A 113,966-nucleotide genomic window follows, 5' to 3' on the forward strand; every position below is an offset into this window, starting at 1 on the left:
AAAAGTAACTAAAGGCTTGCCCCAAGAAGCAGCCCGCTCCTGTGGGTGCTGTACGAGCACGGAGCAGGGGTGGCTGTGGGGAGGCTGGTGGTGGCTCTGCTGAGCTGTGGGACCTTCAGCCCCCCTGCTGCATGGGGGGCACCCAGCCCGGACAGGACCATTTCAATCCCAAGCAGGGTCAGAGCCCAGGAGAGCTGCAGCATGGGGTGGATGGATGCTCACCCCAGTTGGCGGCACCGCCAGGAGCCTGCAGACCTCCAGCTCCCACCACGTCTCCCCGGAGAGGGAGCTGGATGTGGTGGAAAAGCTCCTCTCTCCTCGATGCAAGAAGCCCCTCAGTGGCTGAGCACTGTATAAACAGCAGCAGCAGGCTCCCTCCCCCTTTCCATTTCTGTTTGTTAAACACACGCTCCCTGCCTTTCTCTCATTCAGGAGCTCACAGAGCATCCAGCTCGGGGAGACGGGGGCTGTCACTCACCCCGCAGGAGGCTGCTCGGAGCAGGGTGCCAACAATTTCCCCGGCGATGGAGCACCCTCCAGCAGCCCGGATCCTCTCCTGACTTCCTTGCCTTTCCGAGGACAGTCGCAGAAAAGTGCTTTTCGCCCCCCTTGCCACAGGTTGACTCCCAGAGAGGACGAAGAGGGGCGTCCCAGCAATGAGACCCTAAGGCGAGGGAGGAACGAGGAGGACGCTCCGGCCTTTGCAGGTGGGTCGGGGAGGGCTGAGATGGGGCCAGCTCTTGGCCACGCGGCGTGGTTCGAGCGACAGCATCCCTGGGAGACTGGATCCAGGGACTGACAACCCTGAGGGCTGGGATAGAGAGAAAGTGAACCAGAAACGCCCACACAGTTTTGGAGCAGAAGCAGGGAGCGTGGGAAGGGGGATGCTGAGCAGCAGGCTGCTCCGGGGGGGTGCCAAAACCAGGCAGGTAGAGCTACAGAGCACTGCAGGTGTGGGGCTGAGGTGCTTGGCTCTTAAACCCTCCTCCCCCCTGCACTCTGCCTCCTCGTGGCTCCCTGCAAACCTCTGGCAGCTCCTGGGTGCTGCTGCTGGGGCCCCACATGCTGCCAGCCCTCGGCTCGCTGCCAGGGGTCCCAGCCCCCAGAGGCAGGGGGCTGCAGGGGGGAATCAGTGCTGGCTTGCTTTCGGCACTCCTTGCATGCTGAGTGTTGATCAGAGCTCCTCACCGTTCTGCTGGAGCCTGCGTTTCACCAGCACAGTGAGTTTCTGGCCCGTCCCAAAGCAGGATACGGGGTCTGCTCCCTGGTTGCTCTATTAGTGGGGTTGTTGTCTCCCTCCCATCCCTTGTCTCATCGATCCCATGCTCCCCAGACTTCCAGAGGCACCAGACTCCCCAAATTAACCAGGTTCCCCCTGCCAGGCTGTCTCTGTCCTTCTGCAGCCCTGACAAGCCGCGGGGCTCCCTTGCAGTGTCACCCAGCACCGCTCTGCTCCCATGGCACATCCCACAGCACAGAGACCCCCGTGCTGTCCCCCCCTGCTTTCCGTGGGGGGCACTTCCAGGAGAAAATGTGCATCCCTGCCAAACGCCTCTCCTCTCGTCACCTCTTTTTCTGTCCATCCTGAGCCGAGTGTCTAAAGCATCCTCCTTGCCTCGTCCCCTTCAGAGTCTTTTGTGACTCTTTTGTGGGGCACACAGACATTTGGCAAGGAATTACGCAGAAGCCCCCGTGCATCTCCTCGTCCCCAGGGCCAGTCCTACCCCAGGGTCTGCTGGCAGCAGGGGTGGCAGTGCCTGTCTGATGCCATAAGGTTTCTGCACCAGCGGGCCCACTCTGGAGAGACAACTGATGACACTGCAGCAGATGAGGGCCAGGTGAGAGGGTCTTCTTTCTGCCAGAACCTCACAGTGGGGCAACTTCCCCTTCTCTGGAGATGGAAGGGCCCGGGATGATTTCTATCCCCTCTTTGGCTTCGGGATATCCTTCCAGAGCCGCCACTTGCCCTGAAACCAGCACACCACACAGAGGAGGTGAAACCCCCTCCCCTCCATCACTTTTCACACAGCTCCTGCTATCGTTGTTCAGCCACACCAGTTATCCCCAGGGACTCCGAGCCCTCTCTGGCGGTGAGCACAGGACGGAGTTACCAAACCTGGGCTCCGTGCCCAGCCCTGCTGCGGGCTCGCTGTGAGGCCTCGGGCAGGCTGGTTGGCCTCTCCACATCTCCATTTATTGTGGTTTCCTCCCTCGTGTGTGTGCTGTGGGCACAGGGCTGGACACGGCTGCAGGGGGGTGACGAGGTTGTGGTAAGGAGGGATGGTCTCAGGCCTCCTCACCATGGGCACTGACTGCTGCTGGGTGCTGGATGAGACAAGCCCATGCTCCAGAGCGGGCTGCTGGAGATTTGGGGGCTTCGTGGAGCTGAAATGCTTTGGAGAAAGGGCACAGCATGGAGCAGAGCCAGGCCGTGGAAACATCCATCAGCCCCAGGCCTTGTGTTCTAGCAGTTGGAGAAGGAGATTGCGGCTGTCACCAGCCAGGTTTGGAGCAGGGAGCAGAGGCTGCCTGACTCCTTCTGCTCCCTCCTTTCCGATCAGTGATAACCATGGCAGGATCACGATTCCTGGCCATGCTCTGAGTCACCTCTGTCCTTACCTCCACGCCGTGCCCCCACACCACGTGCCTGCTGCCTTCATGACCCCAGTCCCACAGCTTGGACAAGAAAGAGGAATTTAAACCAGCGAGCTCTGGGTTCGGTGGTATTTCTGCCTCCTCCTGGTCTTGCTCTGCTGCTCTGCTCTCCCACAAGCAGTTGGCTCTCAGCTCCAAAGATTTTCCACCCAGGCTGGCAGGCCCGCCGAGCATGGCAGCGTGTGCCTGGCAGCAGCCTGCACGTCCATTACCAGCTGGAACAGACCTCGGTCCGCTCCGGCAGCATCCCTGTGACCGCCAGGCAGCCCCCGGAGGAGGAACACTTATTATTACCATTTTGCTTCTTAATTAAAATGCCTTAATTGATTTTTAATAGTTCCCCTTTGGAAAAATAAAAAAAAAAGGGGGGGAAAAAAGAAACAACAAAGCAAACCAAATCAAATAATAACTCCATTAAGGCCATTTTGTTAGGAAGCGAAACGGCTCCATTAATCATGGTGTTCCTGGCTCCTCACAGATGGTGGGTAGCTGCCAGTCTCCAGAGGAAGGAAATAGCCCGAGATGTGGATGTGGGAACTGGCAGACTGGTGGGGATGGAGGGAAGGGAGCACCCAACACACGGGTACCAGAGATAAACGGGACGGGCAAGACACAGAAAAGAGGATAAGAAGTGACCGATGAAGTGAGGCTGGGCAATCTGGGAGGTGTAGAAATCCAGCCTGAGAGCAAAAAGGGGAAGTGCAGCCACTGAAAGCGTACCCTGCACTTGTTCTGCTTCCTTCACCAGCCCTTTGGCCCTCATGCTCCTTCTGCAGCTCAAAGCCTCCTTCCTACCCTGCTGGCAGCTTTCTGGGTTCTGTTTCCACGGTGTCTGAACCGACAGCCTCACTCCCAGGAGCTGCTGGCATGAAGTAGCCAGCTGGTGCTGGAGTTTGGCAAGTCTGGCAAGCTGGGGGGCACGGCGAGGGCAGGAGAAGGGCGGCATGGGCAGGGCCAGGCTACTGCAGGCAGCTTCCAGGAGCAGCTCCCAGGGGATCGCAGCCCCGTGCGGAGGAACGAGGAGAGAACACGCAGCCATTTATTGTTCTTTGCAATGTAATTGCCGCCTCCTTTGCCATCTTGCCACCATTATTTTGTGCTATTTGCTTAAAGAACTAGCTTAAATGTGATGTGCTCAGCACAGAGTGTGGTAAAGCATCCTCCCTTCCCACGGACAGGCTGTCCTCAAACATTCGGCTTGCGGGGCACAGACCTGTGGGAAGCCCACCAGCACCCAGTCAGATGAACTCCTGTCACCCCTGGGAAAAACCCAGAGCAGTTAACTCCTCAGGGAGGCTGAGAAGGTGACCAGGCCCCCAGTTTCCAGCTTTGTTTAAGCCCTGTGTCTCCTTCCCTTCCTCAGGGGCAGCAGGGAATTGCCCCTTTCCATCACAGAAAGCATGATGCTTTGTGGGCAGCCCCGTTTGGGCACGGTGCAGCTTCTGACTTCCACTTGGTGCACATGAGGGGAAGGTGCAGGGGGCCATGCCCACCCCTCCCCATGCACCCCAGCAGCAGTTCTGAGACGTGGAGGCTGGAAGGAGCTGGTGGCAGAGCTGGCTTCTCTCCTGCTGTGTTTGGACGGAGCGAAAGCCCTGCCACAATGCTGTGCCACTGCGGCGGCACCAAACACCAGCCACGGGCTCCAGGATGAGCCACTCCTGGCTCCCAAAGCTGCGTTGGTGCAGGCATTTGTGCACGGCGTGGTGAGAGGCTGGCTGGCTTTGGCTCTGGGGCATGTTTGTGCCTGGACACTCAGCAGCAGCTCTGCAGGAGGCTCGTTCACAGCTCCAGCTGCTTGCCCCTGTGCGGCTCTGTGGCTCCTGCACGTCCCTGTAAAATCTCAGCACCCACTGCCTGCATTGGCTTGGGTGGCTGGAGCAGTGTGGGATGCTCGTGTGGGGATGGGGCAACAGGTATTGTCAGCTGGAGAGGTGAGAAACAAGAAACCGAAGCAAACTGGGTGCACAATCTGCAGAGAGAGCATTTTGGAGAGGAGGAGGAGAGCACCCTGAATTTGAGAGTGTCTGGTTTTCTTTCTTGCTTCTTAAGGAATTAGGACTCAGGGCGTTTTTATAGGGAAGTAAATATCATCAAAGATGACTGACACCATCATTGATTTCTTCTGTCAGCCCCAGGAGGTCCCAAATTTTTGATGTGTTTGAATCAGCTCTCTGTTTTGCAGAGCCCAGCCTGAGGGAGCAGGAGACATGTGGAGGGGCTCCACGAGCAGGAGATCTTTCCAGGGCCCACCAGCCTGGCCCTGTCTTGCTTGGGCTTTTTTTCCCCTGTTCAATCCAAATACACAGAATCCCAGAAACTCGTGACAAGTAACATGAGCCCTGAATTTTCCTTAAGGAATTGGCGTCCATCTGATGGTAGGCTCTAACAGAAGTTGTCAGAGAGGTGAAAGGCCATTCGGTGTGAGGAAGAATATGGGGTAAGCATCAGGCAGAAGGATGTCACTGGTGCTGTGACATGGCAAAATGCTGTGTGGGAGATGCCCTTTGAGTCTCAGCTCTTATTGTGATGCTCTGCTGCCTCTCCTGCTCTCACTTCTGCTGTGCTTATGTTCCAGCCCCCCTTCTCCCGACTGAAGGGCCCAGGCCAGGCATGGGACTGCTGGAGGGAGCCAACAGCACCCTCGCCATGGAGAAGACAGCATTAGAGGAGAAGCTGCCGCAGGGCTGGCACACCAAGGACTTTGTCACCCCTAGCCAGGATCTCTCCGGGTCCCGCAGCGTTATGATGGACAGCACCAAGATCCTGGGGGTCCAGGTGGTTCTGATTGCTGCCTACTCCCTCATCATCCTGCTGGGCTTCATCGGCAACTCCTTGGTCATCTACATCATCGTGAAGTACAAGACCATGAGGACTGTCACCAACTTCTTCATAGCGAACCTGGCCCTGGCAGACCTGATGGTGGACACCCTCTGCCTGCCGTTCACCCTGGTGTACACGCTGCTGGACGAGTGGAAGTTCGGAGCTGTTCTTTGCCACCTGGTCCCTTACGCTCAAGCCCTGAGCGTCCACGTGTCCACTCTCACTCTCACCGTGATAGCCCTGGACAGGTATCGGTGTATCGTTTTCCACCTGGACAGCAGGATCTCCAAGAGGCTCAGCTTCACCATCATAGCCATCATGTGGCTGGCAGCAGCGGTCCTAGCGGGTCCTCTGGCCATCTTCAGGGAGTACCGCTATGAGGAAATCCCGTCCATCAACCTCAAAATGGCAGTCTGCTCAGAAAAATGGCCTTCTGGCAACAACAGAGACGCCACCATCTACAGCCTGTCCATGCTCCTCCTGCAGTACGTTTTCCCTCTGGCAGTTATTTGCTATGCCTACACCAGGATCTGGTTCAAGCTGAAAAACCACGTCAGCCCCACTTCTAGGAATGAAAACCAGTGCCGGAGGAGGAAAACCACCAAAATGCTAGTGATGGTAGTCGTGGTATTCGCAGTCTGCTGGCTCCCCTTCCACATGTTCCAGCTTGCCATTGATCTTGATCTGGTTCTTATCTTCCACGAATACAAACTCCTGTACACTGTCTTCCACGTGGGGGCCATGTGCTCTACGTTTGTCAACCCCCTGCTGTACGGATGGATGAACAAGAACTACAGGAACGGCTTCCTCACCTTTTTCCGCTGCCAGAACAAGCCAGAGAGCCTCCACACCGAGGGCTCAGTGAGGGGCAGGTCGTACATCTTCAGGGCCAACACCCTAAACGGGAGCATCAAGCAGTCTGCTGGCAACGGGCCACTGCCCACAGAGGTTTAGGGATGGGATGTGCACCCCTGGGACTGAGGCTGGCAGAGCCCAGAGACGTTCTTGGTGAATGCCTCTTTTTTTTTTTTTGTGCTGCCAAAACTTTATAGCTACTGCAGCCACGTGGAAATACCCCCCCTGTATCTCTCAGTACAATAAATCTGGTGTATTTCTGTCTGACCAAACAAATGACTTTTTCCTTTCTCTGTGTTTAAGCGATGCATGCAGAAGCATGAAAAATCACAGAGGGAGCTTCCATTTAGCCAGCAAAATACACCCTTTTAGCCACTTCCATTTGCCAAAGTGGGCTGTTCAACCTTTTACCCCCTGACACGACACATTATGATGGAGAACCATTATCGTGCATGCTTGTTTGTCTGTACGTCTCCCAGCCTCAAGCCGTATTGATCCATCTTTAGCTAATGCCTCTGCGGGGAGGGAGACCTGCTCTCCTCGGGACACACAGGCTGCTTGGGGCCATCGCTGCCAGGGCCGTGGCAGGGGAGCAGGAGGGTGCAGGATGGAGCTGGGCCATCGAGGATCCATGCACAGCACCTGCACAAATCCTCTCTGCGGCCCAGGGGAGGAGCTCTTGTCCCCAGCGAGCCCTGGAGGTGGCAGTGATGCTACTTACCACAGCTTCTTTTGCAAGTGCTGAAGCAAGGCTTTGGGGAAACCTCTGGGGTGACAGCTCATGGACATGCAAGCTGATATTCATTAGCCAGTGCCCATGTACAGAGCAGGCAGATGGGCAGATAGGAAAGGAAAAAAAAAACACTGGTGACAGCATCTTCCAAAGTGCTCAGAGGGTTTTAAGGCTTTTCTCTTTCTGGGGTTGGAGGTTCTCTGGGTCTTACATGGGTGCTTCTGCTCAGAAGAGAGAAGTAATCCACTTGCATGGTTGTTGCAGAGGTGGTGTCCTCTTGCAGAAGATGGTTTGGAGACTAAGATGTGTTCTTTCAAACCAAACTCTGTGTTCTCCTCCCCGAGGCTCTGTCAGCTGGGGAGCGTATTTTTAGCTCTGCCATCAAAGGAGGCTTGATTGCTACTGTGATCTCAGCAGCTCGTCACTGGTGTTGCCTCTAAAGTCAGGGCTCATCAGATCGGAAAGTAACTCCCAGATGCAGGATAGGGACTCAGCAGACCTCCTCACTACAGATAAAAAGCAAAGGAAAACTTGGATTTTAGGTCTTCAGTGGAGCAAGGACAAGAGGTAGGAGGACTCGCAGTACCAAGTGCACCAAGCTGCTGGGCTGTCACATCTGGAGCCCTCGAGAGATGAGCTGTCAATGAGCTTGTGTGCAAACCCTGCTCTCCTGTCTCCTTCACAGCCTGGCCTGCCTCTGGCTCTTGTTTTCCAGCTTAGCTTCCCACTGCCACGCTAGATGAATTTAATCTCTCTGCTTATTTTTTTGTCTCATTCCCCGTTCCATTTTCCTAAATAAGCACAAGAAAGTGCTCTCTGCTTCCTTCCAGGGGGACTGCTGCCAGGCGGGGTCTGCAGCCTGCCCTGCTTGGGCATGCAGATGGCAAATGACCCGGCACCTGGTTCTGCACATCACAGCACATTTTTCTGTGCAAGGATCTCTGAAGATCCTGCCAGGAAGTCAGTGTTTCACTAAGAGAGTTGCCTGATTCCTGACAGGCCAGATACAGACATGATGGAAGAACCGGGACACAAATAAACTTTCCCCACGTGCAGTGCCATGGGGTGGTGCTGGGAGTTGCTGTTCCACCCTGATGTTTGGAGGAAATATCCTCCTCCACAGCACTGGTAAATTCTGTCCCCACCTCAGGAACTGGTCAGTCTACAACCCAACCTCCCAAGCAACTCTCCCTGTGTTTCCATCGAACTCCAAGGTACAAGGAAATGTTTATTTTTTCAAAAGCAGTTTAAATGAGTGGAAAGAATTCAACTATTACCAATAAACGCTCCAGAAAGTGATTTAACACTCAATGATGTATGTCAGAGTTAAACAACACATTCAGCAATGCAAGCTTGGGAGCCAATCACGCTGCCAGGCAGAGATGGATGAGGAGCTAAATTGCTCTTGGAGGGCCTTGCCAAAGGTTTTGTCCTGTGACACCACACACGGTATCTGACTGGAGCAGGGCAGATAATGACATTATGAATGGCTGTTTAATTTTGAGCCCAGGCCTTTCAACTAAATATGGATAAATAAATAAACAGATCCCAGCTCTTCTCAAATAAATACTGGCAATGGCGTTTATAGAACAGAGGGATTTTTATGCTGGAGAAAACTGAGAAGGAGAAACTATTTATTGGAGTGTAACGGCAAAGTTCTGTTTGCTTTATTTTATACACTCGTGCAGCTTTACTAATGGATTTCTGCTTGTGAGCTTGCTGTTTTTTCCCTGTGATTTGAAGAATATATATCCTTCCACTCCCACTGCAGGCAGGGAAGTCAGCTCAGAGCTGTGTATGGGTGTCCCTACGGAGAGCCGTAGTGCCCTAGTGAAGGGAGGCAGCCCTACTGCCCACTGTCCGACTGGGAACAAGGGGAGGTGGAGAGAAAGAAAGAGAAAGGGAGCAAAGTTTCTTTCCAAAGGCTGGTGTGGGCAAATAAACAGTATGTTATAGACTTGTGATAGAAGAGAGGACTGAATCTGTTCCATGAAACAAAATTCTGTTGGAGACGAAGCTTCCCCAAATATTTTCTCCCCGCTAAAGATGTCCTTGCTGCCAAAAGGACACTTCCATGAAACCAAAGGCTGGCAGCACTGTAAGTTTTCGAACTATTTAGAGCTGAGGACAGGCAATGACCCTGCTCTGTTGGTGTCAAGGGCAGATCCTCTAGCAGTTACAGATATTCTTGGAGTCAAAGGGATCTTCCCACTGCCGGCTCCTAGCCAAAAGCGCATCAGTGAGTCCCTGCCGAGCCAGGCTCCTCACCGCATGAAACACCCTGCTTCTCGTGCTAGACCACCCTCTCTCCTGACATCATACAGTTCTTGAATTATAGAAATATTTCTTTCTGGATATTTCTTAATTGTCACTGGCTGCTAGCAGATGATTAACTTGGAATCCACACCACAGGTCGGGGTGCCTCCAACCATCCCACACAATGGTCACTCACATGCCAGAGGAACGTGAGAGCAGCTGAGACACTGCAACATTGCCATTTAAAAACGGCACCACTGGTAACCTGTTCCTTATTACTGACTGCTCCGAGAGCTCTCGGGAGTCCCCAGGTCTCTTATCAGGCTTCCAGGCTTGACAAAGCACGCTGACATTTGCAGAGCAGAGGCTGTGCTTGAGGCTCGGAGCGCTGGAAATTTCACCTCTGAAACACTTAAGTTTGCTCTGAGAATCCTTTCCCAGCTGATTTCCCGAGCAGATATGTCGGTAACAAGCTAAAGCTCGTACAGAGAGCACAGGTTTGGGGTTTTTATTTCTCCTTGTCTTAAGGCGATACATACAGCAGGCGTTTAGATCAATGCGGGGTGAGCGGGGTCGTTCTGTCGGGGCTGTGTTGGTGTCACAGACGCGGCACACTCCTGCACAACCCCGTGCTCCATCCCACTGGATAAAGGCCAGATCCGTCCCCTGGTGCCTTTCTGTCCTGCAGTAACGTGTGTCCTCTCTCCTTACCCACGGAAGCCCAAGTGAACGATGTCAAATGGCACATGTTTTATTCAATGTGCCCACCAGTGTATCGGCAGAAACATTGCTCTGAGCCTTTCACAGGGGCTCTGTGGGGAAATATGGGCAGACAGAGGGAAGAAGCAGCTCCTGTGACATATGCTGATACGAGAGGGGCTGGAGAGCCCTTCTGCTGAAGGAGGTCACAGACAGCTCAGCGTTTCCCTTGGTATCAGGTGTTAATCTTACTGTTGTTGCGGCTAACCCGGTCTGAAACCAAATTAGCCTTTTGTTTGGGCAGGAGCTGTAGAGTTGGCGCTTTCTTTGTACGCCTTTGTCTTTCAGCTCTGCTATTGTGTGATTTCACCAGGTCTCTGAATGTGCTGGATTTTAAACAAGGCCTCAGGATCAGCCAATGTGGTGAAAGTCAGAAATGACTGCAATAATCCAGAAAAGGAAAGGATTCTGGGTTCGAATGGGTGAGCAGAATTTGGTCCCTTGCATTGGAAAAAGCAAAGCTTTGTCTTCCTTTCAGTTTTCCCTTATCTAGCTTGAGATTCTTCAAGTGCCAAAAATAATATTGCATATTACTGCCATTTATCTTCTCGTTGAGCTCATTTCAGTGGAGGGATTTGTTCAGGAGGGCCTGGGAGGGGAAGTAGGATAGGTTTTTAATGCTCATCGTTATCTCTAGTCTCAGTGTTTTGCAAGTTAAAAGACAAATCAGAAAAAGACAAAGTCACTCACACACACCAAGGGAGGTACCAATTTATCTTCAGACAACACAACCTCGATTTAATTTTCTATCCAGACACCCCAGCACCTTTTGCCAAAGTGTTACATGAATATGGGGCTGAATGAGGCTGTGGGAGGAAAGCATTTTTCTGCTGCTAATGGCAATACCTTAGTGTCACTCATGATTTATAGCCAGCAAAGAATGCTTTTTCTGGTCTATGTTCTGTTCAGTGTAATGAGTATAGGAGGAATAGTGCGGACGCCTCATGGAGCTCACAGGAGGAGACCTTCATTAGTTCAGTCCTCTCCAGTGTGGCAGCAAGGACTGTGAACATTAGAGGAGAAACCCTTTTGTTTCTAACTAGCTTATTGAAGTGCGTGAGCATGGAGTTGTCGCCGTGTCACTCTGCTAATGTGTCAGCCACTCTGCTAATGTGCCACCAGCCCTCAGACACTGCTTGTCCCCGGGACGGGAGGGCAGCTCAGCTGCAAGGTGCGTCTCGCTGCGATGTGGAAGGCAGAAGGATGATGGGTCAAAGAACGAGATTTCAAGCTATTAAGGAGAGGATGTGCCCCTGGATGAAATGTTGAGGTTAATATGTCTTTCTCTATGAAACACGGGGTAGATTATTGGCTCGGCTGGGACCAGGATGAGTAACATCAAAAGGGGACTGAACTCTGCCACGGCACAGGAAGAACAGGGCCTCTACTAAAAGAGAGACAAGAAAGAAAGAAGAGGAAATCTGGATCCGTCATGTTCTGTATTCTGTCTTAGACCATGGCAATAACAGATGTTTAGGAAATGGATGCCAACTTTGCCACTTTGGTGGTCCATTCCCTCATACTCCTACCAGCAGCCACAACTGTTGTAGTAGAGATCTTATGGGCAAAGTCCCTGCCCAGACCATTTGTTGTCCATTTATAGGCTTTTCATTCACGAATTTGTCTGATCCCTCCCTGACCATTCTGGCTGTTTCCTCAGCCTCCCGTGGCAGCCTGTTCCAGAAGCTCACTGCCCACTTTGTAAAGGAGCACTGCTTTTATCTGTCAAAGCCTGTCCCTGCTAGTTTCAGCAAATGCCCTCTCGTTCTAGCACGGTGCTGAACAGCAGCTGGACATTCAGCTTCTCCACTGCTTTCTTCATTTTATACAGCTTGATGCTATCTTCCTTCTCCAGACCTCTCCTCTTCCAGCTCAAGTCCCATTTCCCCCTAAGGCAGCTTCTTAATTCCTGATCATCTTATTTACTCTTCTGTGGACCTTGTCCAGGCCCACAAATATCAGAAAGGGCTGAATTTTGCTCCTAAGTCCCGTGAATGAGTCAGCTCAGTGAGGCATGAAGTGCATCCCCAGGTCTGTTTTTGAAGGCCAGAGCCACAAGGGCAGCAGATCCCTACCTCTCCTTGAACTCTGGATCTGATGGATTTATCCAGGGGCAAGGCTGAGATCCAAGCAATCCTGACCCCCAACTAGTGTCTAAATTGCAGCTTCATCTGTCCGTTCTACAAAGCAGAATTGTGAGGAATTGTGCATTTCAGGAAAGGAGTGACAAGTTTTTGTTACTCGGCAACTGTCGCTCCCACTTATTTTGGAAGAATTTGAGAACATCCTGCACCTCGGAGAAATCAATAGCTTGGCTGAGGAGGAAGAGAACTGGCAGCAAGTCCCCAAAACTTTGAGCTGGGAAGAGCTCTTGGGGCTGTTGGAAGGAAAAAGTGCTTTATGTCTGCATGCTCCTCAGCTTGTCTCCTCAACGTGACTGTCTGCATCACTTTCTGGGCTCTTCATGGTGAAATAATCCATTGTTCTGCCATTTCTGTCTCACAGAGGCATTTCACAGCCATCTGAATGTGCTCTAATCCACCTGCCAGCTGCAATCGGCACACAGCATGGTTGCATTCCTGTCAGCCAAGATTGGAGCACCAGAAACAAAAACCTTCAAAAGAGGAATTGACAAGAGATCTGCCTGTGAAAACCAGGGAGGAGGCACTCGGGCCTGGGGGCTTGGTGGAGGTACAGGCACTGACCTTCAGAGCAAAGCCAGGCAGCGAGGCCAGGGCAAAATTTGACTTGCTTTCTGCCGTAGTGGCTGACTTCAGACAGGAATTCAGACGTGATTATTGAAACAATAATTTAGGGCTTCAGTTGCTGGGAGCTAATCTCCAGGGCTGAACTCAGCAGATGGCTGAGTAAGTGGACCCCAGCTAATGCATTTACGCAGTGGTTCAGCGTTTTTGGTCCAGTTTTGTTACTGACAACTTTGCTATGCGAAATCCCATTTCTGTTTCCTAGGTTAGATAAAAGAATTGAGTGGTTTCAAAGTGCAGATCTCAACTCTCCAAGACAACCCTGCAGTACCCAATTAAGCAAAGCGAACGTAGCAAAACTAGCATGGCAAGAACTGACTGAATCTGTCTGCTGCTTGAAGAAGAGTAGGAACACAAGAATGCTGCAGCAACAAAGACGTCTTACTAGAGCACAAGGCTTGTCGGTCTATGTAAAATCTGCCTGGCACTGCAGGCCTTCGTTGTGTGAAATTCCAATTGGCTTCAAGCAAAATCAGTGGGAGCTGGGTCTTTAATACCCAGTGGTTTGTTTGGAAGTCCTGGTCTTTGCAATTATGTCATTAAAAGGACATGAGCTAATCTGCACAACCCGAGCAGACTGGTAGGAACTTCTCTCCCTGAAATGCAGCCATTTAAGTTTTTCTTGTAGATTTCTCAGACAGCGGGGAAACATTCAGGGGTATTTAGTCAGGTGCATGCTGTAAGAATAGTATAAGAAAAGATCATAGGAAATAAATTGAAGAGACCTGGAACTCCTCTGCCTAAACCATTTCTGATTGCAGGATGCCTCCTCTCTTCTGAGGCTCCTGTGAATGGGGATTTCACGCACTCCCTGCTCAGTCTGCTCTGAGCCCTTCACAATATCTAACCAACAGACCTTACTGAACTCCATTACCTCTTGTCTCCTGGTACACAAGGTTAGGAATTTATTACCTTCTCTACCACACCTTTATCTTTTTAAAGAGTATTATGCACCTTTTCCAACATCTCTAGACTAAAGCAAGCCGTTTTTCCTTTTCTTTCTCATAGGGCTCATATGCTGTACCTCTGCTTGCTCTTGCTGCTCTTCTCTGGGCTTTCTGTGCTCAATAGCCAGCAGTTTTGTAGGCAAACAAAAGGATTGAAGGAGGCAGAAGGGTTCTGCAGAAATGTTTGGCTCCTGGAGCAATCATGTATACTGGAATGCATAATTGGGAACTGCTCTTTTCCAAACACAGTGGCTGCCTCTACACTGTGGCAGGAGCCCAGGGTCTTTGTTTCACTGACAGCAGAGCTATTTCCATGTTCTGACTCATCGACGGCTGTTTCTATATGGGTGAAAGCAGCAGCACTTTGCAGCACCAGTCTAACCCTGCCTGGTGAAATCCACCGTGAAGTGAACTTTACCCTGCGAGTGGCACTGGTCCTGCAGAGCTCTGCCCCTTCTGAGCCTTGCCTCGTGTGGAGCTCTGGGTATGACCATAGCATGAGCACACACGTGGCTCCAGGATGCAGTGACACAACTGATGGGACACCATGAATAGTCACCGTGTCCAAGTTTGCCTTTCCCAAAGAAGCTGGTGTCTCCCTCCGAGTCAACCTCAGGACTAATCATTGTGCTGCTTGGTGGCTTTCAGCACTCACCATCCCCATTTTGAGTATTCACTTCCTTACCCCTTTTCATGTACAAACACGCCCAGAGAAAAAAACTTCAGGCAGTAGTTGGAGCCCTGCTCCTTGATCCAGAGGTGCTGGTGGACGAGGTTGCAGCCTCAGCTCCGCCGAGGTGCTTGAGCAAACGGCTCTCCCTTCAGACCAGCAAAATGTGGGCAGTGCTGGCTTCTCACTGTCCTGGTATGCCCGTGCAGGGCAGCTCTAATTGCTGTTTCTTCCACTTTCCCTTAAAGAACAGCTCTTATATTGTACTTCCTTGTACTGTATTGTATTGCATTTCCTTGTATTGTGGATAGAAATTTTTAAAAAATCAGCTGGTTCTCTCTCCCAGCTTTATCAAATCCTAGATGAACTGATCATAAACTGCTGAGCCTTTCTTTCCTCTTCTGTGGAACAAGGCAACTATAGCACTCGGAGGCTTGTAAAACATGTTGCATATGCTAGCTGAATAGTGCTACTGCAGTAAAAAGCATTATAATTGAACACATTATAATTACATTTCCATCAATCGTGTACTAAGAAGACAGACCTTACTTGGAAAGTGCTGCTAAATACTTACAGAAAAACAAATTTTGAATTCTCAGGGGTAAATATTTATTCCAGATTCTCAGAAAAGGAATGATTTGTGAATCCAGGTGTGGGAAGGTTATTAATGGCCACAGTGCCTGGAATTTTTCAGCAGCATCTGCTGCTTTCAATGTGGACCATGAATAGTTACTGAAGGATGACCACAGGCTCTGCTTCACTGCTCATAAGCATTTCTGAATTGTCTGGACAAGAATAATTCTAAACAACCCCTGACACTGTTATTTTATGTTCCAAGGAAGCTAATTAAAAAAGTGCAATTTTTAGCTAATTCGTATTGTTGTCTTATGCTGTTTTTTATTCCTCTCTCTGATGACTGCTCAAACGTGCAGTTGGAAAAAGTGGCTTCCTCTGCTGAAAGCACCGTGGAAGATGACAGTCTCTGTGCATCAGTGGGCAGCCTGAAGAGAAGCGTGGGGCAGCGCTGCCACAGAGCAAATTTACAATGTCTCGTGCATACCCCAGCAATCATCAAAACAAAAAATTAAATCTTGGAACAGTGTGGAGGTGACCTCCTGGGACAGAACATCTATCACAGCCAGACTGGGAAGCTATGAAGCAGCTCGTTGTCATGGCTTTTTTGATCGGGTCCCATCTTCACTGACCTGCAGGCTGTATTGCATCAATTATTGGTGGAGACATTTATTTCTCTTTCTCTCTCTCTCTTTTGAGGAAAATACTTTTTCCCCACCTGTGACCCTTTTATTCAAGGGTCTCAAATTGTTTCATGTTCCCCCAGAGGCCGGAGTCTCTCTTGGGAGGTGTTTGAGCATTTCTTTGTGGAAGTGTGACTTGCAGCTCATAGCACATGTATTAGCAAGCAGTTTGGTGAATCTCAGAAATAGGAAAGTTGGGTTTCCTAAAGGCTTCTCGCTCTGGTGCCTAGTGGTGTGTGAGCTCACACGAGTGCTGCTCTCTGCTTGCTGTGTTCTTGCACAAAACTTTTTGAACATAACAGGTCTGAGCTCTGGCTCACTCCTCTTTAGCAAACACTAATGGGCATGGCACCAACTGCACGGGTGTCCTGTCATGGGGCAGAATCTCCTCCTTCTCTCCAATGCATTCACTCCTGCTTTGTCTCTTCAAGCTCTGTTTCCCAGAGCCCAAGGCATGGGTTCCCCCGGGTTGCTTGCTGGGCTGCTACACAGATGAATAGATCCTGCTGTGGGAAGCTGCTTTCTGTTTCTCAGCGTGTATTTCCTCTTTGTTACAGTCTTCTTATCATGTCTGGTCATACCCTCGTATTTCTGGTACCGCTCTGTCCTAGGAGAAATAAATCAATTAGCTGCTTCCTCACGTGCACACCTTTCACTGTGCCAGCTCAGAAAACAGAATGCCAATCCTGCAGCAAAAATTCTTCATTTATGCATTCACACGACTTAAAAATGATTTACAAAAGCAAGTTAAAAATGTAGTTCCTAAACAAAATTTAATATACCGTTGTTGTTCAGTAGTTGTAACTCGGTGCAGATCCGATGTTTGCAATCCAGAATTGCAAGGATATGCTCTCTTTTTATTGGTCTGTTTTGATTTAAAAATTCTTATCTCTACTGAACTGTTGGCATTGGGCTAGCAGAACGTGCTGTATTAATAAACTCTCTTGGATATTTGTAGCCCTTTTATAAAGGGCAGGACTTCTTGAGGGTTAGAGCTAGCACAATGCTACACAGAGCTTATTTCTTCTGCCCCTGCATGGTTGTGCTAATCCATGGGAGACAGATGCCTTTGGGCATTAACGAACAGGTGCAGCCCCTCCAGAGTGACAAAGAAATGACTTTGCCTGGCACTGCCTCGTGGTATATTTTCAGAAGAGACCGTATAAACAAGCCAGCACTTGTTATAACAAGCTTGGGGGTGTGACTTCATTCCTGGATATTGTCCTACTTTACAGACTACAAAACCTCTTTAGGCACCGGAGCTTTGACGGCTGGAGGCAGCTTGACTGCATCTCTCCATGTGCTCTGCGCTGTTAGGGGTCTACTCAGGAGCCCTCCAGAGGGACGAACGTGCCAAGTCACCGTGAGGTGCTATAGGAAAAGAGGCCCTGGCACCGAGTTCTGCTTGCCAGGGACTTGCAGACATTTAGAAATGTCGTGCAAGCTGAGCCACGGCTCGATGTTTTTTTAATTCCTGTAATCAACAGACAACTGCTGAATGCGATAAGGCGAGTGTCTGAGCTCGAAATGGAGCAGGGAACCGGGGAGGGGAGGGGAGAGAGACAGCAGGCAGATACCAGGTAGGAGGTGCAGATGTTAAAGCTTTGATGTTCTCCTCTTCAGTGGAAACAGCGAGCAGAAGATTAACAATATTGCACTCAGCAGTGGCATTATCCTGTCCAAAACACCAGGAGAAGCAGTTGTTCTGAATGTCACTGTGAAAACACGAGCCATTGGGGTACTTGTTTCCTCTCTCAGCTGCTCTGTTTGAAAACAGATTAACATCACCGAGTCCAGGATTGCACCTTTTGTATTTGACAGTGAGAGCTGCTTTTAGTGCTCAGGAAAATTGCAGCCCTCCTCTTGGGTGCGTGGCACTTCAGCACTCGTCACACCACCAGCGTGGGGCAAGCCATCAGCTCCCATGGAAGGGGAAGGTGACAGATTTCTTTCCTGGCCATGCTGCTCAAGGTCCTGCAGCTCTGCACGCTGTCAGCATCCCTCACCATTTTCATACACACTGCAGAGGAGAATGAACATGACTCTGGAGGGATTCCCATGTACCCTGTGTATCTCGAACTGGCTGTACTGGTATCTGAGTACTCTGTGACACAGCACTAAGGGATTCACATTCTTCCATTGTTTCTCCAGGGCAAGATGTGAGTGCAAGAAGTGCCTTGTTCTGGTGGCTATCTTTAAAAAATATGTATTTCATTATCTTGCAGGAGGCAAGATTAAAAACAAAAACAAACAAACAGGGCCCCATTGCTTTGGGACCAGAAACCAATGGAGTTTGTCACGGCTCCCAGGTCTTGAGGGAGCTCAGTTTGCAACCCCAGCTCAGCTCTCACAGGGCTCTGCTCTCTCCTACTCAGGGAAGTTTTACCCTTTATTGCAGGCCACCAGCTGTGCCGTGCCAGGAGAGAAGCTGCTGGGGTTTGCCTTCACTGCTGGCACTGCACAGCCTTTTACAGCACATCCACGCTGCAGTGACGGTAACTTCTGCCAGCCTTTCCCAGTCGGCTTGAATCCAGCCGTGGCGAGAACCAGCAGTGCTGTGACACACTGGAGCTTGGTCCTTGGTCTTCCTGAGGAATAATTACCCAGCTCTTCCAGAGGAGCCTGCTGCTGCAGCTCCACAGCTACCAAATCCCTGCCCGTGCCAACTCATTTACAGCTGTGTGCCTGCCACATGGGCCTTTTGTCTGTGCTGTAGAAAAAGAGTTTAGACATTCTCAGCCAGAAAATATGGGCCAAGACCTTGACTAGGATTTAAAGATTCCCTTTTCTTGTTGTCTGTTTTTGAGAAAGAAGTGATGCGGGGACACCCTGGAGTCCTGCTGTTCTGGTGACAGCTGTGGCTATGGGCAGCAGTGCTAAACGCTTCAGTTCCACAGGGACAGGAATAGATGTCTGTCCAGTTTACCAGTCGTGGGCTAGGAATATTTTAGGACATCCTACATGTCACATATTGTTCTGAACTCTCAGAGATGCAGCGTTGCTGAAAGCTGTAGGACATAGGTGGAAAAAGTCTACAAATTTAATGATTATATGGTGGTTAATCTGGGACTGGTTCCTTCCCAATCCCCCAAAAAAACTGAGATAGGGTTAGAATCAACTATCTGTGTCAACCAGTGAGCAACTTCAGTAGGACCATGGGATACTGATCTTCAGATAATCTTCTTCATCTTTTTGTGTTTCTTTTTTTTTCATCTTTAAAATGGGGAGTGAGAAGCAGTGTTTACCTGCCTCGCATGACATATTTAATTACTGCTGTAGGGTAAGTTTCACTACTTTTGCTGCTAAAGTGCCACATTAGAGCTGCAGCCGCAAATGCCAAGTCTTCAAGTAGCTTTTCCTTCATGGACCACATAGGCCAAGTCAAGCTTATCACATTTAACAGGCTCAGCACCAAGGACACTAATTTCCCAAGGTGATGACTTTGTAAGTGGCAGCTCCTCCCTAATGAATGTATTTACCACTCAATGAAACCCATTTCTGTACTTTACAAGCTGTGAAAGGATCTGGGCAAACACTTTGCTCTGAGAGAAAAAAAAAAAAAGAAAGAAAAAAAAAAAAAAGACAAAAAACCAACATGGATCAAACTCATTACCATGTTCAGTAAAGAATGGAGGCAGTTATCTTGACTAATTTCGGCAAAGTGTTACATGCTACTTAACTAAATTGTAAAAATATAAGGCAATACGTCCTGTCAGAGAGAGCAGCACAGCATGAATACTGGAAAATAATAACACTTCACAGCTGCAAATTGCAAGAAGGACAGAATTCATGTGCCTTCTGGGGGATGAGCTGTCAGGCCCTGTGCCGGCTCTGTCTCCTACTCTCATTTACGACCCAGAAGATAACGACTCCCTCCTCTCACATGGGCATGGCTGCTGTCAGAGCACATTGCTGCTGTGCCTGCACAGCCTGCCCTGTCCTGGCTGGCAGTCCTGCTCTGGACGGAGCTGCTCTGCTTTTTGCACGGCTAATTCTGCAGTTCTGCTGGGGCCTGGATGCTGTCGTGAATGTGCAGGGTGTCAGGGCTCCACCGGGTGTTTTGGGAGCAAGCAGTGAATGCAAGACAGTGGCAGAAAACTAAGAATCCATTTCTTGAAGTGGTAGGCGGCATCTTTTTTTTTTTTTTTTTTTTTTTTTTGGTTCTCCAGGAAGAATGCCAGCAAAACCAGGGACAAGGACACACTATTCTCAGTGTTCCTGGGGAAAGAAATGAGTAGAATAAAAAAAGTTTATTTAAAGAAATATTCAAGGCCCTATAGAGACAGTGTCATAGTCACAACTCTGCCTCTAAGAGTCACCAGCACTGTATTCCACTCTCTGAAAAGTACTCTTGTGGTGATGTGCGGCTTTGGGGAACTTTTCCTAGTCTTTTAAATAGTGGTGAGCTTATTCTTAAACAGGAAGTCATTTTATTTGTTTATCCTGACGCAGTTTCCTAGATGGCTGCCTTCTCCATATGAAGCTGTACTGGTTTTTGGATACCTGCAGAGGTATCATGCTCCTCTGTGACAAAATGGCAGCAAAGCTGGAGGTATTTCTTCGTGACCTTTGTGAATGGTTACCCTTCAATTTCACTTTCCAAATCTGAATGGAATTAAAAATTTCAATTTTCATTTGAATTTCAAAAGCTCCCCCTTTTCCTTCTTTATTTCCTAATAAAGAAGGAATGGGAATGTCTGACGAGCCTTCTTTGTACTGATCATTATCTTACACAAATGTATCACAACCTCAGCTAGGTTTCTTCATAAACCCTCTAGACGGTATTAGTCTTTTTAACTGTGCTTCTTCTCATAGCTTTTATTATTTTCATCACCTAACATATAATATTTTCATACCTCATTTGATAGAAAAATGGGCAGAGATCATATTTTACTTTGAAATATGAAGGGCGCCTCTAAGCCTTGGTAACAATTTTACTGAAATAACTAGAATAGAGAAGTAATGTGAAGCATTGTTCCTATTTTATTGTTTAGGAAAATTTAAATGGAAGTCTTGAAAATGTTTTATATAACCCCTTTGAAAGAAATGCATTTCACTTATTGTAAAATATGTGCTAGTTTGACTATGGTTGAATAGATTTGGTTAAATGGCGACTTGGAAACTAAAGCCATTTCAAAGAAGAGAGGCGGATCCTGCTTTAAAAAATACAGGAACCCTGAGCACTATGTGAGGCTATAGCAACCTAGCTGAGAAATTGAAATTTTTATGATCCTGCAAGACTAAATGAGAGGTTGGTACAATAACTCTTTCGATTTAACAGTTATTTCATTATAGATAAAACAAGAAAATACTTTTTGCTACCTAATTTAAACCAAATGTACCACTTTTGGTCTCTTTTCTTGTTTGATAATTTTGTGCTGTGAGTTACCTGTTCAATACAACAAAGGCAGCCACATTTAAGAGCCAGAAACTTGTGTATATAATTAGAAACTTTGAAAATGTTAACATTTTTGAGATCCCTGGTGTTTGTTCTTGCAAACAGTTCCCAAACATACCAGAATTCATCAGAAATATAACAAATCCCTTTGTGCTTTTACACTGGTGCCTTTTTAAAAATAGTAACATTTTAATTGCAACATTTATGAGGGAAAATGGGCTCCTTTAACCTTCTGCAGGCAGACTGATGCTCACTCTTTGTCTCCATTACTCCCTGCTGCTCTGTCATGTCGTTGCAGTTATGGTCAGCATAAAAACCATGAGTGGCAGTGAGATGGGAGCTACAGCAGATGTGTGCAGAGCCATGGTCGAACTAGTTCGGTGTGTGTTTGTGCTCAAATGGCTGCATAACCCCATGGTCACTATCTTGGAAAGCATTTCTGCTTGAGGGCTAACACAGAGATGATGTCCATTTGCATGCCACTCACTGGGAAAAGGCGCCTCGGCCCCACTGTACCTGAACAACATGATGTTGATTGAACAGGATACAGGATTGAGCCTTGCAAGGCTTCACAGAAGAGGGAGGTCTGGATGGTTGACAGTAATAATAATCTGCTACGATATCTCATTTATTTAAGCAGACTCTGAAGTCAAGTCTCTCTGAAGTCAATTCAGAAACAAATGCTGGTACCTGCTGTAGGTCAGCAGTTGTCTTTTGAACTCCTTCAAAGTGGCCCTTGTACTTTATCAGCAAAACGAAGGGGGAGAGCCCTGTTTAATCTCCAGTGTTTTCTTTTGCAAGGCAACGGTGCTCAGAGCATCCTGAGAGCAAAGCAATGCTTCCCTCCTGAATCTGCAGGCACTCCTTTGTAACACTCCTTGGGCTTACAACAGATATTGCTGTTCAGCAGTTTCCTTTGTTCCTCCAAATACTATTACAGAATAGTTAAATTAATTTACATGCTGCTAATATCGCTTTTCTGAGATAAAGCAGTGTGTCCATGGAAGAGTCAAAATGCCCAAGTAAGGAAAAAGCTTGAGTTTCTGACACAATGGACAATGTTCATGCAGTGAGAAGCTCCTGTGAAAAACGAGGGAAGCAGGGCTGCTTTCCTTCCCCCCCCCCCCCCCCCCCCCACCATTTTTTTTCTCTCAAATTATTTTTTTTCCCAGTTCATTAGTCCTGTGAAGCCAACCAGCCTTTTCTTCCAAATATTTGGCTAGGTAATAATTCCAACAAAATTCTAGGAGTAACATATTGATCTGGATAAAATACGAAGCTTTGGAAACGTACATGGTCTGGATTAAGCTGCATAGGGTTTGATGCAGAACAGACAGTTTGCACCAATTATCTGTGCATAAACACAAGCAGACCACATAAACGGCTGCAGAACTTCAGGAGAATAAATAACTGGTTGCAGATTTAATACTGGCTGTCATATCACTACTTTGTGGGTTTTACTAATGACTTACTAGACAAGAGGAGCCCTTATTCTGCTTCTCTGAGATCTGAGAAGGCAGAAGATAGATGTGGTTTACATTTCTCTAAAGTTAGAACTCATGATGTAAAACACAGAAATAGACATGAATAGAAAAAAAGCCAAAATGTGTAATTTAAAAAACGTGTTAAAGTAATAACTGCACGATACCCCGCTTTCCAGAGGGTTCAAAGAATTGGCTACGTGTATATAGCCCTATAAGGCTGTTTGTTCCCCGGAGAGCAAAATGCTAATTTTCAGTGCTTGTGAACAGCAGGAAAACATGTACTGTGTTTTGTATGGCAACTTTTGTTCTTCAGAACTGAGGGATAAATGTTGGAGAAACGCTGGGAATCGGAGATCCCCTGGGTGTTTGGGTTGGCTGCACTCGGGGCGACACCACGCTTCGTGCCAGGAAAGTCTTCACCACCGGCTGGCTCTGGACCAACCACCACCATGGCATTGTGCTTTTGGGGCCGTTCGGGTGGGTCTGAATTTTGGGTTGCCACCTTACTTGCCCCGTGGCTGGGAATGGGAGCGGGACTGAGGGTGTTGGTAGGCCGGGGAAACAAGGAGCAGTGCTGTGCCCTGGTGCCTCCCCGTTACAGGAGGGGAAGGGGGCAGCTCTGGGCACTGCCTGGGGAGAACTAGGAGGGAGAGGGGCACATGGTGCTCGTGAGGGGCTGCGGGCGGCCTGCTCGGTGCCATTGGGGAAGGCAACATGGCGCTGCTCGTGATGTGTGGTGCTTGGAGAACGGCTGCGGACAGCCTCACCAGCCTGATTGGTGTCACCAAACAAGCCCACGGGGTGCTGCTTGTGCGCACTCATCCCTTCCAGCTGCACGTGGCAGACACCCAGCCCTCATTTCCCACAACGCGTTTTACTCCACAGTCTTTTCCTTAACAACCTTGTCCCCTCCCGGCCACCGTCCCTCCCTCTCCCACCACTTCCGCCCTTCGCCGGGCAGGCGGCTGAGCCCCGCCGCCGCTCCGCCAGCCGGAAGCGGTTCCCGGCAGCACTTCCGGTGGCGGCGGGAGGCCGCTGAGGGCCCGGTGCGGCCTCGCCTCGCCCCCGCTCCCGGCCCGGGCCCAGGCCCCGCTCCCGGCCCCACCATGCGGGGCCCTCCCGGCCCTCCCCGCCGCCTGCCCGCAGCCCCGCCGCCTCCTCCCGCTCCCCCGGCTGCGATGTGACCGCCGCCGCCCGGTGAGCGCCGGCCTGGCCCCGGTGGGGCCCGGGGGGGGATCCGAGGGGCCGCTGTGGGGGCCCCGCCGCTTCCCTCAGCGCCCCCCGGGGCCTGCCGGGGGGCAGCGGGGCGAGGTGAGGCGCCCCTGGATGGCCAAAGGTGTCCTCAGGGCTTCCTGAGGCGCTGCAGCCCTTCGGTGTAAAGCACGGTGTAAAAGTCACGCTAAAATGGTTTTTTTCTCCTCAAAATAAATAAGGAGGCAGCTCGCAGTTCTCTTGGCTGGTTAAAGCTGGGCCTGCGAGAACTGCTGTTAGTTTACAAGGGGTGGAGAGGAGCAGACTGTAGGGAGGGGGAGAGGTTTCCATAAAGCTGCACGTCCGTAACGCGAGCTGTGTGCTTGCTGTGTGCTCCTAGCAATGGAGGCTCCCTACGATGGCACCGAGGTAACCGTGGTGATGGAGGAAATAGAGGGCACCTACACCTACGCGTCGCCCGTGCCTTCGAAGAAGAAGAAGAAATACAAAAACCCCGGTGATCATGGAGAAAAAGCCAAAAAGCCTAGGTGAGTTCTTTCTGCCTCCGTTTGTTTTCTGTCTTGAGTGTGGGGGCAATTTTTCTCCCTTCAGTTTATAAGAATAAACTTTGTAGTACATGTGGAACACTTAATAGCATAGAAAACACAAAAAAACATAGCCTTACAATTTGGGCTCACTCTGGCATGCCTTTGAGTGCTAGCAGTGCTTGATCTGTGCTTGATCTCTCTGTCCTCTAGAACAATTTCCCTTAGGCTCTTTCTCCTTACTGCAGAGGTTCTCTTCAAAATCTTAGTTTTTACTTGGTTTAAAAAATGCCTTTGCAAATAGAAGTGAACATAACGTGCTTATAATTTGTCCTTGAGACCAGTGTAAATCTTAGAAAGTTCTTTTTCCAAAGGGGCTGCAGTAGAATGCCATTAATGCTTGTTGCTGGTTGCGTTTCAGATCCGCTTACCTCCTGTACTACTATGACATTTACTTGAAAGTACAGCAAGAGCTGCCCCACCTCCCTCAATCCGAAATCAACAAAAAGATCAGCGAGAGCTGGAGGTTGCTCAGCGTGGCTGATAAAAGCTATTATTTGGAAAAAGCCAAGCTAGAGAAAGAGGGACTGGACCCGGTAAGTCTCCTTTCCTGCAGTTCTTTCTCGTGTGAAGAGAGGGAGAGGCCGGCAGCTGGAGCTGCTGTGGCACGTAACTGCTCACACAGCACTGGCCGTGGGAGAGTCGTTTAGCTGCAGATTCCAGTTTGTGTTTCTGTTTTATGACCGCCTGAGCAGAAGCAGCGTGTGAGGCAGTGGATTTCTTTCTTTTGCCTTCTGTTCAATTAAGGGATCGTGTTTTGAAATTCAGGGCGGAGATGTCTGGTATCTGCTGATGAGAACAGGAGGTTTTTGTGTCATGTCATCAGGGTGATGGGCGGTAAAGTGGATGATAAAAGCAGCGCTGAGAGGGACTGCGGGCTGTCATGTGGAGAACTTGTGGCAGTCTACTTCAGGAAGCCATTTGAGCTTTAAGATCTAAAATACTGAAAGGCAGGACTGAGAACTGACTCCCTTTTCCCTCTTTCATGTATTCCATGCTCTGTTCTTGCCAACAGAACTCCAAGGTGTCCACTCAGACTGCGGTAGTTCCAGACATTCCAGGTTTCCGTAAGATTCGTCCTCGCTCAAATGTTGTAATTATTCCCAAAACCACTCTTCAGGAGGACCGGAGCCGGCAGCCACTGGAACTGTGTGTGACGCAGGGTCAGGCAGCGCCCAAAGGCTTGACAGCTTCCCCCAATATCGCAAACGTCCCCCGTGATGCTGTGCAGAACATCCTTTCTGTGGACTCGAGCCACCTTGGCATTTCCGAGCAGTGCATCGCCATCGAAGGACTGTCAGAAGAGACGGCTTCCTTTGCTCAGGCAGAGGCTGTGGAAGAAGTGGTGGCGTCGGAGGTTCTCTCTCACTACGTTGGGCCCGTGACAGATAAAGTGGCCGGAGACGTCCTCCTGGATGAGGCTTCTTTGGAAGTAGAAGGGCAGCCCTATCAGACGACTCGGGTCGTTATCGAAGAGACTCTAGTTAGCAGCTCCACGGACATCTCCAACGGGAGCATCGCTGTGGCCCGTCCCCAGGTCTCAGATGGTGTGTCTGTGGTGACCGTGGTGACCGGGAGGGTGAGTTACCCTAGGGACCCTCGGAATCCTGTCAGCTTCTCCTGAGAGATGTCCAACTGCTGTTTAATTGTTTTTATTGAGATTCTCGGTGGCTGCAGGAGGTGCTGCGCAGTAGTGTGGCAAACAGCAGCTTTTTTATCTTGGTGATTGCTGCATCTCTGCCTCCAGATTCTCTGCTATATGCTGCCATTGCTTATGTCTTAAGATGACTCCTAGAATCTTTAAAAACTACTTCTTTTAACAATAACTGGGGTGGCTTCCACAGTTGGACTACGAGATTTTGGGGTGAAGAATTACATTCCCTCTGTGCTTCTCAGAGCTGTTTTCTTGGCTGCGGACAGAAGGGAGTTTTAAGTTGAGGTGTTAGGGATTTGTTACCTAAACATTATGCTATGAAGTTTTGGGTCTGCTCTTTTCAGTTTCAAGTTGAGAAGAGTTTGATGATTTCCAGAGCAGGCCTGGTAAGGCTTTTGAAACAACCGCTCTACTTTCCTGCTTTTTGGTCTCACCAGTCCTCAAGATACATGCTCAACAGCAGCGTTCGTGAAAGGGTGGGACACAGGCTGCTTTGTGTCTTGTTATTTTACATGTAATTTCCCTTCATTTTAGGACACTGAAGAGAGCACCTCCTCCACACCTGCTACGCAGTTCATTATGGTACCTTTACCAGCTCATTCCGTTGTGGAGAACCCAACATCAATTAAATTGGTAAGAAATTCAGTCTTGTGGTATCTCAAGACATGCTTGTGTTACCGTAGGGCTGTCTTAAAGATAGTAGAGTAGGGAAGGGTTTGATCATGGTCCAGTTCTTGAAGGTAGCCCAATATGAAACGATCACGTCAGTCGATACATTTCTTGTCCCTGCCTTTATGCCTTGTGTATGCTGAGGATGCTGTCTGAGTTATATTCCTGCTGCCTTCTCCCTAAACGAGTTCTTAGAAGCAGGTGGGAGTGCATAACGCTGTCACAACCCCTCTGGCTAACAGCACTTCCTTTGTTGCCTTTTTCAAGGTCTGGGTAGCCTTGTATGGCCTCTACTCGGAGGCATATCTGTTTCATAAAATGCCGGTGTCTATCCCTTCGAGGGCAAGAATCTGCTCTTGTGACAGGAACACGTGAACTCCCCAGTCATATGGTGGCTGTCACTATCCCCACGTGATGGGAGAGGAGCAGTAACCTAAGATTTTGAAAACCCCTGGAGAAAAGTTCATGTGGCTTGTTGCACGAGGAGCAGTGCTGTTATTTCTCTAATCTCACTGCTCTGACCACCTGTATGTCTGTAATCATTGTGAGACTTCACCGTGCAGTCAGCACAGCAGCTCCTCGTGGTGTGTAAGGTCTCATGAAGTCCTGTTTTCTGTGTTCTCTGTGCTTCCAGCTTGTGGAACACTGCAGGTATTTATAGGGGTACCTAGCCTAATATTTGTCCTGGTGTCTTAGGAAGGATGGAGATGCATCGGGTTTTTGTTCCTGAGAAGAACCTAGTTTAAGTTGTCTTTTCCTTAACAGTAGCACTTGTGTTTCTAGGAAAACCAGTCCTAGCAAGGGACTTATGGCACAACAGCTCCCTCAGGAGCAGCAGGTAGAGAATTTTGAGAAGTGCTGTGCTGACAAAAATGCTGTGTGTAGGTGTAGCAGTCCTGGCAAAGACTGGTTCATTTGTCTTTAGGAGCAGTGGCTGCTGGTGCTGCTGCTGTTGCAGCAGTTTATAGGTAGTTATGGTAAAGCACCAGGGAGTATTTTACCAGTATATAGAACAACAAATTACCTTACTGATGAAAAATACCTCCATATCGTGAGTGTTTGTCTTCAAATATTGTCACTGACATGAATGTATTAATTGCACGTTGCCTCTGTGGACTGCTGTTTGAATCATTCTTATGTTGTCTTATTAAGACTCAAATTCATAAGAGGGCTCTTAACGTCATGGAAAGCATAAGGTCAGCTTCTCCTGGAGGTTGTGTGCATTGTTCATCTCTGCTCTGCAATTTGATCCAAATTCTGGTAATACTGAAGGTTTGCGTACAGACTGAACGCTTAAATTCAGCGTTAACTGCGGTGCTGAGTCACTGATACAGCTGGGTGCTGGCTGATCAGTAAAATGAATAATAGCAAAGGGCTGGCAGAGTTGCTAGATAATGTTTGTGAAGTGCTCACTGGGGAACAAGGGAGCGATGAGCACAGCTGGGTGTTTTTTCCAGCTCTGTAGAGAAATTCTTGACAACTCTTGTTTCAGACAACCACCTATACTCGCAGGGGACATGGGAATTGTACCAACCCTGGCTGCTCCTTCACTTATGTCACCAGACATAAGCCACCAAAATGCCCAGCATGTGGGAACTTCCTGGGAGGGAAATGGATCCCGAAGGTAAACTCGCTTTTCCTTCTTGTTCTCTTCAGACAAAAAGTGCTGTTTTTATGAATGCCTGTGATATTTCTAGGCCTGTGTTTGAAGTTATTCTACAAATTGAGATTTTTGTGGTAGAATTTCAACATGGTTTTATCAACAGAAAGAAACAATAAATCTGAGCAATGGTAGGTGTGTGATCATTTGGGAGCCATACGATAGCAGGTCTAGTGGGAGTTGAAATGTCAGGTACTGTTGGTTCGTGGCTGTCTGATTATTCTTGATGTTCTGACCTTTGGAAGGAGATTTCAGGAGGCTGGTGTAGTTGTGGACATGGTTGTTGAATTGAAAAGTTTTTATCCACGTGATGCCCGCTCCACTTAAGTTACTGGAATCTCCACTAGCTATGCACAACAAGTAGTTGCTCCTTAAACCTTGGCAATGTAAAGGTAATTAACTGGGCTCTGAACAGATGTGTTCATGAAATTTGTCTGCAACATGGCCCCTCAGGCCCAAATTAAAGGATGTTCTCAGTGTGAAAACTTGTTCTGGCTGTTAAATGCACACACAATCACTAAAATTTTGTCCTGAACCGATGTGTCTAGATTCATTAAGCATTTAGGGGAACGAACTTTCTCAGCACGCAAACTGTAGAGTCTGATCTGATGGCAGAGCTTACTATGTGCTGGGATACAAACAGCAACAACATCTTTTGTGCTGGAAACCTGCTGAAGTAGATGGGTGGCTAGCTGCAAAAAGGTGTTTCTGCCTGAATATGGCATGCCTGCTCTGTTAAATCTCACACTGTTTTGAATTGAAACGTTCTAGGGGGAAGGTTTTCCTTCTGTCTTACAGTTATATGCTGCTCTTCTGGGAACATGCTTGCATAAACAGTTTCGTTTATTCTAATGGTGTCATGCCTTGGAGAAAAACATGCAGCAGTGTTTTTTTTACTGGTAGTAACATCAGTAGGACTGAAACTAAGTGCATACATACCTTCCTGTTCCTTAAAATGGGATTACGTTAGAAGATGTCTGTTTTTAGAAACCTAGAATATTCTGATGAGCATAAACTCTTGAGAAAGCTTAGAATCCGTGTGTTTATCACGCCAGAAGCTCTTGACTGCTTCTCTGATAGCATTTGTGTATTACCAGCTCAGTGTTCCACCTTACCTTTACTGACCTCAGTACAAAGCTCCTGTAGCCTTAGTCTTGAAGGTAAAACTTCACTTAAAGCTGAAAAACCTTCCTGAGTAATTCTGTATTTCCTGGCTCCCTCAGATTAATGCTTTGCTGAGTGCTCCTACACCCCTTTGTACTACACTGCAATTTAATCCAAAAGATGCAAGTTCTGTATCTAGTTCCCTTTGGTTCCTCACTAGCATGGAAGAACAGACAGCATCAGAGAGCTGAAGGTAGGAAAGGGGAGTGTAGGAGTTGGGCCCTTGTTCCAGAGGGTGGTGGATGAGTTTGTGATGCTGGCACAGATGGTGATATTTAAGAGAGTTTAAGGAATACTGATTCTTCAATGTAAAACTGTCAGGAGGTTAGATAAAATGTTATCAGGGTCTTTCCAGTTGTAGAAGATATTTCTGCTCTCATGTGCAATCCATTGCTTAAACACTCAGGATTTTGGTCTTTTGATATCCAGCGTTGAATAGGCCATGGCAAACCAGGCTGTGTGAACAGAACTTACCCGTGAAAGCCTAAACCTCTGAAATGTGCTCGTCTTCTTGTTTCCAGGAAAAGCAACCAAAAGTCAAATCTGAGCCAAATTCAGGCACTTCTCTGAAAACTCCAGCAACCAAAAGAGGTCAACAGTCGGTGCTCACAGAACCGGCAGCTGTTTGTGAGAGCACCTCGAAGTCTGCCCTGGAAAGCTCTGAAGCGGTCAGCCAGCTGCTGAATGCTGTGCCTGCTGGAGGGCAGATGCAGGAGACGGAGTGGGAGGAAGTGATCGTCTCGGAGGCTCACATTCTTGCAAACAGCGTGCTTGCTGAAGACAGAGGGACTGCTGCAGGAGGAAGGGTTGGTCAAGAGAGCCAGCCGCAAGGAGACTCTTCTACAGAGCAGGCAGAAAAAGACAGTGTAGGGCTGGGAGTGCCACCGTCTTCTGAGGTGCTGAGTCCAAATACCTCTGCAAAAAAGCCAGTGGGGTGAGTTACAGAGGTGTTTGATGTCTGATGTGTACTGATGGAACTAATCCAAGAAATTGAAGGCTGTTGGCAGTGCTTCGTGCAAGACCTTCTGTGTCCTGTCTGCTTTCTGCCACTTCAAGATTGTTCTTTTGAAATGGTTTTGTCCATCAAAGTTATTTTTTTTTTAAAGTGACAATGAAATTGTTGTGGTAGTCACAGGGCAGATGTATCTTTAGCATTATTTCTCCTTTCTACTGCAATAGCTATGATTGTTGCGCTAATAAAGCACAGGAGAGAGGAGAAAATTGAGGGTGAGAGGGAAACCATGGAATTTCTTTCCAATTGTAGCTCTTGTCTTTTAGAATTGATGCTCCAGCTGCTGCACACAAAGGGCAAGAAGTAAAGAGTAAACCAAGACCGAAGCCCTCCTTGCTGGCTGCAGCAAGGCCCATGCGAGCAATTCTGCCCGCACCAGCCAGCGTGGGGAGAGAAGCCAGCACTGAGCAGGCTAGCAAGAGACAGGCGTTTGCAAATACTGGTAAAAATACTGGTTCTCTGGTATGCTTTGGGAGTGGTTGTCTTTCCTCTCTATATTGAAGTGGTCTTTGTCAAATAATAAGATGTGTCTGAAAGGAGATAGTGAGCTATCCTAGGTTTAAAAAAACAAAACAACAAGCACCCATGATTTCTTTCTAACCAGAAGGGCAGGTAAATGGGATGTGAAACACCTGCTTGTGTCACTTCAAGTTCAGAGGAAAAAAATCTGTGACTCTGGTTTCATTTACCAAAGAAGAAGAAAACAGGACCTGTTTTTTCTTACCTAACCTGCTGCGTTCTTTTCTTTCTTCAAGACAAGCATCCCCCTGTGAGAACGTCAGGCTTGAAGCCCAGTACGCTGAAACAATTGGGTCAGGCAGTTCTGCAGCCACCAAGTGCTGAGGAGCAAAAGGTATCTATGGCTTGTTTCTCGAATGCACAATTCTTTCCTTGGGATTATTTTCCCCAAATGAGGGGTATGAGCTGAATACTGAGGAATAGAGTATGAGAATGTAGCACCCTTATGATGATGGAAGTTGTGACCGACAGTTTTTATGAGATGGCTCTGAAGCAGATTGAATACTGGATGGTCAAGAGTAGGAACTCAGATGAGAGATGTTGGTGGACAGTCCTTTGTCCAGCTGCTTTGAAAACCTTCTGGTTACTTCCAGAAGATATTTGAGGATCTGGTTGTGGTTTGGGAATCTGACATGTAATACCGGCTACTGAGGGACTCCGTTTTCCCTGTGAAAGATGATTGAGTAGGAAGCAAAGCTTGCTAAGATGCTGGAATACTTCTACCAGAATTTTAAAGCCTTAGTATGCAGAATCAGCATGTTGTAGTCCCCTGATATTAAATGAACATTACCAGATTTCCTGGGGGGAAGAAAATGCTAATAGGTATTTGCTTACAGGATGTGTGTATTCAGTAGTAGGTGTCTCATGGGTATTTTTTTTTTTTTTTTTTTTTGTCTTCTGCTTTCAATCTCTAGCTCCACAGCACTTTGCCCAACAAGGCATCGCAGGTTAAAGTAGTGGAGGTCAAGCCAGATGTGTTCCCTTCCTACAAGTACAGCTGCACTGTAACTTTGGTGAGAATTTGTCAGATGGTCTGAGTTGCGCTGTGGGGTTGTCATCTCTGGGATGAGGTTGTTCTGTGGCTTTTGTTTTACTGACTTGCAGAAACATTATCCTGTATTTAACGTGAGCATTTGTGCTGTATATGTCATCTCCTGACCTAATCTGGGCTGTCTGTGCCGTGTTGCAATCAAGTTTGGGACCTTGTTAAGAAATGGATTTTTCTTCATACTCTGGCATAATTTGCATCGCCCCCTTGAGTTAGGTGGGGAGGTTCAGTGCTTGCTGAAGGAGTTTATTGTGTGGAGTGTCTGTGGTCTCTGGGATTTGCCTCAAAACATTTGGGTACTGGTTCATATGTTATGTACAAAGCGATAGGGCCTGCTATTTGACCTTTACTCTAAGTGTTATAAACTGGAGAAGAGCATATAATATTCAAGCAGACTATTGTACAGTCTTGTTAGTATGTAAAAGTCACGGTTAACAAACATCATTTTTGTGTCATTCCAGGATTTGGGACTGGCAACGTCACGTGGCAGAGGGAAATGCAAGAACCCCTCCTGTAGTTATGTGTACACAAACAGGCACAAGCCACGAATCTGTCCAAGCTGTGGCTACAATCTTGCCAAAGACAGAGCTGAGAAAACAGCAAAATCCCTGGTAAGCTTCAGAGTAGTTTGTCTTTCAAACCAACATTGTGGAGTGGGTGGGGAAGTATCTTAGTTTGCAAGTTCCCATGGGAACATGTTAATTTTCTTTTTCCATTATGGTAAGTCTGTTTCTAACAATAATGTCGTACTGAAAATACTCGTGGTGATGTTTTTACTGTTCAGCTTCTGCAATAGTGATGTTAAAGGCTCACAGTGAGACAGACAACACTCAGTTCTACCACTGGATGTCTCTGTAGCTTAAAAATGCTTACGGTGTGTTACTGCGTGCTGGGGAAATCACCCCTAAAGTCACATTTGTTGTGTCAGCTTTGTGGAACTTCAGACTTCATCAAAAAACTCCCAAGCATGCTCTGCTTTGTGACCAGTTTGTGGCAAATGTCAACTCAGTTAGTACATCTTGTATTCAAGCTTCCTATTTTTAGGGGTTTGTAGTGCGACTTACTTCCAGGCTGAATTTATTTCTGGATGTAGTATTTTCATTCTGTTGTAGAACGATGTTGTTCAAGATTTCTTCTGCTCTTGTACTTGGATATAAATAGTGTGTTGTGGATTTTGTTTTGTTTGCTTCTGAGGTAATTTTTTTTTTTCCCCAAAATTTCAAAGTTTAGCTTTTCTTGTACAGAATTGTCTTGCCATTTAAGAAAAAAAAAAAAAAAAAAAAAAAAAGAGAAAAAGCTGTCCTGTTCTTAGCTGGAATGCACACTCAGCATATAGACAGACAACTGCATTGTAGTCTGTGCAGTAGTTTTACTCTGTTGCTTGATTTTTAAAAAAAAAATATTTTGAAGTATATAACTTTGTATATTAAAAACATAAAGCAAAAAATAAACTGAAATGGCCTGTGTGAAATCCTCATGTAAGCAGATGTGTAGGGAACAGCAGTACGCTTAGCTCAGCTTGCATTCTGAGAGGCATGTGGCTTGTCTCTTCCTCTTTTTTTTTAATTTTCTTGTTTTAGTTGTGCTTAACATTCCTATCACACAGTTTGTTGTTGTCTCTGCTTTTGGACTGATCTTTTAAAAACAGGTTGAAATGTTAGCACAAGGGTTTATGTGATCAAACAGCTGAGCCTGTTTGTGTTCTCTCTGTTCTTCTGAGTCACTTTGAGTTCAATTCTCCCATGCGTGTGCACCTGTACGAAAGAACTGTGGCTGATCAATTGTAATCAATCTGTGTATTCCATGCATTGCAACCCCCAGTTCTAGTTTAACACTTGTCTGTTCTAGTTCCTGGAGAGTTATGCAGGCTGCCATGGCTGTCTGAGCATGGTGTACAGGAGAATGTGCCTGGTAATTATTGCTGCCTTTCTCCATAGGTTGTTGAGTGTATTGAAATGTTTGTATGCCTGTTGATGGTTGTCCTCCCTTTCCTAATCCTCAATGCCTGCAATAACAATCCAGTACAGTGATAAGTCTGTGGGTGGTTTAGCAACATAATTGGAGTTCCTGGAAAGGCTGGGCTGTAATGAATAACTTTAGGTAAAGTAGCTTAGGCTTGAAGCTACTGCCTGCGATCACTGATGGAGCAGAAAAGTAGAAGTCAAGCCTACTGGGTACAAAGGTTACTGTGATTCTCCTACCTCTTGTGACTTTTCTGGACTTCTTTATATTTCATCCCCACACATGCCTCATTGGGAATATGTTTTGTTTGCTCTCTAGGAGGTCAGTCCAGGCCAGTCTGATGTGCTGAACACCAGCGAGCCCTTAACCCCATCCCAGAAAGAGATCCAGCGCCAATCCACCCTGCAGTTGCTGCGCAAAGTAATGCAGATCCCCGAGAATGAATCAGAACTGGCCGAGGTCTTCACGCTCATCCACGAACTGAACAGCTCGCGGCTCATCCTGTCCAACGTGAGTGAGGAGACGGTCACCATAGAGCAGACCTCCTGGTCAAACTACTATGAGTCTCCATCTGCGCAGTGCCTCCTCTGTAACAGCCCATTGTTCAAAGGGGGACAGAAGTAAGATTCTGTTTTAGACTTGTGACTCTTTCACCCTTGTGCTGATACTCTGTGCTACAAGAATGCCTGAAATAATACTTAGTTTAGCTCCAATATTGAAGCTGGTGTAACTGGCAGTGAATAAGCTATGTGTCTGTGGAAAAGGCGTAGCTTGATAGCTGTGAGCAGTTTCTGTTTCTCTTGTACTGTTTAGTTTGTCATAGTTACCATTTCCGTACAGCAGGAGAGCTTGATCAAAGACTAGCTGCTAAGTCTAGATGTAATTTTTTCTTTGAAATGGAGTCTTCATTAGTCATCCCCTCTTTGTTTTCTATTCTGATGTTTTTGAGGCTGACAGGCAAAATTGTGGGATTAGAGATGTGTGTTGTGTGATTTCCTTTTTCCCTCTTCCCAATCTGAATGTTTGCTGTGTGGATCTTATTGCTTATGATGTTTTCATTCTTTTTATGGTTTAGCGTGGGCTTGAGTGAATCCTTTCTGGAACCTATACCCAAATTGAAACCTGAAAGATTCTCAGAGACTACTAGTGTACAGGCTGGATTACTTTACCTAATTTTGTGTAAAAACCCATAGGATGTTTCCTCACTGCGTCTGCCAAACATCTTCCTGTTGCCTAAAGCCTGAGCTCAAACGTTTCCAAAACAAAATGTCATGTAGTTTACTACTGCGTTTCTCTTTTCTGGAACCAAAAAGATTTTCTTGGTACCAGTTATGGGTGTTTGATTTGGTCATGCTAGTACTGAGAATCTTCTAGCAGAAATGCTTTTTATTTGTAGCCATTTTTGCAGGTGAGTGCCATGTTGTACCCTGTCCCTGACTTTATCACTTCCAAACTGTGCATTGTAAATCCTCACTTCTCTGCTGCTCTGCTCTGCAGTGCTCTGAGTGCAGGACTCTCACATGTGCCCGCATAGGCTCTAATTAAGCTGCTGCCAGTGGGAAGGAACTAGCTTTGGATTTAATTCCCATTTTCTCAGGTGGACAGTTAACATTTCTGCCAACAGGGCACATATGGCATTTTCCTGTCTGAACTTCCCCCTTGGCAGCCTTGTTGTAAGGGAGGTGGCCTTTCAGTATCTGTGTGGTGGGACAGACTTGGGCAGAGCATGTAACTAGTCACTGTTTGCTGCTCTACCGCAGCAGGGCTGATGCTGCTCTCAGGTCAGCTGAGGCTGTAGCTTTTCTTCACTTCTCAAATCCTATGCACTCAATATGTGGAGCTGGGGAGATCCTGTAGTGCTGTTAAAAGAACTTGAACAGTGACCTGACTGTCCCAGGAATCCATTCAAAAATTTAATATTTTTTTTGTGTTGTGAATTGATGTGAACTGGCTTAGACTGACATACTAACCAACTGATCTGAACTAGAACAACTTAAGTTACTGCAGTCCTGGACTGAAAAATCTGTTGGCTTAACTCTGAGCTGTCTTTTGCTTGTCTGTTACAGTTCTCTTGCTGGTCCTCAGGAGTGCTGGCTGCTGACAGCGAATAGATTACAGGTGGTTACAGCTCAGGTCAAAGTGTGCTTGAACCTGCAGTGTCTGGCCCTCCATAGCTTCATGGATATTTATACAGGTAGGGAAAAGTGAGCGTACCAACTTACAGCATGAGTACAGACTAAACCCTTCAGAAGCAGTGGGACTGTATCAGGACGTTGTCATTGCACAGAAAACTCTCTTGCATACTCCACTGTATTAAACTTGAATTATTGTTTACTTTACTTATTCTGTTGTTTCTGTAAGTAAACCTGTATGTGTGGGAAAAACATGCATGAATACTTTGAGGAGCACCATACACTGCTTCATTGTAGGTCTCCTCTGTCTAAGTGTTAAATGTTGGGTTCTGCGAGGCAGTCCCTGAGTTCATAGTCAAAGAAATCTCTGCAGTGCTTTATTTGTTAGCATTGACTAGTGAGAGCTGAGCAGCAGTCACTGTGGGCTTCCTGCAAGGCAGCATGGAGCCAAGGAGATAGATTGGCTGTTGTTCCTTGTAGCTTTTTTTAATTTAAAGACAAGGCTAGAAAAGAATTTACTCGTGCTAATGTGCAAAGGGAATAGTCACATAAGCTGTTTTGAGCTGTTTTCATTGATCCTCTGAACTGTGCTCATCAAAGTGTTTTGCATATCATTAAGAAAGGAATATGTTTTGTTGTGAGGAATATCTGGAACCTGACAGACAATGACTCTCTTGTTTTAACTGCAGGCCTTTTCAATGTGGGCAACAAGTTGCTAGTGAGCCTGGATCTTCTGTTTGCAATCCGAAACCACATTAAACTTGGAGAGGATCCCAGAGTGGCTGTTGTCAATATTCTCAACTCTGTTCAGGAGCAAACTGGTGGGTTTTCCCTCTTTTTTTTTTTTTTTCTAACCATAACACACCAAACTTTGTGACCTGCTAATGATTGTTAGGTTGTAAAAAGGGAAAACCCAGCCTCTCCTGGTGTGGTGTGTTTCTGTTAAATCACTTCCTAAACCCAACAGTACCTCTGTGACCAGTTCTCTGTAGCAATTCTCTGGAGGACAGGTTTGTTTTTATTCTGCATAGGAGAGGTTCTGCTACCTCTCTACTGCCTTTAGGAAGTGAAAGCTGTAACAGTGGCATGTTCTCCTTTCAGAAAAAAGCCTGAGCTCTGATGAGCAGGCTCAGCTCCAGGAACTGCTGTGCAATGGCTACTGGGCCTTTGAGTGCCTCACTGTCCGGGATTACAACGACATGATCTGTGGAATCTGTGGCATAACCCCCAAGGTGGAGATAGCCCAGAGGAATGTGGAAAATGTCCTGGCATTGAAAAACATAGAGGTAAGCTTTTCACAAACTTTGCATCCTGTTCAAAGCAGATCATAACGACTTCTGCTGAGTCTGGTCTTTGTAATGCATGATAATTACACGAAGCCTTTGTGACCAGTTTTCTGCTGATGCTTGACAAGAGGATGTGGCTGGAGTGGTGATGCCTGCACTTCCTCTTAGAGGTGTTTGGGGAAAACAAGATCTTCTGTCTCTGGACCACAGCTTTGGTCCAGTAGCCTTTGATAGTAGGAATCTTTGATGAATTTTGCAGGACTTGGCATTCTTCCTTTGATATGAAGGAATCTTTCTTCCTTTTTTTTTTTCTTTTTTTTCTCCCAACAGCAGTTTCCTTGAGGTGCTGTTTTCCCTAATGGAGAGAAATGCCCTAGTAGTAGTATGTAGCACGTCTGGCTTTTATGTCAAATAACTGGTTTGGACTTTCACGCAAAGAAAAGTGATTGTGGGGAACTCCAAGACAGAAAAGGAGCCTGATGTCATCCTGTTGTACTTGGGTTGCAGACACTTCTGGGCAGTCCTTGTGTTTTGAGTGAGCCTGATAAAAAAAAAAAATCTCAAATGAGCTATGGTTATTTGTGTTTGACCAGTGTGTTTCTTGCTCTTTCTAGTTTACTTGGCCAGAATTCTTGGCATCAAGTGAAGTGAATGTGGAAGACTTCTGGTCCACAATGGAGACAGAGGTGATTGAGCAGGTGGCTTTTCCTTCTAGCATCCCCATCACAAAGTTTGATGCCTCTATTGTTGCTCCTTTCTTCCCTCCACTGATGAGAGGAGCAGTGGTGGTCAATACTGAGAAGGATAAGAACTTGAATGCGCAGCCAGTGCCAGGTAATTACTGAGTTGTTTATTAAGAACTACTTGATGTGGTGATGTTTAGAGCTGTATGACTCTGTAAAAGTTATGTCTGCAGAGATAAGAGAAGACTGCTGGGAGCAGTCCACCTATTCCCAGGATACTTTGTAGCTTGAGCTTTGACCTGCAAAGTGAAGCTTGAATACACTGCTGTGCTCTGATGCATTTGAAATATGGGGGACATGAGAACACTGCACTCTGAATGAAATAACATGGTCTAAATGCAAGGAAACAAACACAACTTGAATGCCAGTCAGTATTGTTTCATGTTAGACTGATTCTTGCTGTTGTAAAAGCTGTAGGCAGTGCTTGGTATCTCAGTCTCAGAAGGGGAATAAGTCTCCAGCAGGATGTGAAAAAAGCCCAGGAGATGGATGTGTTAGTCCTGATCAGTGTGGTCAGCATTCAGTATATTCAGGGCATGGACTGCATGTAACAAGAAGCCCTGAGATGAATAAGCTCAGATGAACAAGAGCTAAATTCAGTCAACACCTGGTTCCCTTAGCATTTTAGGTATTAGGCATTCTGGAATTTGTGAGAAGAAAACTGGCTTTGTACGTTTAACAAGACTGAGTTGGCTTTGCAGCCAGGGTTACAGCTGTCTGTAGAGAGCTGAGCTGCAGAAAGGCTACGTGGGCTTTCGTGGGAGTGGAGCTACAGAGAGAGAACCAGGGAGGAGCTGTGAATGGCAAGCGTGGAGCTGCTCAGTCCAAAAGCAGCAGTCACGCTTCTCTGCGATCTGCTGTCACTTGTTTATGCTCACATCAGTCCAACCAGTTCATTAAAGGTTACAAGCAACAGGCTGAGCAAGTGCTCGTGGAGCCCCCAGTTGTGCTGGGCTCAGTCTGCTTGGAGGCAACCTCGCTAGCAAAAGGTCAGAGCAAAGTATGGGCCGTGGCTTCTGCAGTCTTCCAAAGAAATTACTTTGGTGACTTCCCTTCCTGAGAACAAATGCTTAGACTTGTTTCCTGCCTTTGTAGGTAATGGGAGTGCCTTGGTGAGGCTACTTCAGGAAGAAAACTTGAGGCTCGAGATGATAAACTCCTACAGCGAGGAAGAGCTGCAAAGCTTTTTGACACAGTGTGACATCCCCTGGGAGGCTTCAGATACAAAGGTAACGGCTTGTTTACCCACACACAGCTATTTAGGAATGGAACTGTTTGTCACTATCTTCCCTTAGTTTACACTTGTCATGCTAGATAATAAACTTCTCATCTGACTGTACTGGGGCAGGAGTGAGTTAGAAATGAGCGCCTGCAGATCATAGGATTACTAACACATTGGGAAAGAAATTGAACTTCTGTAGGCTGGGAAAAAAAGGAGGCCTGTAATTACCTTGTCCATATCGGGTAATAGCTTGTCAACCTCGTGCTGACTGTGGGATTAGGAGGTTATTGGACAATGTGCAAGTTAAGATTTGGAAGATCCTGCCTGCAGCCTGCTCCCTCTTTTGAAGAGTCCGTTAGTTTGTCATGTACTGACTTTCTCTGGGGCCTGTCTTTTCTAGAAACAGCTCTGTTACTCCCTCCTGGCTCTCTATGGCTTTGTCCAGAACGGGACAAGCATCAAACAAGCTTCTGCTCATCACACAGGAGGCAAAGTCTACAAAGTGTGCCCGCATCAGGTGAGAAGGGCAGGGGTCAACAGTGGTCCTTCTTACCTTGCTATTCACTATCAACTGAAACAGAAACGGTGGGGTGGGTCTCTCTGAGCCCTGGATGAAACATGCTGCTTTGGGGGCTTGGAGTGTGAGCAGTCCTGCAAGATATCTCAATATTGACTAGGGATCTGAAACCTGTGTCTGATGCTGCTGCTGAGGGGAAGTTCTGCACAAGATGAAGTGATGTATTTGATGAGGAAATAATATCTTTAGAAAAAGTGGTTGTCTGGTCACTGCATTGTCTGGAATACCTGATAGGAAGCTGAATTTATTTTTCCTAGTTTCTTTTGTTCTGTGTGGCACTAATCCCTTTCTTTCCAGGTTGTGTGTGGCTCAAAGTACATAGTAAGAGGAGAAAACGCACGGGATCACGTGGACCTGTTGGTTTCCTCACGTCATTGGCCTCCAGTGTATGTTGTCGATACGGCCTCTTCGGTGGCGCTGTGTGCAGACATCTGCTATCCTGACCTGGCTTCCCAGATGTGGGGCAAAAACCAGGGCTGCTTCTCTGACCCTATGGATCCTCCAACGGTTAGTTGTGTCCACCTACGTCATGACTCGTAGCTTTGCTGGTGCATAGCTCCTGAGCAGAGCTGAAAGCGTTGTGTTGCCTGTGTTAGGTTCACACTCTTTAATGGGGAGGGCTGTGCTGGAAATGCACTGCAGCAGTTCAGCTCATGAATTTTGGAGCATGTAGCTTATTTTGTCCCAGCACGTCCTCTCAAACTGCTGCTATTTCTTGAGAAATGGGAGGGGAAGAGAGTTGCTAGTGCCATGGGATTATCTCTGAGAGCAAAAGGGTGGGGAAGGGAATGTATAGAACCACCTTTGTGGCATTCAGGGGAAGCATGACTTGGCCCTGCCCCTGTCCCAAGTTGTAGATCTGGTCGGAGTTGAGCTGAAGAGTAGTTTTATACTGTGCTTCTTAACTGTGGGGAAGGTGGTGGTTGTTCTACCTGGTGTGCATCTCTCTCTCTCTCCCAGTACGTGTCCTGCCCTGAGCTGTTAGACCAGCACTACAGCGTAGACATGACTGTGGCTGAGCACTCCGTTCAGCACCCAATCACCAAGTCAGCAGCACGCCGAATTGTTCACGCCGGTTCGGAGCAGAACAGCCACCAAGATCCGACGTCTCAGCACCACTGCATCTCCCTGTGCCGGGAGCTGGAGCCTTACAGCGCCATCATTGCTGCCATCAGCGACAGCAAAACTAGCAACGTCCGCCAAAGGCCCATCACCTTTGAGAATGCCACGCATTATTACCTCTACAACCGCCTCATGGACTTCCTCACCAGCAGGGAAATCGTGAATCGGCAGATCCAGGAGATCGTGCAGAGCTGCCAGCCGGGGGAGGTGGTGATTCGGGATGCTCTCTACCGGCTCGGAGTGGCCCAGATTAAAACAGAAACAGAAGAGGATGAAGAAGAGAAGCAGGAGGATGATAAAGACATCGCTGAGTAACGAAACAGCTTGTTGGTTTCTCTTTCTGGTTGTGTGGACGGTTGGCTGGGCCAGCTTCTGCAAGGTTTGGGCAGCTGTCTGGCTTGAGAATTTATTTTTACAGGTTGGAGGTGTGATACTGATGGCTTTGACTGCTGTTAATGACCAAAGAGCTGTGTGCTTCCAGCGTGTCACAAGTGCTGCTGTGAGTGGGTCTGCCACACTCCTTGCTGAAGGCTGCAGTTCCCTCCCAAGGTGTGCGGTGGACTCACTCTTCAGCTCTGTGAAATGTTGTCCTCCCTGCCGCTGGTGAGTGGAGAAGCAAGAGGTGTTTCTGGTAGCAGGGAGTACGCGTGGTCAAGCACACAGGTTTCTTAATTCTGAATCTTGCTTGCTGATTTCTTTGTGCATATTGGTGGCAGGGCTGGGGGTGTGGAAGCAGGCACGAAAGGCGGACAGCTAAGAATTCTCCTCAAAACGTTCAAAACAGATGAGTTTAGGACACTGATTCCTGCTTGGAAATCCTGCAGAGCTCTCGTGTTGGCTGCTAAGAGTCCTTAGTTGAGGAGGAGGAGCCACCACGCAGCTTTAAGATGCCCTCTAAGGGGAGCCTCTCTGGAGGCTGTCCTGTATCCAGGATGGTGATTTGGCTGCAGGTTTCTGGAATTATTTGTCCCCTCACGTGACCACTAATAATTTAGAAGCTGAAACACATAGCGAGTGAAGGGTGTTCTGTGTGCTAAGGTAAGAGTTGATCGGGTGAGCCCCAGGGAATCGAGTTCATTTGGGAGATGTATGAGGTGATGGTTACAGAAACAGGAAGGATATTCAGATTTCTATGCTGTCCTCCTGGACACTTTTATTTTTTTAGTTGTTTTGTTTTGTTTTGTTTGAGGACTTGAATTTCTGTTATTCTGCTCTTAGAACTGAATCACAAAGACAGTTTGTGGGATCAAGGAGAAGCAATGAATGCAGGGTCACCAGAGTGAGCAGAGCTCTGCAGTCCTCCCTTACAGGAGGCCCTGGGTGAGTTGCATCCACGCGTGCAATCGCAGCACTCTGTCAAGTGTCATATTTGCCCTGCCTGTGTCTACACAGCCCTTGTGGTTTAGAGGAGCCTCTTGCTGCCCAGGTTACTTTCTCTGCTCCTACAGCATGTCTAAAGAACACTTTTAGGCTCTGGTTTTAATGCTGTGTGTTGCCTGCTGTGAAGCTGTTGCAGGCAACAAAGCTGAAGAACACATTTGCTGTAATCTGGAGAGGAGGGGGTGTTGGACTGCTAAATTGCCATCCAGGGAGTTTATTTTGTCTGAGTGAGCAGTGGGGAAGATTCAGAGGCTTGTGGTGTGGTTGAAAACTCCCTTCTGTGAAGGGGAACCTATTGAGTACCGTACTGTAAAAGTAAATGTATTAAGTCTGAGCAAATGCAGTAATTACGGCTTGGGGTTTTTCTGTTAAGAATATTAACTTATTATAAGAGATGTTAGTGACTTTTTCAGTCAGTGATAAAATTTAATAAATTATCTCCAATTTTGGGGGTGAAACTGTGGCCAAGTGAGTTGTTTTTTTGCCTTCAACACCTGGAGGACTGCAGTGGGAAAGAGCAAAAACACAGGGTGTGTGTGTGTGTGTGTGTGTAAATCACGCTTCCAGTCTGCACAACCATGGTGGTAGCAAAAAGCCCAGTAGTCTCAAAGCAATGCGTTATGAGAGGAGAGGCAGCTCAAGAAATTCCTTGGCCCTTTCACTAGTGTCAAAAGCAAGCCTGTCAGAACAAGATGATCCCCTTGTAAGAACTGTACTTCACTCTATTTAAGCAGCAAGAAAGTAGTTTCTGCAGTTAGAACGATCACTTCTAGCACTTAAAACACAAGCATAGGTGTCATATCCCCCCCTCTTGACTCTGAATGTGATTTGAAGCTTGAATGTTCCTTGTGTAACTCCTGGGGTTTTCTGTGGGTATATTTCTTTTGAAGGGACTTCTCAGTATTGTCAAGGTTTCTATGGTCTAGGTAGCTTGGAATGAATCTCAGCATACAGAGTTGTTTTGAAAAGTGATCTAAATTCATTTTTCTATCTCCAGGTTCAGCAGAGTGCAGATTGAATTAATAAGGGTAGGGGAGCACTGGCAGACCTGTGGGCATGAGCTGGTCAGCTCCCCAAAGCTACCTGCTCTCATTCTGCAGTTCCTGCACAGGGCAGCTCCTGGTGACTTTTGGAGGAGAGATTCTGGGGCAGGTGACAGGAACTTCCCTTCAGGGTGTGTTTGATGGCCTGAGCTGGAGCTCCTGTGGCCTCTGAGCCAGTGCTACAGGTGGTTCTCCTGCAGTAATGTCGAGTCTCTGCCAGACTTCTGCCTCTGCCCTGAGCATTGAGCTGCCTTTCCCATGTCACAACTACGGTGAGTGTTGTCAGTTATCCCATCATCATGATTGGAATTGCTCCCCCACTCTGTGACTACTTCATTTTTCTGAATTACAGAAAGGCCATTCAGAGCGAAGTGCTTTAAAACCTTGCTTTTAATGCTTTTGTTTTTGGCATTACATAAGATTAAGTGGTTTTGAGACCTGGTAATGAGAAGTGTGATGAATTGGCACAGAGCTGTAGGGTATGAGAGGATGGGCCAATGTGTCACACTTGCTCTGATCCATTTACCTCTGAGAACAGTCCTTAAAGCCCCAGGAAGACTTGTTCTGTTAAACATATTTTATTCTTTATAATGCTGACAGGTAGAAATACATTAGTATTTTATTTAGTAAAGAGGAATGAATCACTTGGTGTTAGCATGAAAACAGGTTTAATATAATCAGAAGTAGCCCACACCTCATGATCTGATGAGGGCCACGTACTGTACAGTAGTTTTGTCTTGCTGTCATTTTCCTGAGCCATGTCAGTGCTTGTATTTGTAATGCTGATCCTTCACCAGCTGAGTCAGGTGAAGCTAAGAAGGTTCATTAGCTACTTCTGATAGCTACACAGGACCAGGTGGCTGTGGCATTAGTAACCCCAAACAAGGGTGAGATGAGAAACAAGTTTAAGGGCATTAGGCCCTAGCTTATGAAAAAAAAAAAATTACCTCAGCTTTACTATTAAAATACACTCAAGAAAACATATAAGAGCACATCTGTAATCATGACAAAGGCAGTGAATTGCTACATATTTAATAATTCAAAGGTTTTGTAGAATATGATGATTGTTTCCAGATCTGTTTAAGCTGCCATTCTTTCCTGGATTGGGATTGTGTTCAGTGCTCCTGTGGAAGAGCACGTTGCTCCTGTATTTTGCCTGAGAAACAACTGCCCCTCTCTCCTGTGACTGGGGCAGGTAAAGTTCACAGAGCCCTGGGCTCATCTCCTTGTTGCACTTCACCCAAATAATCTCTGCAGGAGCTGCAGAGAGGTAGATTGTATGAGGAAAGCAAAAGGTTAATACATACTTAATGCTTAGTAGAGGCTTTACCTGTATCTAAACGCTCTGCAACATCCAGGGTCAGACAAGGGGAAGAGAGCAGGACCACCCTGAAAGAGGGCTGCCTCTGGTGTGAGGCAGTTCCCACCGCAGGATTTACTTCAAGATGTCCTCATAAGACGCAAGGTACAGTCACGCGAGCGGCTTTTGGAAATGTCTTTGTAGGCTGCAACTGGTATTTAAAAAACAAGAACACCCCCTAATCCCCTTCAGGGGTGGTGGTGGGGCAGGTGACAGGGACCTCTGTACCTTGTAGAGTTATTAGGATAGGCATGCTGCAGACAGGACTTTCGAGACCCCACGGTAAGTCTTAGGTTTGAATCATCCCAGCACCGTTCTTTCAGCGAGGGAGTCAGTAACACTCATACTTCAGAAAGCACAGAGGGGAGAGCCAAAGCAGAAGGCACCTGTGCGGAATCATGCGCTCTGCAGAACGGGGAGAGCAGGGATCCACCCTGGGCAGTGGTACCAGCTAACAGAACTGATAGTTGTTACTCTTAAGGAGGGGCTGGCCGCTCTGCTCTTGTTCACAGGACTCCTCACAGCAGCCAGAGGTGTCGCAGCCACTGTCCTCCTCAGCAGTGGATGGGAGGTTTGTTTGGTCCTTGAAAGCAAAAAAAGAAAAATGTGTTTCAGTCCCTGGGGAAATCTGGATGCCTCTCTTTTCACTGTTACTAAGCTACTCCCATCAGATAAAGGATGTCACCACAGAAATCTGTGCAGAAGCTACATTGCTGCAGGGAGAAAGTCCCTCCCCAAAGGCTCTCACCTGTTCCTTGTGCATTTCCAGTTCTTTCTGAATAAAGCAGCAGATTTGGTCAAAGGTAGGTCTTTGTGTGGGCTCCAGGCTCCAGCACGCTTGCATGATGGTGTACCTGCACAGCCCAAGAGGAACAGAACTGTTGCAATGCTGCTGAAGAGTCTGCACCCCCAGGCTATTCACTGCAGCATAGCAGGGTGATTTGCTTTGTATTTCAGGCACACAACACTGAGCAGCCCCTTATCTTTGTTCTGTTTTCCTGTCTAAAACCCGTGGTTGGTGCATGGGAAGTGCTCCAGGGGATGGAGAGCACTGGAGCAGAGAGCAAACTTTTCCAGTCTCCTCATCTATCTGCAAGAGGCTTTATGCCTCAGTATTTTTCCTTTAGCGTAAACTTGCTTCCCTTCCTGTAAGCTACTCAGGCTTGTCTTCTTCCAGGCTAGAGTCAAAAGCAACTGACTGAAAAAAGAAAAAAAAGCTGCCACACTCAGAAAGGTAGAGATTATGTGAACTCAGCCACCTTCCTGTCCAGAAATGGGGGATATGGGGCTGAGCATCATGACCGACTGCCCCAGGTCTTGTTCTACAGTAGCAGGGAGGAACCTCAAGGACAGACACGTCAAACCCAGGGCTTGCCTGGGAGGAGCAGCAGCTCTGTGACCAAGGTCCCTGTGCTGTCACAGAGCTCCCCATAAAGCAGCTCCAGCCACCTTTTCACCCTTTCAGATGTTGCATGCATCTACTCACATTTCCAAGGGAGCGAAGTCAGGCCTCGCCATCTGGTATCCCTGCTTCACCATGCTGTAGAACTTGCTGTTCACCACCATGCCAGGATACGGACTTTTACCTGTGACAGTAACAGAGGTGGCACTCAGCTCAGTGGCTCCAACACCCTAGCCATGGGGGTGGTAAGATGTGGCCTGCAGAATTGACTGAGCCAGTGCTGCTCCATCTCAGGGAGTTCTGAGTTAGAGCAAATCATCCCTCTGGAAACTGAATGCAGTGTTTTATAGCTTTGATATATCCTAGATTTTTGCCAACTTTCCTTCTTTCTGGAAAACTTCTCTGCAGAGAAGTTAAGTTAGTGGTAAGCTATGGAAAACGAGGGAGGCTGTTCCTTACCAAGTGAGAAGATCTCCCAGAGAAGGATGCCGTAAGACCACACATCACTCTGCACTGTGTAAATGCAGTCAAAGATGCTCTCTGGGGCCATCCACTTCACGGGCAGCCGGGCCTGGAAAAGCAGAGTCCTGCAGACCGGGGCAAGCTGGCAGCTTGTGCCATAGCCTGTCCTTCACACTCCAGTTGCAGCCACCCTTGTACCTCCTCCTGTCCCCATTTCAATTACTTACATTGCCTTTGACAACGTAGTTTGAGTCATTCATGATATCACGGGCCAGGCCAAAGTCACAAATCTTGGCTACTCGTCCGTCTGATACGAGCACGTTCCTGGCTGCCAAGTCACGATGGATGCACTGGGGACAAGAGAGCACAGCTGAGACCCAGCCCGTTGCCCTCAGCACTACCAGCTCATTTTCCTGCAGCGTGGGGCTGCCACCAAAACAGCTCTTACAAAAGCAAGGGCAACGTGTATTGATCGTAAGGCACGTGGAAGAGGCCCTGTGTTCTGGACAAGGAGTAGGGGCTCTCTCCTTTCCACCACTTCACTTGCAGTGCTAAAACATTTTGGCCTTTCATGCCCTGTAAGTCATGGGCCTTCATTTTCCCTGTGGGGGCAGACCCAGAAGCAGAGGCTGTTCACAGGGCGTCCCCATCTGAAACCATCACACAGTTGCTCTCAGATACTCCAAATGAGCCAGCTCTGGCAGATAGCTCAACGGCTACTTTCAGTTCCCTGTCACAGTGGAAAGCTGCCAGTGCAAGAGAGCTCTGCATCAAGGTTCCCGACCTCATGTAAAAGCTGGGGGGGAATATTGGGACCAGCTAGTACAGCCCTGGCTTCCCCCTGGACAGCTGCCCTGCCCGAATCCCATGGGAGGCACAGGCTCTGAAGGAAACACCAGTCACCACAGCCCAGCGTGTCTGCACCCAGCAGGTGGAAGAGAAAGGCCCGTTTTCAGCAGCTTGCTTGGGTTTGGCTGCCCCATCTAAAAACCTCGTGAGCCCTGTGCAGACAGGACGGCAAGCCCCTGCTGGCTGCACTGGTGTTTCCCCCGGGGGCATGGCTGCCCTTTCAGTACTCACATTCTTTGATGCCAGGAAGGCCATGCCCTGGGCCACTTGGCTGGAGAACTGGAGCAGGTCGGCGAGATTGAGGGGCCGGAGGTCCTCTCTGGTTTCAACCTCCTCCTCTGAGCTTTTCCCTGAAATTCAAACAGCAGCTTTAGAGACGCTAAAAACATGGTCAATAACGCAGGCTATGCTGTATCCCAGACCAAATGGCCAGACTGACGAAATCATGCAAATAGAGAAACGGGCCTTTAACTCACCCCGGCCTTGCGCAGAATCTGATGACGCTGACGATGATGATGATACGGGCCTCATTTCAACATAGGTTTCCAAACCCTGGCTCGCAAAGCCACTGTCACTGAGTCAGAGAGCAACAGAGACGGAGGCAGGCTGTTAGCAGCCTCCCAGCAGTGCCTTCTGCCCTTCTCCGCATCCACTGGGTGCAGAAACCACATCCCTGCCTGCAGGAAGTGGCTCAGCGAGAGGCTTTGGGGCAGAGGGAAAGTCAGCGCTGAGACTGGTTCAGAAAGGGGACCTGGGTGCCCTGTGGTGTGGGGCTCCAGGTACTGATCCCCTGTCGCAAAGGGACTACCACAGAGTGCTGAGGGGTGCTCAGCCTCGTGCCCTATAAAATTCAGGTGCCCAGCAGTGTAGGAAGCCAACAAGTTCTGTTTGCAGACTGCGGGACAGCAGACTGAAAGGAAACCTGGATTAATTCTGGGGTATTCAATAATTGCTGTGAAAGACTGAAAAACTTGGAACCAGAACCAAATGCATGCATCCCCAGTGGCTTTGGCATCCCAGTCTTCTGCAAGTTACCAGAGCTTTGGCCTTGACCTCTCCCCAGCACAGCCCCCTGCACACCTCTCCCAGCAGACACCCAAGCCCCATCTTGCTCAGCCCTGAGGCCACCAGAGCTCTGCTCTTACCTGCGGATGTATTTCTTCTCCAGGTCAATGTTTTTGTAATCAGCAGTGCTGTCCAAAGAGGTGTCCAGGGATGAGTCTTGGATAATTATGGATTCAGCCTTCCTCCGCAGGAAATTCAGCAGGTCTCCGTAGCGACAGTACTCGGTGATGACGAGAATTGGGCCTGGGAGAGAGGCAGAAGGGGTTTGTTAAAAAGTGACTGTCCTGAAGACTGTTTTCCCTTGGAAACCAATCCCTGGAGGTGGCTGGGGGCTGGAAGAAGCTGAAGGGGCAGCAGAACCCATGCAGCACATAAACATGTCTGGAAACGGCCAGCCCACAGACCCTTGCAAAGTTATAGGATCAGAAAACACCACCAGGATCACCAGCTAAGCCTGGTGACAGCCTTGGACAAGCAGGCCACAAGAGGGTTTTGTTGGGGTGCAAGTCTGTGGGATCCTACCTCCATAGGTACACGCTCCCAGCAGGTTAACGATGTTCTCGTGGTGCCCCAAGTGACTCATGATCTTCAGCTCAGACATGAGCGCCTCCTGCTCATCTGTGTCCGCCGATGCTGCAAGACAAGGAGAAGGGCTGGGTGAGGGAGCGAGGAAGAGATAAGGTATCAACAGAGAGATGGAACAAAAGGAGACATGCAGAGAGAAATTTGTGTCCATTGCCCAAACCTCTGGCCACGTGTCTACAAATAATGGCAGCAGCATGACTCCAACACCCAGTACTTACACACAAACATCTGGAAACCCAGGTTTTGCAGTCTGGGAGCACCAACACATGAACACACTAAATCCTGCCCAATAAAACTTGGGAGATTTCAGCCTTTGCAAGTTGGCCCAGACTTACTTACATTTTAGCATCTTCACAGCCACTTTGAGGACTGAATCTTCTTTGCCCAGCCCAAAAGCGGTGGCCTCTACCACTTTTCCAAAGGCTCCGGCTCCAAGAGTTTTCCCTGCAGAGGGAAGGAATGTGCTTATAAGATGCTTTCTGAAAAGAAATTGAGCACTTGTCCTGCACTCGGTTTTGGGAAGGAGGTCTGACAGGTTGGGGGGTTCCTGCAGGGCCCAGACAGGATGAGTAATCCTTAGTCAGAAGGTGGTGAACGTCTAAGGGGAACTCTCCTGTGAGCAGGGACGGTATGAAAGAGGCCAAGTGCAAACATGGGCTCATGAACTGTGCGTGTTAAGGGATGACCCCAGATGTACGAGGATGGACGTGATCCTCTCAACATTTTTCAGAGTTATAGAGGGCTGAAGAGAGGTGGTACCCTAGCATTTGCCACTCTGTGTGGAAGAGAGCAGCAAGGCCAGGTTGACAATGTTGCTGTAATGTCTAGCTGCAGCTCTGGATGCTGCTTGATTGCTTTTGCTTTGTCCTTTGGGGTATTTAAGCTCTGCGGGGTGCTTCATGCCAGCAGGAAAGGTTTCTTACCAAACTGGAGGTTATTCCTGGGAAACTCCCATTTCTCATTGTATGGCAGCTGAGTGGGATCAATAAAGATGTAGTTATTCCCTTCACAGGCCTCAATGATCTTCCACCGCACCTGGTATTTAGGTTTCTGTAAAAAAGAGATTCCAGTTACTCAGTGTTACTCGAGTCCTGAGCGTTCCCCAGTCCCTGCAGCTCTCACCCCAGGCACAGAGGGAAGCCTTAGGTTTAACTCCATCAGATATTTCTTGCTTTGAACCTGGGCTGAGCGAGCGATGTTCAGTCTAGACAGCCTGGCCCCTTGGCTCCTACAAAGTCCCCCCAGCCCTCACCCATGTCTAAGGGAGACCCCCTTGCATTTTTCATTTAAAGCAGCCTGTTGCCCTCGCTTGGGACAGCAGAGCTGGGAAAGCCAGCGTGCCCACAGACTGGTGGCTGAGCAGTGCCCAGGGGGAGATGTCCCCGCTGCGTCTCCTTCCTCAGCACCCCGGGCTGCTGAGCACCGCAGAAGAGCGGAGCTGGCCCAGCCCTGCTTCCCTCACAGGGGAAAAAATGGAGAAATAGAAGTAAGAATTTCTTCTCTTTTCCATGAATCTCACGGCAGAAGTAACCAGGCGAGGGCAGAGAGAAGCAGCACCAGAGCCTGTGGGCAGAAGCAGCTGCCAGCTTGTGCTGGGTGTTGTCATTCACGCTACGAGGCCCAGGGACCCGGGCTGGAGGCACAAATACAGAGGAAGGCAGTGAAAGAGCTTGGCACGGGAGCACTGCGCTTGGCTTTTGCTCTCACAAGGAGGCACGCCTGCAGCCCAGAGGGGCAACAGTGGTCTCAGGCACGGGGAAGTGTGGGTGGAGTGACCATGGCTGTGATGAATCATGTAATGTCCTAGCTACTGGGAGGTGTGTGCGGACATGCTTCTCCTCACCACTTCCCCTGGATAGCTGCAGAGGAGGATGCAACCACGGGTAGATGCTCAAAGCTGGGTTTGCACAGGCATGAGGGACAAAATCTGAGGCAAACAGATCTCCTGCAGTTTTGATGCAAAGCAGCTGGTTCTGTTTTCTCTCCCACGCTTGCTTCTTTGCCTAAGAGCTGAACATGGGAGGCTGCAAGAAGCAGAGTTTCTGATGGGAGGCTGCAAGCAGCACAGCTTCTCACGGGGGTCCCTCGTAAAAAACACCACATGCACTAGGCATATGCACTGTTGCCTGCTCTTGGAGGGGAAGCATTATTGCTTTCTGCTCTATAATTCCCCTAGCATTGCAACAGTCAGTTCTGGCTTGAGAAGACCATACAAAATACAAGATTTATAAACATATTCTGCTTTTCTTGGGCTTGCAAGGCCTTCCTAAAAGCTGTTTTTTCAGAGCTGTGCTTACACATCCATCCATCCCTCTTTCTTCCCGGACTACTGGCCTGTGAAACTGCAGGTGCATGTTTGGTTGTGGGCTCTGCTGGGTCTTTTGACAACCAGCACCAGAACTCTGCTGCAAAATTTGCAGCCTAAATGAGCTGTCAAAGGGAGAGTGCCAGAGAACCAAAAAAGAGGAGATTTTCACCCACTGATAAAGCAGAAGTGGCTATTGATTGGTGGAATTTATGGAGACAGCAGAGAAGGAAACCAATGCTAAAGATGAGTCTTGTGGAGAAAACAGATTAAGTTCTTATATAAAAATAGTGACCAAGTCTTCCTGGAGACAAACGCCTTCTAACATCAGCCTGTATCCCCATAAAGACAGCTTTTTATAAAGCAGGGAGAAGAAAAACTTAGATGCAAGTTGCAAAACACTTTTTTTTTTTTTTTTTCCTAGATAATTAAATCTGTATATTCCTGGTGACTACAGCAAAACCAGTTGCAACTGAGAGCACAGAGTGAGCACCTTTGTCTGGCACCAGGCAATGTCTGCACTGATTTCTGGGCTATGAGACTGAGGGACCAGGGTGGGAGAGGCGTTAACGCACCAGTTTTGGGGCATGAGCCTTGCCCTGCAGCAGGAAACTCATAGCAGGGTGAGAGGCAGTGGGGATGAGGCAGGTAGCTTGGCTCGCCTTGCCTGGTACCACCGAGCTGAATGCTTCCAGCCTGTGGCTGCCAGCCGAGGCAGCGTGGGCTCAGGCTGGGCCGGCCCCGCAGCCCTCGCTGTGCAAAAGGGAGTCTGACCTGGTTGTACTTGTAGAGGAGGAAGAGGAGTAGCACGAGCAGCAGGACCGATATGCTGATGCAGGTGGAGAGAATGGGACTGAAGAGCTTGTTTGGAGGGGCCATGACATTTCCTGGAGGATTCAAAAAAAAAAAAAAGGGGGGGGTGATAAATAAACACTCCTGTTTCAGTCCCTAATGCCCCATCTCTGGGAACATTTTACCCAGCTGTTCACTTAGGCTTCCCATACAGGCAATGAAATGCAGCACTAGCCTCAGAGACACACAAAAGGGCTGGTGGAAACCAAGGGGAGTTCTTGATACAAAACCCAAGGGTGCACCAGCCCCCCCTGCTGCACCCCTCTTTCTACACAAACAGCACCAGGAGCAGAAGAGGTGCTGGTCTGGCTGTCTCTGGACCAAAATCTCTGCAGCAAGAACAGACCCAACAAAAAATGTGACTCCTGGACACCAGCAGGCTGAGCAACAGCAGGCTGTGCTGCTGCAGTTAGAAAGCTCTCATGGCATGGCTCAGCCTTTGGCACCAGGCTCTGCCCAGCCAGCAATTCCCACAAGGCGTGTAGGAGTAGCAAATGCCAAAGCCTCCCACCTCCTCTGAGGACAGAGGGCCTGGGGAATCTATTCCACACCTCTCTAACAAGACTGTAAGGAAATACATATAGACAGGTCCCCAAAAGCCAAATTGTCCCCCACTCCACTATGCTGCAAGTTGGTATCTTACTGAAGACCGAGTGAAGCACGTCAGAGGTGTTCCCCTCCCTGTTAACGGCCACACAGCAGAAGGTGAAATTGGCACCCAGGTCCTGGAACGGGAGGATGCTCTCCACCTCCACCTCTTGGAAGGACAGCATGCTCATCACCTGGGGACTGGAGTCGTTCAGAAGCAGCTTATAGTCCTCGTTGTATCTGCAGAGACACCAAGCAGGAGAAAAAGAGAGTTTCTCTGCTGTGCAGTGGCTCAGAGTGACCTGGTGCCTGTATCAGGCTAGGGAGGAGACACTGGGCAGTAGGGCTGCAGCTCTGTGAGGCATGTCACTCTCATCCCAGTTGAAGACATCTCCCTGAACATCCAGTAACATTACTATTACTGAGCAGGCCAAACTGCTTGCAGACAAGCCCCTGTGGTGCTGCTCATCAAATTCCAGCATTGCAAGGGCAAGCACACACCTCAGTGTCTCGTGGTGCCCGATATCTTGAGTATTTCTTACCTATCAGAGTAAGTGGGGCACTGGTACCACTCGATGCGTGGGGCAGGGTAGCCAACGGCGATGCAGTGAAGGTTGCCGGAGTCATTGGCTGGCACCCAGACGTTGCAGACCCTCGGGGGAGCTGTGGGGGAAGGCAGAGAAACAGCAAGTGCTATGAGCAGAGGAAGAATTCATTCCCTGTGCTCTGAGTTACTTTCTGCCTGTGGAACCAGAAAACATGAGGAATCCCCGTGCTCTGCCCAGGTTTGGGCTGGGTCCCAGGTGCAGAAATTGTCTCCTGTGGGTACTGGGCTGGAGGTGGCCAGGAACCCAACCCCTGCTCAAGGCGAGCAGGTTTTAGGAAGGGGCAATGCCAAATACTCACATTTCACAGAGATACTGAAGTTAATTGATGCTTCGGTCTCATTGTTGATGGCATAAAATGTATAGAGACCTCTCTCTCCTTCCTTCAGGCGGCTCAGGAAGAGCGTGTTGTTATACCTGTTCCCACAGAGAGAACAAACACCATGAAGGAAATGGTGCTGAGGAAACTCAGGCACTCGGACAGTTTTTGCTCAGTGTGTTGCAGCTGTTTGCTGTGCCATGGAGTGGGTGAATGCTTCCCAACACTTCCCCAGCCTGTGAGGGGAATCTGCTTTCTTGCTTCTCCATGGGAAGCAGACAGTGTCTGATCCTACAGCACTGCTGAAAAGCTCTTCCTCAGAGGAAAGGCCTTTTGCCGTCACAAAGTGCAGTATTCTTAAAGGCTATGGTGGGTGAATGCTGAGAAAGGAGAGTTTAACGTCTACATCTTTGCCTTGGAAAGGCCAGAAGATGCTGGTCCTCCTGTCTTTGAGAGGATGAGTTATTCACTTTCTTAGCCCATCAAGTTACGGTCCCAAGTTCCTCCTCCTCTCTCCCCAGCACATCTCTCAGACCCCAGTGCAAGTAAGCGTTCACCTTAAAGCCATTATGCTCGCAAAGTGAAAGTTCCTCTAGAGGATTATTTTAGGTTTCTAAAGAAATGAAAGGGAAATTACCAAAACTCCTCACTAAATGGGATAATTCTCTTTCCTTCATTCTTCTTCTGGCCTCAGCTGGCTGTAGGCTTTGGAAGAGCAAAACTACATCCCCCCATTAGGTCATATCCTCATACTGATGTATCTGGCTTCTCTTGACATGGGGCATATAGTACTTCTTGTTATATACACCCTCTGGAGCACAGCACATGGGACAGTTCTGAGGAGGAGCAAGGGAACTCCGTTTTTTGTTCTGTGTACCCACCCCTGCAATTTCTTCTTGTGGGGAGAGTGCGAACTTGAACAAGACCGCAAATGCAATAGTGACTTCCACAAAGTTTTCTAAAGAGAAAGCTGTTAAGTTAGACAGAGGTGGTGTCCTCCTTGACCTGATCAGACCTTCTCACTGTGGTTTGCTAACAATGCTGGAAAGAGAACACAGAAAGGCAAAACAGTTCCCCTCTTTAAAACCAGTCTTCTCTTAGCCAGTAGCAAGGGGTCTGCCTGTCTCACATGGAAAGCGTTGTTGGAAACACGCTGTGGCCAGTGTAGAAGAGAGAGAGAGCACATACCAGTTGTTTCCAAAGATCATTTCGTCCACAACTTTGGTACTCTCTGAGTTCTTGAAGGGGCTTTTGTGCTCCCAGTGCCAGCTGACAAGTTTTGGATAAGCCTCAATCTGGACCTGGAGATTCAAATCTTCTCCCAAAGCAACTTCTTGGCTGGTGGCTTGCACTGGGGTCAGGAGTATATAACCTCTCTCTGCAGGATGGATGAGATCATGACCATCAGCAGGCATATCCACAGAGACTTGAGACAAGCTTACAGCAGCTTCATAAATAGACTATTGTTGGAAAGAGCAGCCTCAGACTGCAGGAGGGAAGGAGGCATTAACACAGAATGAATGTCTCATGTTTTCAAAGAAGTACTTTTAGGAAGTTGTTCCTTTGTCATGATGGCTCATATCACGCCCTACCTGAGGAGAGCTGGAGAATCTTAGAGAACTTGCACAGGGCAAGTTTTTTGTTTTAGATTTGTTTATAGACACACAGAAATTGAGAAGAGCTTTCTGATTGTTCATCAACCCCCAAAAACGTCCCCCTGCTCCTCAGGACAAGGAGGAAACACCTTTCCTACCATCTGCACAGTTCTCACATTAGCCTTCATGCACAAGTGAGAATGGTGTTTCTGGCAACAAGAAACAAGCTGGAGGGAGAAGCAGCAAATGCTTAAAGCTAGGCATGGCTCAGTCCACACCTTCCTAGTTTGTTGGGGAAATACCCACCTACTACGCGAAGCATTGTCGAGGCATTCTTGAATCCTGCTGAGTTGTTAGCTATGCAAGTGTATTTCCCACTGTCTTCCAAAGTCACCGCTGGAATGGACAGGACGGCATTGATGAAGTAGTTCTCATCTACAAAGGTAGGGATTTTTGTACTCCTGACCTGTCAGGCAGAGAGGAAAAACCAGTCACTTGGAGGCTCAGAGGTTGTTACTGAATTATATTTATAACAAACATATCCACCACCCTCTGTCCTGGGCTACTAAGCTTTGTTATACAGCTCCTGTCACTGAAAGCCACCTGCCTGGAGGCCAAGAGGCGTATTAAACCCAAGTATTCAGGGCAGATATTCCACAGCAATTAGGGTCACACCTGTTGCGAGCCTTCTGACTCCAAGTTGCCCTTACAGTGTGTGATCCAAACACATCATATAGGTTGATTTCAACTCCTTAATAAAGGCATCACACAGAAGGACATCTAGCAAATCTTATCCTCTAGCTACTTAAAGTCATCACAGCAGACAATCAGAGACTTTGAAGTGTGTTCCCTTTCTTCACCCTATCTTTTCTCTTGGAAGCCCTTTGTTTTGAATGTTTGCTGCTTTATAAGCCCTGGTGGGGCTGAGTGGAGATCAGCTGAGGGAAAGGATGTGCAGATTCCTACAGTGTGTTTTAGTAGCTACTTTGGCTGGGCAGTTCAAGGCTGTGCTGCAGATGGCTTGTGTTTGGGCTCTCCTTACCACCCTATGCCTCCTGTCTTCCAGAGAAGTCCTATAACCTCTCAAAGTTGCACACTTTAACTTACATTCTTTGCTGCTGTCACCCATTTGATGTCATACTTGTGGGACGGAGAAATTACTCTGCAGGTGACTTCAAAAGGTTCACCCACAATTCGCACATGGTCTATTGGGTCCATCGTCACCGATACAGGCTTCTCCAGTGCTACAAAAAGACAAGCAGGGAAAGACTCAACAACAGCTAGCCCAGCGACACCATGTGCTTTGGAGAGTCCCCAGGGCTTGGCTACCACCTCCTTTCCATCCTCTTCGTTTTTTTATTTTATTTTTTTTTACCCATGCCCTCCTCCCTCCCTTTGTACACATGTCTATGGGAGGCAGTGCAGGCTGGGGAGAGCACAGCAGGTAGCACTGTGGGTTGGAAGGGAAGGAGATCCTTGTGCCGTGGTTACATCTTGAGCATCAAGGCCTGAGGGCTTCAGAAAGATGCATGGACTTTGTTCTGTGATAATACAATAATCTGAATACTGCTGACCTCATGGAGACCCATCTAAAGGAGACAATTTGCCAAAAGCTGAAGGAATGTTACTTCCATTAAATACCTTTTAAGGATTGCAGGTTCAGAAAGTCTTTTCTACCACTGGCTAGGAGCTTTTCCTTAACTATCTACTGAGACCAGCTTAGCTACTGCTGTCCCCCGGAGGACAGCAGCAATCCCAATCCTTTACCTTCTTCCACAATCAGTCTTATTCTTGACGACTTCTTTATTCTTCCGTTTATCACCGTTTGGCATCGGTAATAACCCTTCTGATGGCGTTGCACATTGTATAGCGTTATTCCCTTCTCAGTACTGAAAGAATAGTTGGTTCCAGGTGAGAGAGGAGAGGCATCATCCATTATCAGCGTCACTCTGGATCCGTACTCAGGGGCCGTGATGAGGCAGGGGAACTCAGCATTACCACCTCTGGTCATAGAGATCCGGAAAATCGGGGTGTACCACACATTATCGGGATCTGTGGAGAAGACACAGCAAGCCAGAGAACGGGATCAGAAAAGTATGCTTTGAAGCTGAGAGATGCATTCCAGCAAAGCTGAGTTTCCAGCTTTGCTGCTCAGTGGGAGTTCAATGTTGGGGCAACTCTGCTCAACGCCTGCCTGACTCAGCCTCCAAAAACTCACATGACGAGCCCAATTCCAGCTAAGGCATTTGAGGAGAGCAGAGCAAGAAACACAAATGTGCATAGACAAGAGACTGGGATGTATATTTATGACTAATAAAACTTTTTGTCGTGATATTAGTTTTGTTAGACCTTCAGCTTCCCTATCCAGGACAGTATCCCTGTACAAAGGAAGAGATGAACTCAAATTGTGTAGCTAGCAGAACATAAATTCTGGGGTAGAGAAACACTTGGGTTTCAGCTCACATGGTAAAGACATGGTTCGTGCAACTCTCCCTTACTGATGGTACTAGTAATACGGTTCTCTGTTTTCCAGATCTCACTCTATATTTACAACAAATAGACTTTCATTGCCAAATTTTCATCACTGCTTTTTCAGGAAGGGAAGACAAAGTAAATGGAGGAAGAGGTCCAAGCCGTTAACAGAAGTGCTTGAGATACAGATGCCCAGTACCTTACCCCAGTGCTCCAGCAATGGGCCCCACTGGATGTGGGTTTATATGGTTGTGGGTGAACCACTGCCCTGCTAGGAGTCTGCACTGCTCCCCCAAACACACACATACATAGAGGGGGCCTGCACGATGGCTGTGCACCCTGAAAGGGGGCCATTCTGCCAGCATACATGGGAGGAAGGCAGCACGGTTACCTCGCACGAACAGATGCACGGATGCGACATCCTGGTTGCTGCTGTTGACGTAAGCACACTTATAGGTGCCTGTGTCCATGTACGTGGCCTTTGGGATACTGAGCGTGCTGCTGGTGTGGTTGCTGGATGTATGTTTTTGGGTGTTCCATTCAACTCGTGACTCTCCTGAGCAGCGCAGGGTGACTGGGTCACCGGTGTTGACAACCAGAGCAGGGAGGTCAGGGTCGATCACTGGGGATGCTGAGCCTGCAAAGGAAAGAGATGGTGAGGATGAAAAACTGATCTTGCTCTGCTGGAATTCACAGTGCTGAGCATGGAGTAGCTCAGCATCAGCAAGAAACTGGGCTTGGGATGCGTCTTGTCATTTTGTCTCACATCATTCTTCATCACACTACTCCAATACAGCCTGATACTCCAAGTAACGAACCTCAGGAAATGGAGAAAACTCAACAACTGAACACTCAGAGCACTGGGAGAGGAATAACAGCCATCTGGAGCTGATTAGGCCAAATGCTAGCTTGAAAATCGTTCCAGTTGGGTTTTGCCTATTTTTGCAACCATTTTCCTTTTGTGGCAGAGCTAGAGCTACATGAATTTGGTTAGCCCAGAACACCATTTGCTGAAGTTTAGGCCAAGCCTTGTGGATGGGGCTGTTTCTGTTACATCAGTGCTGTGATGAGCTGCAACAGGCCTGGAGAGCAGCAGAGCAGGAGCTCAGTGCACGCATTTTGAGAAGTCTGCTTTTTGGCTGCTGGGCAGTGGATTTTGAAAGACACCTAACTTATCATTGATGGAGTCAAAGAGTGTGTTTTCCTCCCAGTTTCCACCAAAACATGGTGGAGTGCGTCAGCATTATTATTCATGTTTGGTGGTGGGAAACTGAGGCACAGAACGGCTCACGCAGGCCCACGGCTGCAGTCACACACGTTGCTCACCAGCCCGTGCTGACGCTGGCATTGCAGCCCCGCTGGATTTCTGATGCCACCTCTGCCTTGAAGATGGCTTCCCCGCTGGCTGAACAAAGGGGAACCAGGCTCCCACTCCAGCCAGAAGTGTCAGAGGGAAATATTTTTCCCCGTTTTGCCATGTCAGCGAGTTCTTTGAGTCACCACCTATATTTAGGGTGGGGGGGAAGTGAGAAATGAATCAGTGCCACAGGGCTGGGGAAGAAGCCGTACCACCACCCCCACGCCAGGCCTTCGGGGAGGACAGGAAACACATTGCAAAGGGCTATCTGTGCTCGGGGGGCTCTGCACCCCCCTCTGGCCCCCTTCCAGGGCTATTCTCCCACTTCTGCTTTCCTTCACGGTCGCTAACCCATCCTAGCACATCTTAAAGGAACACACACCAGGGTTCAAATAATAGCAAGCACAAAGAGAGCTGCCCAGTTTGTGAGCCTACTCTCCTTAGTAGAGGAGAGCAGTGCAGGCAGGGCTCCTCTGGGGTGGGGACAGTGGAAACAAGGGCAGATTCTGGTCTTGGGATGCATCAAACTCAACATCCAAGGCAGACATATCCTGTCCTACCAGCTGTGCTCGGGGCTTTAATGCCAGAGCCCATCCACCAGTGCTCAAAGAGCATTATTTAAGCAGTCAAGGACTGATGCCTTCCTCCAGGCAGGGAAGGGCCAACCCCAAGGCCCTGGGGAGCTTTGCCATTATGTGACAGTGATGTAGTTGCCCAGGGAAAACCCAAACAAGGCCCAAATCAAACATGCTGGCCCATCAGGAAGAAACAGAGGACATGGACATGGAATATTTGACATTCATCCCCCCCCCCCTTTTTTTTTTTTTGCGAGTGAGACACTTCTTTCTATGGAAACAGGAAAAAGCTCATTTATTTCCAAAGCGGAGAAAAACATATCCCAGATTCCTTTGCAAAGCCACATTTTCCACATATCTGAGCTACAACATTCCTCCCTCTTTGCTAATCTGTTTTCTAGGAGGCTTGACATGTTTCTGCTGCTTTTACTCTGTCACTGGATGCTTTTGCCTCACCTCCTCCCTGCTTTAGCTGTCCCCCCACATCCACGGCTCCAGCAGTTGGCTGGGGCAGCCGAGATCTGACTCTGAGCTGCATTCCAGCCAGCTCACAGACAGACCATGGTGTAACTGGTCCTTGGTGTGACCACAGCAGGAGGATAAGAATTGTGTCATGCAGTGTCCTTGCTGTCATCAGCCTCCAGTAACTCCCAAGATACTTACAGTACAGGAGTTTGGGGTGATGGCCTGAAGGTGATGTGCCGATGGCACAGCCACCACACAGGCAGAGTAAGGATGGATGGGGCAGACACTAACTGCAGGACACTGCCAGGTGAAGGCCACCACAGCGTCCACTCCTTCGTGTGCACTGGGGGATGAGTCAGACCCGTGGAGCCTTTTCCAGAAAGGGGAAGAAGGGCTGCGGGGGGAGGCTTGCTCCCTGCTGACCAGCATGCAATCTCACACGAAGCCCGAGGATGTCTCTCTGCTGCTCCTCGGCAGCTTCCGCAGCACTGACGGTAACTGCTGGCCAAAGGTTTTACCACAGTCGGGTTGTGTAACCATGACCTCCAGTTACAGCTGCAGGCTCCATCCCTGCTTCTCCCATCCCAGGGGAAACATTACATTAGTCTCCCGTGGGTGTGGAAGTGGTGAGGAAGTAGAAGTGGAGGCTGATAAGACCGTGGCTCAGGAACCCTGTCACGGACACCCATCTTTAGGGCCTTGACTTGATCCTGGAGGTCTGAGGACCTGGGGAGGGACTCGTGAGGCCTTAGCTCCCCTTGCTCTCCCCTCAGTGATGGGAGCAGGAGGTGAAGTGCTCAGTCTCTGAGGACACCTCCAGAGTCATATACAGTATCTGGGTGAGGGGGGGGGGTGCTCAACAGATCTCTGCCTTGGGGTTCTACATCAGAGGCAGAAATTTACCCACAACAAAAGAGCAAAAGAATCCCCAGAAAGATCTCTCAAGCCGGCCAAGAACACATATGAGCTGCTCTGGTTTTGAATCCTTTCTCTGTTTAATCTGCAGCTGGGATCTGAGCCCATGACTTATCTCGAGCAAGAACCCAGATCACAGAGGTTGCACCACATCAGTCCTGGGTATGTTCAAAAGATGCACTTGAGATCCACAAGGCAGGAGAAGGAAGTCAGTCAGGCTCCAGCTTGAGGCTATGGTTTTGGACAGCCTTGGCACGCTTTGTGCTTGTCTGGTACTCTCAGACAAGGGTGTCTAACCCCCTGCCATGGCAGACAGGGCCTGATGAGGATGTCACAGCTGGTGACCTGCATTGCCCAGTGCTTCAAGGAACCTCTGGAGACATCCTGACAGATATTATGATCTCACAAACATACATTATATATGCCTAGTTCCTATGATATTAAAAAAAAATAGCAAATTGCTTCTACAAGCCAGTCTGAGGATGCACACTTCAAATTCTTTAGTGAGGTGACTGGTGGGAGAGCAGTTTGCTCCCACACCAGCACTTCTGTCCAGTCAGCTAAAATCATACAAGATGTAAACATTCAGAGCCCTGTGCTCAAACCAGGGCACGATAAGAAAATGTTAAAGTCCTTCCCTCCAAAATCAGGCTGTTGAGACTCCTGCAAGTGAGACAAGCAGCCTCACTAAAAGACGTTTAAATATAACTGCTCCTCAAGAGTCAATCTAGAGCTGCTGGGACTGGAAGAGAAAGGGTCTGAAGCAAGAAACAATCAACAAGTAATTTGGGCCAGACTTCCTGAACCAGATTTGTAACAAAACGCTGCAGCTTTCAAAGCCCATCTTCCAGCACAACAGACCCAGTAAAAGCCTGCACAGCATGTAGAAGACATGACTTAAAGTGCAACAGCAAGAGGGATTCACAGTTCCTGGGCTGAAAATATGACAACATGAGCTCAAGAGGGATACGCTGCTTGCCTGTTCTGTCCTGAATGTCTTCCTCACAGGCTACCCCCTCCTCTCCCACCAGTCTCATGGTGAGGGGAGCAAACTCAAGAGGAAAATTAAGCAAAGAGCCACACAAGATCTGGGAGGTTATCAGTGCTTAGACACCAGACTACTAGTACAGGTTCCAGAATAGGGGCAGATTTCTGTTTAGTTGCAAACCTCAAAATAGGCTTCACGACTTTCTTGAGGTTGATGGGTTATCACCTCTTGGCCATCTCTGTAACCTCAAAACGCAGTCACATTCACCTTCCCCTCCTGATTGCCTGAGTTCTGTTTCCATCATAAGGTCTAACACCCAGCTCTACATGTGTGCCAGCACCTCCAGAGAACAGCAACCCCCAGACATCTTCCATCCAGGTGTGGGGTTGACAGGAAGGTGCCGATTTAGTCAATGTTCCTGACTCTCACCTGTCAACCAAGCACTTCCATCTCTGGCCCAGTTTGCACAAAGGGTTATTTAAGAGAGGGATTCCCTCAGGACACTTTCTGCTGAGCCTCATCTTCCTCCTAGCCCACCCCCAGACTCAAACAGGGGGAAGTTTCCCTTTCCCATCTCCCCACCACCACCACTTTCCCTCCCCTACTTGCACCTTTCCATACCGCACTGCAGTGCTGTAGGTAATACCAAGTCAGCTGTCACACAGCTGGGCTCCAGGGCTGCACGGACCAGCAGCACACTCTTTTTTCCACAACCACCCTCAGTGGTGCAGCAGCCAGCTCTAGATGGAAGCTGCCCCAGTGTCCTCAATAAAGGCCAAGCTGGCGTCTCTTCCAAGCCATGGAGCACACATACTCCCTTGTCTGCTGTCTATCCTCACTGAGGCTCCTCGAGCCAGCCCATGGCTCCCCAGCTTCCAGGAGCAATGACCTTCGCATTCCACAGTGAAATTTTGGTAAATGCAGTCAGGAGCCTGGTTTCACCCTCCGCAGGCAGGAGCTGAGCACCCATTCATCGAAACCCAGCATCTCCCCCTCCCCAGCCCCACTGGGGCCATCTCCCCACCCCACCCAAGGAGGCACTGAGCACCCACAAGAAACCCTCACCACATCCCAAAGCTGCCCCAGAGAGACACAGTGACCCCAGAGGGCTTTGGGCGGCTGGTGGACCTACCGTGCCAGACGCCGGCTGCAGTCAGCAGCAGCAGGAGACCAGGGCCCATGTCCCCAGGGACCATGGTGTCCCCACAGGGAGCGGGGACACGGCTGAGGGATCCACTCGAGCAGCAGGCGCCTCTCCTCGCTGGCACCGTCCGCAGTTCTCCCTCAGCAGGAGCTTCTCCTTTCTGAGTTGACCACAAGTTAAGAAATTCCTTTTTTTTGTTGTTGCTTGTTTGTTTTTGAAACGGGAGGGGAAAAAAAAAAAAAAGACATGGTGCTTTGCGACGTCACCAGTGACAAACCCCCTTCTGCTGCCAGGCTGGGTGCTCACAACGTGCCCCTGGGCCCCCACCACCACCAGGGCCACCCTCCTGCCACAGACCCTGCCTCAGGGAGAGGGCTCAGCACCAAATTGCTCCCCAGGGCTGGTGGGGGCTGTGATATTGCACAGGGCTTGGGGACGATCCTGATATGGTGGTTGTAGCCACCCAGACCCCTGGGCACTGCTGCGCTCTTATCTCTTGCCTGGGGACACAAAGAGATGGGATGGGACCCCCCGGGTGGCTTCATTTTACCTCAGAAGGACAAGTTCCACCTCAGTCCTGGTGGTTCGTGATACCTTCAGGTCTATGCAGGAATTTGGTGGATTCCCCCACAACCATCCCACAAAGAGGATTCAGCCTGGCACAGATTCCAGGTGGGAAAAGACCTGTAAGGACAACAAATTATTTTGCTTTAACCAAAAGCACAGCCCCCAGTGCAGAGAGGGGTCCTGGGGCCACACGGGCTCACCCCCGAGTCCTGCTCCACCACCCTCCCCAGCATGTTGGGGTCTGGCCCTGCAGCCCCTTCCCCTTGCCTGTCCCCATCTCAGTTTGGGGACACAGGCAGGTCCCTGCTGTTGTGCTGCCATACCCTGCTCCAGGCTGGAGCACACAGCTCCTCTAGCACCAAGAGGTGGTCACAGGGCTCAGGCAAGGACCCTTTCTGCCCACAACCCCCCTCTCACCCAGCTGGTGAGGAGGTTTTTTGAAGCTTTCTTCCAATTAACAGCCTGACAGGCACCTGGGAGCAGTAATGAGACACTTTGTTAACCCTCTCCTGGGCAGCACACACAACATAGAGGGTAGGACTGAAGCAAAACAACTCTCCTGGGGATAGTCAAGTCAGCAGGACATTCAGGGAGATGACACGTGGTGCCCCTCGCTCTCTGCTCAAACCCCAAATAACCTCGTGGCACACTCCAAGTTCATATCAGTTCACAGCAGTGCTGGGCTGGGAAGTTGCGGCCACCACCTGCCAAGGCTGGCTAGCACAGCTGAGGAAGGTCCTGTGTGGCCACCTCACCGTGCTGCTGTCCGCCAGGAGGTGACGGGGACAGGGGCTGCAAAATGCAGGCACAAAGAGCCAGGCTTTACTGAAGTGAACAAAGCAGCTATGGAGCCTGGATTTGCAATTCGAAGGTGCCAAGCTGAGGAGTGCTCCTCATGCCTCTGCAGACCAGAGGGGAAGGGGTTTGGGGGTCTCTACAATCACAGAGGTACCAGGAAGAGAAGGTCTTGGGGCCAAGAGATGAGAGCATGGCTGACTATGCTGGACATGACTAAGAGTCATGGGAACGTGGAGAAAGCTCCAGGTTTTGGCTGGAGTGATGGCTGGAGAGCACGAGGGAGACCAGAGAGAAGAAACAGCAGTGCTTGGCCAGAGAAGATTTCCTCTCAGCAGTTTTTCCTGGCAGGACACGGAGAAGGAGAACATGAAGAGGAGGCACCGTGGTGTGCTGGGGGGCTCCTGTCCAGGGCTGGGGCCTGCTGAGTGGCTGAGCCGCAGGAGACGTCTGCCTGATTACTCTTTCCTCCTTCAGAGCCAAAGGGGCTTTTTAAAGGATGTTTGTTTCCCTCCTTCTTCTTTTTTTTTTTTTTTCTTCTTTCTTTTCCAAGAACAAATGCCAGCTCAGAGAGAACTGACTCACCAGTGTGAACAAGTATTAAACCAGACAGGTTTAATTCAGAAAAGGGAAACAATCTCTTAGCCTCCCTTCTTCTCTTGGAGGAGGCTCCTCGTGGAGCCTGCACCCCAAATCCTGTAATCCAGCAACAGCAGTACTACTGGGGCTCTTGTGTCCAGGCTGCTCTGAGCAAAAGGGGCAGCAGGGATGCTCGCAGAGGAGCTGCAGCCTCACTTGACATCACTTGGTGCTCAGAGATGTCAGTGGAGGCCCCAAGGGGATGTGCTGGGAGTTTTGGGGTGGGAAAAATGCCCTACTGGGAGTTCCATGTCCTCATTCCCAGCCCTATGGCCCAGTCTTGGTGCATCTCTGCGTGCAAAAAGTCCTGGCAGGCAGGGACTGGGCAGTGGGCTCGGGGCTGAGGTCTGCCAGCTCCCCCTCCCTGCTTCCTCCCAAGCCTTTGCTGCAGCCTCTGGAGACAAAATGATTTATTTATTTTTTTTTTTTATCCTGCTGATTCAGCTTCTGGAGAAAAATGCCCTGTCTGGCTGTCACGGCTGAGCTGTGCCAGGTGACTCAGATCATATCTGGGGAGAATCAGCCTGAGCTGGTCAGGCAGCCTGCACACCTCCTCTCTGGCAAACCAAGCAGAGACAGGAGCCCAGTGCTGGAAAAGGGAGCCTTGCAGGGGCTTGGATGTGCCTCCTGCTCCAGCCGGGGGTCTTTGGGTACACAAGGAGCTTCCAGGAGCTGAGGGAAGCTGCCAGCTGGGACTTGCACCAGGGCAGCGCCATGCAGCCTGAAACCAGGGTCATAGTCATTATATTTGAACCTCAAAATCGCCTCTGTGCAGCAATCCCAGCCTTTCCACGTGTGTAAGTCAGAGCTGGCTGCAAGCAGCTCTGCTCAGCAGCCTGGGGTCGTGCTGGGGAGAAGCATTTTGAGCAGAGCCACAGAGAGGAGAAAACCTGGGGATGGACTCAGGAGGAGCCTGTCTCCCGTGGGGCTGGGGACCTCAGCACTCCCAGGGAGGTGGCTGGGGGAAGGTGGAGGGAGCAGGACGAAAGCAGGGGAAGGTGGGGGCCTGAGGGAGTGCTATTGTGGGAGACAGACTTTGGGGTTACATCTTTAACGGGTATTAATTAAATCCTCATCACAGAAGGTTGGGAGGAGAACCCAGCTCGGAGGAGAGCCTGCTGGTGCCCTGCCCCACTGCTAGCCACTGACTCTCACTACCCCAAGTTATTAAATTATGTGGAAGTTTCACGGGCAGTGTGGTGTCCCCCACGCAGCACTGTTCAGCCTGGCACCTCCCGTGTCCATCCCCTGATCTGACCCAGCAATGGAGCACGGTGAGCCCTTGCTGGGGGCTGCTGGCCCAAACCTCAGGCACTGGGAATGCAGATGGGACCTGTTCCTCGTGTCCTTCCCCCTACTCACCTCCTGCCATGGCAACAGGGCCCACAGGCTGGCCAGTTACCAGAATGCTGGAGCAGATCCTGGCATGTGTGCAGCCCCTGACATGTTGAAGCCCCTTTTCCTCACCACGTCTCTGGGCTCAGCTGCGGTCTTGCTGTGCTTCTCTCTGCCTGGCTCCCAGCTTGGTGTTTGCTAAGCACTGGGGTCATGCACAACGTATTAACGTGCTTAGCTTGCACCCACAATGTGGCTAAGCTGTATTCCCAACCCCATCTGAGCGGGAGAAGGTAGCAAAAAAAAAAAAAAAAAAAAAAAAAAAAAAAATAAATAAATAAATAAAAAGGCACTTTCCAAAAAGAAAAACATCTTTATTTTTAAACTCTTTCTTTAAAAATGTATTTGTAAAAGTTTACAGCATAAAAATAATATCTCATGGCTATAGAAGTGACATAGTACAAGTCCTACAAATACATCTGTAAACCTAGGAAAACGTTAACTCTTTGGTACCTTAGTCCGAACTCTGTTTTTTCCCTTGCCCTCAGGGTGGTTTCTGACAGGCAGTGCAGGCAGGAGCTGTTTCGGTTCAGAGATGCTGCAGAGTAACAGCGCGATGCCAGCACTGCAGGAGGGGGAGAGGGCAGAGGGCATGCTCTGGGCAAGCTTTGCAGGTCTTTACAGTTCCAGTGCCATCCATGAAGGAGGAAAGGAGGAACAATGGGACACTGCAGACCTCCCAGCAAGACTTGGCTTCCCTGCCTCCTCCCACCCCTGCTAGTTCCCTCTGGGGCTAAAGCATGTCCCTGCCTCTGTGAAAGCCATCTGGATCCATCTTTGCACGTCCCAGAAACTTCAGCACTGATGGAAAGGTGGGAGTTACGCTTGGGAGCCCAGCACCCCGAGTGCTGACCCATGAAATCTGGTCTTGGAGCGATAGCTGGCCTGCCCAGGGTGCCTGGATGTCCCGTGCTGTGCATGGAGAAGCAGCCACACTGCTCCTGGGAGTGGAGCCAAGCACCTGCAGGTGGGAGCATGGGGCTTGCCTCCTTAGCACGTTAGCTGACATGCCATTTTAGAAAAAAGCCCCCAGACGGAGATGTCTGAGAAAGCCCCTTGTGCAGATCCGCCCAGCTCTACACAGGCAGACCTGGGGCTTCCCCACAGCCCAAACCCACTGCCCAGTACCCTGCTGAGCGGTGCTGCCTGCCCCAGCCCGGAGCCCTGGCAGGGAAGAAGGGGAAGAGCCATTTCTTGCTTCTGGCTGACTTCCCCCGGCCGCACATCTGCACTGCGCTTCTGCCTGCACGCCCCACAGGGCTCCTTGCAGTCCCCTTGACAGGTGAACAGAGAGAATTTAGTTACAAGTAAAGTCCGCTGTGCTCTAGATTTCTTAACGCAACACAAACAAACACTAAACGGGACACTCTCACTTAGAAAAATAGCAACACGTTCAAACTGAGGAGGACAAAAGGTTGAAAACCTGCACGCACATCGATCCGAGAAGCATCTGGAACACAGAAAGACACCAGAGTGTCGCTTTAGGTTCTGGGATACACGTAGGTATGTATGAAATAGTGACTGGCAGTAGGATTATGCATATACTGGTGCTGATAACGATGCAACAGCTGCAGAGTAAAATATAATCTACAGATAAAAGATATTGCACTAGAGGTGGGCCCAAGCTGTGGCTCGTGTCCCTTTGGGGGGCACTCAGTTTGGGTCCACCTCTAAACACGAAAACACACCCAAACAAAAAATACTGATTATCAAAACTAAAAACCCAGAGGGACTGCTTCCCTTCAGAATCTCACCGGAGAACCCGTGGCTGCAAAACTGCTGGGCCCAGAAGAGCCGGCCATTTCTGCCCTGTCTTTGAGGAGAGTTTGCCTGGCTTGGGCTGCAGGGGTGTTTAGCAAAACGTGTGGTGGGAAGAGTCGAGTAAGGGTGGGAAAGTACCGCAAAGTGCAGGAGCTGGCCCTTGCAGAGCCAGGGCCAAGGGCAAATATTTGGTCACACCTCTCCAGAGTGCAGAACAGTACCATATGCAAAGGGACTGGCGTACCTGCTTTGAGAAGGAAGAGAAATCTGACCCCACTGGCAGCCAGAGCAAGTTCTGATGTGAAGAATAATTGGAATAAATGTACAAGTGGGATAAAACGCAATAGGCATCCGAGTGTAGCTAATGCCCAGCTAATGGGACAGGATACCTGAGCTCCCCCACCAGGGAGAAGAAATAGATCTCCTCTTTCAGGACTGTGGGGTAGTGTTTGGTAGTGGGAAATTAGTAATTCAGCTGTATGAGATGGAATTATTATGGGGTTTGTGAAGTGAATAAGCAAATGGCCCAAGGGAGGGCAACAAGGAGTTAATTGATGGGGAAATCTTTGGGCTGGACGGAGGTAGTAAAAGTAGCTCTCTAGGGTTGCTCTTGATGCCAAAAATATTTAGTATTTTTATTAGTCAGTCCAGCCCCCAAAAATAACAGTTTCTTAATGAAATGTGCTGATGACCCAATGTCTGGAACAGCAGGGAGTATCTTGGTTAGAAATGCTGGAAGAGTAGAAAGAACTAGGTGCTAAGGTTGGTCAGAGGATGACTGCAAACTACCAGTATGTTGTGGCTGGGAAAAGGCAACACAAATCCAGTACAGACCAGAATGTATTAATGCCCTCTGTGAGGTCTAGACTTGACCTTACTGGAGTACTGGATACTTCTGGTCATCCTTGGCAGGGAAGGACAAATTAAAAACGGAGCTGGTGCAGACAGGGGCTATCAGGATGATCCGATGTGCCACCCCATGGGCTCAAGTTGCAGCTACAGGCATCCTACCAAGCACCTTACATGTCAGAAAAACAAAGTGGTCTGACCCCGAGGATCGCACAAGTTATTGCTTTTCCACAGTTAGGATCATTTCTTGAACCACAGAAGATGGCTCCTTCATGACAGGCAGAAGGAACTAGCACGGAAAAACAGTTGTCATTCACAGTGTGTTTCCTACAGATGATGGGGCGTCTGACCACGAGGGCTGAAAATATGCTCCACGGGCTGCCAATAAAAGTGCTATTTCTTATGTTCACATTTTAACAAGGACATCAGCCTGTGAAATATCTGCTCCTCTTTTAGTTGCATAAATGGCAGCATTGCAACGATAGACAACTTAAGACAGAAGCTGTTTTGCTGGTTGTTTTTTTTCCTTTTTTTTCCTTTTTTTTTGGCAAAAGTTTCAGATTAAAAAAAACAAACAAACAAAAAAACACAACTCAGTGGCTCTGAGGTGGATGAAATCCAAAAGATGCTGATTGAATTTTTAAACCTGCCTGTATAGGATTTGTAGGGTGCACAGAGAAATATGCATGCATAGGGCAGCAAAGGGGTTAATGGGATTGGAGACATGCTGCAGACAGAGCTCTGTGCAAGGCGAAACTTCTCCTTTTGGGGAAAAAGAAAAAAAAAAAAAAAACCTGCTAGAAAAACCTGCTGGTTTCTGTGGTGTCAGAGCTGTAGTTTTTGGGGTCTAGATTTCATCTCCGCAGAGGTGGGGTTCACGACTGATTTCAAAAGCCCGGTGTTCCTCCTGCTTTGAGTCTCCTCATTCAAGTACCAGCTGAGAGCACAAGAGGTCCTGTGCCTGCCTGTGAGAAGCAAGGAAGGAGGAGAGAAGCAGGAGGAAGGTCTCTGCCCTTCAAAACACTTCCCGAGGGAGAGGAATCCTCCCTGATTCCTCTTGCTCTGCTTGGCTCCCCACAACACTTCACCCACAGCCCTGGCAAGCTGCGAATGGGGTTGCCTGGCCCCCAAAGTGGCAGGGCATGAGACATGCTACAGCCATGGCCAAACAGCTTCCCAGCCTCTCTGTCTTTTGTGATGTCCCTGGGCTGGTGTTCTGGCATCCTTATTGCTCCCAGTAGTCTTGCTACGACTCGGGAGGGACTGGTGAGACCTGCCATCCTGGGACGGACGGCGTTTGGGTGAACAGTCTATCACGAGGGAGATCTTGTTTCCCAAAGGTAAGGCATAAACATTTTGCAGCCAACGGGGTTATAAAATTTCCCAGCAGATGAGCTGGGCTTAGTGGCAGTGGAAGATTAATGAATAGCCATATCGCTTCCTTATACTGGCCCTGGCTAGTGGATTAATATATTTTGTTCCCTTTAAATCTTCGGCGAAGAATAATCAGCTTAGTGTCCACGCAGACAACGCCACCACCGCACTGCCCTCTTTGCTACTACAACAGAGTCATTGTGAGAGCGTGCTGGGTTCCTGGCGTGCCCCTGGGGCTCCTGGCTGGGCAAAGAATGGCTCAGGGTGAGCCAGAGAGCCACGGGTACCTGCAGTGCTTGTCCTGCTCCATCCTCCATAGGAGAGGTTTGGAAGGTTAGGAAGACAGTGACTCGGTGTCTCCGAGACTGCCTGGTCTGTCCAGGCCTTGGCTGTGCTTGGAGGAGAGCCCTCCCCACGTGTTCTTGATCCCCAGCAGCTGGAGCTGGGTATTGCGGCTTCTCTACACCCCAGCAAAGGGCTCCAAGGAAATCGTCTGTCCCGGTGGCTTTTCACAGAACCACGGTGTGTGGCTGGCGCTGAGACCGTCAGAGAAGTGCTGGTGCAGAGGAGCTGAAACCCATTGCCACCTGAAGAGCAGGGATGGGGAAGGGGCTGGAGCATCCTCTTCACAATGCAGAAAGCGGTGGCTCTCGCCGAGATCCAGCCCACGCCTTCCACTTGAAAAGAAGATATTGGGCTGTGAGATGTCTCCCTCCTGCCGCGGTGTGATCGCCGAGGAGGATGTGGCAGTGATCCCGAGGTTGCTGGCGCTCAGCCACCTCTTCGTAAGGAGGGAAGGGGACGGCAATGGGGGAAACGTCTCTAATCCCCCGCCCCGCTCCGGGAGATGGGAGGGAAGGAGGAAGGCTGGGACAGGCGGGGATGTCCCGATGGACAAGCAGTGTCTCTCTGTGACATCTGGGACAGCCGTGGGGGTGCCACCAGCCCAGCTCTGGCTAGAGGAAGCTCTCCTCCACCTCGTGGTGCCCCGTGGTCGGCTCCTGGCAGCCCAGCTGCGGATCGGATCCCTGCTCCTCGTCCTGCTGGGTGCCCAGGGGGCTGTCACAGGATATCGTAGACGATGTGTTGGCTTCGTTCAGCATTGAGCTGCAGGGAGACAAGGAGGAGAGAAATGAGGCCCTCTGGTTCACCTCCATCCCTGGGGGCTCATGCAAGGTCGCAGCACCTCAGCTGGGGGTGACACAGCCCTCCTTCTCTCCCGGTAAACCCACCCCAGGTCTATCCTTCAGTGGGGCATCCCCATTTGCTCTTAAGCCCCACCTTTTTCAGTTTTGGACAATCCTGGGAAGGGACAGCATTCAGAAGTGACTTTTTTTTTACCTGGCACGGCTGATGGAGGCCTCCTGAGGGAGGTCACAGACCGCCTCGGGCTTGGGGTCGGGGAGAGGGATGATGTAGTCGTTCTCGCCCCCATTCTGGTGCACGGCCGTGTAGAGGATGCTGCCGGTGGGGGAGCTGGGAGTGAGCCTGGTGTTGTTCAGCCCGGGGATCGTGGGTCTCGTGCGGACAACAGCGGGGTGGTCGCTCTTCATGAACTCTTCATCCACCTGCTGGTACCTCTGCTCCCGCAGGGCGGGTTAACAAAAAGATTGGAAGGTTTTTGTGAGTGGAGAGAGGGCACCGGTGTTGTGTTTGCCTTCCCTGGCTGCTAGGCTTCTTCTAAAGGGGCTGACATCTAGCGGGGTTTAGCTACCCTGACTCCAGCACAGACATTTCATGAACGTTTCCTAAATGAGAGATCAGTAGCACAACTCTGCAGCTCCAAAATATCAGTCGGAGGCAGCTTTCTGGTCTCCTGCCAGCCCTGATTTCCGCAGTTGCTGAGATACCAGCTGCCGGCCTGGCGATGGCAGTTGTCTCAGCAACGTCCCCGGGATGCCCAAAGCACCTCCATTGGCTGCTCAAACCGACACAGCCCAAATCCCAGCAAAATCCTCTGGCACAGCCGCTACTAATCACTAATTAGGGTCTCCAAACCCTAAGTGAGTGCCCTAACCAAGGCAGCACCCTCCCAGAGCACTGACCCGCTCTGTCCCCCCATTTCAGGGTCCTCAAACATACCTTCCTGTAGCAATCCACCAAGAGGTTCCCCATGAGCACCACAAGCTGTGAGAAGGACGGTCTGATCTCAAACTTCTCCTCCCAGCACTTCTGCATGATATCGTAGCTAACAGGAGGGAAGAACAGGCAAGCTGGTGGCTTAGCAGGAAACCAGAGGCAGAGATGCTCCCGTCCTTTGTGCAGGGCAGGCCCAGGGGAAAGGCACAGAGGCAGCACTTACATTTCATCGGAGGCATGGGTGGGCTTGGACATCCGATAGCCACGTTTGATGGCGTTGTAGAACTGTTCGTTCATGGGCAGTTCGGGGTATGGAGTCCCTCCTGGGTGTAAAGGGAGAGCAGGGAATCAGACTGGTGCAAAGCCTGCCGCCCACCCTACCATCATGCGTTTCACACCAAGGTTTCCTTTTTTATTTTCTTTACCTTTCCTGTTTCATTTCACTTCCAAACAGCAATGTCAGCATGGGAAAAAAGGAGATACTGAATAAAGTGATTCTGATAGGGATTAGAAGATTAGAATGGATTTCTACCCTCTCGGTTTGGGAAGGGATCCTGCTAACGTGTTACCATTCCTATGGACACCACCAGGGTCTCCAGGACACTTACCTAGAGTGAATATCTCCCAGAGGAGAATCCCAAAGGACCACACATCACTCAGGGTGGTGTAGAGGTTGTTGAAGATGCTCTCCGGGGCCATCCACTTAAGGGGCAAGAAGGTCTGAGAGGAAAAATGGATTAGGAAGAGAGTCAGCCACATCTACAGCACTTGCTTCAACAGGGGAGAGTCTGACACTCAGTTTACAAGCAGAGAAGACCCCTGGGAGCTGCCTGTCAGCCCAAGACATCTGCTGTCAGCCACTTCTTGGAGGGACCAGCTCTCTCTTTCTTAGCACAGGATGAACCCAGCAGGCAGGAGGGAAAAATAGGTGTGCTACATCCATTGCCATCACGGCCAACAGCCTGTCTGACATAATGAGCTGTCATGGTGTGCATCTCTGCTCCCTAGTCCTTGGGATAAGTTCACTGACTTGCACAACATGACCACAGTGCTCCCAGAGGGGGTCCAGGACTATTTAGACTTTGGAAACCTGAGACTAGGCTGGAGAGGGCTGTGGGATGACTAGAAAGGAGATGAAGCTCCAGCTTTTCCTGTTCTTACTCTCAGTGATGCACTAGAAGGAGCCTTGCCTGATCAGCTTGTGTGCAGCACTGGCTCTGCTGTTCCAGGGATTTGCTTGCACAATGAATACCAAAATAATCTCCAGGAAGGATTGCAAAGGGGCCCAGTTTCATTTCCCATTTTGGAAGGAAAAGCAGCTATGCCAAGGCTGGACTGCAAAACCCAAGCCCCTCTTCAGGAAGGCCTCCTGGCCAAAATGCTCAGCACTTGGCTGCCGTCCCATGCAAATGGGACAAAGCAGGCGAGAAGCTGAGTGGTTCATTGAGTAGATAAAGAATGGGGTTTGAGGGGCCTGGCACCACTCTCAGCTCCCCTAGTCTCAGTTTCCCTGTCTGCCAAAACAGGGCTAATTACATGGCCTACTTTGCTTGGGGTTACATGCTCCTGGGTGCCCAGCTCTGGAGAAGACACGCTGTTGTTAAAAGCACGGGGAAGATTCTGGGGAAGCTCAAAATCAGCCTCATCCTCTTCTGCCTCGAAAGATTGGAGATGTCTTTCTGGAAAGTAGCTGCTCACAGGAAAACACTTCCTCTTACCCTGTGGTCTAGTGGTTAAAGCAGAAGTCTGTGAACCTCTTCCAGAGTGGCCAGTGACTCACTGCACCACCGTCGAGCCGCCTAACCTTGCCCCCCTCCTGCCTGCAGCTCAGGACTGGGCTCAGCACCACACAGGGAAGGGATTCAACCCTTTACAGGACACAGTCCTTAGTTTTGCTGCTGCTGCCCAGGTTTTTCTGTAAGAGCCTGGTGATAAAGGCATGCAGTTCTGCTATTCCACAGCGTGCAGAGCACATCAGCTGCAGGAGGGGTGGCTGTTGGTTAACACCATCAGCTGGGAGTGCTGCCCTGGCACAGCTCCTGGACAGGCTCACAGAGGGGGGGTGTACATGGTGCTAGGCCCAAAACCCTGGGCTGCACGGCTCTCAGTACTTACACTGCCTTTGGAGATGTAGTTGGAATCCCTCATGATGTCCCTTGCCAGGCCAAAGTCGCAGATCTTCACCAGCTTCCCCTCGCAGATGAGGACGTTCCTGGCAGCCAGGTCGCGATGCACACACTGCAGGGAGATGCAGGGCACTGAGAGGGGCACCCAGACAGCCCAGGGGAGGAGCCCAGCTCCAGCACTAGCCCATTTCTGTGGCTGCAGGGACAGGAGTCTCCTCACATCACTGGAGGTATCTCCTCCACCTCTAGGAACAACGATGGTGCAAAGCCACTAGCTTTGGCCACTAGATGTTACACCACTGCAAAACATGAATGTGGAAAGCTGGGAGCTCCTGTACTCCATGGGTGAGCACTGACCAAGCAATTTTTGGGATCATAACATCTGGTTGTAGGCAAAGAGCCAGGAATTTCCCTCAGCATGTCATTCATGCCATCCCCACCCTGTCTCTTATTCCTACCCTCTGTGCTGTTTCACATGGAGAGCCTGTATTACTGCCTGCCCTGGGCTAAGCCAGATCTTAGGAAGCCCCCAGAGCCTTTGGTGGCTTAATTTCCACTGAACAAGCACTTCTGATGAGGCCTGGGAAGGCTTAGAGCATGTGGTGCAATAGGGGTGTCCATGGGGAGCTGCAGCTCTGCTCTGGAGTGGCTTGTGCCTTAGGATGGGGAGACCACCGCTGTTTGGGGCTGGCCATCCCAGCAGAGGGGGATGATATAACATCACTGCTGTGCTGCATGGGGCTTGGAGGAGATCAGAGGCAGGAAATTGGAGGCCTGAAGCTCAGTCTATGTCAGGGTTAGCTGTCACTGATCCCCAGGGCTGTACTTCCAAAGACAAGTGGTCAGAGGCTCTTCAACTGCATGGCTGCTTCTCCCTTGTGGAAGTCAGCATGGGCAGGGGACAGTAAGCTGGAGCTGACCACAAGGCACAGCAGAGCATTCCTCACCTCCACCACCAAAGGCACCAGCCCACATACGTACGTTTTTGGAAGCCAGGAACTCCATCCCGTTGGCCACCTGGAAGCTGAAGCCCACCAAGTCCATGTAGCTGAGGAGCGGAGACTCGTTTATCAGTGTCACCCGGTCTGTTCTTTCAGGGGCTGGAGGAGAAGCAGAGACGTTTTTCAGCGTTAATTGGCACACTCACGGACTGACACTAGTAAAGGCTCAGCCCTATGGGGGCTGTTCTGCCTCCAGTGACAAAGGGACAGAGCTGGAGGCTCCCATCATGAGGCATCTGCCACCACTGCAGGACTTGTCCAAGAGGTGACTTTGCAATGTGGCCCACCCAGCTCTGCAAGCACGGGCATCCAGCAGCCCCACGCTCCTCTCCCTCTCGCTGTCTGAGCTGTTACCTGAAGGGGAATAGCTGTCCAGCTCATACGGGGTGCCGTAGTTAGAGGACTCGATGTCAGCATACTTGACTTCGCCCTTCATGTCGGACATGGGCACGTAATCCAGGGAGTCATCCTTGCTCATGTCCATGTAGCCCCCATCGCTCTCGACAGACAAGGAGAGGTGACTGGAGGGGGAGAAAAGAGGCTGTTCAGGCCCAGGGGGAGGAGGAGACGCAGGGGATGGGGGAAATGACCTGAAGGACTGCAATTCCTGAACCCTCATCCGCAGCTCTGAAACATCCTGCAGCAGGGAAGGGAGCTCTGTGTCATGCATCAGAGATGTGCAAATGGCACTGGGGACCTCCTCCCAGGAGGAAGATCCTGGGGCTTGGGGCACAGCACTGTGTGCTTAGGGAGATATCAGCTGCCTTAAGCAGAAAGAGCAGGGGGCAGCTGTGCTGGCGTCCTACCACTATTCTACTCTACTAGTATTTTGGCCTGCTGGAAGGAAATGCTGCTTTCTAACTTCCCATGGGAACATTTCTCTGCACTGACGTGCCCGCACCTCTTACAGCTGGTGACCGGACGGAGGACTGTTTCCCTTTCCTCTGAGCACCTCTTGTGCAACTGCACTCCTTCTAGCACTTCTCCCTTAGGGCATGGTAGCAACACAACCTGCCCTGAAAATGCACAGCTGGGATCTCCAAGGGCTAAGACACGGCTGGGAAAGCCTTCTCTGTACTCACTGCTACGGTTATGCGAGTAAAGTTAACGGTGCCAGGGAATATTCCCAACTGGCATGGAGCAGCAGGCATGTGTGCTAGCAAGCAGCCTCCAGGACACACAGATTGCCTCTGCTAAATCCCTGCCTGCCAGGAGCTGTTTGGAGGTGGCTGGTTGGGCTCAAGGTAACAAGGTGGGCAACTGTGCTCCTGTTCTGGGCCAGCATTTATTTACTGATCTGTAGGATCAGTACACAGGTATCCTTCTTGGATACTCATTCCCGGGGGATATGATGGGGCAGGCAGCAGGGAGGAGGTGAGCATGGCTCTCCAGGCACCTGTGCACGTGGTCCTCCTTGGCCGTATTCCCGTACGCCTCGGCCTCCCGGCGCGCCTTGTCGCCGTAGGCCTGCAGGAAGGTGTGCTTGTTGCGGTGCAGGTAGTCTACCAGGTCCCCGTAGCGGCAGTACTCCGTGATGATGTAGATGGGCCCTGGGGGGAGACAGCACCCTGATGAATTTTGTCCCTTGGGGACATTACGGGGTTGCGGGATGTCTGGCCAGGGCCACGGGGAAAAGCTGTTTCTCTGATACTGAGCGTTTTTGGGACGTGGACTAAGTGTCTGGGAAGGCAGGTGGGGTTAACAGAAACATGCCTTCTGTCCCAAGCAGGTTGGGAAGGGAGGCTTCAGAGCCTCACCAGGCTTTCCTAGGGGAAGGACGAGCCGTTTTGAACCAGAAATCAGGACTCACTCTCTCTTTGCACAATTCTCCCCCTGTGCTCACTCACCCCCTTTGGTGCAGGCCCCCAGCAGGTTGACGATGTTGAGGTGGGGCCCCAGGTGGCTCATGATCTTCAGCTCGGACATGAGGGCCTGCTTCTCACTGCTGCGGGCCGTGGCTGTGGGGCAGAGCCGGGGTGAGCAACGGGACTGGGGGGGAGCCGGTGGGTACCGCTCAGCCCCGCAGCATTGGGACGGGGGGACAGGGTGGCAGGGGGGGACTCACACTTGAGCATTTTCACCGCCACCTTCATGGTGGACTGCGAGTGGCTCAGGCCGTGGGCTGTCGCCTCCACCACGCGGCCAAAAGCGCCGGAGCCGAGGGTGCGTCCTGCAGGGGGACAACGAGGAGACAAGGTTGGTGGTGGTCGCTGAGAGGTGAGGATAGGAGAGGGCCGTGGAAAAGGCAGGTCCATGGTCTGAGAAGGAACCGGCCTTGGTGGGCATGGAGAGTGATGGTGTTTGGTGGTGAGGCTGGGAAACGAAGGAGCTGCCAGCCGCAGGGAAGGACAGCCAGGAATCACCCGATGCCTCCTGCCAAAGGGAGCAGCTGGCTTCCCAGATGGCCCCTCTGCCCCAGAACCATGCCATATCTCCAAGGATCACAGTACCCAGCCTGGGTTGCTCTTCTGGAGATCCCAAACCCACACCCATTGCCCCCAGACTGCCGGGAGCCCAGCGGGACCCGGGGAACCTTTACCTAACACCAGTTTGTCCCTGGGCACCTCCCAGCTGGAGTCATAGGGGAGCTGCATGGGATCCACGTAGATGTACTCGTGCCCATCGGAGCTGACCGACTCGATCACCTTCCAGCGGATTTCATAACGAGGTTTCTGGAGAGGGGAGCAAGGAAGCAAGTGAGATCTGAGAGGCTGGGGGGTCAGGGAGGGAATAGGGGATGTAGATGGGCTTTGTCAGGGAGATTTCGTTCCCTGCAGCAATTGCTGCCTGCCCCGTCTAGCCTACAGACTGCAGGGGGTTGTGGAGGACCATGATCTCTGGTATGGGTGGGACATCTTCAGGCCCATGCCAGCAGGAGCTCATGGGTTTATTCTTCCCATCCACCCTGGCATGGGGGTACCACCAGAGCAGCCTGCAAACACTCCCCTCTTTTACCTTCTGCCACAGGACGATCAGGATGATCAGGGAGATGACGGTGAGGACCAGCAAGGCCAGGATGACGGAGATGATGACCACTTTGAACGGCAAGGCTACAACGATAACCACAGGGACAGCAGTCAGACTCCTCCACCCCTGCGTGGTCTGGGCATGCTGGGGAAAGGGAGCAGCAAAAACCTTGGGAGAGGTTTGACCACAGGAGAGTGTAAGGAGCCTAGGGTTGTTTTTTTTTGCCCCGAGGGAGAGCTGGCAGCTCCAGACCTGGCCTCAGACCATCCTCTCTCGTATTTGGGACAGTGAGGGGATGTTTGGGTCCGTGGCACCATCTAGTGACCCTCGGGCTAATAACAAGACACTGGGGACCTCTTCAGGTGTTCTTGCCTCCCTGGAGGGATAGCTCTGCTCAGTGGTGGGAGGAGAATGGCCATGGCAAGTGGACACGGGGGCTACAAACTCCTCTTGGGGCAGCCTTTCCTGCTTAGCTCAAAGGAGGCTTCATTTTGGGCAAAAACTTCAAGCTTTGGGGTAGGCTTCCTGCCTCTGAGGGCTGTCAGAGGATGGTGCTGGCTCCCAGCACCTCCAGGAGAGAAGAACCTCTCTCCCCACCTCCAGCTCGACCACCTCCCACCGTGCTCACCGTGTGGGACCAGGGTGATGTCCTGGGAGTTGGTGCCCAGGAAGTTTTGCACGGTGCACCTCAGGAGCAGGGGCTCGTCCACGCGGTGCAGCTGCAGGGTGCTGTTCACGCGGTACACCTGCAGCTCCTTGTGGTACGTGGCGTTGGTCTGCAGGCTGATCTCTGCCGAGTCGTTCCCCAGCAGCCGGGTGGGCTGCCCCTTGGTGCTGCACCTGGTCAGGGGAGGATAAAAGCACCTAAGAGGCAGCCGGACCCATGCACCACCATGGGATGCAACAAAATAATTGATTATTTTAATAAATGTGAGATCATTGAAGTTCCCAGAGGCTTCATCTTACCATTTGATGTCACTGCAGGTGGACCAGCTGATCTCTGGCTGGGGCATCCCTTCAGCAGAGCACGTTACGGTCTGCTCCCCACTGGTGGCACTGCTGTTCTCCTTGAGATCCACCACTTTGGCTGGCACTGGAACCAAGAGACACTGGTGGGAATTAATCCTCCACTCTGAATGCAGATTAGAAATAGAAGTTGATTCCCTCTGGATCCCTAGCATAGCCCAGGACTGACAAAGTGAGGTCGGACTCATCACAGCGATTATGTTTCACATTTGAAACCTAACAGCAATAAGAGAAATGTTTGAGGTGGTCTCCTTCTCTCATGAAGGAGACATGTCCCCGTCTAGCTTGCTTGGAGAGCAGGGGGTCCACAGAGGGGAGTCCTGGACACTCCTGCATCTGTCGCACCTGCATCTACTGTCCTGGGACAATTCTTGAAGGCCAAGCTGCTGGTGTCTGCACTGCCTCCCTGTCCCCCTTGCTCTGAGGACCAGTGGGAGATATTTTCAGTGAGCATCCTTCTTACTCTAATGCTCTCTTTTGACCCAAACCACCCTGAAGCTCTAGGGACAGGTGTAAAGGCTTCAGCCTGAAAATCCTGCAGCAAAGGTTGGAGCCATCCCCTGGGACTGCCCCCACACTCCTCAGCCCCATGCCTGTGCGCACATCCTCACCATTTATCTGCAGGTGGAAGGACAGCTCCTGCACATCGTCCTCATTGGCAGCCCGGATGGTGTAAAATCCTCCTTCTTCCTGCTTCACCCGCACCAGGACCAGGGACGTCTGGTACCTGAAGACACAGTGTGCACAGAATTTTGTACAGAATGTACAAAATCCACCTACAGAAAGGCCAATGTTCACCCATCACCCCATGTCCACCCAGCTTGCCTCGTGAATTATCCCCTCCCTGCCCCCAGGTGAGGAGCTCACCTGGTTTCGGACAGGTTCCTGTTGGTGATGGTGAACTCGCTGCTGCTCTCCATGGTCAGCGCCTTGTTGTTCTTCAGCCACACGATGCTCGGCTGTGGGTAGGCCTCCAGGTCCACCTGGATGGTGTGGCTCTTGTGGACCTCAGCGTACACTGTGCTGGCCAGCTGGGTGTGGAACTTCACAAAGCCACGCTCTGAGGAGGGGCAGGAAGAATACAGGCTTCAGGGAGAGACACGGGCCCCTCTCCACCCCTACGGACAGGCATGGATCAGGGACAAAACACCCCAAGCATCCAGAAGTGATGGAGCAGCTCCAGGTCCATCCCTCAAGGTCTCAATCCCGTGCTGAAGGAGAGTGTGGGTGGGAGCTCAGGGGAAGGTAACATGGAAAGAAAAGGCTGATGTCCTGTAGAGATGGAGCAGGTTCCCTCAACCCACAGGGAAGGAGCACAGGTACAGATGGGAGGTGACAACTGCACCTAACAGCACTCAGGAGAGCTCTCACCCACACCCTCAGGTGGATTAAAGGATCCCAAAAGGTGCAATGGGGGAGCTGGGATGTTTTGAAGCCAAGATGTGGGATGCTGTGGGGTGAGGGCTGGCTTTTTGCCGTGGTTAGTAAGGGCAGAGGGTGCCATCCCAGGGCAGCCTGGCTCTGAGCGCACAGCAGTGACGCACCGATCACTTGGACCGTGATGTCTTTCCGATCTGTTTTCTCGTGGTAGCCCTCAGAGACATTGCAGACATAGGTGCCGCTGTCCTCCAGCTCCGCGTTCTCGATGATGAGGATGGAGCGGATATCGTGGGAGGACCCCGGCAGGAAGTCGGTCACTGGCTCCACAGCCTTCCCCGCCTGCAAACGGGGACAGGAGATACAGTCTGGGAAGTCAAGAGCGTGTTGTGCCATCAGAGCTAGAGATCTGGGCTCACAAGGAGGCAGGAGAAAGGGGAGAAGACTCTGGCCTGGCTGCAGTGGGGACAGAGAACATACACCCCCAGAAACCACTGAGACAGCCTTCATCCAAGGCTCTCCCCATCTCCCTGAAGGGCAGCAGCATCACACAGCTTCTGCCGTGGGGTGAAGCTTCCCGAGCTTTTCTGGGGTACTGATGGGTGATGGCCGTGAGGCAAAGGCCGGGGGCGCCGCACGTACCTGCTTGCGGGGGTAATCCCAGTTGAAGTTGACCAGCTCGTTGCCGCTCACGGTGCACATCAGGGTGACGTTTTCCCCCTGACGCACCACGGTCTGCACCGCGCTGATGGAGACGTTCACAGACGAGACTGTGGGGAGGGCCGAGGAAAGGAATAAAGGTTAATAAAGGAACTCACTCTGTGATGGAGACAGGAGAGATACTACATTCTGTAATTCAGCCTCCAAATTGATCAGGAATAAGGAGAGACAGGGGCAGCTTTTCTGTCCCACCCCTGTTGGTTTGAAGGAAAAGCCACAGCAGATACACAGGGATGCCAAGGTAAGGGCAGCTCACCCTGGATCCTGTAGACATAGAAAGTGTCTGAATCCACCTCCTGGTCATCCACAATTGTCTGGCAGTAGTAGGTCTTGTCCTCAAAGAAGCCTTTGAAGCCCTGCTGCGGGTCATAAGCAGCTGGAATGGGGTTCTCCACTTTCTTCTCATAGAGGGTGACCTGCAGGTGCGGGTCGGTCACGCGGCAAGGGATGACGGCCTCTTTGTAGCCCGTGATGAAGATGAAGAGCTCTTCAGAGGTGGTTGTGGGGAGGAAGGCTAGGGAGGGATCTGCGGGAGGGAGAGCACACCGGTTACAGCAAGCTGTCTGAGTCCTCCCTGCTGGCCCCAGCGTGGGACACATGCACCTCTCCCATGGCATGGCACGGCAGAGCCCTGCCAAAGCCATACGGTCTGTCACAGGGGCTCTCCTGCAACGGGGGAAGGATTTGGGGAGGTCAGGTGCTTGGAGACAAAGCCATAATTCAAACCCCTCTTCGTCCTGGTCGCTAAACCCCAGGGAAATGCAGAGGGAAGGATGCGCTGTCCCTTACCCGGCACGTAGATGTAGATAGCTTTCCTCTCCGCTTGCTCTGGAGCCTGGTCGGGGCTGTAGGTGCAGGCGTACTCCCCGGTGTGACGGCCCGTCACGTTCCTGAGGGTGAGGTTGCTGACAAAAACCCCATCCCTGTGCTCCAGCGAGGCGGTGAGAGGCTGGCCATCCCACTCCCAGACCAGCGTGCCGTCCCCGTAGCACACGAGGGAGAAGGTGCTGTGGAGGCTAAGGACGTGCTCGGCTTTTTCGGGTTCGATGCGCAGCCCGCTGCCGCCCGTCGTCACCTCCAGCAGACCTGGGAGAGGAGCCAGGTGAGACGTCACCGGGCTCCTCTCGAACCCAAGGAGAGCCACGCTGGCTCCCAACGTGTGTCCTCAGGAAAGTCCTGCCAACGCAGACCTTGGTGGGACACCCTTCAGCCTGCTGCTGACCACCCCAAAGGACATCCTTGGTGAGGACAGGGGGGGATGATCTAGGCATATCCTAAATGTTTGCTCAAATTCTTAGCTTTTATGCATCCTATGAGCTCGTCTCAATGGCCTGGGGAGCTGCCAGTATGGACAGCAGTGCTACTGCCCCAAAATGAGCCTGTCTTTTGGGCAGAGGAAGGTCCCAGGTGCACCTCCAGGAGCTCAGACAGTGAATTGAGCGGGGAGGGCAGGAGGTGAGGCACTTCCCTGCTCCGCTGGCTGCCCCTCCAGAGGGACGGTGTCAGAGGTGACACAGTCTGGGCTGAAACAATGTCCGTCTGAGGGAAAGTGAAAAAGGACTGCAAGCAAAGCCTTGCAGGAAATCCTATGGAAGCAATAGAGCAGCCGAGGTCTTCCTGAATGGCTGCCCAGGGCTCTCCTGGCCTCCTCGCTTCGCCCAGATGTCCCCGTGGGGCTGGGAAAGGGAATGTGCTCCCCAGGGGTGGGTTTAGGGTCAGGGTCAGGGTCAAGATTAGGGTTAGGGCCAAGTTAGGGTTAGGTGTCCACCCCTCTGTAGGACTCAGCAGGATTCAGTGGCTGCAGGTCCTCAGGGTGCGCATGCTGAGCACCCCCGTGCCTCCCCGTGCCATAACCACCTCCTGCCCATCACCCCAAAACTGGGAGAATCCCTGGGCAGCATCCCCAGGCAGGGCCCAATCCTGCACACACCTCCCCAGCCGCACCACTCACCGGTGAGGATGAGGAGCCGCAGCGAAGCCTTCAGAGAGGGGCACAGCATGGTGGGCTCCACGGCCCGGTGGCCAAATCCTGCCAAGATCAGTACAGGATGAGCGCAGCACTGCGGGGCCGGTGTCCCCTTTCCACCCCCTGTCTCTCTCCTCAATTTTCAGCCTTTCCCTCCTGGTGGTGACACGGTTCCCCTCGCCCTGAATCTGCCGAGGGAGCAGATTTAAGGCATTCCCTGCCAGCAAACAGGGCTCGAGCTGGAGGCTGCCGGGGTGGTGTCAGCCCTTGCTCAGCCCTGCCTCTCTGCCTCCCTCTGATCGGCCGCTTGCCTTCCTTCCCTCAGTCCCGGGGAGATAAAGCTTGCTAGAAAACAGATCCCCCCTGCCGTCCTCCCACATTTTCTGCTCCTTTCGACAAAACAAAACAAGACCAAATAAAAACAAAAAAATTATAAAAAAAAAATAAATAAAAAACGTCTCTCGTATTTCACTTTTCCAAATATGTATTTTAAGGGAATATTTTCATCCAGGCATCCCTTTTATCGACATTTCTCCCAAAGCCCTTTCTGCAGAGCATGTCAAACCCTCCCTGGTGCCAACCAGCAGCCCATGCTGGGCGCAGTGGGGTCTGTCCCCGACGTTACGGGGTGACGGGCTGGGCTCAGGGTGCCCTGAGACTGCGCCAGCTGTGGGCGAGCTGACCCTTGGGGCGAGCAATGGGGACCCCAGAGCCAAAGCTGGGGTTCAGAGCTCCTGAACCGGGGAAAATGGGCAGCTTGGACCTGCTCCCAAGGCAGACCCCGAGGTGAAGCTCCCGGGAGCTGCCTGCCCATGGCTGGTGGCAATCAGGGGCTTGCTGGCCCAGCCCCAGGCACCGTCCCTTACCGAGTGGCTCTGCTGCCTCCTGGCCCTGAAGTGGTGTCTCTGTCTGCTCGATGCTGGGAGGAAATGGTTCTTAAATGACGCGCACTTGTCAGATGTTTTTATTATTCTCTTGCTTTGGCTCAAAAAAGAAAAAAAGAAAAAAAAAAAAGCCCGAACTACCAGCAAACCCTCGCAGGTCTCCAGCTTACTCAGCAGCTTCCCTCTCCATAAAACCCCTCAGTGAGTCCTGGATTGTGTGTGTGCTGGAGGGAGTGAGAGCACTTACGGGAAGGAGCTAGGGGTGGATGGGATGAAAGGACGGAGGGGAAATTCAGGCTGTAAATGGACGGAGCTCTGCGCCCACCGACATGCAGGAGAGGCCAGGAGGGCGAACAACCTAATCTCCCTGGTGCCCCAAGGCGCTGCCACGAGAACAATCAGCTTTGTTTCCCAATTCTCCTTGACAGAGATATGCCATTCATCCATTATCCAGTGGTCAAGGTTGTCAGAACAACTGGCACCGTCTCCTTTCAGCCCTGCCTGCCTGCATGCAGGAGCCAGGCTGCGTCCACCCCCCAAATCTCTGCCTGCCCATGGCTGAGATCTTCCCGGGCTCGTGCTCAGCTCTTGTCCAGCACCTCGGTTGTGGCCACGGGCCCTGCTGAAGGCTCCCTCTGCCCCCGTGGAGAGGGCTCGCCCCACTCTGAAGCATCACAGCGAGCACCGAGAGCCCCACAGCCCCTGCCTGCTGCCTCTGGCTGCTTCCCCGGCATTCAGAGCTGGTTTTAATAAAACTGCTGGTTTTTGCAGAAAAGCTTTTCTCTTGGAGATCCTTCCCGAGCAGAGCGGGAGGGTGGCAATGTCTCACAAATAGCAGCGACCTCTCCCTTGTTTGTCTGCTCTGGCCGGGTGAGAGGCTCAGCCCGTGCTGCAGAGCCTGCCTAGCGGCCGGCCGGACCTTCCTTTCTCTCCTTGTCACACAGACCTGTGCTCACTTTGTGCAAACAGGCGTTTCACAAGGGAGGTAAACGCACCCTGATCACTGCCAGCCTTGAGAGCACTTGATTCCTTCCTCAGCCTCAGCTTTCGTCCTCTGCAAGAGGAACAAGGTGCACCCTATGCGTGCTGGACAAGGAGGAGGTGCCCAAACCAGGCACACAGACGTAATCACACCTAAGGACCCACACCAACGTGGTGCTCAGCTGCCTCAGGTCATCTCCTCCAACCCTATGGGTGAAAACAGCCCCATGGACCCCCAGATTCCTACACCCTTCCCAAGGACCATCAGCTGCACATCTTCAAGCCGTGACACATGCCATGGGCAAGGTCCTTGCTGGGCACCTCCAGTGCTACCTCCAGGCCCTTGGCACAGCCCTGGTGGCACTGGCAACCTGTCACAGGGTCCCCATCCCCTCGCCATCCTCTCCTCCCCACAGAGGTCCCCAGCGCAGGCACAGACCCTCCCTCGGCCCCTCTCCAGCACTGTGACACGAGGGCAGGCCGTCCGTTTTCACTCGAGCTGCCTGTTTGTTATTCTAAGAGAGGAATTTGGCTGGAGAGGGGAGGGCGGTCGGGTGGCTGGAGGCAGGACGGGCTGCCCAGGAGATGTGGCCCCATGGCCCCGCTCGCCCCCGCGCTACGCCCAGCACCGAGGGGCTCCAGACGAGGCGCAGACACCGCCACCTTCCCCGCCAGGAGATAAAGCCCTGCTGTCTGCCCTTATCTCTCGTCTGGAATCGCCTCCTCCGCACCGAGCCCTTGGAGAGGGGCAGAGCTGTGGGCGAGACCGAGGCTGAGCCAGCCCTGGGAGTCCCAGTGCTGGGGACAGGAACGTGTCCCAGGGACAAGCACCATGGGGGCTGCCAGGGCGCCCACTGAAAGCACATTTGCACAACTCTGGCCTTGCATTTTCACAGCATGGGGTTCCCTGCATGGTGCTGAGCCCCCACGGAGCAGGACGCAGGCTGGAGGGTGGGAGCGGAGCGGTCAAACACCACGGCCATGGCCACAGAGCTCAGGTCTCGTGATTCCTGGTCTCATGATTTTGTGGCTTCTCCGTAGCAGCATGCGCCAGTTTCCCTGCCTCCCAAATGGGATGGGAGCTCAGCTTTCTCCTCTGCCTTCCCTCCTGCTCGTGGCCAAGGGATGATGGACTTGGCCTGGAGTTTCTGCAGCCGGACAGGGCGAGGCCCGGGGCGCTGAGTGTGAGGAAGTGCAAGTGCTGTATCCAGCTTCTGCCTGGGAGATCCCCAAAAACCCAGGCAGGACCATTCCTTCATCCATCTCTGCCACTCCTCCCCATCACGGCACCCTGCTAAGGCCCTCACGCCTCAGCAAACCTACTGATTTATTCCCATTTTCCCAGACCTATGTCTTGCTCAAGGATGTTACTAAGCAAATATGCCTTTGCTAATGCCCAAAATATGCTGTGTGGGCTCCGTCTTGAACATTCTGGGGTAACAAGGCAGGAACTTTGCTCGGCATGCCCTGCCACACCTCTGAGCCCCCAGGATGTGTTTGGCGTGGTGTCCCAGCAGAGCATGAAGCAGTCACTGCTGGTGTGAGCATCGTAGGGCACTGCCCATGTGGGACATGTCCATTTCTAACCCTACATCATCCTTAAACCATGGGAGATCAACACCGGTGGGCATCCATGCCAAGGAGACCACCACGATTTTCTGCCCATTGCCTGAGTGTGCCTCAACCACGTTTCTCTCCTCTCCCCCACAACCATGCAAAGAACCCATATGGGGGCCCTGCGAGCACCCCCAGAGCTGCAGGAGCTGGGAACCAGCCTGAAAATCTCTGTGTGGGGAAGGGGAAGGCTCTGGGTGCCTGCGAGGTGCAGAGCAGCCCCCTGCTCCGCAGATGGAGCTCCACCAGCAAGGGGACGTGCTGCCTGCTGGAAATTGGGGTTGCAAATCAGGCTGCCCTCGCTCTTCCCCTGCCTTTCCATTTCCAGCCGGGCTGCAGTTCCCGGTGCTCCCACCACGCTCGCTGGCCCCACGGTCCTGCCAAGCAGGCGAAGGACATCTGGTGTGAATTAGCGGCAAGTCAAATACCCTTCGTTTCTTCTTTGTCTGAACGCATCTGAGTCATTAAGTGAGATCACGGGTGCCCATGCGCAATAGGAAAGCTCTGCGTGGATCCCATGATCAATGCCATGCACAGCTGGGTTCTGGGGGCTCCTCCTGGCCTGGGGGGGCCCCGTCCTCGTTTTGGAAGGCAAAGAGCTCCCCAGGCAAAGGCTGCTGGCCCCTGAGAGCCCAGCTTTGCTTGTCCAGCACTGAAACTCCTCGGCTTGCCCTGTTTCCCTCTGCCACCCTCCCCCCTGCCTCCGCGACTGCTTCTTTCCCACCCTTTAATCTAAATAAAACCAAGCTTTTTCTTTTTTTTTTTCCTTGGCTGGAACTGGCCGGAGTTGCAACATCTCTCCTCTGGGGTCCCTCGGCTCCCATGACACCACGTTTACTCACAGGCCAGATTATCATCACAGAGCCCTTTTTCTTTTTCCCAGCACATGGCTGGAATTAGGCGGCGTGCACACATGGGGAGCCTGTCGACCAGCCCCGTAAACAGCTGATGATAAAACGCAGAGGTTGGAAAGCTGAAACCAGGGGGGCTGCGGAGTCCCCGGGGTCCCACAGGCCATCCCTGGGGCCAAAACCTCCTTGCACAGCCACCTGCCAGTGCCAAAGGGGTCCTGACACTTCACCCACATGCTGGTGAGACCAAGGGATGCTCAGAAACCTGGGTGCCTGTTGCACCGTGCCTGGGCTTGGGGGCTTCTTGTATTCATTTACAAGGAGGATTTTGTAGACCCTGTCCCTCAGCTGCACAAGCAGACAGCACTGTGAACACCTGAGCTCTCCGAGCAGTTTTTCTGGCTGTGCTGGCTGTGAATTTAGGGATTAAAATGACAGCCACTGGTAACCAGCTCTGGTGGCACCTGGAGAAGAGACACACGGTGGTGAGACCACAGATGAGAGCTGTGCAGGGGTGAGCCCAGCAGCCTCTCCTGCCCTGGGCAGCTCTGACAGCAGCTGTCGGGCAGCCAAAAGCCAGCTCCGTGCTGCCAAGCCGTGTGGGGGCTGCAGAGGGTGACCTGGAGGCGTGACTCAGCTCCAGTGGGGTCAGGAGCCTCCAAAAGGGCTTGGACTCGGGCACCAACCCCACACAGCCCCTTTTTGTATGGGGTCATGGTTCTTCCCTCCCCATCCAGGGGGTCCAGCCAACCTCCATCACCATACGACTGTGCCCCGAGCCCTCCGTGCGCACGGCGAGGAACCGGCACGGGGAGACGTGGGAGCACGGCGAGCCCTGCGCTCTCACCCCCGGTCCCCTCGCATTCCCCCTCTGGTTTAAGCCCATGGGAGAGAGAGGAAATGAGTGACCTATTTAGTGCGAGTTCAAAATAAAGCGAAACATCTGTTTGGAGCGGGGCCAGCGTTATAAATAATCCCCCAGCCCCGAGTGTTGGTATTCGTGGCCCTTTCGCCACGCATGCTCCCTCGCTTCCACTTGCGGAAGGCCGGGCACGGGGCTGCTCCCGCGAGCCTGCAAGCTCAGAATGGGCTGTGGGAAAACCCTAGGGGGGGGACAAAGGGGCTGGGGCTCACCTGGGGCTGGGAAGGAGGGCAGGGTGTTGGATGGAGGTGCCTGGCTGCCTGCTCCTTGCCCCGGATGCATCCTGCCCCTTGGTCACCATGACCGAGCTGTGGCATCGCACAGCTTGGGATGCTCGAGCTGGATGTGGGCTATGGGGTCAGCTCAGCCCTGGATCTCACCCCCTGCAGCACAATGACCCCCCTGGGGGTGTAATTGGGCCCCTTGGGAGCGTTTTGCTCTTTCTTGACACCTTTTTCCACCAGGCTGCTCTGAGGGATGCGGCAGAGCCCAGCGGGGCTGCCCGTGGTCATTCTCCAGCTTCTCCTCAGCCCTGGCAGCGCAGAGTCTTCGGGGGGCCACACTGCGAGCGTGTGAGCAATGTGAGCAATGAGCGTGGGTGCAGGGCACGCACACCACGGGCCAGCACCCACACAGCTCCTGGCAGCGCTTTGCTGCTGACCCCAGGAAAAGGCGGCTCCAGCTGGGGCTGGCTGGCAGCGGTGGCTCGAAGAGAAATCTGTCCCCTCTGTCCCCTGGCTGGGGGTCCCTCAGGGACCTCGGCATCCCCGTCCTCTCACCTAAAGCTTCTCCTAGATGCAGGGGAGCAGAGAGGGGCTGGGGGGATGCAGGGATGAGGGCACCCCAGGGCTTTGTTCACTCCCTTCCAGCAGCAATTAAAGAAAAGTCCTTAGCTCAAGGAAAACAGCCCCCAGCACCACGACGGAGTCCCCATCACTGCTCACGACCACTACGTGAGGGTGGCAGGAACAGAGCTGGGGCCAGAGGTCCTGGATGGCTCTAATTAACTACTAATCAAGGGGAGAGAATGGAGACGGAGCTGTCTTCCTCTCCTCTGCCCCCCAGCCAAGCTCCAGGAGCAGCCGGCGCGTGGCTGCAACCCCAGCCCCACGTCCCGGCGAACCTGATCCTCGCCGGAAAATGTCCGTGAGACGCGGAGCAGGAGGACGCAATCTGCAGGGATGCATCGGCCCTTCTCTTCTCGGCTGCCTGCGAGGGACCCGCGCTTAATCGCTTGGTTCTGGGGCTTTAGGCTCTCGTGGCCAGGATTAGCCACCCGCCAGCTCTGCGGTCGGGGAGGAGTGGGACGGGGAGCGGGGCGCGGCGAGCAAACGGCGGCGGTGCAGGAGAGCGGATGGAGCCTGACCAGCACTTGCTGCTGCAGGTGCCGGGGGCTGATCCTGCGCCCTCCTCCCCAAATCCACCCGTGGGCAGGAAGAGCGGGGTGGTGGCACCCCCTGCCCCATACCCAGCTCCGCGTGTCCCCTCTCTGTGCTGCAAACCGGGGACGAAGCCACCAGGTCCCCGGTGTGGCTGTGCCGTGCTGCAAGCTGGGGTCAGAGCCTGGGGGGCAACTGCACCCCAACGCCCCCAAGTCATTATAACAATCTGGGGGCAGCAATGGGGCTCTCTGGGGTGGCTGATGGGGGCAGAGAGCCAAGCACGTCCCCTGAGGGATACAAAAGCAACGCCTCCCTGCTGGAAAATCTCTTCCTACGTGCTCTGGCCAGGCAGCACGAGCCTTGCTTGCTGTCCTCACTGCCCTGCCCTGCACGCAGGCTCCTTTACATCCCCCAACAGTTCCTCTCCCCTCGTCACGCAGAAAAAATCAGCTTCTCTCTGCGCTGATGCTCTACAAGCCCCCCTCAAGCTGCCAGCACCCCGTGCCCTCCCCAAGCATGGCTCTGAAATCGTCACCGAGCCCCGCGCCTGCCAAAATTCGCCTTCCCGAATCAGACCATATTCTCCCAAACCGCTCCCAGGCTGGAGAAAGAAACTTGGCAGCCACGGGGGGACCCTCTCGAGGTGCCAGGAGCGCCCGGCCCCGAGGAGAGCGGGGTTTCTGTTCTGCAGCCCTTTGCTCGGCAAACACCGAAACCGAGGTGACTTCCAGCGTGCGAGCGGAGAATGCGCTTTCAGAGAGCGGAGCTTGAAATGGTTTATTTTCTGCTGGCCCCGGTTCAGACAAACCCACAAGCAAACATATTTTTTTGTATAAATAAGACAGTGTGTCTCGCCAGTTAAAGCAATTCAAACATGAATGTAGCAATTTAATTGGTGCCAATTGCTGCGTCTCGGTAGCATTAAGATTTCAGTCACAGCCTCTTTTGCATGGCAGCCGGGCCAGGAGGGGGGAAGGCGGAGAGCAGAGCAGGATGGGGCCCTGCGCCTTGCCCATCGCCTGGCTCCATCCAGAGCCTCATCCCCTGCCTGGGCTGTGGGGATGAGCTGAGAAGTCCCTGTCCTTAGCAGGAGAGGGCTCCTCCTGCCCCCTCCAGTTAGCAGCCTGGGGGGTGACACCAGTGCAGCGCCCTGCTGACATCCCAGCCCTCTCCAAACCTTCTCTTCTCATGGACCCCACTCTCACCAAGCCCTGTGTGGATGCCAGAGGAGACCTGGGGGGATGAGGCCGTGCCCCTGCAGCCTGCAGGTGTGCCCTGGGGAGGGCAAATCCCACCGAGGATGCAGGAGGACGTGCACCACCTGCACCATGGCTCCTGCTTGCTGGCAGCAGCCTCTCCATGGGAGATTTCCCAAACTCCTGCCCGCATGGGCTCTCCACGCCACGCTCCTCTGGCCCTGCAGGTTGGTGATAGCATGGAGGAAGGGTGAAATATGGGCAAGTTGTGCCACAGCCTCTGTCCCAAGGGTGGCAAGAAACCAGGGTTTGGGGGCCAGGACACCACAGGCAGCATCCCCTGTGCCCTGGTAGGGAAGGGGACAGACCCGTGGGACCCCGTTCCTCCGCACGTGTCCTGTCCCAGTGCCCCTCTGCACATCCCTGGCATGTGTCCCTGTCCCTGTCCCACTGGGTCTGGCCCGGGGAAGGGCAGAGCTTCCAGGAAGAGGCGTCCCTGGGGAGGGCAGAGCAGGGCAGAGGTGCACTTGGCTAATTAGGCAACCCCTAAAACAAGTCTCGTTACGTCCAATCTGCCTGGCAGAGCGGAAGGAGCCTCCTGGAGCCGTTCCAGCCTCTCAGGGAACAATACCCGGTCTATACACTCCCCTCCAGGGGATTTCTTCTCCCCGGTTAGAGCACAAACAAACAAACTCCAAGAAGTGCCTAGCCCCGTCCTCCCTTGCAGCGACAGGACGCATCCAGCCCACGGTCCCCAGGGGATTCGGCCACCGCTGCCCCTCTGCTCCCTGCCCTTTGCTGCTGCATCCCAGGAAGATGCTGGGCACCAGGGTCTGACCCTGCAAACACCGCCCCGCTTCGGCACGGTGCCTGCTGCTGGAGAGCCTTGCCTGACCTCCATGCTCACTGAGACAGTTTCTTCTCACCCAAGCCCTGGAGGACATCGTGGTGCTGCTCTCCTCATGATGGAGTTGTACCAAGCACTGTGGGAGCCCCGTCACAGACCCACACAGGAGAGCATCCATGTGGCAGTGCCCACGCCCCCCTCACCCCAACTCTGAACCCTGCAGGGCTGAAGGCACCCAGCTCACCGGCAGCGTGCCCTCACCCCCCTAAGAATCAGCTTTCCTCGTGCACGAAGACCTCACGCTGCCACCCCAACACCCAGCAACCAGCCAACCCCATCACCTCCTCTTCCACCTCCTCTTACAGTTCTCCATCACCTTTCTGGTTTCCCGAGCACCTGCTGTGCTTCCCCAAACCTTCCTCCCCGCGAGCATCCCTGGGCACCACTCCGCGCTGGCTCAGCCAGCCCCACTCCTTCCAGCACGTCCCACGGGAAGCACTGCGGGTTTCCCTCTTCTGAAATCTGCTTTGTGTCTGGCGTTGCCCCCGGATCCATTCCCACAGCACAGGCTCCCCAAATTGTGTAGAGCCATTTAGCATTTCGACATGGCAGGTGAGCGCAGGAGCAGGGTGCCCTCTTCCCACAACACCCCAAAAAGTCCCGCTGTGACTGTCACCGCCTTGCAGCCACCACTGCCACCCCCGTCCCCAGCTCCAGTTCCAGCACAGCTTTGCTCCAGACCAGCTCCAGCCCACCAGGGGCCCGTGGGCCAGCAGAGTGGTTGCCCACATCCGTGCCCCGTGGGTTCATACCCAGCTGACAGCTGGGGCGCTGAGCGGGGCTTGCAGATGTCCCTCCCCGTGCCAAGCCCCTGGGGACAGGAGGGCCACCCGGAGCAGGGACTGAAGAGGTGATGCCCCCGGCTGTGTTTGGATGCTCTGACACTGCTCTGCCTGGAAGCTGTCAGCAAAAGCCCTGGGGTGAAGCCTGGACCTCAAGCACCACCTGAGGGTCTCCTTGCTGGGGACAGGGAGCAGCCCGTGACAGCCACCAGGCTGGGAGGGGGCACCAGGGCAGCCCCCAGCCCAGCACGGTGCAGGGAGGGACTAGGGGCTCCCCAGGGAGAAGCAGAGGTCCCCTGGGTCCTGTCATAGCCGCAGGGTCCCCAGGGGCTCACCAAGAGAGGTTGTCCCATGGGATGCCACCACGCTCAGCCGCCCTCTCCGAATCCCGACCTCCCCAGGGCTGGCAGGACGTTTTGGGCTGCCAGCCCCCAAATTATTGCAGGGCAGCAAAGCCCCTCACCACCTCCAGCGCCAGGGCTTACCTTGCGTGGGGGTCCCACCGGGGAAGCTCTGGTGCTGCGTGTCCGCGGGCGCTGGTTCCCAAATTCCTCTCCCTCCTCCTCCGCGCCCTTTATCTGCTGCCTGCCCAGGCTCCCGCTGCCCTCCCAGCCTTCCCCAGCTGGCAAGGCTCTTCCACTTAAAGGAGAAAGAGAGGGAAGGGAAGAGACGAAGGAGGGGGAGGAGGGAAAGGAAAGAAAATAGAAAGGGAAGGGAAAGCTGTGCCAGGGCTGGGCTGCGGCCAAGCCCCCAGGGCTGCTCCCTTTAGCGCATCGCAGCCCCCAGCACACCCCGGGAGGGGGCTCGGCCGCTTCGGCCCCCGGTGTGCAGAAAAGGCAGAGGGGTGTGCATGCGTGTGTGTGTGTGTGCGTGTATAAATAAACGAGCCCTGGCGAGGAGGAGGAGGAGGAGGAGGAGGAGGAGGAGGAGAGGAGGAGGAGGAGGAGCGGGAGGCTCCCTCTCCAGCGGAGTCCCTGCGACTTCCTCCCTCCACCCTCTGCGGGACCCTTGGCTGAGCCAAACTTTCGATTAAAGCCCGGCGGAGCGGCGCGATGAGGGGGGATAAAATAAAAATACAAATGAAAAAAAAATAATAAAATAAAAGGAGGAGAAGGCCAAGAGGCTGCAGAGAGGGGAGGCTGGCCGCAGGCAGCCGAGCAGGGGAGCAGCAGGGCCCAGCTAGCGGAAACAAAAGGAGCTGGGACCAGCCCGGCTCTCGCCTCCTTAAACCGGAGGGAAGGGAGCTGCTCTCCCTCTCCCTGTGTCTGCTTTCAATTCTAGCCTTTTTCCTTGTTTTCTTTTTCTTCTTCTTCTTCTTTTCATTTATTTATTTATTTTTCTCTAGCCCACCCCCCCCCCCTCCCGTTTTCTTTTCTTTTTTTTTTTTTTTTTTTTTTTTTCCTTTCTCAGGATATGAGGGGATGTTTAGAAAATCCGCTGCCCACGCCAGCAGCTGACTCATGTTTTTATTAAAGAAGGCCTGTGCTGAACTGACTCCGCGTATTCCCTCCGGACCTCCTGCCCCAACTCTGCCGGGATTGCCCCCCCCCAGCCCCAAAGCCCCCATCCGGACCCTCGGACCTCCAACGTGTGCCCTTGGCCACTTTTACCCTCCCCACGATGCTCCTGGGGCAGAGCATCCTATGGTGGGGGCACTCCAGGATAGTGATTTTTGATTTTGGGGGGGAAAAGGGACTAAAAGATACCCTACAACGGGGCTGTCCTGGCACAGGGTGTTGGGGACGTGGGGATGGTGGGGGCTGGGTGGGGACATTTGGCTGCCGAGGGCATGGAGCTCACCTAGAAGCCCCCATCTCCTCCTCATCCATCCCATTATATCCTATGTGCTGCACCCTAGGGCTGAGTGCCCACGGGGAGCAGGTTAATGGGTCCGCTTTAAGTCCCCCACACCCTGATGAGCGCAAATCAATTCTCTGAGGAGCTCTTGAGAGGCACAACGTTACAGCCTGTCCGCACAGGGATTTTTTGCAATTTGTTTCACCTTTATAACAAGGTGCAGAGGCTGGTTGGATGGAGACTGCCCTCTGAACCAACACTTCTTGTCCCCGTGTCTGCCTTGGGGACGTGCTTTAGTCTGATCCAAGTACAAAAAATGAAGAAAATGCATCCTCCATCCTGAAAGAGAACGTTTCCCTGCAAAGATGTCCTTTTTTTTTTTTCCTTCCGAGATCAAAAAGCCCTTCCCACAAAGACAACACAGCTGAGATCTGGGCCTGGCTTGTTGGCGAGGCGGTGCCATCCCCTCCGTCTTGCCGGGCGAAGGCGCGCACAAAGGGCACAGCTGGTGACTCCCAGCCCGCGACATCGCCGCTTATCTCCTGCTATCTCAGCACGTGCTGCCCACTGATGGAAATCCAACGTGGAGAGCTTGTGCTTGGAGAGCTCACCTGCTGGTGGCACAGGGCACAAGGGGCCAGGCTGCCCCCCCCCAGCTGAAATGATGAGTGTCCGAGAGCCGGGGGCAGGCGGCGGGGATGTGCTGAGCGCAGGGCTCTCTGCCAGGCTTTTCCCAAGGGATAAGGACGTGCTTGCTGGGTCCCTGCTGGGAATAGCTAGGCAGAGCCATTTCCCGGCACCATCCCCCTTCCCAAAACAACAGGAGAGGGAAAAACCCATCGGTGCAATCCTGCTGGGCCCCGTGCACCAGGGACAGGCACCCGCAACGGTGCGGCACGCAGCCTGATCCCGAGGGCGGGCGCCTCCCCCTCCTCCCTATAAAGGGGTGACCCCAGTGCTCATCCCCAGACTGGGAGAAAGGGCGATGGAGACACCCAAAATTCCCAGGAGGAGCCCGCTGGGGTTGATGACGGCTGCTTTGGGATGCCGGGGGGGGGCTGCAGAGCCCACGGCACCCGGCGAGCACGCGGCGCCGCACGTCCCCAGCCAGCACCCGGGGCCGGCGCTGGTTTGGGGTCACGGCAGCTCCTGGGAAAGGCCAGCACGGAGGAAGCCCCAGCGCCGGAGGGACTCGCGCCTGCGGGTGCGTGGGCAGTGGGGGGAGCAGCTCGGTGACCCCTGCCTCTTCCCCCTGCTTTGCTCACCTCTATTTTGGGCGCCTGCACTTCCATCCATGAGGCTTGCGGGACGCAGCGATTCCCCCGGGGCTGGGACAGCTGCAGGGGAGGCTGCCAGAGCTGCTCTCTGCGGAGGTCTCCAGCCTCCAGCAAGGCCAAATAAGTGGCCTTAGAGCTTACGTGGGCTCGGGGCAGCGTGGTGTTGGGTTTCTGGGGGGCACAGCAGCCAACGGGATGGGGATGCTGTGGGGTGCTCTGCTCTGGCATCACAGCAGCTCTGTGACCTGCTGTCCCACCCCAGGATGAGCTGGGGACCCTGGGAAAAAGATTTCTTTTTCAAGCCACTTTTTTTAAGCTCTTTTAAGCCACCTGAGCCAGGTGAGCTGGCAGGACGGTGGGAAAGGATGTGCAGGAGTCAGCGACAGGTCCCGTGTGGCAGCAGGGGGGAGGCAGGTAGGGCAGGAGCAGCAGCTCTCAGCCCTTTCCACTTCTCTGGAGGTTCAGCGAGGGCCCGTGGCTTCAGTTCTGAGCCCGTATCAGCCACAGGTCAGCCTGGGAGATTTGGCATCGCTGTGATGTGGTGGCTGAGCCTCAGCCCACGAGAGAGGGCAGTGTCCCTCCAGGCGCTGCCCTGTCACCTCCTCAGGGTCTGGGTGCTGGGAGGAGGCAGCAGGCAGCAGCAGAGGATGAAATCCCGCTGCCTCCCCCTCCCCAGCCTCTTTCCGCCCCCATCCCACGCGCTCTGCTCACCCCCGCCACCAGCCCTGGTATGAAATGTGCTGAACGGGGCCCCGGGAGGCAGCGGCAGGCTCGGGGGGGGTGAATGTTAATAACGGTGCCGTCCGGTCGCCCCAGACTTTCCCACACATCTGCAGCCACTTAACGTGGGAATCATTAACCCTCTGCGCCGCGCCGGCACAAGGCGAGGAGGGAGCGAGGTTCCCCTGCCCCTGGGGGACCTCCATCGGGTCTGCACGAGGCCAGGAGGGGATGCATGGGTCTGAGGCAGGACCCTGCAGCTGGGCAGGGGTTGCACATGGGCAGAGAGGGGTGGGAGGATGCTCTCGGGGCATTCAGCGGGGCCGAGGGTGGCTGTGATTTCTCCACGCTCTCCGGGTTGCTGCTCTGGGAGTGGGTGGCAGGAGCGATGCGCAGCAGCCACGCTCTGCCCCCTGCTCTCCTCTGCCTGCAGGGGGGCAGCAGGAGGAGCTGGGGGTGCAGGGGGGGCCACGCGATGCTGGGATGGGGCACCTTGGGTTGTTTTGGGAGGCAGCGGGGAGGTTAGATGCCCATGGGGGTGCTGGGGATCCGGGGGAAAGGGAAGCTCTGCGGGCATCTCCCCATCCCTCTGAAAGAACCAAGGGGCTCGGAGCAAACTGGGGACATTCAGGGCTTGAGTTTCTGTCCTGAGTGCCTCCTCCATGGGCACAGAGGAGGCGGTGAGGCCGTGGCCTCCCCTGCAGAGCTGCTCCGTCTGTGCTAGCTGGCTGCAGCCTGGCCCTGGGGACCTCCCGGCCCTCCGCTCCCCAGCCCCGTGGCTTCCAGGAGATGGCATCACTCGATCACAGATAGCAGCACCCAGTCCCTGGGAGAGCCGGGGAAATCCTGGCCGCTCTGCCCGGCCTCCTCTAGGTTTCCAGCAGGACTGCAGGGCTGGAAGGGGCTCCCTGAGCTGGGGTTGGTGCTGGGGGTCTCTGGGGAGGGTGGAGAGGGCACTGCCACCTCCCCTTGTCCAGCTGGAGACCCCCAGGAGCTCTGGCAGCCCCCAAACTGCTCTTCCATGGGACCCCAGTGTGAGTGATGTCCTGCTAAACCGTGCTGGGCTGAGCACCAAGCGACTCTGGACCCTTCAGCCCTGGTCTGCTGGGATGCTCCTGGAGGCTGCCTGGGGAAAACTTTTAATTCAGGTGGTGTGGAGATGCCAGGGTTGGGCTGGCTCTGGGGGAAATCATCCTTCCTTGGTCTGTGGCATGGAGACAGCCGTACCGAGCCCCTGTGCTGGGGCTGGGAGGACACTGGCCACGGGGGCTCTGCGGGGCCACCTCCACCCCGGGGTGGCAAGGTCACAGGAGGCAGAGCCTGGGTGATGCCAGCTCAGGAGGGACATCCCTGCCAGCTGTAGGGGGACAGGTGAGAAGTGGCTGTGCATGCGTGCACTGAGCTCCTCAAACCACAGCGGCTTTGTCGTTTTTGTTACCATTTTCCTTCTAACCCCACAAATCTGGGAGGCAGCCCCACCCTGAAACCTCATCTCAGGCTCATAGCCACAACTGGGGAAGGCGCAGAGAGTCTGTTGGGTTATCCCCTCCTCTCAATTGCATCCAAAATCCTTTCCCCTTTTTTTTTATTTTTTTTTAATTTTTATTTTTCTTTCTTTCGGTTTCTTATTGCCCAAGTCTGGGCTGTTTCAGTCGGGGAGGATGAGGACAGAGCAGCCCTTGCCCAGCAGGGATGGGGCTGTTGCAGAGCAGGGAGGTGCCGACACATCCTCCTGGCAGCCCCAGCGGGCCTGGGCTTGGGCTGAAAGTGAAAGCCCGAGCCTGCAAACGGCTGTGCCTGGAGGTTTCTCTATCAGAAAAAAAATGGATGGGGATTTTTTGTTCCTTTAAGACAGAAAACAGACAATAAACTCCTCTCGCTGCAGGGCTGCCAGCCCTCCGGGGCTGTGCCGGAGCCCCAGGAGGGTTGTGTTTTTGTGTTTTATGGGTTTCCTTTTTACTTCCCCATGCAGAGCAGCGGGCAGGCCGGGAGGCTGTGCTGGGTGAGGTGTGGAAGTGGCCGTGCCCCCCAGCATGCATCCAGCTCTGTCTGTCTGGCTCTCTGGGGCTGGGCTATGGGGCTGGAGGGGTGGGCTTGCCCCCAAATGCTGTAAGAGCTGGGGGACCCAGAGCCACCCCTTCCCTCCGACCCATTTCCAAGCCAGGCAGAAGCTGGTTTGGGGAGGGAAAAGGGGGAAAACGTCACCCCACAGCCAGGGTTTGGTGTCCCCAACATGGTTGATGGGGCCAACGCCAGGTGCAGCCCAACCTGTCCCCTGCCCGCAGCCAGGATTTAATTTGCGGGCTCAGCCCTCGCCACCCCACTCCTGGGGTTACGAGTGGCGTTAGGGACAGGACGAGCTCCTTTGGGGCCTCCTCACGTGCGGTGCCGGAGGTGTTGGAGCGTCCCCAGCCCCGGCTGCTACAAAGGGACCGTGGGGACAGCGGGCTGGTGACCGCCGAGGGGACAGAGGGCCGGCGGGGTGCAGGCGGGAGGTTTGAATCGCCCCGCCGCCCGGGGTTCCTGCACTTTGAAATGCAAACCTGCCTTTCAATGCAAATGCTGCGAGAGGTTGGGCCCAATAAAAGCCTGTGGGCAGGGAGGTGCCTGGCCCCGGGACACAGCTCCCCAAGGCGCCCAGGTGAGCGTGGAGAAGGAGGGGCGGCCGCCACACCGCGACACCCGGCCCGGCACGGCGCGGCACGGCACGGCGCAGCATGAGCGCGGAGCCAGCCGGGGAAGATGTATGTAGGTTATCTTCTGGATAAGGACACCAACATGTATCCCAGCCCCGTCCGGCACCCCAGCCTCAACCTCAACCCCCAGAACTACGTGCCGGGGCCTCCCCAGTACTCGGACTTCGCCAGCTACCACCATGTGCCGGGGATTAACAGCGACCCGCACCACGGGCAGCCGGCGGCCGCCTGGGGCTCTCCCTACACCCCTGCCAAGGAGGACTGGCACTCGTACGGCACCGCCGCCGCCTCGTCCACCGCCAACCCGGGGCAGTTCGGATTCAGCCCCCCGGATTTTAACCCCATGCAGCCCCCGGGCTCTGGACTCCTGCCTCCGCCCATCAGCAGCTCGGTCCCCCAGCTGTCCCCTAACGCACAGAGGCGCACCCCCTACGAGTGGATGAGGCGCAGCATTCCCAGCACCAGCAACAGCGGTAAGGAAACCCCCGGCCCCACGCCCCGGCTCCTTCTTCTGCTCAGAGGAGCCTTCATCTTGAGGTCCTGCAGGGCTGGGTCCTGCTGTGGGGTCTGTGGTTGCAAGGGAGGGACAGAGCTTGTGTGGTCACCGAGGTGGCACGGAGTGAGGATGGGTATGGAGGGTACCAGCACGAGGGCTGCCCTGTCCTTCCTTATCGCCAGCAGCTGGGGTTAGTGGATGGTTTCTGCCTTGCATATGGCTGGAAAGTCCCAGCCAGCCTCTGAACCATCCCTGCCCTCACCTGCTGCTGCTGGAGAGGGCAAGCAGAGCAGGAGACCTGTGGGGTTGTAGGGTGCTCCGGCTGCAGGCAGCCCAAAGGGGCTTTTTGGAGGAGCCCTGCCCCACCCTGCACTGCTGGGGCACTCGTCCATGCTCCAGTTGGTGACGGACGGGCTGTTGGTGCGTGCAAGGGTGTGTGTGCAAAGCTGTGGCTGTGCGTGTGAGCAGTGAGCATGGCCGTGCACCCGGTTAAGAGGTGCAAAAGCGCATTCAGTGCAGGGTGTGCGAGGCTCTGCATGCAAGGCACTTGTTGCACGGGGTCAGTGAGTGTGCACGGGCGATGCCACACGCTCCGTGCGAGTGCAAGGTGCGCTGGGTGCCATGCGCAGGGTGCGTGGGGGTGCTCAGGGTGCTGCGTGCCGTGGGTGCGGGTGCCCCGCTCCTGTGCCTGGCACCGGGTGGCCCCGCTGTCCCCGTGTCCTGTCCCCGGGGTCCTGTCCCCGCTGAACTCCTGACCCGGGGCAGGAGGGGGGGGAAGTGTCTGGGCCCCTGCAGCCCCCTGCCCGCAGGCCGCCCCGCTGCCCACTTCAAAGGCGGTGGGCAGTCACCCCTCGGGGCCAGCCCAAATTGACAAGGCTTCCCTTTGTCATGGAGATGCTGGCCGGCTCCTTTGGCAGCGAGGTGAGGTGCGGGGGCCCTTTGTCCTGCCCTGCCCGTGCCCTTTCATGTTCCCCTCCAGGGTTCCCAGCCCAGCCTGGCCAAACCACCACCCTGTCCCTCGCCATGGCTCCCAGATTAAAAATGCACATCGAGGTGCAAAATGTCCCCGTTTTAGGCTTGCTTCTGGTTCCCCACCATCACCATGTGGGGCTGGCCCATGCATGGTGCTGGGGCCATGATGGCCAAGATCCATTCAGAGGCTGTGTGGTGCCAAGGGGCTCAGCCCAGAGGTGTTTGGGGTCTCCCTGCGTGGAAAACTGCTCCGTGGCTGCACTTGGTGCATGGTGGGGTTGGGATCGGGGCCGTCCCAGTGGGAGCAGGGGCTGTGGTGGGCAGGCAGAGCATCCCGGGGGTGCAAACAGCTAACGCCAGACTGCAAGCAGGAGGGGAGAGGCAGGCTGGTATTTCCTGGCCTGTTTTAAGCCCTGAATATAGCTATTTAGGAAAAATGGCCCCCTCCTTCTAGGAAGTGAATGGGACCCCACAGCTTCTGCAGGTTCTGTTGGTCTGAATTCATGTGTATTTTTAGAGAGAGGTGGGAGGGGAGATGAAAAAATGAAAGCGGGGAGAAAGAGATCAGCACTCTCCTCCTCTGGATCAAGGGACTGAGACAGACCGGGGGCTTGAAAGTGCCCCTTGATTGAGTTATGTGTCAAGTGAGTGATTGAATTCTGCAAAAATCAGCCGCTGCTGAGTTGGTATCTCTGAGATTGAACACATACAAAGGAACAAATAAACCAGCCATCATCATGTAGAGCAGGATCAGTCCCAGCGAGCAGGGCAGCAGAGCAAAACCCCCCTGGGTTGGACGGGCACCTTCAGCAAATGCCCTCCCCGGGGGTTTCTCTCCCTTTAGAGTAAGGCAGCGAGCTGCAAGTGCTGCGGACGCTTTTCTCCATAAAGCTTGAAAATGAGCAGAGCAGAGATGGGTTTGACATAGATAAGGGTGAGACTCGGGAATGAATTGTTTTATTGAAATCAATAAACTGAGCATTAATCAGCCTGGATGGATTAACTGCCCCTCTCGCCGCTGTGGGAATAGGAAACGAATACGCGTCCCTTCTTGCTATAAATATCAAGAGTTTCTGTGCGAACGCTGTAAATCATAATACTTCAGAGGGCTGTAAATTGTGGCTCCCTCTCCGTCTTCCCTTGTATAAACAGCCATCGGCTGCAGTTTGCAGGCTCTGGGGAAGGAGCTGTGCCTTGCTGAGAGGCGACTTCACACACGGCCTGAGTGTGCCGGGGGTCCTGCACGCACGGAGCAGAGCCTGAGAAAAATCGGAGAGAAATCTCCCAGCGTCAGGCTTAAGGGGTGCAGATTTGATACACGTCTTGCTAAATACCTGAGCTAGCCACGGCAGAGGGCAAAACCCAGCCCAGGCAGCAGCAGGGGCTGTGATGCAGGGCTCTCAAAATCAGGAATTAGAGGGAACAAGGCCTCCCCAGCCCTCCTTTTCTTTCCCGAGCATCACCTCCTTTTCTGCTCATAAAATCTTCACGAGCGGAGTGTCAAAGCCTCGCGCTTCCTCCTTATTCACAATTATTTGCAAACTTCCTTGTGAATTGCACCCCTGCTCTATAAAAAGCTCAGGAAGGTGCTGGAAGTGGCAGCGCGCTGAACTTTGAAGTTCACCCCCTGCTCGTTAGTTATGTAAATGCCCGGGTGCTGCCGCGGGGCCGGCCTTTAGGTCACTAATGGAGCTGGTTGCAGCTAAATATTGCAAGTGAAAGTGCACCCAGGGCATCCCCGGGGAGCTGGAGGTGCTTGGGGCGGCACGGTGTGGGTGCCTGTGGTGTGGTGCCGGTGGTGCCCAGGCGGAGAGCAGATGAGGATGCTCTGAGCACGAGCAGGGTTCGACCCGCTGGGCGTGCAGTCCTCAATTCCAACTCCATTCTCTGTTTCCAGCTCCCTTTTCCTTGTTCGGCTCTAGGGAGATCCCTGAAAGCTGGAGGCAACACTAAAACCCCCATTAATGAGATGCAGCAACCCTGCGCAGGCAGGATTCGCGTTGGCAAGGGAGGTCCCTGCGTGGGTTCTCCTACAGGCCCCCAATTTTGGGATGTGGCTGCTCCCCATGAAATCCTTTGCTCCCCCGTGTCACCCGGAGTGCCTGCATGCCGCTGGGGGCCCCACCGATCTTCTCCCCTTGAATTATTAACCCACAACCTGCTCCTGGCCTCTGCTGGGGTTTGCTGAATGCTTAGCTGGCCAAGGTACAGGCGGCTCAAACTTTCCTAGAATCGACTTTCCTTGAACAAAAAGGGCTTCCCTGGAGCACTGGAGGTCCCTACGTGCTGGGCCGGGCTGCCTAATACCCCGGGATTAGCCGAGGGACACTTAAACCCCCCGGCCAATGGAGATATTTCCTGCGGGGGACCCTTCAAGGACACCCGCTTGGGCGCTGTTAGCTTTGCGATTGCCCGGATAAGGGGACGGATCCTTCCCCGGAGCTGAGGCCATGAAGGGGGAGAGGGTCCAAGTCTGTGTCACCTGCCCCGTGAAGCTCTGGAGGAACCAAGCAGGGCTCCGTGCCTCGGGGCTGGCTGCGGATCCGTGCCATGGGGGCGATGCTCCGTGCTGGCACCCTCGCGGCGCGGTCTTTGACCCCGCGCAGGAGCCTGCCCGGCGGCGCTCGTAAAACCGAGGAGCAGCCCCAGGAATGTGCCCGTTGCCAAAATAAAGGCTTGAATCACCGCAGCCCCAACGCCCAGCCTCGGGCTGCTGCTCTGTGGCCAAGGGCTGGGATGGGGACGTGTGGCTGCCACCGGCACCCTGCCCGGCCAGGGCCAGCCTGCGCTCCCCTGCTCTGCTCTGCGCTCCCCACACCCAGCTCTGCCCCGGCCACTTCTGCTCCTTCCCAGCTTCACCACCCCTGTTTGGCTGTGCCCTGGGCTTTGCTCCTGGCTTTGCCAGCCCCCAAACCCTGGTATACAGCCCCTGGTTGTATTCATAGCAAAGCCGCAGGGCTTTTTTGGAAGCGCCGAGCTCGATCCCCTGCACGCGAAGGCTACAAAACCATCGGGATGCGTGCGTGTGGTTTTGTAACTGAAACACTTCCAGTGCTCGACCTATCGAGTCAAATGAGATTTTATTGCGGGAGGGGTGGCCGTGGCAGCATTGCTGCTTCCTCTGAAGTTTGGCACCAGGAAGAACTCCCCGGCGTGGTTCGGTGTTGGCTCAGGGGGGGCTGTGGGTATGGCTGAGCCCTGCCTGCAGCCCAGCAGCTCGGAAATCGGGATCCACGTGGCCGTGTCCTTCCTGGGACGGGTGGGATAGGGCTGGGAATATGGCAGGGAATGGTAAGGCTCGTGAACCCTGTGCTGGTCCCAGCACCAGGGGTCCTGTGGGCGTTTAACCCCCTGGCACAGGGCTCTGGGTGGCTCCTGAGTGTGTGCGGGGGGTGCTCAGCCCCTTCTGCAGGCAGTGCAGGCTTCGGAGCTGCCATTTCCAGCAGGTTTGGGGACAGTGAGATGTGCCGGGCGGTCTGTCCCCAGCATCAGCACAAAGGGCTGTGGTCGCCTCTGCTCGGCAGAGGGAGCATCGGCCCCTCCGTGCAGCACAGCTGGGGCACAGCTGGCTGCTGGGTGAGGGTGGCTTCAGCTGGGAGGGAGCTGAGCGTTAGGAGCTGATCCCAGCCCTTGTCCCGGGGTATCTGTCATGGGGCAATGCTGTGCCGGCTGCCCTCTCTCTGCATTTTCCCCTTCTGGAGCTGTAGGAGGGTGGAGGGAGGGTTTAGGCTCCCCATGGGGCTCACAGCTCTGACCCTGGGGCTCCATTTGGGTTTGGCATTGCTTCCGTGCCTCAGTTTCCCCATCCATAGCTCTACCTTGGCTACATCAGGGCAGAGGGAAAGTTTTCATTAAGGCTTTTGCTGGGGAGAGATGTAGCACCCGCTTTCCTAGGATGGGGGGGATTTTATCCTCTTTGCAAACAGATGCTGCTCCAGAAAAAAAAGCAGCTGGATCACCAAGTGAAAGCTCCTTCCCTGGTGATGGGACTCTCGCCCACGATGTTTTTTCCCTGTGTTTCTCCAAGCCACCTCAGGGCAGCCCAATTTTTTTACACCAGTCATGCGAGGAGTGTCTGTGCAGCAGGGCGTGCAAAGCCTCGCGGCGCCGGCTCTGTCCCCACCAGCACCTCCCGTGCAAAGAGCCCTGCAAGGCTCCTGGCACCCAGACCGGCACGTGCCCGTGTCCCCAGGCCTCGGGGACCTCTGCCGATGCGGCGGCGAGCTCTCATCTCCTCGGCTCCAGCAAGGGGCTGCCGTACCCCTGCTTGCTGCGTGCTGCCCTGATCGGAGCCCTGATGGCTGCGGCGCTGCTCAGGGCTCGCAGCCGCCGCAATTTGGAGCTGCTTTGACCTGTGAAATGGAGACCTTTGGGAAACGGTGCAGGGCTCTGCTCCTCCCTGGTCTGAGCTCAGCTGTTCAGAGCTCAGAGTTGCTCCACACCAGCCTTAAAACACCCCCTGCCTATCTGTTTGGGTGCAGCTTCTTGCTGAAAACCATCGCTTGGGCAGGCTGGGGCTGGAGAGTGCCTTCCATAGCCCGGTGGGTGCAGAGCTGGGGATGAACAGTGCAGGGCTGGGGCTTGGTTTTCCCTTCCTCTGCCCTGCTCTGGAGGCAGGGAAGCAACAACCCCGTGTCACCAGGGCTACGTGACCCTGACCTGTGCGTCCCAGAGGTGCCCCAGTGCCGTGGTGCAGCGCGGGGATCTCCAGGTCCCCATCCCCGTCCCCAAGGCTGCCCTCGGGAGAGGATGAGGGCTGGGGGTCTCCCCCAGCGCGTGTGCGAGTGCATGTGCGTGCACGCTCAGGAGTGTGTCCTCCGGGGCCTGTGCAGCGTGTTAAAGCCATTCCCTTATCTAATCGTGGCTCAGGTGAGCGCTATTAGGGTTACACATTAACAGCAGTAACGATGCCCTCTCCCCTTGAAGCCACGGGCCCTGCCTTGATCCCAGTGCTGAAACCTAGCCCCGTGGATGTCTTGATTTGGCTGCCCCAGCTGCTCTTTGGGCTGGTCTTTTGGGGACAAGAAGGGTGAATGCACAATGGGGCTGGGCAGGCTGGTGGCAGGAGAGGGGAAGACGCTTTGTGGGACCTCAAGGAGCAATCCAGGCTCCCTGCACCCCCTGTCCCGTCCGTGCTCCCTCCAGCAGCCAGGGGCTGTGCCACAGACCCGGGACAACCCCATCCACCTCCACTGGGTCCACTGGATAAAGGCTGGGGGCTGCCCCATCCCTCTGCCCCTGAGCTCCCCACGGCGGCACTGGGGCACGAGGGGACCCCATTCAGAGTGAACTGGCTCGGCCCAAATTTCCTCTTTCCTTTCACAGGGCCATAAAAGGGCCGCCAAGGGAGAGCTAAGCGCAACTCCGCATTGACATTCAAGGGGGCTGCATTATTCATTGTCAACAGTATTCCTTGCAAATCCCTTTCTTTTCCTTGTGAATCACCCACGATACATTCCTGAGTTCAGCAAACATCACCGATTAGTCGAGGTGAATGACTCCATCTCTGGCTTGGCTGCGTTTGCTCCCCAATTTTTGGCACGGGGGAAGGAGAGGGGCAGAGCCGGGAACCCGACAGGGATGAGCAACCAAGAGGGAATAAAAAAAATGGTCTGTGACGGATCTATTTGTGGCTGCAGCAGGAAATAATAATTCCTGCTAAAATTTCTGGCATATGCGGTATCCACAAACCACCTTATTTCTGTATTCTTTATTTTAGCTGTCAATTCCGTTGCTTCTCAGCTGTTTTATTTTATTTTTTCCACCGAGCAGTGGCATTCAAATAGTAATATTGCAAATAAGATGCTCGCTTTTCAGTTATTATCTCTCCTGAAAAGGTTTTGCTTTCAGAAGAAAAAGAAAAAAACTCTATGAGAAAACAGATATCTCGTAGGATTCCCTGAGGCTGGCGCAGCCAGAGGGGGTGTGTGGTTTCTCAGGGAGCTGCTCACTACGTGTAAATTTAATTTACGTTGTAACCCCCCTGGGAATCGCTCTGCTGGCAAATTTGGGATGCAAGAGCCCCGTGTGTGTGTGTGCTGGGGGGCGGCGAGGGGCTGCCTGCACGTTCCCTGCTTCCCATCCCCTCCAGGATGCTTAGAAATGAAACGGAGCTGGTTCCTGGGCAGATCTCCAGGCTGGGAGGGAAGGTGTTTCTGTGTGGAGTCTCTGATGTCTAATAACATTGAGTCGGAGTCTCTGTGGGAGTGCAGCTTCGCTCCACTGCGCCCAAACCTGGGGGAACCCAAGAACGGAGCTCTCCGGGTTTTTCCTCTTTTCCTTCCCGTGATCCGTGGGCCTTGAAGCGGTGGCACCGTGGGCTTGGGCTCCGTGGCAAAGAGCTGTGCTCCCCGCAGCCCTCCCAGGCTGGATGTGTGCAGGCTGCCTGTGCTCTGGGTGCTCAGCCCGGGGCTGCAGCGCTGCTCCTTTTGGGGATGGCACATCGTGGCACGTGGGATTTACAGCCCATCCTCTTGGGATGCAGCTGAACCCCTCCTGCCCTTCCCACCGAGCCACTTCCCCTGCCCCAAGGCACTTTCCAACACAGAGAAACACCCTGCTGTTACCCACGATGGGTGTCAGATCCCATAGGAGCCCCCAACTCTCTCGTCCCATGGTCCCAGATCATCACCACGTTTCTCCAGAGCCACCCTTGGGGTTGCGCAGCTTCCCCGTGCTCTCAGGGATGCTCCTGCCCCCCCAGCCCCTCTCGGCTCACCCCGGCTCTGCTTCCTCTGCCAGGGAAGACCAGGACGAAGGACAAATACCGCGTGGTGTACACGGACCACCAGCGCCTGGAGCTGGAGAAGGAGTTCCACTACAGCCGCTACATCACCATCCGCCGCAAGGCTGAGCTGGCCGCTGCCCTGGGGCTCACCGAGCGGCAGGTCAGTGCTGAAATGGGGAAAAAATGGTGGAATTGGGGCTGGGAGAGGGCAGTGCTGCTCCCACCCAGCTTCCAGCCCCTGGGATTCCCCCCCCCGGCCTCGGGGTGCTTGTCCTCAGCTGCGTCCCCTCCTCTGCACGGCTCTCGGTGTCTCTCCGCAGGTGAAAATCTGGTTCCAGAACCGGCGGGCGAAGGAGCGGAAGGTGAACAAGAAGAAGATGCAGCAGCAGAGCCAGCCCACCAGCACCACCACGCCAACCCCCCCGGCTGTGGGCACACCGGGGCCCATGGGTGCCCTGTGCGGCAGCAGCGCCCCGAGCCTCGTCTCCTCGTCGCCACTGACCATCAAGGAGGAATTCATGCCTTAGCCCCCTCCGCCAGCTCCGGACACCGAGAGATAAGCACCACGGGTCGCCGTGCTCCGAGGAGGGACGGTCCCTGCCCAAAGTCCCCCACCCTGTCCCCGGCTGTGCTCGGGGGCAGCCAGCGAGGCTGGGCCAGGTGGCACCGTTGCCTTCCCGAGGGGCTGGTGGGCTCGGTCCCGCACACAAACCGTGGGTTAGGTCGTGCTGCTCTCCCCGGGGGCAACGCGCTGCTCTGGGCTCTGCCGTAGCCCCCAGGACGATCGCAGAGCCAGCAGGACGGGCGTGAGGTGGTGGTGGAGGATGGCTTTACGGGGTGATCCAGCTGCCTGCTGCTTTTGGGGGTGGTTGGAGCGAGACTGAACTAGAGGAAAGGTTTGGCTGGACTCAAGGCAGAACAAATCTCAGCTGGGCTGCAGGATCTGCCCACAGCAGAGTGAGATGGATGGTGTGAGCCATGCAGGACCCTCGTGTGGGGTCTGAGGAGGAACAGGGGCTCCTCCAAACCTGGGAGATGGCAGCGAGCTGCAGCATGACCTGGGTGAGTGCCCCCCGTGTCCCCCAGCCACCACGCCTGCGTCCCCAGCTCCATCCCTGTGGCCACAAAGAGCCACCAGGAGATGTGCTGGACCTCCACCCCGTAACTGAACCACCCTGCTGAGGTCTGAGACCACCCTCCACAGTGGGAAGGACAAGAAGAAGAAGGTTTGCCACCGGGACAGGGCAGAGGAGCCAGCCCCAGGGGCCAAACGCCGACCCTCAGCATCGCAGAGCCTTGCACCGAGCTGCGCTCTCTGCAGCCCCATGGCACGGGAGCAGAGCATCTTCACCAGCAGGACATCTGATGGGGTTGGGGGGAGAAACGTGGATGGGACCGAGCCCTCAGACCCCGGCACAGCCCCGTGCTGCTGCACCAAGGTGTGGCATCAGCCACATCCACCAGAGCCACCACTGGGGCTGTCGTGGGGAGAGGAAGGGCCGGCGGTGCGAGGTGAAGGAGAGCTTCCAGGACAGAGGGGCAGTTTTCTTGTAATCCACAGGACTTGGGATTTTGTTCTCCCTGTCACCCTGCATTCACTGCACCACCTCTTGCCCCCTGTATGCCCAAGGCCAGTAACCAATGTCCTTTTATTTCCTGCTGGAAAACTGCAGCTAAAATGCCCTTCATCCCGCTGCCTCCTGGGGACAGTATGAGCTGTCCCTCCCAACCCCAGCAGGGATGAGAGATGTCCCCAGGGATGAGAGACGTCCCCACTGCCTGCAGAGCCCTCGCACCCAGCACTGTCCGTGCACCAAGCCCCTTGCCCATCCCAGCCCCTTCTGGCCCAGAGATCAGTGTCCGGGGGTGCTGTGGCTCTTGCAGGACGCCGTGGGTCCCTGCAGTCCCGCTGTGCCCACAGCCCCTCTCCAGCTCACGTAGGATTTACACCTCCCCTCTGTGGGGACACCTCCCTGGGGCCACCACTGCCAGCCCGGCGGTGAGGACGAACCCCGGCACTGGCTGGGGACTTCGGCTCACGGCTCGTGTATATAAAGCAGAACTGCTTTTCCTTTTTATTTTTTAGGCATCGGTAAAAATAAAAACAAGCAGGAATCCTGCGTGCTCTAGATGCGTTGCTGCTTCCTTGCACCCCGGGCGCTGCTGCGGCAGGGCAGGGACGTGGCTGTGGGGACAAACCCGCACCGATGTCCCCAAATGGTGCCAAAAAAGTGGGGAGCACAGGGACAGAGGCCTGGGTGCAGCAGCCTGGCCTTGTGGGCTGGTGGCACCATGACATGTGCCCGGCACGAGGGAGGCACGGGTGGCGTGGGGTGGCCACGTCCCGTCCCATGGCCACGGCGGGGGTGTCCATGCCGGGGGTGTCCGGGGGAAAGGGTGAGGCCGGGCCTGGCTGCTGGAGGCCAAAGAACAAGGCCGGCTGCCCACGGACGTGGCCGCCGCCGATTGGTGCCTCCTGGCCTCTAATCTCGTTTTATGGCTGTTGACGGGCTGAATATCCTCCTTGTCCGAGAAGAGCAAACAGAGAACGAGGATGTGAGATAGCGCCTGGGACAGCTGGCATCGGTGCCCGGCCGTGATGGAGCGGGCATGGGTGGGCCCGGCCCGGGCACTGCTGGCTTTGCCATCCTCTCCCTTCCTCGTGCTGCCATCACCTCTCCATCCCAGCCACATCCCAGCCGTCCTGCAGGGCACCGAGAAAGGGGCTGTCTTCAAATCCCTGCCCAAAATTGCTCCTCCAGCTCCAAAACGTGCCGGGAGGAGGCAGGGACGTTCCCGGGAAGGGAAGGTGGATGTGGAGGGACATCTGGCGCGGGATAAAGTCCTCCTGGGCAGAGCAGATGGAGGAGCAGAGGCAGGATGAGGTGGATTTGCAGGGAGAAAGACAGAGCAAAGGGTTTTTTTCCTGACCTTACAGGAGTGGCGGCACCCACTGCTCGCCCTGCTGAGCTGGGCTCACCGGCACGGCGTCAGGGTGCCCGGCACATCCCTCCTGTGCACCCTGCAACAAGGGGACACAGGGCTTTGGTAGCTAAAAGGCGGGGGAGGCAACAGGAACGGAGCTGGTGCCACAAGGGAGAAGGGAAGGGAGTGGAAGGGAGGGGACGGGCTGCCTGCCCAAAGGGCTGCGCCCTGCTGGGCGCCAGGGTGCCCACGGGAGGGTGCGGGCAGAGGGAAGATGCTCTGCCACCGCCCCGGAGAAGCTCCCGGTACCGTTGACAGGATGAAATTCCAACCGATACCCTAATCAGGTGCCTGCCTGTTTGCACAGCAGGGTAAAAGTCCAGCGAGCCGCGGGGCTGTGCCCTTGGGTTGCTGCTGCCTGTGTGTGCTCAGGGAGCAGGCGCTGGCGGGAAGGGGCCATAAATGCACCCACACGCCCTGCACCCCTTCCCCCAACACACACACACACCCCTCGGCTGCTGACGGAAGGCATCTGCCGTGTCCCTGCTCCCCTGTCCTCCCCTGCCACCCTCCAGCCACCATTTCATCAGGGCTGCGGGGTCACCGTGTCCCCGCTGGTCCCCGTGTCCCCACCGGCTTTGGCACCCAAAGCTCCTGGCCGTGCATCATCCTGATGGTCAGACCCCTGGCAGGTGACAGGCACATTTTTAGCACCCCGGCAGCCACCTTTGGGGTTGCACAGCCCCACACAGCACCGCAGCTTTATGGGGACAGCGGGTGGCACTGCCGAGGGACCCCGGGGACTGTCCCCAGTGAGCCCCCGCAGTTTCTTCCCACTCCTTCCTCTGCACTTCCCACTGTCTCCTGCTGCCTGGCCGCACCCCTCCTTGGAGAAATCTTGCAATAATCTTCAAAATAAGGCCACGCACAGCAGGTGGCTGGCAGCGCAGCAGCCTCCGGCGTGGCACATTTCCCGGTGCTGACGAACGGGAGCACCGCGGCGGCTGCTGCCTTCCCCGTGCCCCACGGAGCAGATTGGGGCACGGCCCCGTCCTGCTGCCAGGCACCTCCCCAGGCGCTGCTGGGCTGCGAGCAGGGTGGGCAGGGGGCTTCCCCATGGCAGGGGCTGCTTTTTCCCTTCCCACTGGTGCCCATCAGGCACGGCATTGGTCTGGAGAGGTGCGTGCGCTCCCCAGTGCCGGGTCCTGAGGACTGGGCACAGCAGTGCAGTGCTGCCTCTGCCTGAGCTCCCCCGGGGTTGCTGGGGTCCCCAGGGCAGGCTGCTCCTCCTGGGAGCTCCCCCTGGTTCCTGCTGCCTCTCACAGGTGCTGTGGCACGGGGTGGGTCTCCAAGTGGCTCTGGGGTGATGCCAGGCTTGAGTCAGCTCTGAAATGAGAAGCTGGAGCACCCCGGGTGCCCACAATGTCTACACCCTGCTGGCCCAGGGATGGAGAGCTGGTGGCCCTCGCACAGCAGCACCAGCTGAACCCCAAAAGGGACCTCCAGGCACAGAGCATCCCACAGGCAGCAATGTCAGTGCAGTTTTGGGGTAACACCAGCCCTCTGCCCTAGAGATGGGAAGAAGGAGGCTCGGAGGGTGCCCGCGGAGGGCTGGGCTGTTTGTGCAGGGCGACACGGGGCTGGGGCAGCCGTAACAAGCTGCCACCAGCCTGCCCCCGTGGGACACTTCTCCCTAGGTGGATCCGGAGGGAAAAGGCTGATTCAGATGGCACGGGCACGAAAGGCAAACAAAGCATCGCTGCCCCGAGCAGGAAGGGCGAGGCTGGGACAGCGAGATATGGCCCCGGGCCACCAGCCCAGGCAGCTGGGCTCGGCTTTCCCCACGCATCCCAGGAGAGGGAGAAGGGATGGATAAGACCACGACAAGGAAAACCCAGCTCGGTGACTTCCCAAAAGCCTTTTTTATTATTTTTTTTTTTTGAGGAAACTGCGAGTCTGTGAATAAAGGAGATGTTTGTTGGATTGTGCAGTTTGTTCCTTCCTCCTTCCCCCCTGGGAATCCCAGGTAAATGTTAGCTCTCAAAGACCCGCTGTGCAAACGCTGAGGTGCTTCACCAGCGCTGGGCTTTGCAGAAATGTCTCTATGCCCGTGATCTCTTTCCTTTTGGGGAAATTATTCAGGAGTGTTTGAAGGGCTGTAGAAACAGGACCTCCAGTAGGTTTTGGGGAGATCTGGGGCCTTGGTTCCAGCCCTGTTCCCCTCCACAGCCCCAGAGCCACCTGCTGAGCCTTACAGCTGAGCAAAGCTGGGGACATTTCTCACCGCAGCAGTGGGTGAAGGAGCCAGAAATCAGCTCCTTGCCCCCTCACTGGGGATTTGGCTGAGCACGAGGGGGAAAAGCCCCCTTTACCTTTGCTTTTGGGGCTGTAGGGTCCCACTGACAGCTCTCCAGCAACACCTGACCCTGGGGACGGGAGCTGTGCTCTGGTGCTGGGAACAGCACTGGGGACCTGCCCCAGGTGCACTGGGATGCACTGGTTCTGCCCAAAGGGACTGAGGGCTGCTGAGCATCCCCTGCCCCGTGCTCTGGGCTGTGTGACAGCACGGCCACGAGGCACTTTGGAGCTGTGCAGGCTCCAGCTGCACCCTGCCAGAAGGAAAACCAGCGTGGGGCCAGCCAGAAAGCTGCTGGGAGCTTCTGGCACTTGCTCAGCTGCCACCACCCCCTGGGACATGTGGG

General features: G+C 52.7%; 4 protein-coding genes and 1 pseudogene across 11 annotated transcripts; 3 read left to right on the plus strand and 2 right to left on the minus strand.

The window, feature by feature from the left end:
• Positions 1–448: 448 nt before the first annotated feature.
• Positions 449–6,433, plus strand: LOC311444819 (neuropeptide Y receptor type 2 pseudogene; annotated as a pseudogene). Its single transcript, XR_014698941.1, has 2 exons — positions 449–707; positions 5,234–6,433. The product of XR_014698941.1 is annotated as a neuropeptide Y receptor type 2 pseudogene (transcript).
• A 17,195-nt stretch (positions 6,434–23,628) lies between these two features.
• On the plus strand, positions 23,629–43,010 carry HMGXB3 (HMG-box containing 3). 3 transcript variants are annotated; one of them, XR_014697893.1, is made up of 21 exons: positions 23,630–23,798; positions 24,193–24,340; positions 24,759–24,933; positions 25,413–25,976; positions 26,586–26,684; positions 28,213–28,344; positions 30,066–30,478; positions 30,823–30,998; positions 31,312–31,409; positions 31,990–32,088; positions 32,585–32,734; positions 34,404–34,705; positions 36,152–36,279; positions 36,907–37,038; positions 37,319–37,503; positions 38,118–38,337; positions 39,342–39,475; positions 39,869–39,985; positions 40,343–40,552; positions 41,006–41,770; positions 42,386–43,010. XR_014697893.1 is itself a non-coding variant. In XM_084535618.1 (20 exons), the coding sequence occupies exons 2-20, from the start codon at positions 24,195–24,197 to the stop codon at positions 41,480–41,482; spliced, it is 3,915 nt and encodes a 1,304-aa protein (XP_084391744.1). In that variant the 5' UTR covers positions 23,629–23,798; positions 24,193–24,194; the 3' UTR covers positions 41,483–43,010. The 3 variants fall into 3 exon arrangements, 2 of the variants coding, with proteins under 2 accessions (XP_084391744.1, XP_084391743.1); XM_084535618.1 differs by having other exon boundaries at positions 23,629–23,798; positions 25,413–25,934; positions 41,006–43,010; XM_084535617.1 differs by having other exon boundaries at positions 41,006–43,010.
• Positions 43,011–43,962: 952 nt separating this feature from the next.
• On the minus strand, positions 43,963–64,476 carry CSF1R (colony stimulating factor 1 receptor). Of its 4 annotated transcripts, none has more exons than XM_084535620.1 (23): positions 64,384–64,476; positions 64,044–64,177; positions 63,482–63,653; positions 58,441–58,686; positions 57,345–57,629; positions 56,685–56,821; positions 55,884–56,043; positions 55,171–55,360; positions 53,965–54,080; positions 53,601–53,721; positions 53,114–53,298; positions 52,393–52,505; positions 50,237–50,363; positions 49,653–49,757; positions 49,251–49,361; positions 48,809–48,971; positions 48,140–48,237; positions 47,895–48,013; positions 47,042–47,164; positions 46,812–46,923; positions 46,437–46,536; positions 45,699–45,804; positions 43,963–45,533 (listed from the first exon to the last, which is right to left on the minus strand). In XM_084535620.1, exons 3-23 carry the CDS (start codon positions 63,543–63,545, stop codon positions 45,402–45,404), a joined length of 2,913 nt encoding a protein of 970 aa, XP_084391746.1. In that variant the 5' UTR covers positions 63,546–63,653; positions 64,044–64,177; positions 64,384–64,476; the 3' UTR covers positions 43,963–45,401. The 4 variants fall into 4 exon arrangements, with proteins under 4 accessions (XP_084391746.1, XP_084391745.1, XP_084391748.1 ...); XM_084535619.1 differs by having other exon boundaries at positions 63,482–63,696; positions 64,384–64,475; XM_084535622.1 differs by having other exon boundaries at positions 64,088–64,177; positions 64,384–64,466.
• A 2,706-nt stretch (positions 64,477–67,182) lies between these two features.
• PDGFRB (platelet derived growth factor receptor beta) lies at positions 67,183–94,526 on the minus strand. Of its 2 annotated transcripts, XM_084535624.1 has the most exons (24): positions 94,140–94,526; positions 85,002–85,119; positions 84,121–84,198; positions 82,959–83,255; positions 82,426–82,695; positions 82,092–82,219; positions 81,617–81,791; positions 80,940–81,132; positions 80,684–80,799; positions 80,013–80,139; positions 79,675–79,886; positions 79,035–79,129; positions 78,619–78,751; positions 78,145–78,249; positions 77,927–78,037; positions 77,476–77,629; positions 76,434–76,600; positions 76,060–76,178; positions 75,068–75,190; positions 73,561–73,672; positions 73,176–73,275; positions 72,956–73,061; positions 72,215–72,453; positions 67,183–71,980 (listed from the first exon to the last, which is right to left on the minus strand). In XM_084535624.1, exons 3-24 carry the CDS (start codon positions 84,167–84,169, stop codon positions 71,830–71,832), a joined length of 3,282 nt encoding a protein of 1,093 aa, XP_084391750.1. In that variant the 5' UTR covers positions 84,170–84,198; positions 85,002–85,119; positions 94,140–94,526; the 3' UTR covers positions 67,183–71,829. The 2 variants fall into 2 exon arrangements, with proteins under 2 accessions (XP_084391750.1, XP_084391749.1); XM_084535623.1 differs by lacking the exon at positions 85,002–85,119.
• Positions 94,527–100,085: 5,559 nt separating this feature from the next.
• On the plus strand, positions 100,086–109,564 carry CDX1 (caudal type homeobox 1). The gene is made up of 3 exons (XM_084535625.1): positions 100,086–100,617; positions 108,354–108,499; positions 108,660–109,564. The coding sequence occupies exons 1-3, from the start codon at positions 100,191–100,193 to the stop codon at positions 108,864–108,866; spliced, it is 780 nt and encodes a 259-aa protein (XP_084391751.1). The 5' UTR covers positions 100,086–100,190; the 3' UTR covers positions 108,867–109,564.
• Positions 109,565–113,966: the final 4,402 nt, after the last annotated feature.

The sequence above is a fragment of the Aythya ferina genome, assembly GCF_964211825.1.
Source record: "Aythya ferina genome assembly, chromosome: 14".
In the NCBI taxonomy this organism is placed as follows: domain Eukaryota; kingdom Metazoa; phylum Chordata; class Aves; order Anseriformes; family Anatidae; genus Aythya; species Aythya ferina.

Coding starts and splice junctions, on each gene's coding strand:
- HMGXB3 (XM_084535617.1), top strand. CDS start 24,195: ATGGAGGCTCCCTACGATGGCACCGAGGTAACCGTGGTGATGGAGGAA. Junction 37,039..37,318: donor CTCTGTTCAGGAGCAAACTG/GTGGGTTTTCCC, acceptor TTCTCCTTTCAG/AAAAAAGCCTGAGCTCTGAT. Junction 40,553..41,005: donor ACCCTATGGATCCTCCAACG/GTTAGTTGTGTC, acceptor TCTCTCTCCCAG/TACGTGTCCTGCCCTGAGCT.
- CSF1R (XM_084535620.1), bottom strand. CDS start 63,545: ATGGTCCCTGGGGACATGGGCCCTGGTCTCCTGCTGCTGCTGACTGCA. Junction 53,722..53,964: donor CTTCAGTATCTCTGTGAAAT/GTGAGTATTTGG, acceptor CTTCCCCCACAG/CTCCCCCGAGGGTCTGCAAC. Junction 53,299..53,600: donor TGCCCCACTTACTCTGATAG/GTAAGAAATACT, acceptor GTGTCTCTGCAG/ATACAACGAGGACTATAAGC.
- PDGFRB (XM_084535623.1), bottom strand. CDS start 84,169: ATGCTGTGCCCCTCTCTGAAGGCTTCGCTGCGGCTCCTCATCCTCACC. Junction 79,130..79,674: donor CATCACCCTGGTCCCACACG/GTGAGCACGGTG, acceptor TTATCGTTGTAG/CCTTGCCGTTCAAAGTGGTC. Junction 73,276..73,560: donor CTGGGAGATATTCACTCTAG/GTAAGTGTCCTG, acceptor CTTTACACCCAG/GAGGGACTCCATACCCCGAA.
- CDX1 (XM_084535625.1), top strand. CDS start 100,191: ATGTATGTAGGTTATCTTCTGGATAAGGACACCAACATGTATCCCAGC. Junction 100,618..108,353: donor TCCCAGCACCAGCAACAGCG/GTAAGGAAACCC, acceptor TTCCTCTGCCAG/GGAAGACCAGGACGAAGGAC. Junction 108,500..108,659: donor TGGGGCTCACCGAGCGGCAG/GTCAGTGCTGAA, acceptor GTCTCTCCGCAG/GTGAAAATCTGGTTCCAGAA.